The following is a 144179-nucleotide window of genomic DNA, read 5'->3' as shown; positions in this document are numbered from 1 at the left end:
AATCATGCAATATGTGACCACTGTGTCTGGCTTTTTTCACTTAGCATAATGTTTTCAAGATTCATCCATGTTGTAGCGTGCATCAGAACTTCATTACGTTTTAGGGCTGAGTAACAGGCTGTTGTATTGATATACCATTTCTTGTTTATCTGTTGGTGTTTAAATGTCTGATGGATATTTAGGTTGTTTCCACCTTTTGACTCTTATAAATGGTGCTGCTATAAACGTGTGTACAAGTTTTTGTTTAAACACTTGCTTTTTTGGTTTTTTCCTAATAAATTTATTTATTTTTAACTGCCTTGGGTCTTCGTTGCTACATGCGGGCTTTCTCTAGTTGCAACAAGTGGGGGCTACTTTTCATTGTGGTGCACGGGCTTCTCATTGCCATGGCTTCTCTTGTTGTGGAGCACGGGCTCTAGGCGCGCGGGCTCAGTAGTTGTGGTGCATGGGCTTAGTTGCTCCGCAACATGTGGGATCTTCCTGGACCAGGGCTTGAACCCGTGTCCTCTGCATTGGCAGGTGGATTCATAACCACTGCGCCACCAGAGAAGTCCCTAAACATCTGTTTTTAATTTTCCTGAGTAATATCTAGGAATGGAATTGCTGGGTAATATGGCATTATATGTTTAACTTATTTAGGAACCACTAGACTGTTTTCCACAACTGCACCATTTTACATTCCTACCAACAATGTACAAGGTGAGGGATTCAACTTTTCCACATTCTCTCCAACACTTTTCATTTCTTACTATATCCATCCTAATGAGTATGAAGTGGTATCTTGTGGTTTTGATTCACATGTCCCTAATAACTAATGATGCTGAGCATCTTTTCATGTATTTTTTGGCCCTTGTGTGTATCTTCTTTGGAGAAATGTCAGTTCAAGTCTTTTGCCCATTATGTTTGGGTCATTTGTCTTTTTTAATTTATTTATTTTATTTATTTTTGTCTGTGTCGGTTCTTTGTTGCTGTGCATGGGCTTTCTCTAGTTGCAGCGAGCAGGGCTACTCTTCGATGCAGTGCACAGTCTTCTCATTGTGGTGGCTTCTCTTGTTGCGGAGCACAGGCTCTAGGCACGCCGGCTTCAGTAGTTGTGGCTCACGGGCTCTAGAGCACAGGCTCAGTAGTTGTGGCTCACGGGCTTAGTTGCTCCGTGGCATGTGGGATCTTCCCGGACCAGGGCTCAAACCCGTGTCCCCTGCATTGGCAGGCAGATTCTTAACCACTGTGCCACCAGGGAAGTCCCAGGTCATTTGTCCTTTTGTTGTTGAGTTGTAAGAGTTCTTTATATATTCTGGATACTAAACCCTGATCAGATACATCCTTTGCAAATATTTTCTGCCATTTTGTGGATTGTATTTTTACTTTTTCTTTTAAAAAAAAAACTTTTTAATTTTATTTTTTGGCTAAGCTGCACGGCTTGTGGGATCTTAGTTCCCCAACCAGGGATCAAACCAGTGCTCCCTGCAGTGGAAGTGCAGAGTCCTAACAACTGGACTGCCAGGGAATTCCCATGGATTGTTTTTTTACTTTTTTGATAGTGTCCTTTGATGCACAAAAGTTTTTTATTTTGATGAAGTCTAATTTATCTATTTTTTCCCTTGGTTGCTTGTGCTAAGAAACCATTGCCAAAAACAAAGTCATGGAGATTTCCCCCTATGTTTTCTCCCAAGAGTTTTATAGTTTTAGCTCTTATATTTAAGTCTTCGATCCGTTTTGAGTTTGTTGGTGTGTATAGTGTGAGGTAAGTGCCCACCTTCATTCTTTTGCATGTGGATAGCCAGCTCTCCTTGCACCATTTGTTGAAGACTATTCTTTCCCCATTTTCACATTTGTTTTTGAAAGATATTTTCAAATTATAAGTTAACAATTCTTTTTTTTTTTCTTTCTGTATCTTAAAGATTTTGCTTCACTATTTTCTGGGTTACATTGTTTTTGATGAAAAGTCTGCTGTAATTCTTATCTTTGTTCCCCTGTATGTACTGTTTCCTCTCATGCTGCTCTTAAGACCTTTTCTTTATCACTGACTTTAGCAGTTTTATTAAGATATGACCTGGTATAGTTTTCTTCATGTTTCTTTTGCTTGGGGTTCACTGGGATTCTTGAATTTGTGGTCCTAAAGTTTTCATCATTTTTGGAAAATTTATGACTTATTTCTTCAAAAGAATTTTTTTGCCTCTACTTCCTTTAGGGTCTTCAATTACATGTATGTTAGGCCACTTGAAGTTGTTCCTTAACTCAATGATGCTCTATTCAATTTGTTCGGTCTTTTTTTCCTCTTGTTGTGTCTTTTTTTTAAATTAATTAATTAATTAATTATCTTTGGCTGTGTTGGGTCTTCATTGCTGCTTCCGGCTTTCTCTAGTTGCAGCGAGTGGAAGCTACTCTTCACTGCGGTGCACGGGCTTCTCATTGTGGTGGCTTCTCGTTTTGGAGCACGGGCTCTAGGCAAGTGGGCTTCAGTAGTTGTGGCACACGGGCTGTAGAGCGCAGACTCAGTAGTTGTGGCCTACAGGCTCAGTTGCTCCGTGGTATGTGGGATCTTCCTGGACCAGGGATGGAACCCATGTCACCTGCATTGGCAGGCAGATTCTTAACCACTGCTCCACCAGGGAAGTCCATCTTGTTGTGTCTTTTTGTGTAGTTTTTATTGCTGTGTCTCCAAATTACTAATCCTTTCTTCTGAAATATCTAATCTATTTTTATCCCATTTTATGTATTTTTTTATCTCAAACATTGTAGTTTCTATCCCTAGAATTTTGATTTGGGTTTTCTTAAGTAGCTTTTCAAATTTGGAATAATTTTAGATTCATAGAAAATTTTCAAAGTATTCCATATGCCTCTCATCCAGTTTCAGTTTCTTCTAATGTTATTTTCTTACATTACCATAGTACACTTATCAAAACTGATATCAACATTGGTACATTAATAGTAACTTAACTTCACATTTTATTCAGATTTCAACAGTTTTCCATTAATGTCTTTTTTTCTGTTCCAGGAACCAGTTAAAGATATCACATTTCACTTAGTTGTTATGTCGCTGTTCTCTTCTGACCCATTACAGTTTCTAACTCTTTTCTTGTTTTTAATGACTTTGAAAGTTTTGAAGAGCACTGGTCATGTATTTTATAGAATATCCTTAATTTGGGTTTGTCTGATGTTTTCCTCATGATTCGACTGGGGTTATGGGTTTGGGGAAAGAATAACATAGAGGTGAAGGGTCCTTATTACATCAAATTAGAGGGCACATGATATCCACACAACATCATTGGTGATGTTATCTTTAAACACTTGGTTAAGGTAGTTTTGCTAGATTTTCCTACTGTAAAGTTACTATTCTTCCCTTTCCATACTCTGTTCTTTAGAAGCAAATCACTGAGTTCAGGCCACACTCAAGGAGAGGGGAGCGATTAACTTCTACCTCCTATGAAGGGGAGTATCTGCATATATTATTCAGAATTCTCCTATATGGAATAGTTGTCTTTTCTCCCCAATTTATTTGTTAATATCAGTTTGGACTCACGTATATTTATTTAATATTTTGGATTATAATCCAATACTATGTTATTTATTTTATTGGTCAAATTGTTCCAGCTTTGGCCATTGGATGCCTTTTCAGGTTGATTTCTGTGTCTCTTTGACATGCTCCATCCTTTCATTTTCTGAACACTTCCTTACTTTCTACTATTACATTATGCTCTAGGATCATCTTGCGTTTTCCCTGTTCCAGATCTGCAATCAACCATTTCTCTAAAGAACGTTGGTTCCTTTTATTGGAGAATGGTATTTAGAAACCAGGACATGGACACTGGCTGTGTTTGTTACTACTGGAAGTTGGGTCTTTTTTTTTTCAAATTTTTGGCCATTCCATGTGGTATGCAGGATCTTAGTTCCCCAGCCAGGGATAGAACCCATGCCCCCTACAGTGGAAGCACGGAGTCTTAACCACTGGACTGCCAGGGAAGTCCCTGGGTCTTTTTTATATTGCCTATGTCTCTATTTAACAAGCTCACTCTTTTCTCTAGCTTCTTGATCATGTGGAATATAGTTATAACTATTTTAATGTCCTTATCTATCCACTCTACCTATCTTGGTCAGTTTAAAGTGACTGATTTTTTCCCTCTCATCATGGTTCCTTCTATATGGGCCCTCTGGCTTTTTGGAAAGAGCTTTTAAGCTTTGTTAGTTGGAACTAAAGTACTAAATTAGCCTAGGGCTAATTTTGCCCCACTATTGTGGCAAAGCTGATCTGATGCCTTGTGAAATATGCCTTGCCACTCTGAATGCTGGGAACAGGAACTGGACCTGTGTGATCTCCAAGAATTGTTCCTTCTAATTCTTTTGGATGGTTCTTTTTCTGGCTTCAGGTAGTTTCCTCACATGCATGCTGAAGACTCAAGGGGGACCCTCAGCAGATAGCCACAGCTTCCTTTTTGTGCACCTCTCTTCCCTTAGGCATTCTTCCCTGTGAACTCACCACCTTGACCTGCCCAGATTCCTCACTCCATCTCCTGAACTCAGGGAAACTACTGGGCTCTGCCTCGGTTTACTCTCTTGGTACCATGGCCTGGAAATCCTCTCCAGGAGGTAAGCAGGGACAATCATAGGGCTTACTTCACTTATTTCCTGTCTCTTAGGAATCACTATCTTGTGTTGTCTGATATCCAATGTCTTAAAAACTGTTGTTTCATATATTTTGTCCAGAGGTAAGTCCAAACCCTATTACTACATCTGGGCCAGAAGCAACAGTATAAGCATAGAAAATTAATAGAGCTGGGGTTATGATTAGAGCACAGGCATGCCTATCATAAAACTTAAAGAGGTAATACCATATAGTGGTTAAGAGTGTGGACTCCGGAAAAAAGACTGCCTGGATTCAAATTCTAGCTTTCCATCTTACTAGCTATAAACCCTTGACCAGTTGTGTAATCTTTCTGGGCCTCAATTTCCTCATCTTTAAATGGGGATCATAATGGTCCTATCTCATTGGAATGAGATGAGGGTTAAATAGATTAACATGTAAAGCATTTGGAACAGTGCTTGGTTCAGAGCAAGCATTCAATACATATTGGCTATTACTATTCTGAATACAATAGTCTCCCCCTCTTACTCACAGGGGATACATTCCAAGACCCCCACTGGATGCTTGAAACCATGGATAATACCAAACCCTATATGTGCTGTTTACCTATACATACATACTTATGATAAACTTTAATAAATTAGGCACAGTAAGAGATTAACAACAATAACCAATAACAAAATAGAACAATTATAATGATATACTATAATAAAAATTATGTACATGTGGTCTCTCTCAAAATATCCTGTTGTACTGTACTCACCCCACTTCTTATGATGATGTGAGATGATAAAACCTCTATGTGATGAGATGAAGTGAGGTGAATAAAGTTGACATTGTGATGTATTGTTAGGCTACTATTGACCTTCTGATGTATTGATGAGGATCATCTGCTCCAGGTGATACTGGATTATTCAGATGATCATTGAGATCATGACAGTGTTGATGGTTGGATGTAAGGAGTGGATGACATTAATGGTTGGGGATCCTGGGTGAAATAGAGCAGGCGGCACAAGATTTCATCAAGCTACTCAGAATAGTGTGCAATTTAAAACTTATGAGTTGTTGGGCTTCCCTGGTGGCAGAGTGGTTAAGAATCCACCTGCCAATGCAGGGACATGGGTTCGAGCCCTGGTCCAGGATGATCCCACTTGCTGCAGAGCAACTAAATCCATGTGCCACAACTACTGAGCCTGTGCCCTAGAGCCCACGAGCCACAACTACTGAGCCTGCCGTACTGCAGCTACTGAAGCCTGCGTGCCTGGAGCCTGAGCTCCACAACAAGAGAAGCCACTGCAATGAGAAGCCTGTGCACCACAACGAAAAGTAGCCCCTGCTTGCCGCAACTAGAGAAAGCCTGCACGCAGCAATAAAGACCCAACCCAGACAAAGATAAATAAATAAATAAAATATTAAATTACTTTAAAAAAAAACTTATGAATTGTTTATTTCTAGAATTTTCCATTGAATATTTTCTGACCATAGTTGACCACAGGTATCTAAAACTATAGAAAGCAAAACAGCGGATAAGGGGGGACTATGTACTTGTTAAAAGTAGCCAGCAAATTTGGCTGTGAGTTCTCTAGTGACCTTAGCAAAGAGGAAATATTGGTTACATGATTTAGTGTCCATAAAATATATACGAACTCTTGTATAAGCAAAGTACAGATTTCAGAATGTTTCCTCCCAATGTTTCCTCATAAAGAGGATACTGTGTGTGCCTGGAATAATATACCAGCCAGAGGGAGTTTCCCAGGATTTTGTCTTTACCATCCCTCCAAATAGCTGATAGCTTCACACCAGAGCTCCGTTCAGTAAAAGTGACTCCACTGGGCCTGAAATATTGTAGTACCTTTGGTCTGGCTTAATCCAACGATAAAATGTATAGTGTCAACATAAAACTACTGAACCACTTGTCATTCGGGCAGTTCTCCATAAATATAGGGTGGTCAATTAGGAACCAATTACAATGGTTCAGGCAAGACAACTATAGCCTGAGCCAAAGAACTAACTCCAGGATGAGAGTGTACTGGCAGGGAACAAGCCCACTGCACAGTGAGAATCCACAAGGCTTGGTAATTTACTCAGTGTATAGCTACAGGGAGGAGGAACTTTCAAGGCCCAGGAATGGATGTATGGAAAGATGGAAAGAAAAAATGATCTTTGCATTGTTCAAATTTTCTATAGCTTTACAAATAGTTTGTCTTCTTCCTCTATCCGTTACTGAGGAAGATGTGTCAAAATCTCCCACTATGTGGATTTGTCCATTTCTCCTTTTAATTCTGTCTTATATATTTGGAGGCAATGTTTCCAGTTGGTACAAATATGTCCTGCTCATTATATCTTCCTGATGAAACTGTCTGTTTTATCATATCTTATATCTATCCCTAATAATGCTTTTTGGCCTAAAATCTATTACTGTTGCATTATTTCATTTTTTATTTGCCTAATATATTTCCCCCATCCTTTTAACATTTCTATGTCATTATCTTTTGAATGCATTCTTAATGCTTTTTTTTTTTTTTTTTGCGGTACGCGGGCCTCTCACTCTTGTGGCCTCTCCCATTGCGGAGCACAGGCTCCGGACGCGCAGGCTCAGCGGCCATGGCTCACGGGCCCAGCCGCTCTGCGGCATGTGGGATCCTCCCAGACAGGGCACGAACCCGCGTCCCCTGCATCGGCAGGCGGACTCTCAACCACTGCGCCACCAGGGAAGCCCGAATGCATTCTTGTAACCAACATACAGCTGGATTTTTAAAAATCCAATCTGAGAATCTTTGTCTTTTCTTAAGCGTGTTTACATTTCTTCTACTTATGACCTATTGTGGATATTTTCCCCCTTTGTTTTGTCCTTTGCCATGTGTTTTATTTGCTTTATTCTCTTACCCTGCCCTCTTTTACTTTGGTTGTTTTCTTTACTCCCTTTTTTGCCTCACTAGTGGTTTGGAAGTTATACATTCTAATTATATTCCTTCAGTGGGTGTTCTTATGTTATCAATGTGCATACTCAACCTAACATTGTTAAGTTAATCACTATCTTTAGCACACTGAAAATTTCAGGAACTTTAGAGTTCTTTAATTCTGTTCTCCACCCCCTCTATCTTCCACTTAATTTGGTTTTTAGTATTTTAGTTCCAACTGACTTTTAACCACTCACCCCCCCTCCATTAGATGTTTTAACAACCAGAATTTATTTATATTTACAAACATGCATACCAATTTCTCTGCCTACCTTTCTTTAGTCCTTTCTTTTTATTGAAATATAGTTTGTGTACAATAAAATTCATCATTTTAAAGATACAATTCAATAGTTTTTATCATATTCACAAAATTGTGCAACCATCACCACTATCTAATTTTAGAACATTTTCATTATCCCCAAAAGAAATCTCCCCATTCCTCCTATCCCTAACCCCTGGCAACCATTAATCTACTTTCTGTCTCCATGGATTTACCTATTCTGGGTGTTTCATATAAATGGAATCATGTAATATATGGCTTTTTGTGTCTGGCTTCTTTCACTTAGCACAATGTTTTCAATGTTCATCCATGTTGGAACATGGATGCCTGAATAATATTCTTATGCCTGAATAATATTCCCTTTTATGGATAAACCATATTTTATTTATCTATTCATTAGCTGGTGGACTTTTGAGTTAGCTCCACTTTTTGGTATTATACGTAAGGCTGTTACGTACATTTGTGTACAAGTATTTTTGTGGACATATGTTTTCAGTTCTCTTGGATATATACCTAGCAGTGTAAACCATTATTTCTTATATTCAGTGGTGTTTAGATGTTTAACAACCAGTTCTCATGTAGTAGGAGTAAGGGAGCCCTGGCTTGTAGCATTTGTTGAGCTCTGAGGTGCAAATACTCAAGTTACCAATGTGACATCACTGAAATATAGAGAAGGAAAAAGATGCACAGCAGCACACCATTCTATAGTATTTCTACCATATAGATGTGGGAGATAATAACCTCAAGTGCATAGATAATAGAAAAATTGTAGTAAAATAATTAAGAAGTGATGCACTGTGAGGATTTTTTACCTTTATTTTAAAAGTAATTCGTTTAATTGCAAGTTTGTATAATTGAATTTTTAGCAATGACTGTGTTTTACAACCAGTTCTCAAAATTCCTTAAAATTTAACAGTCGCTCTTTGGGCTGATAAGAGCTGACTCTAGCACCTCACTTGCATCCCCCTCCTTACATCTAACTTATTTTTCTAGATTGAATTTTCTTCTTCCTTTTTTAAAAATAATTAATTAAAGAAACAGTTTTTGGCTGAGTTGGGTCTTCTCTGCTGTGCACGGACTTTCTCTCATTGCGGTGAGCAGGGGCTACTCTTCGTTGCGGTGTGATTGTGGTGGCTTCTCTTGTTGTGGAGCACAGGCTCTAGGCGCGTGGGCTTCAGTAGTTGTGGCACACAGGCTCAGTAGTTGTGGCACACGGGCTTAGTTGCTCCGTGGCATGTGGGATCTTCCTGGACCAGGGCTCGAACCCGTGTCCCCTGCATTGGCAGGTGGATTCTTAACCACTGCACCACCAGGGAAGTCCCCACAGTCTCTATTTATTTATTTATTTATTTATAGTTGAATAGAAAAGAGGTTTAATTTAATTTTTTTATATCTTTATTGGAGTATAATTGCTTTATGATGGTGTGTTAGTTTCTGCTGTATAACAAAGTGAATCAGCTATATGTATACATATATCCACATATCCCCTCCCTCTTGACACTCCCTCCCACCCACAGCCTCTTTTAAATGGTTCTATTTTAACCCTTCTCCTCTCTAGTTTGTTGTGTTGGTTGACTCTCCATTTTGCTCATTTCTTTCCTCATGTGGTTTGATACTTTTCAGGAGCAGCTTCATCAGGGATTGTTTTTTCTAGTGGATTCTGCAAGCCCTGGATTGGTAAACATCCCTGCAGAGCTATTTTGAATTCACTTCAGCCTAAACCTAAGAATTTTAATAGGTCTTACTTCAGCCCTAACCTAAGAATTTTAAGGTCTGGACCAATTTTTCTGTTAATTTATCTCACTAGCTGTCTGCACATACAGGTAGAGTAAATTTAAACCTCCATATGCATTTGGCACTGATTGGGATTTCTGTTTCTCTTGAGTGCCATTTCTTCCCTTCCCAAGGCCTCTTCAGACATCAAGGTTCCTTGAACTTCTCTAACCTTGGGGTAGAGTTTTTCCAGTCTCCTTTTCATGGAAGGGGACAAAGCTTCCAATGTCAGAGCTGTATGCAAGGGGCTCAGTTCCAGCTTTCTCACCTGCCCAGGACTGGAGCCCCATCTCCTACTCCTTAGTGTTCGGTGGAACCCTGGCCTGCAGATCTCAGGAACTATAGCTAAGTGTGAAATCCTTGTGGCAGCTAAGGTACGTCACGTATGACCTGTTCTGGCTTTGAGCTTTTCATTTCTTTTTCATTTTTGATATCTGGGGATTTCTCTTTATTTTTTTCAAATTTGGCAATAAAAATATAACGTCTGTTATAGTTCGTCCAGCATCTCTACGTGTCTGTAGCAGGGGGTGGGATGGGAAACCCATCTATATTAGGATAGTTGATCATGTTTCTGGAAGTTCCCAGATCAGAAGGAATCATTCTGTGAGAAAGACATTTATTGTCTTCATTTTTTAGATAAGAAAATGGAAACTCAGAATGGTTGTCCAAATTGCCAAAGCCATAAAACTTTAAATGGGGAAATGGGTTTTGTGTCCAGTCTGTTTGCAAAATCCCATGCAAGATATCTAGGCATCTTAAAGTTGACTTGGTACCTCTGGCTTCTCTCCATTATTAGCCTTTACGGATAATTCACCCCTGGCATTTTGCTGAAGCAAATACTCTGGAAAAGATTCTTCCTGCTTCTTAGCTAAGGCTGTTTTGAAGAGAAGGGGAGGGAATAAAACGTTGGTCGTGGAAGCTGGGCTGTCCTGAGCCTGAGAGCCCCTGGCTATCAGAAGCATTTGCCTTGGAGGAAGTGAAAGCCAACAGGCATTTCTGCCCCATCCAGAAGCACCCCCAAGCTCACTCGTGTGGTGGGCAGTGAAGGGGACATACCAGGGGTCCTGAACATTGTCTTTGGTTTGCCTCTGGAAGAAGGAAGAAGCCCAAGTGATGGCAGAGACTGGCACATTCTGAGGCTTTTCACTTTGCTCCTTAGACTAGAGCGCCTCTTGCCCTGTGCATTCTGCACAGAGCCTGGCCCTGAGTGGGTGCCCTACAAAGGTGATGTGGATCAATGACTCTAACTGAGGAAAAAGAAGCCACATCAAGTATTTACGGTAGAGGGACCTTAATGAGGAAGACTGGTTACACAGGTGATAGGATAGGGGACAGAGAGGCATCCCAGAGCTTATCAAGGGAACCACTGCTACCCATAAGGCAAAGGGGCAGAGGGAGGAGGCAGTGTCACCAGGGACCAGGAGCCAGAAGATGGAAGCCAGGAGCCACATGATCAGAAGCTGGAGCCCTAGCAGTGGAAGCAGGAGCCATGGAAAATGTGTAGCTGGAAATACCACCTCAGGCAGATGCTATGGGGGGTGGGGTGGGCGGGACATCCCTCTGCCTCCCCTCCCCCACCACAACCTACCCCAGTCTCCTGCTAGTACTTCCCTCGGGCCAAAGTCACATGTCTTAGGGCTTGGATTCGAAGCCTGAATGGATCAACCTCCCTGTGCTACAAAGCAGGGCAGAGCAGAAGAAGGCTGAGGGGTGAGTCTGAGGAAAACAGGCCCAGGACTGGCATGGAAGGAAAAAAGGAAGAAAAGGGCTTCCCTGGTGGCGCAGTGGTTGAGAGTCCACCTGCCGATGCAGGGGACACGGGTTCGTGCCCCGGTCCGGGAGGATCCCACATGCCGCGGAGCGGCTGGGGCCGTGAGCCATGGCCGCTGAGCTTGCGCGTCCGGAGCCTGTGCTCCGCAACGGGAGAGGCCATAACAGTGAGAGGCCCGCGTACCGCAAAAAAAAAAAAGGAAGAAAAGAAGACAAGCCTATGTGTAACATGTAAGCATTCTAAAATACTTCTTAAATATCCTTTCGCAATTAAAAAGGATCTTTAGGATAAAAAGTTCCCTTCCTTACAGGGTTGTGAGGATCAAATGACAAAATGGATGTGAAAACCTTTTGAACTTTGCCAACTACTGCATAAATATGAGGCGATCATCATTTACATCATTAGTCCTTTGGATGGAGGAAGTGTACTTGAATATGAGTATAAATGGAAACACTTTATAGAGCATCTATTATGTGTGGACACTTTTTATGCACGTGTATTAGAATATTATTAGCTGCAAGCAATAACTAACAGTGACTTAAACAAATAGGTAGTTACTTTCTGACATAACAGAGGTGCTCCTTTGGTCTTTCCATCGATTACAAAATGGCTGCGATGCCCATCCTTCACCTCCAAGTTCAAAGCAGGAAGGGGTGGGGATGGGAATGCAGTTCCGACTTCGCAGTCCTGATTCATCAGGAAAGCAAAAGCTCTCTCAATAACTCCCAGGAGAGTTCTATGTAAACCTCATTGGCCAGAGCTGGGCCATATGCGATCACCCCTAACTACGAGAGAGCTGTGGTGGGAGAGAGCAAGGGAGAAATGGCTTCTGGGTGACCAAACAGCAGGGTGTGCCACGTGCATATAAAGCACAGTACTTGGGCACAGGGTAAGTGCTCAATACATGTTAGCTATTTTGTGTGCATGAGTGTGCGTGTATGTATGTGTGTATCTATGTCTGTATGGTTCTATGCAGTCCCCATTTCTCCTAACAACCCTGTGAAGTAAAATCACCTACAAATGAGGCCTAACACATGGCTGGTAAAAGGCAGAGCCAGGCTTCAGACCCAGCTCTTTCTGACTGCAGTCCGAACGCTCTTTCCATTGCCTTGCCATGGCCCACCCTGCCCCTAAACTGGCCCCTAAGATCTTGGTGTTGGAGTCACATCAGGCTCAAGTGGGCTTGATGAAGAGAGAAAGTGGGATAGGACCAGCTCTGAAATGAACTGACACCTGTACCTGGGGCTATACACGGAGTAACAATGAAGTCATGAGAAGAGGTCCCATAACTACACGTGCTAGACTTCCTGCACTTGCGTGTAGCCACTTTGGAATGATCATGCTGGGAGGCCTGGCACTTGTTCTGATGATACCACTACTGCCCAGAAACTCCTGTGGGACTCCCCTTCACAAGTCACAAAAAACCTCAATGTCATTACTGTAAAATTACACCTCGTTTCTGACCCAAACCCAGCTGCAGCTCCTCATCTCATTTACCATGAGTTCCAAATGGCTTTTGACTATTGCCAAAAATAAAAAATCATTCCCCAAAGACAGAATTGTATTGCAACTGAGATGCAAAAGAATGGGTTGTCTGCTCTTCAGGCAATTTTCAAATCAAAATTATAGGAAAAGCAGCAGAAGAACTGTTCAAATAAATATACCCTCCTAGGTTGATATCTTGGAAGAAGACAACTCTAAGTGTGGTTGAATAATTTTTGGTGTGTTTAAGAAAAAACTACTCACCTTGAGTGGCATTGTGAAAAGAACACGGTGCTTGGTAAAGATTCCCAATGGGATAATACTAAATGTAGGTCAGGGCGTTGTGAGATAGGCACACTCATGCACTGATGGAATTGCAGATTGGTTCTCAGAGCAATTTGGCAGTGGGCATCAAGAACCTTTGAAGAGTTTTAACCAGCTGACTTAGACATTCCATTTCTAGGAATCTTTCTTAGGGAAATAGTCAAAGATGCAGACAAAGATTTATGTATACAGTTATTTATTTTATTTGTAAGACAGTAAAAAGAAGTAACTGGTCCAAATGTCCCACAATGAGGAAATTGTCAGGTAAACTGTGGTATACTCATTAAATGAAAATAATGCAGCCATTTAAAATGATGTTTTTGAAGAACTGTCAATGACGTGTTTATGTTCACAATGGAATAGATGCTAAAGCGAGACTATAAAACCACATGCATTACATAGTCCATTTTTACTTTCTATATGCTAAAAAAAGACTCAAGATATACTCAAAATGGTACCAGTGGTTTTATCTGGGTGATGAAATTATAAGTGATTTAAAATTTTCTTCATTACACTTTTATATATACAATTTTTTATCATTATATCTATAAATATTACTTTCATAATTAGAAAAATATGTATGATGAAAATTACTTTTTAAGAAAAAAAGAAATGTGTTTTACTAGAGAGAAGAGATCTGTCCCCAAGGTGCTGATGGTTTGATGAAGGAAATGAGACACATACGCAAATAAATTCATTACAAGGTAATAAGGGCTATAATGGAGGGAAGGATTAGCTCTACCTGGAGTTGAAGTTGGGTGAAAAGAGGTAACATTTGTGCAGGGTCTTGAAGGATGAACAGGAGTTCTCTAGGGCTTTGTAAATTGTTAAGCATTATATAAGTGTAAGTTAGTTTTTGGCCTTTATTATGACTGTCAAAGCTTACCTCATATAAAGCTCTCTTTCTTGTCTCTTTCTCATGCTCCCTGAGGCCCAGGATCCCTGGGACAGGAAGCAGCGGCAGTTAAACAGTCACACATCAGTGCTCCAGCAAGTGAACTGAGGTGCATCCAACTAAGGAGCAGATCCAGGACCAGAGGACATAAAATTACCTGGGAGCAGGGCCAGGAAGGTGCTGGTGGGTAAACAAGTTCCCCCTTATTTGCCATCCTGTGGAAAGGCTGCCTTTGCTTGGGGCCTCCACCCTGAGTTATAGGGCCATCTCCACCTGGGGGATGGTAAAAACTGAGAACAAGCATCACATATCAGTCCATGATTTACACTGGCAGGAAATGGTGTGTCAGATGTCCTTACAGCCTCCAGACAGAGTGGAGAAGAAAGGAGGAGTGTGAGTGAGGAGACCCGGAAGGTTGGCAAGAGCTGATTTGTTTGGGAGAAAGTCTTCGAAGCTCAAGGTGGAAGAGATTTAAAAGTTATCTTACTTAGTCCTCCTGATCCCCTCCCAACATCCCCATCACATTGTCATCCTTCTTGGCCTTCAGGGAGCAGCTCAGAGGCCACCTCTTCTGTTATCTCCCACCTCAATTCCTCCAGCCTATGCCTTAGGTATTCCTTGTTGTTCAATTTTATGAGAAAAAAATTCAATGCCCGCTGTGCACCAGGCTGTGTGCTTATGGTTCTTTGATTGCAGTAGGCCCTCCTGCGCCTCCTGTTGTTATTTATTTATTCAGGCAACAAACATGTATTGAACACCTACACTATGCTAGGCAGTGTTCTCGACATTGTGATAGAGTGGAGAGAAAGACAGCCAAGATCTTGTGTTCTCTTGGACCTGTCATTCTAGTCAGGGAGACATAGAATAAACAAAGGAATGAATAAGAAAATACCAGGTTGGGCTTCCCTAGTGGCGCAGTGGTTGAGAGTCCGCCTGCCGATGCAGGGGACACGGGTTCGTGCCCCGGTCCAGGAACATCCCACATGCCGCGGAGCAGCTAGGCCCGTGAAGCCATGGCCGCTGAGCCTGCACATCTGGAGCCTGCGCGCTGCAACGGGAGAGGCCACAACAGTGAGAGGCCCGCGTACCGCAAAAAAAAAAAAAGAAAATACCAGGTTATAAATGTCAAGAAGTCCCCTTTGGGGAAATTTAGGGGAAGAACTTTCCGTACAAAGAAAGCAGCTAACTCCAAAATCTCAGGGGATAACCGTTGCTTGTTCTAGAAACAAAAAGAACACTGTGGTATTGTGCATGGAATACCCTTTTGTGCTTTATCTACAAACAAAAATCTTCTCATTTTTTAGGACTTAGCTCAAGCATCACCTCTTCAGGCAAATCTATCCTATTTATTTTCCCTGGGTAAAAGTGACCACTGTCTCCTTTCCTCCCCACTGGCTCAGAGCAGACTTCTGTCAGCACACATGTAACAACTTGCCATTCTTACCATACTATAGCATTGCTACTCCCTAGTGGATCTCAGTCTTGTCAATGGCAGAACTTCCTGTCTAAATCCCTAATGCCCATCACAGAGCCTGGCACAGAGTCTGTAATTGGTAAACATTTGTTCCTTGAATACATGAACTCTCACATAGCACTTTCTCAGAACCTCCCTGGTACCGCTTATTCAGAATTAGCAACCGTTTATTGGTCGGTGCCAGGTCCTGCACTGTGTTCTTTCAACTCTGCTACCTCTTATAAGCCTCATGGCAGCCAGGTGCAGTGTTATTATCCTATCCTGTAGTTAAAACTCAGAGGATCAGAGTGACTTCCATGGTGACTCAGAAATAAGAATCAGGGCTGAGATTTGAACCCAAGTCCTCTTGATGGCAAATCTCAATGCTTCATTTTCTGTGATGCACCCATCATGCATCAGTTCATTTGCGTACCCATCCTCTCCTTTCTCCTAGATAACCTTTTCCCTTAGGGAAGGATCTGTACTTGACACCATTCCATTCTGTATTCTCCGTGACACCAGAACAGTGCTATGTATTTAGGACACACTCAACACAAATCTCTAAGGATGGAAAAGAAAGAATGAATGTGTAAATGAATACTTCACCCAAAGTGGATCAACGACTGATATCAGTTCATAGGACGGTGATGCGCTGGAGGAAGAGATGTTTCTGAGGGGAGGGACCTTCCCAGATACCTCTGCGCCCATCTGGGAAAGCTGAGGGTGCCATCTCCATGCTACAGCACTCATTCCTTAGAAATCACACCTTTCACTCAGTTGTACATCTCATCAGGAAGCCAGGGGCACAAAGGGGAACATGCATGGCTTCCAATGAGTTGGGAAAATGAGGTTAGGTTTCGATTCAGATAGTTAATTTTTGTTTTCTGGGTCTGCACGGTCAATAAATTTTCAACGAGCAGTGATTCTGTTCCTCATCTTTCATTGCTTTATGGGACTTCAGGGAATGAAAGCATAACATCCTGCTTTCCCATAAGTTCTCTGGCCGCTAGCCTGGCACCAATTAAAGACATGTCCATGCAATTAATCAAAACCAATTTGGAAGCTCTCTGGCACTGCTCCTCTGACGTGCTGCCTGCTCCACACACAGTAGTTCCTCAGCTGCAGCGATGGAGCCAGGTATATAGGAGCTTTTGATGAACTGGTCGTGCCAGCCCCAAGTGTTAACTGTGTCATCTGACATGACTAATGAGGCTCCCAACTTGATCTGTGTGAGCGGAGCAGTCCTGCTGTCTGGAGGAGGCTCGGTTTCCAGAGCCAGCCTGGGAAGAGGCTGCAACGTGCAGGGTACACACTCCATCATGTCAGCTAGAGTCCTGGAGGCCTCTAGTGTTGGAGCTGAGAGTTGTCCATGGGGAGGGTGATGGAAACTGTGGGCCAGGCTCTGTGCTGGGCGCTGGTGGGAATGTGACCCGACTTAAACTTCTAGCTCAGCCTCCTCATTTTATAGACATGGAAGCCAAGAGCCAGCAAAAGTGAGGCGCCTGCCAAAGGCCTGAGCTGTGGGGAGAGAAATAAAGGAGAAGGCATGGATCCTACCTTTGAGGAGCTAAACCCCTAGATGAGCAAACAAACATGTGTGAGGATAACAAGTGGGGTCTGATGCAGGTACACCTCCTCAAGGGTTAAACTGTTGGTTTCCTTCCTTCATTCTGCAAACATTTATCAAGAGGAAGAGAGTCTGTGTTTTTGTCGCCTCCGCAATCCCAAGAGCGTGTGATTTGAAGTCAACAGGTCTGGGTCTGAGTCCCAGCTCTCCTTTGAGTTGATGTAATCTTGAGCAAATCACTTCATTTTTCTGAGCCTTGGGTTCCTCAGCTGTAACACTGGGACAAGCCAAATATTGCCTACCCAGCCTACATCCTACAGTGCTCGTGAGACCCAGCAGAGTTAATGGGTGTAAAAGTATAAGAGTCCCTGCACACGTTAGTTATTATTCATATTACTACCCTCTCCAAGGACCCCTGGCTGAAATCTCTGCAATATGGATCCACAGATAGCTTTAACTCTCTTCCTCTTCCAGCCCCTTTCAAAATGCACAGGAAAGAAAGGGACATAAAACCAATTGATCATCCGCCTACAATCTCAACAGCTTTCCCAGAGAATCCATGACGCAGGAAGACAAAGAACTCAGCCCTTGTAATTTAATGTCATTCCACACTTTGATTGAGCACCTACCATATAGCAGGCGTTGGCCACGCTGTGTGGGGAATCAGAGTTGGATAAGACATGCTCCTTGGCCACATTGAGAAGCTCGCCATTCAGTGGGAGAAACAGACATGGACACAAATAACTATAACATACTGCAGAAAAATACAATTGCCATAGGAAAGATACAGATCAAGTTCTGTGTGAGTCAGAGGAGGGAATGATTCATTCCCCAAAAGGAGATCGGGAAAAGTTTCATCAAGGACGTGGTATTAAAGGATGAGCAGGGTTTAGCTCTGTCAGGAAGCACCAGAAAGGGTGCTCTAGACTGAAGGAACAGCGTGGGCAAGTGCATGGAATCATGATAGGAATGGTGATCTAGAGGACAGAGTAAAACTGAGTGAGATAGGGAGTGTGAGCATGAACAAAAGAAGACTCGCTGGGCCCCAGCTCTGAAACCCAAGCATGGATGTTGCTATTTCACTGTTCTCTTTGCTGGCTGAGGTTACCTTGGCCTCTGTCCCTCAATCAGAGAGAATCCTGTACTGGCTCTTCCTCCAGCAAGGCCAAACTCAAGCCCCAGGTGGGAGAGCCAACGACAAAAATGAATGGGGAACAGCAACGACCGTCAGATACAAAGTGGCCTGGACTGGGAAGCTCTGGTCACAACCATACATCCCTGGCCCAGGTGAGAAGGTCACATAGATGCAGCCATGACACCAACATCTGAAGCATGATGGCAAGGACCTGAGGCCTCTTGGCATGGGTCACACACTACATTTCCCTCCTTTCCTCCTTTGTTCAGAAGAAGCCAACTTCTTCTTTATGTGTGTTGCTGTCAGAATGGTTTTGGAAGGCCAGGAGCTGCAGCTGGGCTCCAGGCACGGCCATGGGCCACCCCAGGGACTCATATTTTCTCCATGTTTCCATTTTTCATTGTAAATTGGTGTTTTTTGTTTTTTAATATTTATTTATTTCTGGCTGCATTGGGTCCCCGTCGCTGCGCACAGGCTTTCTCTAGTTGTAGTGAGCGGGGGCTACTCTTCATTGCAGTGCACGGGCTTCTCATTGCGGTGGCTTCTCTTCTTGTGGAGCATGGGCTCCAGGCACGTGGGCTTCAGCAGTTGTGGCTCTCAGGCTCTAGAGCACAGGCTCAGTAGCCGTGGTGCATGGGCTCAGTAGTTGCGGTGCACGGGCCCAGCCGCTCTGCAGCATGTGGGACCCTCCTGGACCAGGGCTCGAACCCGCGTCCCCCGCATTAGAAGTCAAACTCCTAACCACTGTGCCACCAGGGAAGCCCCGTAAATTGTTTTCTTATTGTGCAAATAATACAGTGATAAGAACAGAAACCTCAAAAATAGGAGAAAGAGATAACCCATTCACATGTTATCTGTTTCCATTTCTTTTTGCCCCTTCCTGCTGTTGACTGTGAGCACAATTTTGGGGGGCAGCTTTGATCACTGATACAATTACATATTCTTATTGCTCAGCTTTGTAAGCAATAAGAATATGTCATCATACAGCTTTTTCCATTTTGCTACTTACTGCCAATCTCTGGTGCCCACACAGTCTTGGCCCTGTTACCCCAAGACTGAAGAAAGATGCCAGGGCCATGTAAAAAGGGATGCACCATAGATAACGTGGTGATTGTTGACACTTGCCATCATGGTGCAGAGGAAAGCACTGACTGCTCTGCCATCACATAGACTTGGGTTGGAATCTACGTCGAAGCTAGATAGCCCTGGGCAGATCGCTCCATTCCTTTGAGCCTCAGGTCCTTGTCTGTAAAATTGGGTTGGTATTAGTACCACCCTCATAAGATTGCTATTGCTGTGAGGATTAAAAGAGATACCAAAAGGCAAATGCCCCATAATGGTGGCTGCCCTACCTGTGCCCTTGCTGGGACTGGCCTTGGGTCCACTCTGCTTCCACCCTTCTTCTCCTGCCCACATTGGACCTTCTCCTCTCCCCTGAGCCCAGTAGGCCTCCTGGGTGAGTTCACCTAAATTCTGACAAGCACTCCAGTCTGTGTATTTATTATTATTATTATTTTTTTTTTTGGCTGCGTTGGGTCTTCGTTGCTGTGTGCGGGCTTTCTCTAGTTGCGGTGAGCGGGGGCTACTCTTCGTTGCGGTGCGCGGGCTTCTCACTGCGGTGGCTTCTCTTGTTGCGGAGCACGGGCTCTAGGCATGTGGGCTCAGTAGTTGTGGCTCGCAGGCTCTAGAGCACAGGCTCAATAGTTGTAGTGCACGGGCTTAGTTGCTCCGCGGCATGTGGGATCTTCCCGGACCAGGGCTTGAACCCGTATCCGTTGCATTGGCAGGCGGATTCTTAACCACTGTGCCACCAGGGAAGCCCTGTATTTATTATTCATTGGATGAATGTGCCATCTTTTACTTAGGTATTCTCCTCTGATGGAAATGTTGGTTGTTTTCCAGTACTGATGTAATAAATATCTTAATGTATATTGCTTACTCCATCCTTTAAAAAAAAGTATTCCTTAAGAACAATCCCCAGGAAAAGGATCACTAGAACAGAGGTTAGAAACATTTGAACAGCTTCTGATGTATATTTCCAAGTTGATTTTCCAGAAGGTTTGTACCTGTTATTCCGCCACCAGCTCGAGAGAGAGGACCACTTGGACTACATTACAGGCTCTTGGATTCTGGCCACAGACTCTCGTTCCTGCTCATTTTTCACCATTTTCTTCCCCAACATCTTTCTTTCTTTCTCGCCTCCCACACTGCAGCCACACAGGACAACTCAATATCTTCCCTCCAAAATAATGCTTCCATGCTTTTGTGCCTTTGTACTTCCTATTACTTCCCATCACCCTTGCCTGAGAATATCCTTCCCTTAACATACCCTCTCACCACAGAGCTCATCTTTTGTGGAACCGGGAACTTCTATACTACCTTTAAGACCCAGCTCAAATACCCCTTCTTTGTGAACTAGTTCCAATCCTCCTAAGCGGAGTTAGTCACTCTTGCCTTATGTGGTGATTGGAGGGACCCTTGGCATCCAAGTGCTCACCAAGAAACCGTCATCCTCTAATCCCAGCTTACACGCCCAAATCTGTGTGAGTCTCCTCCCTCTCCCCCTCTCTCACTCTTTGCACCAGGCAATTACCAAGTTATGCTAATTCATATCCTAATTATAATTTTGCATCCACTTATCTCTCTCATTGCCATCACCATTGACCATCACCTCTCATCAGGATTCCTGGAATAGTCTCCTAAAAGAAAAAAAAAGTAATATGTACATGGTTCAAAAGTCAAATCTTCTTTAAAGCTTATGATAGAAAACAGTAGATTCTTGTCTCATCTCTCCCCACACCAAGCCCTTCTCCTCAGAGACAACTAGACACTTTCAACTCTTTCAGCTGTTTCTTTTGGTATTTACTTCTGTTTTCCAAATAATATAGCTCTACTGTTATTTCTTGATTTTTAAGTTCAGACATTATATATTGACTTTGAACAATGGAAGATTTCTCTAACACCACTTCCCTGCCTCTCTTCCAATACAATTATATCACAATTTTGGGTTACATCATTCTGTGGTATTTACAGATTATGACCAGGAGTACCATTAAAAATATTTGCCATCTGACATGCCAGCATTCCCTCCAGGACTGCTATCTCTCGGGGGTGAGGTCTGAGCCTGCTGGGGGAAGGCGGAACATTTAGGAATGGGGGTTGATATGTGGGAGGTGGGGCAGGCTGGCCACTGGCTAGTAGCCGGGTGTCTCTGGATGGTTCCTATGCAGGGCTCCCTGGGCCCCGGTAGGTGTAACAAGCAGTGCTGAGTTAAGCCTTCTGGGGAAACCAAAGGCAGTGCCCAGGAGCGGCTGTAGGCTGCTGACTGACACGGACACTTGACGGATCCAAAGAGATGCTGGCCTTTCCAGCAGGGTCTAGAGCCCCAGTCTGTGCCAGGTATTGTCTCTGTAGTTGTGGATCCTGAGAAGGTTCAAGGAGTTTTAAGATGGGGGGCAAGGGCAGCTGGAGCAGTGGCAGTGGGGTACTCAGGGAGCTTGGGGTAACTACTATTGATATTTACTAACCAGTATAGAAAAATGTCAAAACGTTAACAACTTATAAAGTCTAATATAACTAATACAGTTCTGTTGACCCTGATTACGGCTATGTAAATATTATTCATAGTCAAGCTGTGCAGGGCTGTGTGATAGCATTTCCATTTTTGCTAAGATTTTTCCTGGAGTTTTTCCAAGAGTTAATAATTGCCTTGTTTTCTTTTGCTTAGTTTCAATATACCCGTCACTAATAAATCTTCTCCCAGACTCTTTGGTAGAACAATATGATTACCAAATCCATCAAGTAATTTCTCACTTTCAGCTATATCCCAGGCACTGTGCTAGGCACTGGGAACTCAACTGTGAACAAGAAAGACATGGTCCCTGCTTTCATTGAGTTTAAGTCCAGCAAGGGATCAGATATAAGTAATTACAGTAATTTTGAGTGTCACAATGGGAGAAGTATGGGTTCCTCTTAGAACACATAGCAGAAATACCTCACCCAGCTAGAGAGACAGGAAAGATTTCAGACCTTAAGAATGGATGGAAACTATTCATTTAGACAGTATATATTTACCGAGGGCCTCTTACATGCCAGCCACTGTTCTAAATGCTGAGAACACAGTATCAAACAAGACAGACAAAGCCCCTGCCTTCCTATGGCTTACATTCTAGTGAGAGGAGACATAGTAAACACAGAAGATAATTTTCAATTGAAACAAGGACTATAAAATAAACAGGATGACTTGATGTCTGGGGCAGGAGGTAGGGGAGCTGAGGCTAGTTTAGACAGATTGGCAAGGTCATGGAAAGTCTCTCTGAGGAGGTGATATCGGACCTAATATCTGAAGGATGAGAATAGCCAGCTATGTGAAGAGCAAGGGAGAGCGTGTTCCAGGCAGAAGGAACAGTATGTGCAAGATCTGAGGAGGAGCAATATCATAAGGTTTCAGGGCAGAACTGAAAGCAGTGCCATGTAGCTGGAACATAAAGGGCAGGGGGCAGTTGCTAGAGATAAGAGAATGGATGTGAGCTACAGGGTGGGATTCCTGGCGTCTCCTAATAATATTATTATTATTGATAAAACCCCTACTCTGCAGTTATTTGTCTGTTTGCTGTAAGATACATTTCCCCCCATCCTTTGCTCTCTTTAGTATTACAAGAAGTATAGGAACTCACAAATTACATTTTTTAAGCCTCCCTTGCCAGATGGAAGGTATTGGCAGGAGACCGAAAGGCATGAGGAAGGAAGAAGGCATCATTTTGTCCTGCTTTTTGGTGGTGCCCCCAGCAGCGACACCCCTAATAGATCAGTTCCCTACTGTGGGCTGGCTTCTCCCAGGGTGGCGGCACCTTCTTCGTGTCCCTTTTTCTCTTCTAACCCTCCTAAGCCCTTTCTTCCTTGGTTTACTCCCATATGCTTAACAATTTCCTGTTTTAAATCCCTTTCTGCTTGAAATGATCTGGAGCAGTGCTGTCCCACAGAATGTTCTGTGACGATAGAAATGTCCTAATTGCGCTGACCAGTACAGCATCGACTAGGCATATGTAGCTACTTGAAATGCGGCTAGTGTGACTGAGGAACTAACTTTTTAATTACTTTTGATTTTAATAATTTAAATGTAAATAACCACATGCGGTTAATGGCTACAGTACTGGACAGCACAGACCTAGAAGGATTTGTTTTTCTGACTGGAAAAACACTGGCTGATACAGTAGTTGATATGGAAAGTGGTTGGGAAACTGACCCTCAGAGATGGGACTCTGGGATTGTTATATGACCTGATTGGGCTTGAATTCAGCTATAAGGTCTTTGCCAGTGGAAAATGGGATACTGGTCAGGGAAGAACCCCAACCTCATGGAAGATGGCAAGCAGTAACAAGACTCCAAGTTGGCTTGCTACACTCCAGAGGTCCCCAAAGTAGACAAGTTCAGTGGATCAGAGAAAGACAGTGTATTTCACAGCACTGCAAAGAGCAGGAACAACAGCATGGTACAGCTGGTTTCCTTGCCCTCAGTTCCCATGGGGCAATGCAATGGGCCCAGATGGCAGCTACACATGCAATGGGGTTGCACTGTCACTGAGGAGCCCTGGACAAGGGCTCAGAACCTTTTACAACAAGCAACCAACAAGCCAGTCTCCTTCCCCAAGGGAGTGAGTGAATAGTTGTACAACAGTCATGCTGTGGTCACCTTGGTCTACTTAATTGCCTTTGAGACTAGTTACAGAAATGACCCAGGGTCCAAGCATGGTTAGGCCTTGCAGTTTGGCACACTCAACAAGGGTGTACAGTGGGCTTCCCTGGTGGTGCAGTGGTTAAGAATCTGCCTGGCAATGCAGGGGTCACGGGTTCAAGCCCTGGTCCGGGAAGATCCCACATGCCGCGGAGCAACTAAGCCCCGGCACCACAACTACCGAGCCTGCGCTCTATAGCCCGCGAGCCACAGCTACTGAGCCCACAGGCCTAGAGCCCGTGCTCCGCAACAACAGAAGCCAGCGCAGTGAGAAGCCCGAGCACCGCAACGAAGAGTAGCCCCCGCTCACCGCAACTAGAGAAAGCCCGCACACAGCAATGAAGACCCAACGAAGACCCAACACAGCCAAAAATAAATAAATAAAAAACAAGGATGTACAGGGACCCTTGGGGCCCGTGGTGGACTGCCTCTTCCAGTAATTAGTAATCCATGACATGTAACAGCAAGAGTTAACTTAAACTATCACCTGTGAAATTAAACAAAAAAAATGAAAAAAAATTATCACCTGTGAATACCTGGGATGAAATGCCTATTCAAGGCCAGTCTTTGGGAGACCAAATTTCTGCTGAAATGACTATTGTGGTGGGAATTGTGACTACAAGGATTTTGAGACAGGTTGGCTGCTTCTGACAGCACCAGAAGGCTTATTGGAAGAAAATCACAAGCTCAGAGTTCTACACTCTCAGTTCTAGGCACATTAAGAGAAATGGAGAGCTTCTACTATGGCTTGAAAATAATTTTTTTACCTATTACAACTTCAGGACTAATATAATTGAAAATCAGACTCAAACTTTGATCCTGTGGCTGCCCAATTATAATGTTAGTGGAAGTCACAGGTTCCCCGGGTTTCTTTGATGAAAGTTAGGGCATGAATGAGAAGGAATGGAATCCCGAGACATGGAATGGAGACATTTGGTTTGATTCAGACAAATAGGAGAATCTAAAATGCCTAGATCCTCCTGAGATCCAGAAAAATAAAAAAGCTTATGGGTCTCTTTTCTATCTATCTAATTTCTTGGGTAAGTATGAGAAAATGACCAAGTTTTTTAAAAAAATCAATCCTTACATATAGATGTGTGTGTGTGTGTATGTGTGTGTGTGTGTGTGTCATGAGACAGAAAGAGAGGGAGAGCACAGAGAGAGCACACGTGTGCATAAAGGCATCTGTACCCCCCTAAGACCATTTAGGATCCCTGTGTTTGAAGATGGAATGTAGAAACTCAAAGCTGTTTCCAAGTCAGAAGAATCTAGGTCTCCTCTCCTCAAATCACTTTCACTCCAGCCCTGCCTGTTAGCATAATAGAGGCAGGCAAGGTCCATGTGGAAACACAAAATTCCCAATCATAAATCTATCAGACTTAGAAGCATTCACAGCCTCTTGCCAAGTCTGATTTCAATCCTCCTCTTGAGGGCCTACATTTTCCCTCTCCCATTTGTTCTACGCTTTTATTGTTTGTTTATTGAAATGCTCCACTTGCTGGAAGGCTCCCAAGGAAGTAAGTCATCATGCTATATTTTGCGGTTGGGATTCTGGGGGTGAAGAGGGAGGGAAGGTGAACGTGGTGCTATGTCGGGCTCCACACAACACCCATGGCAACTTCATTGGAAACTGCAGAGCTCCCCTTCACTGATAAGACTTCAGTGCAGTGATAACACTTCAACACGCTACTTATCAGAGGGTAGAGCAATGAATAAGTTGGGGAACCCTGCCCTCAACTAATGGTCTTACAATCTCGTGGTAAAGATTGAGAAGAAAAAGACAGTTACAAGTTATCAATCCAGGGAGATCAGTGCAATGACAGAAGTAAGTGCAAGGTGCTTCAGGATCACTTGAGTTGTGAGTAGGAGGTAGAGAAAGAGGGGGTGCTTTCCTGAACCTCATCCTGAAGGATGAGGAGGGGTTTTCCAGGCAAGCCTGAGAGTGGGGTTGGCATTGATTCCGGCAGAGGAAGTAGCATGTGCAAAGGCTTGGAGAGGAGAGACAGTGTGTCTGTTCAGGGACGGCAGGTCATCACAAGAGACCAGCGACCAGAATTTGAAGGGAAAGTGATGAAAGATGAGGCTGCGCAGGTGAGCAGGGACACCTGTTCTGAAGGAGTTTTAGGTGTATGAGTGACACGGTCAGCTTTCTCTGTCAGAAATGTCATTCTGGAGAATGGCATGGGGGCCAGAGAGACCAGTTGAGAGGCTGCTGCATTACTCCAGGCCGCATTACTCAGAGAGATGTTGGAGGCTTGAAACAGGGTGGTGGTAGTGGGAAGAGAGAAGCATGTAACGACTTCAGCGTTATTTAAAAGGTAGAATTGACAGACATTAGTAACCTATTAGACATGAAGAGTGAAAGAGAGGGAAGGGTGGAGGGTGAGCCCAGGTTTATGGCCTGGCTAACTGGACGTACTCATAAGTGTGAACCAATGGAAGGTTCAAGCAAGTGCTCTCAGAACTCAGAGGCTAAAGAGACCGCTGTGGGGAAGGATGTGGAACGTGTGGTTAGTGAGGGTCACTGCCTTCAAATGAGCAGGGTAAGAGGGAAAGATGGGTCAGTGGAAGAGTATGGGGCTTTGGCATCAGAGATACATGGGTTCAAATCCCTGCTCTGCCATTAACTTGCTTTGAGATCCAGACTAAGTTCTTATTCTCTGAGCCTCAGTATCATCATGTGTAAAAATTAGGCCAAGGCTAATTTCTACCTCTACTGGGAAAATTTAGTTTGTAAAAGTATAAGCATTGGACTTGGGTTAATTATCACTGTCTTCAAGTGCATATGTGCACGAATTCACCTTCTGTAGTCAATCAGCAAATAGTTATTGAGTACTTACAAGAACACGGGCACCATTTATTAAGCTTCACCCAATTTTACAAGCATTATGTATAGCTACCATCTAATTTAATCTTTACCATAACTCTAATGGATATTACATGATCATCCCCATTCTACAGATGAGGAAAATGATACTCAAAGAGAAATAAAGAGTTCTGCCTAAGGTCACACTGCTAGTAAGTGATAGAGCTGGGATGGGAATCTGGATCTGACAAAGCTATAGTCCTAAGTGCCGTGGAGAAGATGATTCTTGCCCATCAAGCTCCCCTCCTAAGCTGAGGACTCAAGGCCAAGAAGTGAGATCTACTCTTGGTGGTAAATGGGTTGTTAATCTTAGGCCATCAAACCCTTGAGTAGGGGAGGCCTCTAGTGCCCTCTAGGGGCAAGGGCACCAGCACAGTGGGTCACTTAGAATCATTGTCTTACGGGGTCTTCTGACACAAAGGCATAGGTAACTGTTCCTGAAGGATTAGGGCTGGCAAATTAACATGCACAATTACAACTATAGAACATTAAATTTGAACTGGTTCTAGTGCTCTAGTGAGGTCAATCCCAGGAACCTTTGTTGGAGATGGTCAGCCCGCTGCCCAAGTCCTCTGGCAATAATTATGTACCACTACAATAAACAGCTACATTTACTAATCAACTAAGACTTTACATATGCCATCTCATTTAATTTTATAACCATCCAACAAACTAGAAACTTGGCACTCTAGGAGATATGTGACTTGAATAAGTTTGCACAGCTAATAAGAATAAATAACAACAATAGCTAACATATATTTAATGCTTACCATGTACCAGATTCCATGTGGTAACAGACACTGTTGGTTGTCTACATAACAACCATCCCACTCCTTCTCTGCTCACAGAATCCTAGTTTTGTCCAGATATCCACCCCTAAGGAAAGGGGACTCTATCTCCAGTATGACTGGCCAAGCCAATCATGGTGATTCTATCCCTTTTGTCAGTGATTGGATTAAAGGCAGGCTTGTGACCCAGCTCCAGCCAAAGATGTGAGAGGGGGCGTCAGTGAGGAAGTAGCATATATAGACTTCGAGGAGAGAGACAGTGTGTTCTGTGATAACACCAGGGAAAGGTTTTCTTACTCTTAAAAAGAAAACACAAAAGAGATGATCCTCTTCTACTTTTGCATATTGTAGTGTCAGGATGTGATGTCTGGAACTGTGGCAGTCATCTTATGTTCACGAGGAAGGCCAGCCTAGGAAAGCCTACAAGCTGAGGTTGGAAGAGCATAAAGACGGAACAAATCTGAGTCCTTGAAGAATAAACCAATCCTGGAACTTCCCTACTTCTAGACTTCTTGTTTTGTGAGATAATAAATTTTCCTAATTGTTTCAGCAATTTTGAGTTTTTATTTGTTACTTGCAGCTGAAGACATTCTAGCTGATACACGTGTACTTTATCATTTGTCACCAAAAATCAATGAGGCTGGTGTTATCATCCCTATTTTACACATTAGAAAATGAAGGCTCAGAGAAGTTGGGTAATTTGTCCTTAGTCACAGAGATGGGAAATGGTAGAATAGTATCTGAACCTAGCTCTGCCTAACTCCAGAGCCAGAGTTCTTAACCACATCATACTATGCAAGACAATGAAAACCCAACCTGGTCTGGCTGGCTCCAAAGACCAGGATTGTTCCTCCACATTTCATTGCTTCCCAGTTTCTGGGATGAAATTCTCAGAAACTTGAATCCATGATGTGTGGTGCTGAAGATATGATGGCACCCATTAGGAAGAGGAAGGGCAGCCACAGGATGCAAGGCAGTATGGTTGCAATTGAAAGGGACCCAGACACATGTATTGGTTTGGTCTGAGTCCCCTGTTACCAGCAGACTGGGCCTTTTCTGCCACTGTGGCTTGAGAACACCTGTTGTAAGGGATAGCCTGGCCTCCAATAAGACACAACTGGACTAACTCTAATGCTTTTGTATATAAAATCTCTCTCTTGCCCCAGGTTTAGTTCTACCTGGATGGACCTAACCACTTTCCAACTCCCCCAACAGGAAATTACCTTGCATCGTCCCCTGGCAGTGAAGCCAGGATGTCACAAAGAGATTCTTATCATCAAATTCAGGATTAGACAAAATAACAGCTAAGGTCCATTCCTTTGCTGAAGAGTCTAGGATTACCTGAGAGGTACCAAGAAGCCTAGAAAAACATTTGGGGTCATCCTGAGAAAGTTCCAGCATGCCAGGGCAGATGACTTGATTCGAATTTGGTAGGAAATGAGCCAATGAAGGCTTTTGATCAGAAACATAACATCCTCATGGGAATACCCTAGTGGTCCAGTGGTTAGGACTCCATGCCCTCAGTGCCGAGGGCGAGGGTTCGATCCCTGGTCGGCGAACTAAGATCCCACAAGCCACGTTGCATGGCCAAACAAACAAACAAACAATACCACACACGAGCATACTCAGCATTAGGCTTTAGTGTATGTTAATTCAGCAGGTACAAGCAGAATTGATGTGGGAAAAGATGGGGAATCGGGGAGATCAATTTGAAGATTTAAGGGATCCCTTCTCCCTTACCACCTAATGAAGGCACTCCTTTCCTACTAGCAGAGACCAAGTGTCTTGCATACATGGAAAGGCAGCTTCAATGGCCTGGGAAGAAACTCACACTTCGCTCTGAGGGTTCCCTCCCAGCTCAAGGCTCACACACGTCACGGTGCACTCAGCAGAGGTGCTGACAGAGCCAGAGGACCAGGATCAGTTACACAGGGGGAGGAGGTAAGACTGCCAGAGCCAAGCTGCAGAGAATTATCACTGAAGACAGGAGGCCTCAAAGGAGCTCAAGGCAGCCTCTCAGCCAGCTGTGAGGAACCCAGAGGAGGAGTTCCAGGCTCTGGGAAAGCTGGAGGCCTTAGATAGTACTTGGAAGTGCAGCGCCGTCAGTCCCAGGATGTGAGGACTAGGGGGGTTTCTGAAGGATCCAGTAACCCTGTTACTGAGAAGCTGGGCCATTTCTGCGTGATTACTGGGAGCAGCTTGGTTTTCTGGCCCTGGATCTGGAAGCAGGGGTTGCACAGCATTTCCTCCACGCTGTCACCAGCTGCAGAGAACCCCTGCCATTAGCTGCCTCTGGGCCATGAACAAGCCCTTTTCTGAGCCCTCTCAATCTCTTCCTACTTGATTCATCACCTATTTGAGGCTCTGAAAGTCAGTGCTGGCTTCTCTTCGACAGGCTCTGGCCAGACATACACATGTCTCCTACACCTTCTTTAAGACTAGCACTCCTGGCACATTCCTTCTTGATGGCCTGTGAACACTGCAAAGTTTTATGAAAAGTAAGGCAGCCCCATGAAGTCATCGCTCCTTATATAGCAAACCCTGCAGGTAACATAAATGAGTGAGGGACCTGGGTTTAAGAGAAAGTTGCAGTTCTCCAACAGATACACATTTCTTCACGTCCACAAAGAAACATGCTATTCCTCATTGCTTTTTTTTTTTTTTTATTGCCTGCCCCTCGTGATCTAACCTCCATTTCCCCACTTTTCACAGAGACATGGGTACTAAGAAATATTTCTTCCCTTAAAGAAAAACAAGAGTGCAAGTGTGATGATAAAAGGGTGTGGTGGAGACTTGCAAGTTATAAAACACCCCTGGCATCTAAGAAGGACAAACAATACTCAGCTAACATGAGAATGAGAGCCTGGTGTGGCCAGATCTTCTGATTTTTCAACAGAAGCTGTAAATCCAGGATTTTATGTGAAATCTCCGAATTTTAAAACATTGGCTCATTTCCCTCCACTTCCCAACTGTGCTTCCAAGCCCTTCCCACCACACCAACCCGCCTGCAGCCCCCCTTCCCCCGCCCCCCGCCAGAACTTGATCTCTCCTGTCTTCACACCTCTGCATTGTTGGTCTCAGTCTGTAATGCATGTCCTCCCTTTTCTCTGCCTGGGAATTTCTTAAGCAATTTCTTAAGACCCAGATCAAACTATACTTCCTTCTAACAGCTACCCTTCTCTTTGTAAGATTAGGTGCTCGTCATTCTCTCTCTGCTCCCACAGTACCCTGCACATACTTCAACCAGACCTCTTACTACACTGTCCCGGAATTGCTGGTTTCCTTGTCTTTTGTTCGCCAGCCTGAGAACTCCTTGAGGGCAGGAACTTTTGTAGTCTTTGACCTGAGAATCTAGGGTTTGGAGGGTGAGAAATATGTCAAGAAAGCAGAAATAGTTTAATCAGAGGGGAAAGCAAGATAGAGAGCCAAAGCCCTGAACATTTCAAGTAAAAGTCCAAGAGGTGATTGCAGGTAGTAAAGAGAAGACAAGCCCAGGAGCCAGGAATCGGGATGATTAAAACAGGCTGGGAAGTGGAATGGTTTAAGACAGAAGCTATGGATGAAGTAAGGGTATCTGGAGCCTGTTTTTACAGTGTGCTGAGAGCATGATAGGGACAGAGAAGGGTACACTTCCTTAATGTCTTTGTGCCGGACTCCACTATTAGCTTGACAGTCTGATGAGTTTCTCTTCTCCATTTCAAGGATTCATCCTCAGCAAGCATCTGTGGAGCATCTATTCTGTGCCAGGTTCTGTTAGGTACCATAACTATAGAGCAGAATCAGATATGATCCCCGTGCTTGAGCTTGTGGTCTGGTGGAGGAAATGGATGCATAAATAGATAATGACAAGAAAGTGAAGTAAATGCTACAACAGAGAGAAGCAGAGAGCTATGGTAGCACAGAGCAAGGGCTCCTGATCCATTAAGGTCCAGAAATGTAATTTACCTGAGAACATACAGCTAGGGAGGATTAGAACTCAGGTCCTGTTAGACTTAAGAGGACACTCTTTTTCCATTGTAGAAAATTGGGAAAAGACAGAAATGACTTTGTGATGATGGAGGCAATTTATGTGTGTCCGCTTGCTTAAGCTGCAACTGTATGATTCTAGGTTAAACTTGGTTTAAAAAGAATAGTTGCTTGAGATTTGGGAAGCAGAAGTGAATCAGCAGCCATTGCTCTCTGAAGTCATGGGTCTGACAGCAGACATGGAGGTGCCAGCAGGTGCCAGCTTGTCTTCACTCTCCTCCACTCCACATCCAGCTCCTCCCACTGCTGACTCTGCTGGCCCATCATAGCTCCAAGCCCACCACCAGACACTTGGCTGAGCACCCACAGACTTCCCCCTTAGACTTCTCCAGGAGCTCCCCCATCACAGCCCCATTCTGCAGCTGGGTGTGCTTGGTTTCTTCTGGTTGGTGACTTCACTGATCCCCGCCCCCCTCCACTATCAGAGCTACACTGCCCCAGCTTCTCCCACAATTGTGCAAGTTCCAATTCCTATAATAAACCCCTTATCCCATAATTCATAAGAGTTCTGCTTCCTTAGGTGAACACTGACTGAAATACTGTGTTTTTCCCAAGGATGAAAATAATTGAGTGAATAGAAGAACAGACTAAGGTTAAAAGTCTATCTTCACCATTATCTCCATAAATCCAATGCCCCTGCACTTAGCAGTTCAGTAAATATTTGTTGAATTGGACTCAATTTTTAGGTTGCTTCCAGTTCACTGCTATAGATATCACTGCAAAGAATAGCTTCTGGGGAAGAGATTTTTAAAGTTTTTTGCTTTTGCTTCTGTTTAATTCTTTTCCTAGGATCAGTGCAAAGGTATGGAGTCCTTTATGGCTCAGGCTCTGAAGTTTTGACCCAGGACAGTATCTGATGTGTTGACTGTATGTGTTGATCTCCTGGGTTACAACAGATTTTCCTCTGGCTTCAATTTTCCTCTTTCTCCCTTACCTTCTATCCCTTGCGAAAAAGAAGAAAACCTCACTCTTGTGCATTTTCTCCAAAGAAAATATTTCACACTCGAATCAGATCAGCAAAAAAAAAAAAAAAAAAACCAAAAAAAAAAAACAAAACAAACAACAACCATATATTGAGTTACCCTTATGGGAATGCTCCTCTGGCCGGGCTGAGTTGGAAGTGAGAGAAACAAAGACATCTGGAAGTGGAGGCTCTGCTCACTTGGGCTGGATGGACAGCAATCAACTCTGAACCACTTAATTGCAGGGGAATTTCCTCCTTGCTACTTAGGCCATTCAACGCTGGTTGAGAGAAGACATGTTACATGCTCACTTTGCCTCCTGGAAAGCTGGGTTAAATGTTGTTTCAATTAGATAACCATTTATGAAATGTCTGTCCTAAGCTAGTCACTAATGTAGTTGCTGGAGATACTGCCCTTGAGGCATTTTCAGCCGAAGTGGGAGGGAAACACAATGAGTTTCAGCACAAGTCAGTTTATACTAAGTGCTAGAAAACAGGCATAAACAAAGCACTACAGAACAGAGGAGGGAGCAGTTATTCTTGATGAGGGAGTTGGGGTTGGGGAGGGGGAAGAAGTCTAATGGAAACCTAAAGAATGTATAGGCAGAGGGACCTAACATTTGTAAAGAACTGAGTTGGGTTTCAGAGAGCTAACACTTACTGATAATCTATCCTGTGCTGGTCACTGACCCAGGCGCCGTACATACGTTTTCACATTAAATCTTCCCCAAAGCCCATCTGGAGGAAACAGAGGCACAAGGACATGAGGTAACTTGTTCAAGAATTTGAATGAGGTAGAACTAGATTCAAACCCAAATCTTTCTGACTTTCAAGAACATGCCCTGCTCCTATCTGTGCTTGGAGAATTATTTTCAAAAGACATTTTGAGATGGACTATAAAGAATAAGAAGGATTTTGACAGGCTTCAAAAGGCAAGGGGGTGAAGGGACAGGGTAAAAGCATTCCAGGCAAAGGAAGAATGGAAGGAGAACAGCCCTAGGGCAGAGCATGAAGGTGTAAGGCCTGCCTGGGGAAACTTAGGCAGTCTGGGTGACTGTGGGAAGACATTGCCACATGCCCACACCACTGTCCTTTTGGGTTCAGTAATTCAGTCAGGACTGAATTCAGTAATTCAGTCAACAGTGCTGGGGACTCAGAAGCCAAAAACCTCAGTCCTTGCTCTCAAGGAGTCTCCAATCTAATGAGAGTCTGGTGAGATAACTGTTATCAGCACTGATTGCCTTGTACACTTCAGCTCAGGATGCGTGCGTGTGTGTGCGTGCGCGCACGCATGCGCACATGAGCACACTCACAGAAGCATTATTTGGACCATTTCCTTCCCACAATCATTTCTCAACACATATATTCCCCAGGCTCTCCATAAGCATGTGTTCCTTTATTATCTCTCTGCCTTTAGCAAGGCTTGGATTTGAACTGCTGGCCCTGATGTGGTTAAGTTTCTGGGTTTTTTTTTCATGTGATAAGTTTAAAGCCCATAGCATCTCAATAAGTGCCCTTTCACCCATGAGAGACCTGACTTGGTCTTCCACTAGCTCACCTAGAAAATAACGATCAATCCTAGGGTTACAGGAAAAAAACCTTCACTGGAACTGACAAGAAAGCAGACACTTTCTACCATTTCTCTGAAGACTTCACAAGTGCTCAACACTTTTTGAAAGAGACTATGGCTCCAAGGCTTTCATTCTGCTGGCTGGAGCAGAGTTTTAAAAAATGCATTTAATCTCTGGCAAATCACAGCAAATGTCATAAACAGCTGGAAACTCTCTGAGGTGAAGACAAGTTGAATATTATGTTTGGATTTATAGCCCCCTCCCCCATGATAGCTGATTTCCATTTCCGACAGGGTTATTATTTCCATCTTCATGAAATATTTTGGATCTCACCTTGGATAATCACTGATTATAATCAGCTCCTCACCTGAGGCACCTTAGCATTTGGGTGAACCTGAATTTTTTTTTTCAAAAATGAACTAGGGAAAACTTAATGTGTGAGATTATGTCTTTATTTCTATTTTCATTTGCAATTCCCTTTGGCTTTCTAATGATCAAGTCATTAATCAGTGTCAAATCACCGTCCAGAGCACAGACAGTATTTTTGCCACTTGGGTTCCAACGAGGATTAAATGGCAATAACTTGTGTTATTAGGTCTGGTGCTCTCTTGTGAGGTACTGTGGTAATTATTTAGGGTACGGACAAGATCTCAGTGGCCACCTAAGGCTTTTAGCCAAGAGTGTACATCACAATCTTCTGAAATTTGATAGAGCTCCCCAAGTTGTTCTGACAGGTACTCCCAGTTGAGGACCACTAAGAATCCAACATCTCTCATTTCACTTCTATGTGTCCTTTTATGCTTCCATGCCTTTGCTTCTCCTATTTTCTCTGCCATGACACCCTTGATACCCTCTCCTTACTTCTCTGCCTGGTAAAATCCTGTTACTTTGTGAGGCCCAGCTCAAATGCTACCTCTCCTTAGAAGCCTTCTGTGATGGAAACAATCCTTTTCTCCCTGATCCCATAGCACTCCTTAAATGCTTCTGTGAACGTTCTGTGTTACCACGGTCTCCTATGGTATATAGAGCTATCTGCATGTGTCTAACTTCCCCACTCAACTGTGAGCTCCAGGAGGATAACTGTTGTATCTTATTCATCTTCATAATTTCATGGCCTGACATTCATTGAATGAATAAGTTGATACCCAAAAGAAGTAAACATTGGCCCATTAAATTTAGCCAGATCTGGGCTTCCTTTGCATTTATTCACTAAGTTGTTTACAAAGAAAGAGTGCAAGGATGTGAAAGGGAAGGACCTAAAGGGCCATGATGTTAGTTTTTAATATTGTTTTAAGAACACCACTTTCCCAACAAACACGGTAACTGCTTTAATTTGAATTAGTAACGGAAGGCTAGATATCAACTTGAACTTGAGGATGGGTTTTCAGAAAAGCAGAAAATCTCACCAAAATCCAAATCTTAATTGATTGGTTAAATCTACCTCTCTGGGTCTCAGACACCTCTCCTGTAAAATGGGGGGGGGGGCGTTAAACTGAATATCTCTGAGGTTTCTTCTAACTCTGAGGATCTATGACCTTAACCACAATCACTAGCCAACTGATGTAGCAGTTTGTTTATTCTGGCTCTACTCCATACTTAAGAGAAAGAAATATTCTTGGTAAGACACTAAGGAGTTTTACAAAATACATTAAATCATAACAATAATATAAATACTAAAAGAAGACTTGGAAATACAGTGAAGGGAAAAAGATCATCCATGGTTCTACCACTCTAGTATGCTATTGTTTTGGCGTGTTTTTCTTCCATTATTTTTTTGATGTTTATATGTACATGGTTTTACCACTTATCATAAGCATATTCCTTGACGTTAATTATTTGTAATTTTCATCTTAAATGACTACATACTGAAACAGATGTATGGGGTATGTAAATACTCTCCTATTGTAAGATAATTAAGTTGTCAATCTTTTTAGATAGCATTGAAATTAAAATCTTCGTATATGTAAGTGTTCCCATATTTTGGATTATTCCCACAGATGGGAATCCTATATCTAAGGGTAGGAACATTTTTATGACTCTTATCACATTGCCATCTTTTACGTTAGTAAGCATCTGTGATTTTGCTGTGCGGCATTCTTTTATTTTCCTCTGATTATAGTACTCTAACTTTCCTAAGGGAAACCAAGCCCACGCTCACACCCACTCCCTGTGCTTTGGAATAACTGACTTTACCCACACCCTTCCTCCTTTCCCAGAGAGTAACATGTGGTTCAGGCCTGGCAAATCAGGGCATTACATTCCCCTGGCCACAGTTCAGGGATTGGCATGTGACTCAGATGGAGTCAACAGCAACAGAGCAAGAAGACTTTTGTTAAGACTGCTGGAAGAAATGACATGTGGTCTTTTCTTCTGAGCCTATAAGCAGGCGGATCATATTAGCTTGGAACTGCTGGGAGCCAACACATGTAGCCTGAGAATGAAGCCAACACAGTAGAAGACAGAGCTGAGGGATGGAGAGATACTAAGACTGGCCCTGTTAGAATCCTAGATTCTTTAATGCCTGAAGCCAGAACTACCCCGGCACTCACTTTGAAGTGAACCAAAAATTTCCATTGTTCCTTAAATCATTTTACTCACTCACTCATTCACCCATCCATATATTCATTCATCTATCATTTGTCTCTCTCTCTCTCTCTCACACACACACACACACACACACACACACACACACACGGCCCCTAACTGGCACAGATAGGTTTTTTTCAATCCTTTTAACTTACGGCTTTTAAAAAAAATTTATTATTAATTAATTATTTTTTAGAGCAGTTTTATGTTCACAGCAAGATTGAGTGGAAAATTCTCATTTGCCTCCTAACCTCCCTCACTATCAACATCCCACACCAGAGTGGTACATTTGTTACAATCGATGAACCTACACATCGATTATGATATGATAATGACACATCATTATCACCCAAAGTCCACAGTTTACATTAGGGTTCACTCTTTGTGTTGTACATTCCACAGGTTTTGACAAATGTGTAATGGCTTGTATCTACCACTGTAGTGCCCTTTTCTTTTTATTGAGGTATAATCTACAGAAAGGACACAATTTACATGTGCACTTGGTAAACATGTACAGCTTGGTAAACTTTTACATGTGCATATCTATTTATATAATTCCTACCCAGATCAAGATACAGAACATTTATAGCACCCTGGTACATTCCTACAAGCTCCATTCAAGTAGTTGCTCCGCTAAAGGTATTTATTCTTCAACTTCTATAACTACAGATTATATTTTATTGCTTTTGAACTTTATATAAATGGAATTTCACAGTATGACTGCAACCTCCTAGTCTCTGAACAGCCCAGGTCTGCTGTCATAATGGGAAGAGACTTTGGGTTTTGCAGGGAAGGAATGAGTGTGTTTTGCATGTGAGAGGGATATGAATTATTGTGGACAGAGGACATTTTCCAAAAATGGCCACAGCAACATTTCTGTTCCCACATGTTCTTTCAGAACTCTACCACTCTTCTATCTAGCAATGGAATCTATTTCCCTTCCCCTTGAACCCGGGTGGGCTTGACTGTTCCAATCAGGATTATGGCAGAAATAATGCTATGACTTCCATAGCTTGATTATAAAGATTATATAGTTTCCTTCTCTCCAGTCACTCACCCTTGGAATCTGGCCACATGTTGTAAGGAAGCCTAGGCCACATGGAGATGCCACATACAGATGTTCCCATTGATAATCCCAGCAAAGATTCCAGGCAACAGCCAACATCAATTGCTAATCATATGAACGAATGAGCACTCAGATGATTCCAGCTCTTAGTCTTCAAGTTGCCCAGAGGAGTAGAGATGAGCTGTCCCCACTAAACCCTAACCCAAACTGGAGATTTGAGAGCAAAATAAATCGTTTAAGCCACAGCAATGGTTTGTTATGCAACAATAGATAACTATGACTCTGTAGTATCTGTGTGTTCTTGGGAGGTCTTCTGGTGATATCCGACTTTGGATAATTTCTTCTCTCTAGGCCTTGGTTTCCTCAGTTGTAAAATAGAACAATAATTACTACATCATGGGAATGTTGTGAGGTTTAATGAGATAATACACACAAGGTGCTCTTTTTATAATGGGACTTAAACAAATGCTACCTAATATTATTTCAACTTACTTCTGTCAAGTTGTTCTAGATTTACTGCTTTGTACAAATTCCCTTTCATGGTATGTGTCATATACACACAAATATAAAACCTGATTTTGTATATACACACACAGGTACATCACAATACCGCAGTTTCTACATTGCTCTCTTGGAACACTTGTTCTAGGGGACGCCAGCTACCATTTCATAAGGATGCTCAAGCCGCCTTATAAGGAGATCCATATAGTGAGAAACAGACCTCTTGACTCACTAACTTGCCAACCATGTGAGTGACCTACCTGGAAGCTGATCCTCTAGCCCTGGTCAGCCTTCAGATGACTGCAACCTTTTAGAGATCCCAAGCCAGAACCACCCTCCTAAGCCACTCTTGATTCCCATAGAAACTGCAAAAACTGTATGAAATTAAAAAAAAAAATTATTGGTTTACGTCACTAAGGTTTGGGATAACGTATTATGCACTAACAGTTAACTAATAGATCAATCATCATGAGGAGGGATGCAGGGAAGAAACTGATTCAAGGTTGAGGGCTGTTTCAGGGTCAATGTGGAAGGGCAGAGATGGCTGAATGGACTTGAAAGTGTTGATGAGACTGAGTTTGAAATAAATCATCATGGAGTCCAGGGTAGAAAGGGAAGAAAGCAAAACCAGATGAGGGAACAGATTTGGAACTGGGAGACTGTAAACTGCAGATTTCACTGAAGCTGAAGAGCAGGTTTGGTGAGGGTAAAGGAGTAAGAATATGCAAAAAAAGAAAGTTTTGTTTTGAATGTGGAATACCTTGCTTACTGATTCAAAGGTGGAACAGGACTTCCCTGGTGGTGCAGTGGTTAAGAATCCACCTGCCAATGCAGGGGACATGGGTTCGAGCCCTGGTCCTGGAAGATCCCACATGCCGTGGAGCAACTAAGCCCTTGCACCACAACTACTAAGCCTGCCCTCTAGGGCCTGCGAGCCACAACTACTGAAGCCCACGCGCCTAGAGCCCGTGCTCTGCAACAAGAGAAGCTACTGCAATAAGCCTGCGCACCGCAACCAAGAGTAGCCCCTGCTCACCACAACTAGAGAAAGCCCGCACACAGCATCAAAGACCCAACGCAGCCAAAATAAATAAATTTATTTAAAAAAAAATCTTCTCCTTAAGATCCTTTCATCCCTAGAGTGATGGAATGAGGGTGAAATGGAGTTTGAATGGCTTAATGGTGAAAGCCATAAAACAGGGGTAGTTGACCTTAATACAGATGTAGTAACAGGTTAGGAGAATGCCAGCCTTTATTTCTGGTTCAGGATATTGAAGATGCGGGGGAGAAGGAAGAGCTCCATTTGAAAGGGCTTCAAGGGAAGCAGTGAACTTAAGGAAAACATTAGATTTTAGACTAGATTAAAAGGTGACAGCAGTGCTCTAGGAAAAGGTTAGATGTGTAAGGATGTTTCTTTGAATTAGCATGGGTTTGCTTATAAAAAAGCTAAAACTTTATTCTGTTAGCATCTGGGAGCCTCCCAAGTTTTATGCAGGGGACTGACAAGTGCTTTGAAGTTCAGAAAACTCACCCTGACAGTAGTGGCAGTATGGTAGATGTAGTGGCAAGGCGTATAGAGAGGTTCCTTTGGAGAAAAAGTGTTGGTATAAAGGTCCATCTCACACAGGTGATGAGGCCTCATCATTTGCCTACTAAAACAATGGGGGCAGCTGCCTAGGAAGTAGAGACGAGAGAACTGAATGGACAGTGGGGGACAGTAAGGGACGCAGTGGACAAGGCAGTGGCCAGATCTTTTACCTTTCTGAACCTGTTCTAGATTGTTCCAAGCACTTCTAATCCTCTATTGAGCCTGGATATGTAATTGCCAGTTATCTCCAGTTTACTTTCCTTCTTTCTTTTCTGTCCCCCAAATCCACTTATTTCGATCTACTATTTGATATTCTACTTGTATATTTTTTTAAAATTTTGGTCTTGCTATTCCCTTTTAGTACACCTTCTGGCTATACCAGTGTGGTAATAAAACTTTCTGACGGTAAGAATCTAAGGGCAGTGTGATACAGTGGAAAGAGCAGCAGCCTATAAGTCAAAAGGGCTGCTTCCCAGTCCCAATCCTGCCATGAAATTCTTGTATGACTTTGGTTAACTCATTTCTTCTTTGGACCTCACTTTTTTTTTAATTTAGAAAATGAATCTCTAAGGTCTTATCCATTTCAATTTGCCTACCTGTACAATACCATAGGAGCTATTTTCAGATATTTTCATGATAATGGTGAAATCCACCTTCTCCAACAGAGTACTACAAAATTAGAATGGTGGATGGTAGGCATCTTGAAGTTTGTTCCAAGAAACCTGCTTAATCTGCTTTGTGAATACAGGAATAAAGTTTGAGATAGGTACTGTATTCCAATGCATTTTCTCAGACCAGAGATAGAGGAGAGTGGTTCTTACTTTATTTACCACATATTTCCTGGAGTCAAAGTGCCTTCACTTGAATTCATGGCTCTGCTACTTACTAGCTTGTTACACTGGGCAAACTACTTGAAATCTCTGTGCCTTAGTTTCTTCATCCATAAAATGGGGGTAATAATATATCTCATAAGGCTACTGTGGAGATTAAACAAGTTTATTAGGTGTGTAACAGCATCTGGAACAGAGAAAGCCGTCGATAAGTATTAGCTATTATTCTTATGTGCTAGGCACAAGAGTGTACAGACTCTTGTGCCTCCTTAAAGAGCTCACTGCCTGGTCAGAAATATTTTCAAACAAATGACCATAACTCAGTGTTCTGAGTTCTGTAACAAAATGTATAATAAGTGGTGTAGGAGCAGAGGCAAGAATGCCTGTCTCATTCTAGAGAGAAAGGCAGGGGCAGGACAATATTCTTGAGGGTAAAGTTTGAGTCTGATTCTTAAAGAAGAGAATTCAATGTTGGGAACATTTGGGAATATGGAGCAGTAACCGACAGCATAGGGAAGGCAGTTTCTTGCTGCAAAAGACAAATATGGTTCCAAGGAAAGGGAGGATGTGTGGTAGATCAGAGGTAGCAGTTGATGCCAGAGCATCAGCAGTTGAGAGCTTGTTAGAAATATAGGCTCTTAGGCGCTACCCAGACCTACTCAATTAAAATTTGTATTTTAACAAGATACTCAGGTGATTCTTTGAACATTGAAATTTAAGAACCACTAGTCCAGAGCACACACTGCAGCCAAGCTGCTTAGGTTTAAATCCTGGCTTTACCATTTACTTATTATCATTATTATTATTATTTGGTCGTGCCACTGCAGCATGGCGGATCTTGGTTTCTCGACCAGGGATGGAACCCATGCCCCCTGCAGCGGAAGTGAGGAGTCTTAACCACTGGATCACCAGGGAAGTCCCACCACTTACTTATTTATTTACTTATTTAAACATCTTTATTGGAGTATAACCACCATTTACTTATAATGTGTAACTTTAGGCAAGCTATTTCACCTCCTTCCTATGCCTCAGTTTCCTCATTTGTAATTAGATAATAGTTTCTACCTCATAAAGTTGTTTTAAGGATGGAATAAATATTTTAAATGCTTAGAACAGTACTTGGCACCTACCAAGGCCAAGCATAAGCGGAAGGACTATAAGATATTCGGGGGACTGCAAGAAGAGAATTCAGCCAAATCTATAGGATTTGGGTGAATTCCAGTCGAAGATCCGGAGTTATAAAGCCCAACTCCCTTCAATTGGGTGAGTTCTTGAATATCTGTTTTTCTCACTCCTAGTAGGGGGTAATCTTAATTATACCTGCCTCACTAAGATACTCAAATCAAAAAATATATGTTCAACTACAAAATCTTCTATTAAAGTTTCATTTATTATCTTTCCAAGAGTTAAGTATCTGGCCAGAAAGCGGTGGTACCTCAATTCAGTAGGAAATAGATGGAAAAGAATGCATTGGAAGATCAGGGAGGGAGTGGTGGGAAAGCCGGGAGACTATTTGTCCCACTTCCTGACTTTCTGAAAGGGCAGACTTGGGTTTCAACAATAATTTTCCTGGGCCTCAGAGAGGATTTTTAGCTAATGGGCAAATAGTACACAAATGCCGTTATTTTTTCTTCCTAACCTAACCTACAATGGAGATTCAAGAACATGAACAGTCTCACACGTTTGTATAGTGGTCCAAAATTTACAAATAACTTTTCTCTACTTTGTGTATCACAACATCCCTATAGGGTAATATTAACCTAACATTTTATAATAAAACTTTGTTAATATCATAAAGCACATTAAAAACTCCTTTCCATTTAAGTATTTTTACCATATCCGATGTCTCCCAAAGTACAAAATTTAAAAGGGAGAGCAATCACAAAACTTGATTGGATCTTCAACAGTAGCAGTTACTGGCTTCGATCTTATGGCCGCGATTATTTGTATATTGGGCCCCTTTTCTCATCCGTAAAACAGGGGCAACAATACCCTCTTCACACAACTGTTTTGTGATTAAACACGAACAAAGGCTGAAGGGCGAACCTACCACGTCGCAGGGCCTCAAATAAACCCCTTCTCCTTCTTGCCTTTGACACTATCATTCCTACTTCACACGCGGAGAAACCCAAAGTCGAGAACGCTCGGGTTCCTCTTCTCTACTTGCAACTCCGCAACCCCCAGATCGGGTACGCGCAACTGCGATGTCCACTGTGTCAGGTGTCGTAGCGTGTATTCTCTCTCCTCGACGGGGCTGGAGGCCGCTGATAATTGCTCCCAAGACTCTTGAGGAATCCGATCCTAATCCTCAACGGCGCTTCAGGGACTAACGTGCTTTCCCACCGTCCCTCACCCCCCCTAGAATAAAGGTCGCGGGGAACCTTCAGCTCCAGCTACCAACGCCATCTTGACCACTACGTGTGACGCCGCACGTAGCGGAGAGCGCAGCCCATTGGCTGGGAGGCTGCAGGCAGAGGCGAGGCGCGCGAAGCCGGAGAGGAGGGTGTGGAGGATAAGCCAAGGAAACTACAATCCCAGCCTTCCTTGCGCGTGCACACCAAGAGCGAAAGAGGAGGGAGTTTGGGTTCGGACCACAACTCCCAGCACCCCTCGCGATGTCTCTCCTTTCCTTTCAAAACGTGCAGGAAAAGAGGGACAGAAGAATGGAGGCCTTCTGGTGTCCGTTCTCCGAAAGGCGGGAAAGGCGAACTACACCTCCCGACTGGCAGCGCGCGGCTGCGCCTGCGCCTTGATACCTGTCGCCATCTTGCCCCTTCTGAGGCACAGCAAACAAACCCAATTCCTGGTGTCCCCTAGTCTTGGCGGAGGAGCCTTTTAGATGAGCCCAGAAAGGCCGGGCAGGTGGGTGATTCTTAGACAGGGTGCTGGGAAGAACTGGCAGGATAGCCAGTCTGGAAGAGCGCCGGGCCAAGCATTGGGAGCCCGGCTTGGGGCGCCCAACCCCATCCTCCGTTGTCTCCTAACGGGATCGTGGGGCTCCCGAGGTGGGCTGAGGGGGACTCTGGCAGGCCTGGTGCTGAGATTGCTGGGGTCCAGCTCTGGGGGCCTCCCAGTGAGTCTCGGTCGTCTGCCTGGCTGTCCGAGCGTCTACTCTTTCTCTCCGTTGTCCTCTCCGCTGAGGAGGGAGAGAAGCGCTGATGCCTGCCGGAGCCTCTGACTCCGACTACTGGTCCTGAGAGGGCTTGGGTCGTGAGCTTGACATTGGGGTGAGCGCTGAGCGGCACCGGTGAGGAGGGTGGGCGGGCTGCTCTTGTTGTGGTGCTGCGAGAGAGTGCGTGTTTGGGGAGGGGGCGGGGCGGGCTTGCCTCCTTGACACTTGAGTGGGGGAAGGATTAGACAGGATTCCGGTTCTCGGAGCGGGCTCCGGCAACCTCTGCCCAGGTTTCCAGTGCGATGCGGCCCCGCAATGGGGTCCGCCGGCGGGGACGCGTCGGGATGCTGTGACGTGGTGCTTGATTCCGGCGGCCACCGGCCGCCTCCAAGATCCTGTCGGGAGGCGGGGACTGGCTTGTGGAGGGAGCGGATTCCTTTGGCTCTGCCCCTTTTTCCTCCCCACCCCTTTTCTTTATGTCATTCTGCCGGCTGGGGCGCGCACTCCAGCTCTCCTTGCTCTGGGTTGGTTCTTAGATGAGAGGACTATGGGAAGTAGGGGGAGGGGGTTCAACTTATGGCGTGGAGTTGGAGTTAGCAGTCCCAGCTCTTGGAACGGGAGATAGCAGTTATTACGGGTCGATGCCTGACTCCTAGACGAGACACTGAGCTCGCTTATTCATACATTCACTCGCTCATTCATTCATTCATTCATATTACTTGCTCTTCTCAGTCATTCATCTGTTTATTTAACAGATATTTACAGCGGATCTGCTGTGTGCTAAGCAGGTATAGTGCAAGGGCCCAGCGCTGTTGTCTTTTTCTCTAGACCAGGGAATTCCCAGTACCAAGTTCCTGACATCTAAACTTTTGGTAAATGTTTTTTTGAGGACTGCTGGGTGTAAATTCATGTTTCATTGTTAAGACTCGAGGAGAAAGTACTATATTAAGTTCCATTGACCCACTTAACGTGCTAGGAACTTTACGTATTTTATTTCATGTAGCTCATAATGAGAAAGCCGGCAGAAGTCAAGTGACTTGCCCAAGGTTACACAGGTAGTGGCACCTGTTTATGAAATAATGTGTCAGCCACTAGGATAAGAACTTCACATACACTGTTACTTAATCCTCATAACAAACTGATTGATAAAATCTCTGTTTCACAGATGTGTAAAGTTTATGTTCAGATAGGCCAATCTACCCAGGATCACACAGCCAGTAAGTTGAAAGATTGAATTAGAACCTATATGTGTCCAACGCCTATGCTCTTTCTACTATGATAGGCTGGAATAGTAAGCTCCCATGTGGTTAAATTCTTCATTTGTCAGAAGTTGGAAAGCATGGAGGTGAAATAGGATTGTGAGATATTTTTACTGGTTTTGCTTCTTAGCGTGTGGATCTCCACGTGAGCGGGCTTTTGAATGTACTTTCGTAATTTGAGTTTTTGGTTTTTGTTTTGGTAGGGAAGACAAGCTCTTTGGGGCTACCAAAAAGAAGCAGCAATGCCTGTTGTGTGGCCAACGCTTTTGGATCTCAGCAGGGATGAATGCAAAAGGATTCTTCGAAAATTGGGTATGATTTTCATTTTTGATGTTTCATGCCTCCCTGTGATCCTTTTCCCTTTCTGTTTGGGTCATGGCTGTTTGCATGGACATCATATTTCATGATGGTTAGAAATTCTTTGGAGGTATAGTTCTTGTCTTACTCTGTTATTTCCCTACTGCTTTGTATAGTGCTTTGTACACAGTAGATGCATGAATCATATTAATAATAATAGCAGCTAAAAGTTCTTCAGGGCTACTGGGCTATTCTGAGTCCTTTACATTCAGCATCTCATTTAATCCTCATTCAAACCAAAAAGATAGGTATGTTTCTTCTTTTGTCCCCATTTTACAGATGACAGACCTGAAGCTTAGAACCCGAAGTAATGCTGATAGTAAGTCATGGGGTCAGAATTTCAACCCAGGGAATAGGATTCCAGTCTCATGTTAACATACTTTTAACCTTCATGAATGTATGTGTGAATTACATACTGTTTCTGAATTCTAAGTTAATGTAAGCTATGCTGACTTTAACAAATTATATTTTACTTTCAGTAATAAAACACCATTTATGCCTGTAATGAATTATTTAGTGCTTCTTTTCCTTTAGAGCAGCCTTTCTCAACTAGCATTTAGGGAGAGAATTAAGCCCTAATGCTAAGTTATCCATTGTATGTAATGAACTAACTTTTCATCATGCATCTAGAATGGTATGTATTATCCTTGGGAAAATTGAGAAAAAAAGAGTTATTCAAATCATTTTCTTTATTCTGTGGTTTACATGAGTATCCTTGGTTGAGAAATGCAGCCTTAGACTGTAAGGTCCAAGAAGGAACCTTTTTGTCTTATTTACCACTATAGTCTCAGGCCAGCACATAGTAGGGACTCAGTAAATGAAAAAGTAATTTGAAAAAGAATATTAGGTGTTTTGGCAGTGGATAGGAATTATTTAGATATCTATGACTTTGAAAGGGAAAGTGTGGACCTTGAATTCAGATAGACCTGGGGTCTTGGTCCTGTTACTAATGACCGACATGATCCAAGGACAAGTTGTTTCATCTCCCTAAATTTATTGACACTTTTGTAAATGAAGGACAATAATATCTGCCTCATAAGTTTAAGTGGATTAAGTGTATATAAAAAGGGCCTATCACAGTGCCTGACATATGAGTATATAGCGTTTTAAAGCAGCTGCTTTCAGACATTTATTTATTTGCAGGTGAATCTTTTCTTCAAAGGAAATCTTTGTTGGGAATTCCTATGCATAAATCTGAATCATAGCAAATATGGCCCTGCCTGCTAATAACCTTTGCCCTTTTTATTTCCCCTTAGGCCACTATGAGGATTTCTATATTTTAAACTACTTATTAGCATTGTATTTTGGCACCTCTAGAGAGGCTTTTTGTTTTGTTTTGGGGTGGGTTGGTTTTTTGGGGGGTCAGTTATTCCTTTTTTTTTTTTTAACCTTATATCCAAACTTTTAGTAATTCGAGGGTGATTTTCTACACATTTATATGCAATTGCTCTAACTTGCTAGCTACCAGTTATAAAGTTGGATTTTTATTTATTTCATAGCTGAAATAATTGCAGATCACAACTGAAGTTGATTGCATTAGAGTTTCTGGGCTTTTGGGACCTTGAATCAAGAGATTATGTTTGAATATAAAAATTGTAACCTTTAAGTCTAAATTTATCCTTAATTTTAGTCAGAGTTGTGTGGGTAATATTGCTGAAGAGCTGCTTCTATACAAAAGAAAACAGCCTTCCTAGAGGGTAGCATCATCTTCAATGACCCTTCTTTTGGGAGGTGAGCCTTGAGAGTGATTTGCGGAAAGACTTCCTCCCCACCCGTTGGCTCATTATCATAACAGTGAAACCTTTGAATAGCTTTCAAACACAAGCTCTAGGTCCGAAGTTTAGAGAAGGTACTGCATTTAAAAATTAGCTTAAAATATTTTAAGAATTAGCTTTAAGGGGCTTCCCTGGCGGCGCAGTGGTTGAGAGTCCGCCTGCCGATGCAGGGGACACGGGTTCGTGCCCCGGTCCGGGAAGATCCCACATGCTGCAGAGCGGCTGGGCCCGTGAGCCATGGCCGCTGAGCCTGCGCGTCCGGAGCCTGTGCTCCGCAACGGGAGAGGCCACAAGAGTAAGAGGCCCGCGTACCGCAAAAAAAAAAAAAAAAAAAAGAATTCGTTTTAAAACAATTCTTTTTAAAAATGTTATAAATTATTTTAACATCAGATGCTGAACATTACATTTTACTTAAATGTAGAGAAATTGAGATAGAGAATTTCTTTATGACACACTGAACATACCAGTGATAGATAAATGCTTCCTTCCTTCTATCCTGCCTCTCCCCTGCCCTATTTTTTTATGACCATTCCTGAACTGTAACTCTTACATGAGGCTTTATGAACTATAGTATAATTGAATGGCTGGTTTTTTTAAATGGAACGGGTTGAGGGCTTTATAAATATAGTTTGGCAAATCTTTTGTTTCCTGTGTTTTTTCGTGTGTTATTTTGTTATACTTACGTGTCATTAGAGTTAACACTGTAATAGAATGGTACCAAAAATAATACCAGAAATTCAACTGAGTTTGATATTTGTCAGAATCTTAGGATTCTCATCAAATGAAATCCACAAATGTGAATGAGGTTGGGAAGCTAGTAAAAGTTCTTTACAATGAGTGAGTTTCTCATTGAATGAAGGGGGGAGGTATGCATTGGACTGTGTAGCTATGAGAACTGTGTTCTGAGTTACAGTTTTGTGTGAGGTTGCCACCTCTTTTGTTCATGACTTTTTAGTTGGACTTGGAATGAGACTTGAGATGTCAAGAATCTTTGTCTTTCTTCAGTTAATTTCACTTTTTTTGAAATATTGTGAAATAGTGAAATTTTGATCATCATAAATTCCACAGGCCAAAAGTGAGGTTTTTCCTCAAACCACTTCCTCTCTCTGACCTCTCCGTTTCTTTTTATGGTATTGCCATTCTACTAAATATCTTGGAAACTGAAAAACCTGATTCTTTTCCTTCTGCCATTCCTTCCACATTTAATCAATCACTGAGTTCTATCAAAAACTTTTTAGACTGGAAATGGTGGCTTTTCTTAGTCTGGCCCCAAACAGTTTTTCCATTTTTATCCTTGTTGGATTTTAATCACCTTGAGGATAAGGACTTTGTTTTGTTCATATAAAGATTCTCCATGGTACCTTGTAATAGTAGTGTTCAATTAGTAGTTTGGTTTGAATTAGCAACTAACCAAGTATGGACATATTTTTACTTTCCCTAGTGTAAAACTCTCAAAATAGTCACTGACTATTACTGGAAGTTTAATGTCTCTGTGAAACATTATATGCTCTTTTACTCTCTCTGTTCCTTTTGCACATTTGCATTTCCCCCACTGCCTGCCTAGAGCACAGTTCTCTTTCTGATTAAAGCTTATGCTTCCAGACTAGATGATGTGTTTTTCTTCTGTGCCTTTACCACTGTATTGTAAACTGTATCAGAATTGTCTGGTGACTTGTTTCACTGTAGCTTTATTCTAGAGTTAACTTCTTAAGGGCAGGATTTAGCATACTATCTGGTATATATAATAGGACTCAATACTGATTTGTTGAATAAAATATTCCATAAATGGCGCATAAACATTTAGATACAGTGGTTTCTTAGTTATCCCCAGTGTCTTTCTGAACTCTACTTTAGGTCCTGATAAAAGCTGAAATATATGTTTCCTGGAACAAAGTATTTCCTTCACTACTCCAGAGAAGCAGAGTTTGGCCTTCCAGAGAGACCACATGAAACATCTACGTAATATCCAGCCTAGATTGAACATGCAGGATGTTTACACATGGGATAACTCAGTTGGACCAGACATTTCTATTTAAGCTCACTCTTCTATATAAAGTATTTTCTTTTGATAGAACTGTGAATAATATGAACTGAATGAGGCTGCTGTTTTATTGTTGGTGTAGTACCTTGGATGCAGGTATGCATGCCTTAATTATTTGGCTAATATTCAGTATCTGTTGTATGTAAGGCGTTGGCAAATACGGTAGCAACTTGAATTGAGTAAGAAGATAACTGTAGTCTGGACACTTATTTCTCATCATTTTGTTTTGCTCAGGTATACTTGTCTCATAGTGTTAATGGTTTGAAACAACTATTTTATTATTTCTCATGATTCTGTGGGTTACTTGTCTTGCCTGAGCTCTCTCATGTGGCTCTATTCAGCTGGTAGCTTAGCTGGTTAATTGGGCTCAGCTGAGGTGGCTGGGCCTCTCTCTCCATGTGACCTTTCATCCTGCGCTTCTTCATAGCTTGGTGATCTCAAGCTTACAAGAGAGCAAGGTCCTGTGTCCAAGGCTGCTATTTGCATCATGTATGCTGATGTTCCATTGGCCAAATCAAGTCACATGCCAAGCCCAGAGTCAGTGTGGGAGGGACTATTGGAAGGTAGTACACGAGGAAGTACACTGAGAGGCAGGCATGGTTCATTGGGAGCCATTGAGGGCTTTTTGGTTTTATATTTTAACCACTACTAGGGACTGACAGTTTCACTAAATAACAGTTGTTGCTGTGGAAAGTTAGTGAAATGAAACTGTCTGGTATTAGGGTTCAGTGTATTATGTCCTGATTGCTGTAAGAGCAATTCATGTGTGCTAATCTGCCTTAGTCATTTTGCTGGTGGTTTTTATAGATGCAGAGGATCATAGAAATGGAAGGTACCTTCAAAGTGTCTTCTAGATAAAGAAACTGAGGATCAGAGATGAGAAAGGACTTGTCCAAGGTCACACAACTAGTGTCAGTGCTGGAGCCAGAATCTGGTCATTTGACTCTTGATCCAGTAGTTTTTCACTTGCACACTATTCACAGATAGAATATAGGTCAAATTCTTAGGCAAGCCTAAGGAATTATTTCAAAGTTTGGCCAGTAAAGGTACCTATCAATAATGCTAAAAACTTCTCTCATCAGCCTTATTATATCACTTGGAACCTGTTCCCAGGTGTTGGTAGCATCTGAGTTGAATGTTCTTCAGGATGATGCATAAGACGAAATATTTACCATTAGATTTTTCTACCTAAACTTTTTATATACATGACTTCTGTGAGGCAGTCAAAAAGAAAATAAGATTATAAAAGCCACATTTTAACCTATGGTTTTAGATAAAATTTTTGAGAGGACATTAATGAAATATTTGCATATTGATTTTTAGGTTTCCTGCCCTGAAGTTTCACTCTATGTAGCCATAGTACTTAAATATTGATGGCCTATCTTGTTAAAATAATTTTCTTCTTCTAGAATTGGAGGCATATGCTGGAGTTATCAGTGCACTTCGGGCACAGGGAGATCTCACCAAGGAAAAGAAAGATCTTCTTGGAGAACTCTCAAAAGTTCTTAGGTAAATTATCATAAAAGTTTGTGAGAGATGAGTCTAGAAATTTCATTTTGAGGTGTTTCAATACTTTTCACTCTTAAGGTGAAGACAGAGGTGTCAAGTTGTTGGTGTTTAGAGATCCCATCCCAGTTGTGTGCTTTGTTACAGAAAATTTTGTAATTTACCATTTATTATGTAATCTAATCAGGAAAGGTAGGCAGGTTATCTTAGGTTTGGGCCGCTTGGAAAAGGGAGGTATTTTTGACCTGGGTGAAGGAAAGAAGAGCTGGCAGCGACTGGATAGGAAGATCTAGAGTGGCCCAGTGGCATTTGTTAGGGGGTAGAAGGAGACACTAGGAAGTTGTTGTCTTAATTTATAGAAATGGGTGGTGATTAATAGTCATAGCCTTAGGGATAGTTTATCCCTTCAGCTTCCCACTAGTGTTAAAAAAATTCATTAAAAAAGTTCTGGTGAAAGGGATTCTTTGATACTTTGCCTTGATCCATTCTTAACATCTTGAGCTTTCTCAGTAAATTCAGTTCTGTTTTAACTGAAGTTTCCTTTCTACATTTAAGACCATTTTGTCCTATTCTTTTTTTAAGTGAAAATAGGGAAGAGATTTTTTTTCCTGCATTTAATTAACATTAAAATAGGGCTGTTATTAAGCCAAATCGTCAGTCTTATTGCCTCCATACTTAACAATTTATATTTTTTGTTTGTTGTTTATATTGCCTCATAAATTTCTGCTTTCCAGCCCCTTAAATATTTTAGTCCGTGGTATAGATTTAACTTAGCAATAAAGATTACACTTTTAAGGGTGCTATTCATTTTATTGAGTATTTATGAATGGAATGGGTATAGCCTTTTTTCAGTTGTTTAGATTTAACTTTACATGTATTTAATCAGGATCAACATAAGTACATTTTTACTATAGTGGTAACATGATACAATGTAGAAGACACACAGCTCAAGTGTTGAGTAATAAAGGAGTAATATCCTAGTGTCAAGTTTCATAGCATATAGCTACAGGAAACATTATCTTGCCACTTTCATTTCTTTATTATATTCACTAAACATAAAATTATAGACTCTTAAGCTTTAGAAAGGACTTTAGAAGACTTTCTTCCAAGTGCCAAAATCCTCTTCTCAGTAACCATGATTAGGGGTCATTCAGTGGCTTTTTACATTTAGATAACAGGAACCTCTGCTAATCTTGAACATGGTCTGATATTTCTGAGTTTTGGACGTAATGACTTGATATCAAGCTGAATTTGTCTTCCTGTGATTTCTAATTTGTAACTAATTCTCTCTGCAGTTACACAGAATCATTCTGAATCCTTTTCTATGACTTTAATTAAAGCATTTGAAGATATATATTAGGCCCCTGTCTATATCTTTTTACAAATCAATTTTGCCCCCCCCCACAAGCAAAATGTTGACTTAAACATTAATAAAAGTATAGAAAAGAGCTGCCTGCTTGGCAGAGTTCTATAATGGCTATTTTTTTTCATAGCATCTCAACAGAGCGCCACCGTGCTGAAGTTCGGAGAGCAGTAAACGATGAACGGTTAACAACAATTGCACATAAGTAAGCCATTAGTCATACCACCCCTGATTTTTCATGACGTAGTATACCTTAGTTTTGAAAGTCTTCCTATTGTGTAGCAGATTCCTGAGTCTTTTATCTTGATAGTAATATCTCTGTACTCAGGGATCCTGACCATAGCTGTGTTGACTATTTATTCAATTGGTTATGTTTTTGCATTTGGTTAGGCAAGCTTTAAGTACTCAGGTCAAATCCTGTTGCAATGTAATCTCTGTATAACTAAAGGCCTCCACAGTTTAGCAGATGATTCCTTTACTCGAAGCAAAGTTCAATAAGAAAGTAGTGTGCTCCCCAAATTTGACAGCCCCTTAGAGTTACTTTGTAATAGTATTTGATATGTATATTGCTTTATAAATAGGCATTATAAATTTTTTGATAACTGACTAATATTTCATGTATTTTGAGATTCAGCAAAAAGATTGTAAAATATATGTTCTGCTTTTAAGAAATATGACTACAGTATACCTTAATTTACTTTGAAAAGCCAAAAAAATAAAATTGTAAAGGATTCTTATCAAACTGTTTTCAGATCATTATAACTATTTGATAGATGGGGTGGAGGGTGGTGGAAGACAGACTGAGCATTAACAGAGTATGTATGGAGACAGTGCCTCCTGAAAAACAGAAAAGAACAGAAATTATCCTTTAAATGTTAATGCAAGATGGTAGGAACATTTTATAAAATAAGGTATGTTATAGAATATTCATCTGTTTTTTATTTTTATGTTTTAATGTGAAATAAAACTAAAGGAAAAAATTCAGTACGTTTCCATAATGTAATAAATAATGCTTTTAATCCAATTGGCAGTATTGTATTGACCCTGAAGATCCATTAGCTTCATGTGGTGCTTTAATGTTACTGATTTTACTTGACTGATAAAATGGGGTGCTACCTTTTTAACTGTGTAGTTTGAAAGTTAAGCTGTTTGAATTTGGAGATTTTTCAGTGGTTGGTATGTATGCACTGTAGAAATTTGAAAATTTTCCTCTAGCATCATTAGGTATTTACTTGTTAAGCCAACATGGCTAAAACATTCACATATTGTGTTCCTTCTTTAAATGCTTTAAACTTTTAAATTGGGATACTCTAAAAATAGTAACTGAGCCTAGATTCTAATTTGAGAACTTGTAATAGGAAACTTATGTGCTAGGTAATAAAGAAGTAAATAATAGTTTGCATTCAGAGGCACTTAGAGACAAAATTAGTACCTTAAAAGCATTGGAACAGTATTGTGGGGCAATTAGTTGTAAGTTGATGCATCAGTTTCATACTTAAAGATAACACTTATTTAGTCTCCTTTTCCTTTTTTCCCCTTTAAAGAATGAATTTATCCTTATATTTGGGTGAAAGACCAAGTTACAGGTATGCAAATAGGTTATTATTATTTCAGGCTTTTTCTTTTATTTATTTCAAAATTGAAGCTCTCAATTATTCAGGGGCACATATTCCATTTATGAATTAACCGTGCCCCTTGCTTTTACTTCTCTTCCCCTCCTCCCCTTCCTTCCTAATACTGCCCACCCTTTAGCTATTTTGCTGCTTGAAAGTACCTCTAGTCAGAGGGTGGGAAGGGAGAGGAGGTGAAATTTTTAATTACTCATTTTACTACTTGTTAGTTGTCCTGGGAGAGGTTTGATGGAAGAACTTACAAGTATTTGCCAAAGTATTTTTGGATAATATGTCAGTTTCTTTGATCTGTTTGACCTCTCCCTTTCCCTCCTCTCTCTGTTAGCATGGATAATTGAGAGTTGGCTTCTATCTACCTGTTTCCTCTTTTTTTCTCTCTTTTCTGAGTTCTTTAACACATAAATTTAATTTTTTGAAAACCGTTTACTTCAGTGTATAATTTTAAGCTACTTAGGTCTTTCTATACTCCTGTTTTAATATTTTATATTGTGGTTTTAGTTCGACCAGACGTCATATTTACTTGTTGAGCCCAAGGGTCAATGAGTGGGGAATGGTGAGGAAGACATAGATCCCTCATTCTGTCCGTCTCCTCTGCCCTCTTTCCCTCAGAAGTAGTAACAGAACCTAGTGCTAAAGATTATCTATAGGAGGGCTTCAAACTCTGAGCCTGAAAAAAGTAACTTGAGCCAAGGAGGAATGCATCTGAACTGACTGCATTCCCTTTCTCCTCTCCCTTCCCTCCCCCACTCAAAACAGCAGCTTAGGCCAGAAGGAATGTGGTTGAAAGGTAAAGAGAAAGCCAAGAAGGTTGAGCACAAAGGAGATGGAAACAAAAGGAGTGGAGTGTCTGGGATCAAAGAAAAGCCTTGCTTGAACCATAACACGTGTTTATTATTTGGCACGAGACCATTTATTAAGTTTGATACTCTAATTCAGTTTTGAAACATGTCAGAATATTATAGTATTAAAGCCTGGAATGTCAAGGGGCTTCACAGTTTTTAATTGGGCCACTCTTGCCAGCATTGTATCTAAATAAAGTGGCTATCCAGAATTACTATTCTCTTAACTCCTTTTCCATCAGCCAGACATTCATGGGATACTGTTTGAGTTTCTATGTGAGGATGAGGATTTCATGCTGGTGCGCTGCATACCAAAGGATGAGAGGGCCAAGGTAGTTCCACTAGTATCTTGTTAGACTTCTCAGAAAAGGGGCTGGAGCCAGGTTTCCACCCTCCCTTGCTATATTTAGTATAAATAGAGAGGAGTTCTTTGAAACTTAGGAATCTCAGGAAAGCCCTGGAATAAGATGTTTACAGAAACCTGTAAAATTCTGTCTAGATGATTTGTGCAACTAATGCATATATACACCCTCATTAGTAAGCAAAATAGGAATTTTGATCTAATTCTAACATGATGTTTAATTTTTCATTCACTTAAAAAAATTTTGAGCATGTCTGCCTGAGTAGAAATTTGGAAGATTTATAGATCTTTCTAAAAGTTGCAGTTGTATCTTTTGCACTGCAAATTCTGTCCTTTCAATAGCATATATATTCATGTATTTTAAATTATTAATCTTCCATAATTTCTGCCACCATTTAACAATGTACCAGGTAAGTGTAGACATCACTTTATTTGTATGGTAAACTCTCACCAAGCAAATTTAGTAGTGATATTCTAATAAAATGATAGCAAAATAGGAGTAAGCCAAGAAAATGCTGAATACCTTTTAGAATTTTTTCCTTTGACAATTAGCAATAGGTCTGTTTCTGTCTCTCTTTCTTGTTTGTATGAATTTTGTTTCAGAACTAGCATCAATTGGAGATTATGTGATAACAAATTTGTGAGGGTTATTGGGGTCTTAAGAATCCCTCTTTCCCATGTCTTAGGTAGGACTATGTTATACCATGAAGGAATTTGCAGATTTCCCACTGTAACTCAATTGAATTCATCAACTCCTAGAAATTCCTTTCTTGACTGAGTGTAAATTCTTCTCAAGTTGTAAAGTAATTTATTTGTTCCATTCAGTGAAAGTTACTAGTGATTAGACAGCAGTGCCCACTTAGTATAATTCAAAGGCAAAAGTTAGACAAAACACATTTGAAAATTTTTATACCTTCCACTTGTGATGTGGCAGTTGTTTTCAGTAGCATGATGTATGCTTGTTGAAGGAGACATTTAGTAGCTGTGTGACCATAAGCAAGTTATTTAACCTCTTGGTAATTCAGTTTTCCCATCTTAAAAATGGAGATAATAATATTACCAATTTCATAAGATTGAAAGAATTGTATGAGTTAATACATGTAAAATGTTTAGAACAATGCCTCACGTATACTAAGTGCTAATTGATGTTAATTATCATCATTACCATCATCATCATTATTCCACTATCCACTAACAAGGGCTTTTGTGTACTCTATCTAAATTTGAAGAATCAGTGGACCTACAGAATCTTAAACTCTAGGTTGGGTTGTAGAATCTTTGGTTTTGAAAAAGGTGCAGAAATACTTCTGACTTAGTGAAGAGGTTGATTGATTGATTGATTCTGGGTGAATTTTAAACCTCGACACTAACCATTAGTCAGGAAAAATGATACCACTACCTTTTGTGGAGCCAAGCCAAGGGAAGTGAACAACTGTCTTTTCATATTTCAACCTCTGTTTGGATTCCTAGGATAAAATTTGCTTAAGAAATTGAGTAAAACTGATAATAATGTCTGCTTAGGGGTAGAGTTCAATTGCCTCAAACATTCCTTAGAGTGAAGAATGGTATAAATAAGTAAAATTAAAGTAGTGGCAGGTTTCTTGCAGTGTCCTCACATCTAGTATACTTTTTTTAACAGGAAGGATAGTAATATAACACATTGTCAGTGACACATGCGGTGATATATACAGCTCCCTTCTATCCCCCAGTACCTAGTCTCCCTCGTTTACTGCCTCAGTTTCCCTTGTTTGAAAGCCTTAGAACCTCTGGCCATGCAGGCAGTTAGGATAATTTTACAAAAGTTCAATGAATTCCATCCTTAATTATTCAGGAAAATCTGATTTTTGAAATAATGAGTACTTTTTACCTTTTTAGCTTAATTATAACATTAAGTTCTAAAAGTTAGTAGAAATACTAGTTTTCATTAGCAATACCAGATTTAAACTAATGAAAATAACGTTTATTTATTTAAAAGGCATGGGACAGTTTTTCATAGTTTCAATTATGTTCATTATAAGATTCAGATTATGGAATAAAATGTGTAAAAATCTAAGTGTGTGTGAAATTCCTTGAATCCTGATTATTATTCATAATTTTGATCTTGCTTGCTTAAAATAAAGCCTCTCCTGTTCACTCAGGGCACTTTTTATAATTTAAAAAGTTATATTTGAGTGTATATATTTGCTTCATTTTTAGCAATTGAGAACTCTTGTAGCAGTGTTTTCTTTTTTGTTTAGTATGTCTGGACCTAATAGCTCTTCAGAATGGTCCATTGAAGGCCGTCGATTGGTACCCCTGATGCCTCGGCTGGTTCCCCAAACTGCCTTCACTGTAACAGCTAATGCTGTTGCCAATGCAGCTATCCAGCACAATGCATCTCTTCCAGTGCCTGCAGAAACAGGAAGCAAGGAAGGTGAGTAGAGAAATAGTTCTGTGTGTAGAAATGACTTTTCTCAGATTCTTCAAGAAAAGTTGTCTTATTTTTCATCTGTTTTTGTCCAGTGTTTAAAAGTTGTGAAACATAATGAGCAACACTTGTTCTGAAACGAGAAGCTGCCAAGTTTTTAGTCTCAGCCAAAATTAAATATCCCTTTTGTTCAAAGTGTGAATTATATTAATCACAAAATTGCGAAAAGCCTTCTTGGAATTAATTTTTGATATGAGCGTGTCTTGTTAGAAGTGGATAAGAGGCCTTAACAGGTGACATGGAAAATTAATAAGATGATAGAAGTCATTTATCTGCTGAAGAAAGATGCTGAACTGATACTTTAGAAAATAAAGCTCTGTTTTTGTCTTCTGGAATCAGTGGTATATGCTGCTTCTCTGTTCCAGTCAATGTGCTGAATCTGTTAGGGGTTACATGGCCGATGGGGATGGCTTTCTTATTGTTATTTAATCTAATAATTGATACATGCTTTAAAAATCCTTGGAGTCTCCTGAAGTCACCAAGAGTAATATTAAATTTGAGAGCGCATGTTTGGGTTGACTTCGGTAGCTTAGTTTGGTGTTACATGAAAATGACCCTGAAAATAATGCAATTGTCAGATTACTTTGCAGAATTGTCTTTTCTTGACTAGCAATGGGTTGTGGAGCAGAATGAGACATTCCTTTCATACGTGCCAGACTCTGTTTTACACGGAAGGAAGCTATATTTAGGGAGAGACAGTTATCAGTGTGCAAACTTGGCCTCCACTGAGTTCCTGTTTTCTTTGTTGCAGGAGAGCTATCTTTCTTTTCTTCCAACTTTTGTCTTTTCTGTTTACCACCTCTCTGGTTCACTGGAAAGACTATAGAATTTTCAATAGTCTAATCTATGTTTGAATCCTAGTTTGCCATTTCTTTGCTTTGTGACCTCCAGCAAGTCTTTTTAGCTTCTGTGAGCCTTGGGTTCCTCATCTTTAAAATGAGGATGTAGTGTTGTGAGAATTAGTGATAATATATGGAAAGGATTTAGCATAATGTATGGTACTCAGTAAATAGTGCCTATGAGCTACTCCTGCTTGTTGTTGTTGTTATTCAATAAATTGAAATATGATGTTGTCATTACCTTAGTTATTATTGCACTGCTTAGATGGCAAGTGACTAGTGAGTTGTTTATGATAAAAGAAACTTACCTTGTTTCTCTCCAGGAGCCAAGTTGGAAATTGCTATGGTTAGGGAAAAATTATCCATCACTCCATCACTGATGCTGCTATTAGTATTAAAAAAGAATACAAGTATATGCTTTTTGTCCAACTCCTGCCATGAAGGAAAAATGATTTTCATTTTTCTCAGTTTTAAACTTGGTTTCTTTGTAACTGTGCTCTTCTCCATTGTCAGTGTCACCTGTAGACAGCTGCGAAATACTTGGGGGAAACCTAGTTAAGTGATGATTTTCAGGAAAGCTTATTAATACGTTTTAACCTAGTACTGGCCTCTAACTTCTAATTATATAAAAGTGTTAAAATTGGCCTGCAGAAAAAAAAATAATTTTACTGTATGCATGGACAGTTTTGGTGAAAGTTAACAGCAGACTTTTTTATCGTTCCTTCAGTAGTGGTTTGCTATTCCTACACAAGTACCACGTCAACCCCAACCTCTACCCCTGTTCCAAGTGGCAGCATAGCAACGGTTAAGTCTCCGAGACCTGCCAGTCCTGCCTCCAATGTAGTTGTCTTGCCAAGTGGAAGTACTGTTTATGTCAAAAGTAAGTGATACTCTCAGTGTTATCAGGGCCATCTTGACTAAAAGCTGCAGCATAGGCTCTGATTAGATCTGCCTTCCTGATTAATTCATTGGTCCACTGGCTATTAGCAGTGGTTAGTTTTTGAAGGTTGTAAAGAATTCCTTTCTTTACATGTAACTAGGTATATATTGCTTTTTAATCAGTTCTGGGGGTTGAGAAATTACTTCTTTTTTGTTTTCTGTGGGGAATCTGCCTTGAACAGTGCTATACTCTAAGATTCACTTGTTTTGGTTTTCATGGAATAGAAATGTGAATAGAAACTAAAGGAATGTGCTTATGTCATTTATGTAGTGTTTACTCCTATAATGTAATCTTTGTAGTGTTTTAAAAAATTATTTATGTACCATATCATTCAACTGTTAAATTCAGTGAAGCATTCTAGAGAGTCCTTTCATATTTCTAGTTGACTGTAATTTTTTGAAATTTATTTGCAATTTTTAACCCCTTTGATTCTACGCTGTGAAGCAGTTTAATGTCCAGTTCATTTTTTTTTTAAATGTCTGTTATGTCAGTATTGATTTGCTTTTGGTATCAACTGGAGATCATTAATATTTGACTTTCATTTTTCTCAGTATAGTTATAAACTTGATTTCTTTGTAGCTTTTAGAGGTGGACTTAGCTGTTTTAGACAAATGATTTTAGGTCATTTTCAGTCTTGCTTAGGGTTTAAAAATTGAGGGTATAAGGAGTTATGTTTTATTACCAATTCCATGAGTCATGCTGTATGCTTTTTTAAATGTCTGCTTTATAGAGATTTCCTATGTATATTGCAAGGTTTTATGTTTCTCACTTGATTTTTTTTAAAAAGTACAAAAACAGTTGAGGCTTTAGTGCATTAAGAAAAAACTAAGAATCTGGGAATATTAAGTTTATATCAGATTTCTGTGGATTTAGCCAAGATGATCTTTTAAAATAACCATAGAGGTCTATTTTTTAATTGTTTTTTTAAATGTTGAAAGTGAATCCCAGACATGAAGAAACCATTTCACACAATATATAGTTTGAAGTAACAGGAAGTTTATTGTTTCATTCTCAGAAGTCACACAGGCAACATTAGTTTGAGATATAATTATTCATTCACCTAACTTCATATGTGCAAGACACTATACCAGGGAAACAAACCGATAAGACTTAGTCGTTGTCCTTTGGGAGCCCCTTAATAACAGGAGATGTGCAGACTGACAGCCACATTACCATGGGGTAAGTGATACAGAAGAGAATGTACAAAGTGCTTTCTAAGCTCAGAGGAGACATGAATTCGCTTTGCTTAGAGGAGTAAGGGAAAGCTTCACCGAGGAGATGGCTTGCAGGATGATGATTGCTGGATGATGAAGAGGTCATTGAATGCATGTGGTGTTCCCCAAAGAACAGTAGTATATAGAGACTCCAGATGGATAGAACATGTGATAAGGTGGCTTTGGGGAATGGTGAGCAGTTTAGTGTGCCAGGATTATAAGGTGGGTGGAATAGGGTATTGTGTTCTTAGAAAGATATGGGACCTTGAATGATAAAGAAATGATTTTTGTGCCTCATCTTGTAGGGAGATAAAAACTACTAAAGGATTTGAGGCAGGGCATTGGCTTTATTAGATGTGTGAGATTTTTATAGCTGGTAGTAGGATGAAGGGTAGAATGGAAGTGGAGAGATTAGAAGCACCTACACCTTTTAGGAGGTTGTCGCTAAAATACAGGCAGGAGATAAGAAGGCCTGACATGGCCATAGGGTTAAAGAAAAAAGGAAAGGCATTCAGAGACAGCTTCCCTGAGGGAGGATTGATAGAACTTACTGTCTGATTGGGCATGAGGCAAAGGGAGAGGTCAAGGATGACTGATGATGCAATGATTTAAAAATAAAGTATAAAATACAAGGTTATATTGCTATAAATGTAGCAATATTGTCACTGCCTTACAGGTGTTAGCTGTTCAGATGAAGATGAAAAACCCAGAAAACGAAGGCGAACAAACTCTTCTAGCTCCTCCCCCGTTGTCCTAAAGGAAGTTCCAAAGGCTGTTGTTCCAGTCTCAAAGACGATCACTGTACCTGTGAGTGGCAGTCCTAAGATGAGCAACATCATGCAGAGCATTGCCAACTCCTTACCACCCCACATGTCTCCTGTGAAAATAACCTTCACCAAACCATCAACACAGACAACAAACACAACAACACAGAAGGTACGTGTTGGAGGGAGTCTGTCTGCCAATTGCTGTTTTTATCTCTTTCAGTCAATATGATTCAGATTTAACAAACATGCACTGAGTGCTTACTATGTGCTTGGCATTATGGTGGGAATGTTCACATCTCTTTCTTTAATTCTGCACATAAAGCTTTGGGTTAGGTATTATTATTTCACTTTTTGTATATATTTTTGTATATGAGGCTCAGAGATGCCAAATGACTTGCCTAATATGACACAGCTAGCAGATCTTCTAAGACTTTCATTATATTTTACCACTGTGATTCCATTTGGGAAAAAAATTAAAATGTAAAGGATTCTTTCAGCCTGTATTTGGATAACTTTACCTTTAGGAACTTAGTTCTTATATTGCCAGAGTAATGAAGTTGTCAGAGTTAGGTGTTTCATAGACGAAAGGAAGGATATGATTAAGTGAATAATTGTTATCTTCTTTTTAATTCTTAAATGATATCATTAATTCATTTCTAAACTCTTCTCTCAGTATGTTCAAATCATCAGTATTCTGTCAATTTTGTTATTAGAGCCCTCTACTTGCCACACTGATCTGGATGCTGATGGTACCCTAGGCTTGTTATATACCTCTGTGTCCGAGATCTCCCTTCACTATCATTCTGATCTTCCTCTTTCTTGGTTTATTTACTGATTTACTGGAGCATATCTTCCAGTAGCTTCTTGGTATATGGGTGGGATGGAAAGTAAAGTTTTTAAGACCTTGCATGGTAGACTGAAAATTTCTTTATTCTACCCTCCTACTGTTTTGATGTAAGTTTAACTAGGTAAGTATTCTAGGTGAGAAGTCATTTTCCTTGAGAATTTTGAAGATATTGCTTCATGGGCTGTTGGCTTCCAGTATTGCTTTTGAGAAGCCCAGTAATGCCATTCTAATTCCAGATCCTCTTTTTCTCTTGGAAAAAGTCAGAGTTCTGAAAGTTCAAGGTAATTTTCCTTGGTGTGGGTCTTTATTTTATCCATTGGGTTACATACTCAGTGGCCCCTGTTATTCTAGACACTCATATCCTTCCATTCTGGGAAATTTCTTGAATTATTTCTTTGATTTTTCTCTGTCCTCTCTTTTTGGATCACCTGTTATTCTGGATGTTGAATGCCTAGATTGATCCTTTAATTTTTCAGTCTTTCTCACCCCCAATTTCCATTTGTTTGCTTTTTCTACTGTAGTATAGTATAGACTTCCTGAATTTGAATCCCATTTTATGCTACTTACTAGCTATATGACTTTGGGAAAACTAAACTCTAGACCTAAGTTTTTCTCTTGTAAAATAGGGAAAATAATATATCTATTTTATAGGGTTTTGGGGTGTAAATAAATGAGATAATAAATACAAACCAGTAGAACAGAGCCTAGCACATAGTAAATGCTCTGTAAGTATTATTTTCTTTATCTTTTAACTTTATCCTTCATTACTTCTCTGGAATTTTTCATTTTTGCTATCCTATTTTAAATTTCTAGTAACTCTGTCTGGTTTTCTGAAAGTTTCTTTCTTTCTTTTTTTTTAAAATAGCATCCTGCTCTTTCATAGTCACTATGTTCTCTTTTCTGATGATATTCATGATAATTTTTTTGATGTTTTCTTCTTTCATGTTTTCTCTCTTACCTGTAAATTTCTTTTACCTTTTCATTTTGATCTCTTCCATTTCAGTTTCCTTAAATGCTGGTTGTGGAAACGGACACTAAAAGCTGACAGAAGGCTCCGTGTGTAGGGTGGGACATGCTGGCTGGTGACTTTCATTGTAGGTTGAGCTAGCTGGGCTGTTTTGTTGATGAACACCCGCCACCCCTTTACCTCCACCAGTTGTCATTCTCATTAGGGCTTTTTCATGGACTGGACAGTTTCCTCAGAGAAGAATCTTCCAGTCTTTTGCCTACAGTAGTAAGCCTGTCTGCTAGTATTTTGGGAGTAAAGGCAGGGAGTGGGCTGGATAGTCTCATCATTCAGTATATAGACTTTACCTAACCTCTCTGTTTTCAGCATAGCACCTACCTGCCTCTGCCTGGTATCATCAGATTCTTTTGGATTCAATCTCTCCCTCAAGAGAATAAGTTTTAAGTCTTCCTTGAGGATAAGGGAGGATAGCTGGGGATCTTAATGCTGCTTAAACAGATTTTCAACTAATTTACAACTTTTTAGTCCCACTTTTATCCCCACTTCAGAAGTATCTGGTGTTCTCAAATTACTGAGTCTTTCTGTGGTTCTCTGAAAGCTGTCTTGTTTTTTCTTCTGTTTGCTGTCTTAGGTTTCCACTTTCTTGAGTATGCTTGATCAGTTACTACTTGTCTGTTTGTTTTCCACTTTCCAGAAGTTGATAGCTATTGTCTCCTTTCCATTTTGACCTCATGGGTTTATGTACCTCTTCTAAAAAATCCCTTCATACTGTTTTAGAGGGATTTTGGGGAAGGAGTAGAGATGAATTCTTGTTTTCAATAGACGGTCTTTCCTACTTTTAAATCTTCAGGTTCATGATAATTTTCATTTAAAGAAACTCCTTGAGTTTCTTGGAAATATGTCATTATATAATATATAAAAATTATAATTTTCTTAACAAACTAGAAATGACAGTGAGTTGATCTGTGTCATATAATTCTAGCTTCAGTCTTAGGATGAGGCATTATAGTTTAGTGTTAAAATCAAGTAAGAATTTTTGTAGTCAAAGAGGCCTGGATTAGAACCCCAGGTCTTCCAGTATGACCTGAGATAAATTAGTCTTTCTAAATCTGTTTACCCATCTGTGAGATGAGAATAATGCCAATTTTATAAGGCTGTCGTGAGGATTAAATGGGATTGGGTATTTTAAAGTACAGCATAATGTATGTACTCAGAAAATGTTAGGTCCCTTCCCTTGCAGGTATTTTATGGAAAGCAGTGTTACCTAACTTTATGAACTTTCCAGTCTTCTTTGGTAGACCTATATAAAAATATTTTAATAGAAGGGGTAAACCTATAAGTGAAGTCAGTGAACTTAAAAAAAAAAAATTAATTGCAGTGTTGAGAATGTGCTGTTCCAAATAATGAATTTATCAGTTCACTGAAGCTTACCCCTTAATATATAGAAATTGACTATTTTTGGTGATTTCTTAAATGTTACACTGAACATAATTTTTGTATTTAATGACTCCAAGGTAATCTTTCTGAATATCAATTTTTATATATTATTATAATATTGCTTTCTGGGCAAGCTGTATATTAGGTGTCTTCAGCCTGCTGTACTCTAAGAATTTTTTAATCTAGTTTTGTAATTTTTTACTACCTTCTTTGCTGGATCTATTTTATCAGTAATTCTTCTCTCTTCTCCCCCTTCTCATCTTCTCTTTTAATTTGATATTTGAGAAAATAATGCAGCAAAGTTATAGCTAAACTAGCACCCATCTCAAATCCATGTCCTTTTATTTCCTTATTCTGTTTTGCTTATAACTAGTTGACATTATATTTATTTATTTCCTATTTCTCCCATAGAGTATAAGTTACTGAAGGTAGGGACTTTGTCTTATTCATTACTATTCCGTAGTGTTTAGAACAGTGCCTGACATGCAATAGGTGTTGACTAATATTTGTTGAATGAATGAATGAATAAATGAATAAGTATATCTGGTTCCAGTACTGGCTCTCCACCTCTCTTGAGCCTCAGCTTCCTTGTAAAACAAAGATAATAATAGTGCTTACTAGATAATTAAATGAGATGATTCATGGAAAGTGCTTAACATAGTGCTTATGATGAGTGTTCAGTAAATGTCACCTAACATTATTAACTTTCCAATCTTTTTAGTTGACCTATGTAAAAATACTTGTAGTAGATGGGGGCTCACCTGTAAGTGAAATTGGTGAACTTTTTTTTTTTTTGATTCACTGACGTTACCATATTTTAATTTTTTCTTTTCTTCTGAATTGTCAGTTGAGAGTGGATGGTTGAGATTGTCAGACTTGTAATGCTCATAAGAGGACATATTTATCTCCAAAGTCATACATGAGTCATACCATGAGATTCCAGGCTCAGAACCTTAGATTTGTCCTACTGTGTTTAAAAAATAAACATTTAAAACAAATTAAATTAAAAATAAGACTCATTCAGGGCTTCCTTGGTGGCGCAGTGGTTGAGAGTCCGCCTGCCGATGCAGGGGACACAGGTTCGTGCCCCGGTCCAGGAAGATCCCACATGCCGCGGAGCGGCTGGGCCCGTGAGCCATGGCCGCTGAGCCTGCGCGTCCGGAGCCTGTGCTCTGCAACGGGAGAGGCCACAACAGTGAGAGGCCCGCATACCGCAAAAAAAAAAAAAAAAAAAAGACTCATTCATTCCACAAATATTTGCTAAGTATCTATTATGTTCTAGATGTAAAACTGTACTCTTACTTCATGTGTACTCAGTGCCATTACTTTTGTTATTTCTTGGACAAACTGAGTGTGGGTAGGACTAATAGATATTCTTTGGGATTTTTTGTATGTGTTTTGTTTTCCTTTTGCTGGATAATTGGATTTTTTTTGAAATCTCTGTAAGGCTGTTGCCATTATACATTCACCTTGGATTTCTCACAAATCATATGGAAGTCAACTTAGGAAATTACTTTAGTTAAAGTTACTTTTACATTAAGTATAATTACTTATGAATTTGTGGACTTGATTCAAATTCAAGTAGGTCATATATTTTCAGGGTAGACAAATTTCCACCTGTGTTAATGTGGTGCCTTCATTTTGAGTGTAACATTGGTACAACACTTATATAAACAAAGCAACAGAATATAGCTTTATGCTTTCACATGCTTGATTGATATTTTTCATTTTATCCTTAGGGTGCAAGTCCCAGCACTCTTAAGGAGTTTTTGTGAGTGCTAGAAGGTCAGTAATTTGAATTATGGCCTGAATAAACACTGTTTGGTTCACTTGGTTTCAAAATCCCTTTGTTTCCCTTGTTATAACATGTAACTAAAGTGCAAGTACATTTTCTTCAAGGTGGATCTCTAATTTTGGATAACCCCTTTTCAGATCAGAAATTAGTTTGTAGACTGAAATCTCAAAATATGTTTTATCATTTGTACCTGTAACCTAAAACGTGCTCTCAAAGACTCTAGATTTATTTTGCTGAAGTTATTGTCTTAATGTTAGAAGTCTACATGCATACTCTAGTTCTAAAATTGCAAATGTTTGACCCAAGTGTGAATGCTTCCCCTTCCCTACCCATGACAGAGATTGTTTATTAACTGTGGCCTACTTTCCTGCCAAGCCTTGGTGAATCCTCAGCTGTGTCACAGAGTCCTTATAAAAACTGTACTCTAGGAAGGCACTACTATTAGTTCAGAATTGGCAAATATGAAACCTACTTGCTATTACTACTCTTAATTGGCTTGGCTGTGGTAGTAACTGTGAGCTCTTTGGATTCTCAAGGGTATCAGAATTTGGGAAAAAGATATATAAAATTTTTTAATGAAACAAAAATAGAGTACATTAAAATAAATTTCCAGTTTGATTTGATCTATAACACCTTTACTGATATCCTTCTAACATTTATTAAGTAGTAATAACAAGATACTAATAAGTACCATTTGTGAACTGCCAAATATTGACCACCTGCTATGTGCCTAGCACTATGTTAGATGCTTCACATCATTATCTCATTTAATCCTTATAATGATTTGCAAGGTAGGTATTATTATCCCTATTTTATAGATGAAAATTGGAACCCAGAGATTTTAACATGTCCAGGGCCCTGCCATTTGTTAGTGGCAGAGGCAGGATTCAGCTCAGGTTCATTTGACTCTTAACTTCTGGTCTTTTTGCTATATTAGTCTACTTCTCGGTTTATATGATGGCTGATGGTTGTGTTTGTAATTGTGCTATATATGTGTTTACTGGTTGAGTCTATGTAGAAGTATGCTGGTCAACTCTATAGCGGTGTTTGCTGGTCGAGACTTGTATGTCTCTCTTGACTCCTCAGATAATCAACAAACTTCTTAAAGTAATGGACACATACTTAGAATTCTCTAACACTGAAATATATACTTATAATGATATAATCAAAGCTTCTTTGAGATGTCAGTACTGAGTACAGACATACTCAGTAAGTTTGACTGACTGATTTAATTTCAGACCTTCTTTAGGACTGATACAAAAATGAAAAAGAATTTCCCCCTTAAATTGTTCGGATTTTTCAAAACAATTTTCTCTCCTAGGTAGGTGAAAGTAATTTTGGTGAAAGAGGAAGAAGGCACTCTGTTGTTTGGGGGTATCATTAAACTACCATTATACTTGCCCAGAATAAAACGGATACTACAGATTTATAAGTAATTTTTGTGTTCTCAGCTGTAAAATGGGGATAATAATAGTATCTCTGTCATAGGATTGTTGGGAGATTTAAATAGGCCAATGTGTATTAGCTCTAGGAGCTAATCTTGTTTCTGTTCTTTTCCTCAACTCTGCCATTTCCATACATCAAGTCCTGTTGACTCTACCTCTTAAGATAATCTGAATCTGATCACTTCTCTTTATTTTGACTACTAACACCCCAGTCCAACCAGCCTCTACCATTTCTTGCCTAGTCTACTGCAGTGGCTTCTTTACTAGTTTCACTGCTTCTGCTCTTACCTCTTACCGCATAGCAGCTAGAATGATCTTTTAAAATATAAATCAAGTTTTGTTGTTTCCTTACTTAAAATCCTCTCATGGCTTCCCATTATACTTAGTATAAAACTTAGATTCTTTACTCTGGTTTACAGATTTGATCTGGACTCTGCTTACTTTTGCAACCCCTCTTTACCCTATATGCTTTTGCTACACTGGTTCTCTTTTCTGTTTTTAAATACATCAAGCTAATTCCTACCTTAGGTCCTTTGCCCCATCCTGTTCTCTCCGTCTGAAATGCTTTGTCCCGTATCATCTACACTTTTCTAATCATACTGGCTAACCTTGAAGTCTCTTTCCTGCCGCTTTTTTCCTCCATTCTGTGTATCTATGAGCAAATCCTGTTGGTTTTACCTTTAAATATATTCAGAATCTGTTCACTTTTCATCAGTTCTACCACAAACATTTTGGTCATTTAAAGAGCCTCCTAATTTGTCTGCCTGTTTCTACTGTCTCTGCCCTGCTGTACTTTTCACCTAGCAGATCGAGTAATGCTTTTTTAAAAGTACTTTATTTTTTAGAACAGTTTTGGATTTATAGGAAAATTGAAAAGATAGTACAGAGAGTTCTCATATACCCTGTATTCAGTGTTCCCTGTTCTAAACAATTTATATTAGTATGGTACATTTGTTACAATTAATGAACCGATATTGATGCGTTAATATTAACTAAAGTTCATGGTTTATTCAGATTTGTTTAGTTTTTACCTATTGTCTTTCTCTGTTCCAGGATACCACATTATATTTTCTCGTCATGTCTCCTTAGGCTCCTCTTGGCTGTGAAAGTTTCTCAAACTTCCTTGTGTTTGATGACCTTGACAGTTTTGAGGATTACTAGTCAAGTATTTTGTAGGATGCCCCACTACTGCAATTTATCTCATGTTTTTCTCATGATTAGACTAAGGTTATAGGTTTTTGGAAGGAAGACCACAGAGATAAAGTGCCATTTTCGTCATAACATGTTGATATGCTATCAACAAGATCTTACATCACCTAGTCCCCCATTACTTTGCTAAATCTGTCTCCTACTGCTCTCTACCTTATAAATTTCAATCCTGTTCATTAGGGTCCTAGAGGTTTCTTGAACATACCAAGCTTGCTTCTGCCTCAGGGGCTTTGTATTTGCTACTCCCGCTTCCATTGGATGCTCTTCCTCTAGGTAGCAACATGGATCAACCCCTACTTCTAGTTTCTGCTTAGTTGTCACCTTATCAGAGAGATCTTCATTGAGTGTTTTATAAAAAATCATGCACCACTTCCATTTTCTTTTATTTCCTACCCTGCTTTATTGTCTCTTCCATTTATCTCTACATGACATATATTTACTTTTTTATTTGTTTATTGTTTTTCTCCCCTTACTGGAATGTAGCTCCATGAAAATAAGAACTTTATCTGTTTTGTTCATTCCACTATCCTCAGCCTCTAGAACCATGCCTGGCACATAGTAGATGCTCAACAAATATTTATAAATGAATGACTATCCAAATTGTTTTCTAGAAAAATTGTGCCAATTTATACTCCCTAAGCAGTATATTGAAATGCTTACTTGATCTTGAATATTGTCTTTTAAAATGTTTGGTTGGTAAAAATTGTTTCTTTTAAATGCATTCTGATGATTACTAGTAAAGGAGAGCTTTTGTATATTTTTAGTTGTAAATTTCTTTTTCTTGAATTGCTTCATCACGTTTCATAAGCTATTTTTAAATTGTATGTAACTGTGAGTCTAGATACATTAGTAGTATGGTAGGTACATGAAAATAACTTATTTTATCTTCCTTAGGTTATTATAGTGACCACATCACCAAGTTCAACCTTCGTGCCCAACATTCTCTCCAAATCCCATAACTATGCAGCAGTCACTAAGCTTGTACCAACATCAGTCATTGCTTCCACAACTCAGAAGCCACCAGTGGTTATAACTGCTTCACAGTCCTCTCTGGTCAGTAGTAGCAGCAGTGGCAGCAGCAGTTCTACACCATCACCTATTCCTAATACAGTTGCAGTAACAGCTGTGGTTTCTTCCACACCATCTGTGGTCATGTCAACAGTAGCACAAGGTAAGTGGTAATTCATCAGGTAATTCTGTCCCTGTGTTTATGGGAATTTCTTTCTTTTTAAATATTTTAATTTTATTGGAGTATAGTTGATTTACAGTGTTGTGTTAGTTTCAGGTATAGAGCAAAGTGATTCAGTTATACATATGCATATATTCATTCATTTTTAGATTCTTTTCTCATATAGGTTATCACAGAATATCACAGAGTTCCCTGTGCTATACAGTAGGTCCTTGTTGGTTACCTATTTTATATATAGTAGTGTGTGTATGTTCATCCCTAGCTCCTGATTTATCCCTCCCTGCAACGTTTCCCCTTTGGTAACCATAAGTTTGTTTTCGGTATCTGTAAGTCTCTTTCTGTTTTGTAAATAAGTTCATTTGTATTTTTTTTTTAAAAATTAGATTCCACATGAGTGATATGATATTTGTCTTTCTCTGCCTGACTTACTTCACTCAGTATGAAAATCTCTAGATCCATCCATGTTGCTGCAAATGGCATTATTTCATTCTTCTTTATGGCTGAGTAATATTCCATTGTATATATGTATCACATCTTCTTTATCCATTCCTCTGTGGACGAATTTAGGTTGCATTTAGGTTGCTTCCATGTCTTGGCTATTGTAAACAATGCTGCAATGAACATTAGGGTGTGGGAATTTTGAAGAAGACTTTGTGGGTGTGTTTGTGTGCTTTGGGTGTGAAGGTACCATCTGTTATATCAGAGATTACCACTTTCCCTCCCCTAGTTTGAGAATGTCAAGATAGTGGGTTACTCAGTTTCCTTATATTAATATCCTTACTCTGAGTTTTTTTTTTCAAATGCACAGTACCTAGTCACCTAGGCAATTATGTAGGTTAAATCTTGTCACGACAAATTTCAAAGGCATATACAAATATCTGTAATATAATGAAATTTTTAAGTGAGGAACTTGAAATTATTTTTACTATAGGTTTTTTCAGAAGAAACATTAAATATACAACCTAAAACCTCTTCAAAGTAAGTTACCCAATGATAAGAAGTAGGGGGAAGAGGATGATTTCAAGGACATGCCATTCACCTTTTCTTCAGGCTTCTAAATTTTTCTGTATGGGAGGATGATGGAAAGTATTGAGAGGAACTGAGGCTGAACTGAAGGACAATTGCTGCTTAATAGCAGAGGAAAGGAAATGTGGAAACCTCAGTTCCATGTTAGCTTAAATCACTTGAGCTCTCTTCCAAATCTTTGTCTTCCTCTCATATAAAGAGCAGATAGCACACTGTCAGAATTTTCTTTTTATAGTGTTGGTAAGTCTTAAGATGGGAATCAGAGGGAGCCATTTATAATACAGAATTCATAGCCATGGTTGTAGTCTTTCAAAGGGAGCACAGAAGCAATATAGAACAGTATTTAGTGTTCGTTTTCATGGAATTTTACTTGCACAATATATAGCTTAAGATAGGCTGAGACTTGGAAATATCCTAGTTTATGAACTAGTGGTGATGCAGGCACTCAAATAGGAAAACAGTGTTTTTCATAATTGCTTTAATAATTTTAGTGTGTTCCATATAACTGTTAGCAAGGAAGAGGTTACATAGTTGCAGATGCAGTCAGTATTCATTCATTCTGCAGGTCTAACTGGTAGGATGTGAGAGCATCTGTCCTTTTCTGCCTCCAATATCCATTTAATGTCTCAGTCAATGATAGGAAATAGTAGGCTTGAAATTTTCTTTTATTTGTTACCTTAAGTAATTTAAATAAACCACTCCAGCCTTTCTGTTTGTACAGCAGTAAACTACAACATAGTATTATTAAAAATAGAAATAATTTTTATATAGAAAATCTGTATAAGTGTTGGTTGCAAACATGATCCAAATTCACCATTTCAAAATTTCAAGGTGATGAGAGAAGGAAAGACCACCTGTTTCCTCACCTGACTGACCCCTGTATCAAAGTTATCATCCATTGACAGTTGTTCCCTTCTAGTGCTCATCACAGTTTGCCAAAGTGTTGCTGTACTAGAAGGATTACTGTTCTTCCAAGGAAATTGTTATTATTTGAGATAAGGGGTATTTCTCTTAGTTACTATCGAAGTATTTTTAAGCAAAATGAATATTCCATGCTTCTGTTTTTCATTCTTATATTTCTCCAACTATCTTCTGAATCTCTTGGGAACTTATGACTTCCCTATTTTCTCCTTTGTTTCTTAGCATCCTATATCTCTTTGAGTCCTACGTCATTTTTAGGGGAGCTAGACATCTCAAAGATTTCTCATAAATTCAATACAGCATGAAAGATGTAAAAGTAAACTATCTGAATGTAGATACTCAAGGAAACTATATGATTATTTTGGGGTTTTGTTTGAGATATTTAATTTAGATATAAGTGCTAAGGAAATTAAGCCATTTTCTTTTAAAAAGGTAAATGTTAGTGGAAGTGGTAATATATAAACTGCAGTTGTGATTCTGACTGCAGGGCTTCTTTAGCAGCTCTTGTGTGGGTACCTAGGGGACAAGGGCATTCAGAGTCTGCTTCTGTTGGGGACTAGAGACAGACTGTTTTAGAGCTGATGTATCTGTCTCTGGTTAGTCTTATAGGGGCAGCTGGTCATAGAGGGGGAAGAGTCTTAGTAGCAATAACTTCGTGGCTAACTCCATGTTTACAAGTGTAGAGATGGTTCCAGAGGTAGGGAGTAGGGGGATTGTGTATGGTTGGCTCATATAAGAAGTCTTAAATTCTACCAATTAGAATGCTTATTCTGAATTGGTCATCCACGAAACAGGATAACTGAAATTTTCTTTTTTATTATGGAAAATTCCAAACACATAAGTGGATAGAATAGTAAAATGAACCCTCATTGTACCTATTACCCAGCTTCAAGGATGAGCAACACATCATCAGTCTTGTTTCATCTGTACCTGCTATTTTCCTCTACACATCAGTGACCCAGAATATTTTGAAGCAAATCCCAAATATCATATAATTTCAGTTATAAATACTTCAGTATGTATCAAAACTCACAATACCACTATCACATCTAGAATTTTTAACAGTTTCTTCATATAATAAAATATTTAGTTAGTATCCAAATTTCCTTGATTATGTCATAAAAAAAATTTTTTTAAGTAAGATCTAAATAAGGTCCACACATTGATATGGTTATATCTTTTTTAACTCATGGGTCCCTCTTCTGTTTTTTTCTTTTCTTTTCAAATTATTTGTTGAAGAAATCAGTCATTTTTCCTGAGAGTTTCCCATAGTCTGGGTTTTGCTGATTTTAATTCCCATGGTTTAACAAGTTCTCCTATTTATTATTTTTTTATTAAATTTATTTATTTTATTTTTGGCTGCATTGGGTCTTTGTTGCTGCGCACGGGCTTTTCTCTGGTTGTGGCGAGCGGGGGCTACTCTTCCTTGAGGTGCGCAGGCTTCTCTTGTTGTGGAGCACGGGCTCTAGGCATGTGGGCTTCAGTAGTTGTGGCTCACGGGCTCTAGAGCGCAGGCTCAGTAGTTGTGGCGCACGGGCTTAGTTGCTTCACGGCATGTGGGATCTTCCCGGGCCAGGGCTCGAACCCATGTCCCCTGTATTGGCAGGCAGATTCTTAACCGCTGTGCTACCAGGGAAGCCCCTCTCCTGTTTATATTTCCATAAAACTGGTAGTTAAATCAAGAAACTTGATCAGATTCAAGTCTGATTGTTTTTGGAGATATGGGGAATGAACGTTCGATAAGTGGTATTCCTGATGTGTACCTATAAGTGTATTTAAGTGTACTTCCTGTGCATCATTTTAGGAGGCACATGTCTGGTCTCTAATGATATTAACATTAATCGGTAGATATAAGTATTACCAAATGTTTTTATAGCTATTGGTAATCTTTCCCTAGATCATTATTTTATTGGTAGTTGCAAAATGAATTTTATCTTCATTTTCTTCATTTATTAGCTGGAATTCTTAAAGAACTTTAACTTACTACCATGGGTTATCCTGAGGTACAGTTCATACAGGAATTATTTCTGTTTGTTTATATGTTTTCAGATAATGAGATGGTTCAGTGACCAGTAAGATTTTTGTTCCCCATATCATTAAGATTTCTGATGTCTGTCAATCCATCACAAATATTCTTTTGGTGCTCAAATTGTCCAATCTGTTGCAGTGGGAGCCTCTTCAAGTTGGCTTCTAAATTCTTTTGACACAACCACAAAAGACAAATTGATCAAATTTTCCTTTTTTGGGCGGCGTCTATTTGTAGTATCAGTTATTGAGAGGAGTGTAAAAACCTCCAGCTGTAATTGTGGGTTTGTACATTTTTCCCTTTGTCGGTTGTTGTCACATGTATTTTGAGCTCTGTTATTAGGTGTATGCACGTTTAGGATTGTTGTATATTCTTGATGAGTTGACTTCCTTTTTATTATGAAACGTTGTATATTCTTGATGAATTGACTTCCTTTTTATTATGAAACATTGCTCTTTTTCTCTGGCAGTACTCCTTATTTTGGTGTTTACCTTTTCTGATATTAATGTAGCTACTCCAACTTTCTTATAATTAGGGTTTGCATCATATTTTTCATCTGTTTACTTTTAACCCATCTGTGCCTTTGTATTTAAAATACATCTCTTATGAACATTGTATAGTCAGGGCTTACTTTTTTATCCATTCTGACCATCTTTACCTTTTAATTGAAGTGTTTAGTCCATTTATATTCGATATAATTATCAATATGATTGAGTTTAGGTCTACTATCTTAATAATTGTTTTTTATTTGCTTTCTGTATTCTTTGCTTTCTTTTCTCCCATTTTACTGTCTTCTTTTGGATTTATTGAGTTTTTTAAGAAAAAGGATTCTATTTTATCTCTTACACATTGGCTTATTAGCTCTACTTTTTTGTTTTCTTTTTTAATAATTGCTTAGGGTAGGGTTCTCAACCTCCACATAGCGACATTTTGGACCAGATGATTTTTTGTTATGAGGGGCTGACTTGTGCATTATAGGATGTTCAGCAGCATTCCTGGCTTTTATCTACTAGATACCAGTAGCACACCCTCCTGTCATAACAATAAAAAATGTCTCTAGTGATTACCAAATATCCAGGGGCAAAAGGGAGAGCACAATTGCCCTGGTTAAGAACTCAGCTCTAGAGCTTACATTATATATTGTAAATTGTAACAGTCTGTCTTCAACTTCCCATATTGTGTTAGAATCTTCGAATAATACACTTCTATTTCTGCTCTCTCATCCTTGCACTCTGGTTATCATACATTTTAATTATATATATCATAAACCCCACATTGCATTGTTACTACTTTTGCTTTAAACGGTCAATTTTCTTTTAAAGAAATTACAGAAAGGTTGGGGGGGAGTCTTTTATATTTACCAACCTCATGTACTTTTCCTACTCTAGTCCTTGGTTTAGCCATTTCTCTAAGGAGCCTGATTCATTTTAGTGCAAAGTGATAATTAGAAGAAAATTTGGGTGCTAGATATGCTCATTGCTAAGGGGTGTGTGTGTGTGTGTGTATGTGTGTGTGTGTGTCTGCATGTAGATTTATACACACACGTATATACATCTATATTTATTTCTATATGTTGAAAACTTTGGGTCCATACTGATATGTCCAATTTCAAACTCTGCTTGTTAGTTCTAGTTTTCTCCCTTCTTCAAAAACCTAGCTTCCATTATCTTTCATATACTTACTTATTTTATCAGTTCCCCACTCTATAAGCAATCTGTCATTGTTGCTGCTGTTGCCTCTACCTTCATGCAGATACCTTCCTCATTCCACTCAGGTTCTGACATCTTGCAGACTTCTACTTCACTCCACCTGAGTTCTGACACTTTCCCCATGTCACCCTTTTGCATGATATCTTTCTCACCCTGCTCAATTTTGACACCTGTGCCAGGCCACCCTCCTACCCAGAAGTCTTCTTCACCCAGTTTGGACTCTGATCCCACCCCTTCCTGTGGACATCCTGCTCAAGCTTTGAGAACCTGTGCTAGGTGGCTCACATTCATGGAACCCCTGTTTATCCTACTTGAGTTCTAACTCTGTATGTGGCACTGTACCCTGAGCTCCCACAGCATGTACTCCCTCCTCAACCTACTTGGACTCTGACTCCCATGCTCAGTCAGTCTCTGCAGTGGGTTCTGACACCCCATGCTTAGCCATTATTCTGCTTAGCCATCTAGTGGTCCATCGTGCTTTGCAGCATCTGATGGCTTTAGCACTAAATTTTTGTGAATCGAAGAGCAAAAGGAAGAGGAAGGGGGCTTTTTATTTGTTAAAACAAAAATAACATTTATTACAATTTGTAATGATAGATTTGTGTGATCATTTGATTGTCTTCTCTAACCTTCCTGAAGGTAGGGACTGTTTCATGGATACAAAAGAGTTTCCCAAGGATATAGCATAAAGTATATGCTCAGTAAGGTTTTATTGAATGAATAAATATCTAAAGGAATTAAATACTTTAATAAGATCACACAGCTATTATGAGTTTATGTGTTGAAGACATAATTTTTTTTTTTTTTTTTTTTTTGCGGTACGCGGGCCTCTCACTGTTGTGGCCTCTCCCGTTGCGGAGCACAGGCTCCGGAAGTGCAGGCTCAGCGGCCATGGCTTACGGGCCTAGCCGCTCCGCGGCATGTGGGATCTTCCCGGACCGGGGCACGAACCCATGTCCCTTGCATCGGCAGGCGGACTCTTAACCACTGCGCCACCAGGGAAGCCCTGAAGACATAATTTGAACACAGTTCTCTGATTCTGAAGTCACCCTGACTGCCTTTACATTAGATACTTTTCCTATATAATAGGATATAGAGAACGTAGATTAGTTAGGGAGTTACTCATGTGCACAGTTTACCTCAGTTAATACAAGAGCTCATTATGAATGCAATATAAAGGTTAAAGTTTTCACATAGTTTAAAAATAGTGTGTTTAAAAAAAAATAGTGTGTTTTACTTGAATAGCACTTTATATTCATTAAGTTATAAAATGTTGGTACTGAAAAGGGCTCCAGAGATAATCTAGTTCAGTACAACTAAGCAGTATAACATACACATGTCACCAAGATCCTAGCATTCAGGGAGGGATGGGAGTGGGCAAGGCAGGAGAATGTGTAAGTAATGTGAGTAAGCCCTCCAGGTGATTCTGACTACATCTTTCTTTTGTCTTCTCTCAAACTATTCCTCAATCTATGATTTTACCTGATCCATATAGCAACCCTTAGAGAGTTATAGGGCAAGGAAAATTCAACATATGGGGAACCTGAGAGAGTCAGAGTGACTTCTCAAGGCTTCTTCATTTTTATTATTCTCCAGAAACATTTTACATAAAAATGTGATATTATTTAAATTTTTTTCTGTAATACAATGTAAATGTCATAGTGGGGCTGTGGTGGAGGAAGGAGTGAAATAGCCTATTTGATAATTGGAACTTGGTAATTAGGCCATCAAATTATCAGTTTCTTTTCATTGTTTTATCAGTGCTCAAAAAGTTGATACGGAGAGTTATATTCTATCTAGGTTCTTTCTGTGAGGAGTATTAATTTACTTACAGATAATAGTCCTATTGTGTTGTTGATGAATTATAAGATTACTGATGAAAAATCTTGGAGAGGGAAGAATTTCTGTCAGACTCACACATCTTTACTGAAAATTGTTGGTATTTGCTACCTACGCATGGTTGCTAATATTAGTATTGCATTGAAAAGAAGTGTCTTAAAACCTTGTATCACGAGAATTTTTTTGCTGTGGATATATTGAGTCGTATGCCCACTTGTAACTTTTCACATGATTATTTAATGACCCAGTTCTCAAGAAATGATTTTATTTATGGATAATTGGAAATGAGACATAGAAAAGCTGTTGTACTTTGCCATGCTGAATAATTCGAAAGGTGAATGTTTCACTGTGAATTATTTTGTCTAATGCTATGTTTAAATTGACTCATTAGAACCTGAAAAATAATATTCGAAAAACTGTACTACAGATAAGATTCAAAACCTAGTTTGCTTTGTCCTTTTTTTTTTTAAAACATCTTTATTGGAGTATAATTGCTTTACATTGTTGTTAGTTGCTGCTGTGTAACAAGGTGAATCAGCTATATGTATACATATATCCCCATATCCCCTCCCTCTTGCGTCTCCCTCCCACCCTCCCTGTCCGACCCGTGTTCTTTTATTCACATTGAGAACCTATGTTTTTTAAGCGAAAAACCTATTGAGAGACATGTGTGAGAACATCCTGCCTGATACTTTGTTTCTTTTGTTTTGACTCTTCTTCACCAAGGGAGAATCAGTTAGTTTTTTGAGTGTTAGAGCAATGATGCCTCCCTTGCAAAGTTTGAGGACTAGATATAAAATATGTAAAATACCATAGACATTATATCTGACACTTACTAGGTGCTTAATAATCATTATTTTTGTTGATTTACCTAGTTTTAAACTATTACTTCCTACAATAACCAGAAGTAGCTTTAATTATGTTTTACTATTAAATGTTCTAATCCTTACTCTTCTATAGGTGTATCTACATCAGCAATCAAAATGGCATCAACCAGACTTCCTTCTCCCAAAAGCTTAGTGGGTGCCCCAACTCAGATTCTTGCACAGTTTCCTAAACAGCATCAACAGTCTCCTAAGCAGCAGTTACATCAAGTACAGCAACAGACACAGCAACAGGTGGCCCAGCCTTCTCCGGTATCTCATCAGCAACAGCCTCAGCAGTCTCCTTTGCCACCTGGCATCAAGCCTACCATTCAAATCAAACAGGAGTCAGGTAAATGGAAAATGTTTCAGGAGATGGTAATTCTTCCCCAGTCACCAGTTCTCTGAAGATTGCAACATATATGGATTCACTTCCACATACAGTTTCCTCAAGCATTAGAGTTTTAATTCCAAAATATATTTTGAGACCCTCCTGTTGGAAATACTTACATAGAGAGAACTGGTGCTTCGGAATAGAGAAGGGAGAAAAAAGCTGTTTGCACAGCAGGAAGAGGTTTTTTTCAGTGAACTCTCAGAAGAGATAAAGGAAGCCGAGGAAACAAACCCAGACTTTAGAACTATACTTTGGAGCCCACTGGGGTTATGGGAAGTGAGCAGTGGAAAAATTAGTCTGGGGAGTCTTGTGTTAGAGGCCGTATCGTGAATCTGGCATAAATGTGTCATGGGCAGAGGTGCTAAGATTAAAAGACATTGTGTACAGTGAAGAAGTTTGTGGTATAACAATTTAGCAGTTTATTGAAAGCATCTCTAGCACAGTGGGAACGCAGGAGTAGGAGGCAATTACTGTTAAGTTATCGAATCATAAAAGTATTGAATAGAAAAAAAAAAAAGAAAAAAAAGTATTGAATAGAAAGGCAGGTAGGATGGAGGCTTAGATACAGGGAGACGAAGAAGCATCTTAACGTACTTAATATCTTTAAGAAAAGAAAATGGGTTTTTTTCCTCCACTGAAGCTGGATTTTATTTGGTGGTAGAAAAGGACTTTGGGAGATGCTGACATTTTCAGTTTTTTGTTTGTTTTATTTTATTTTATTTATTTATTTATGGCTGCGTTGGATCTTTGTTGCTGTGCGCAGGCTTTCTCTAGTTGCGTCGAGTGGGGTCTGCTCTTTGTTGTGGTGTGTGGGCTTCTCATTGCGGTGGCTGCTTTTTGTTGTGGAGCATGGGCTCTAGGTGCACGGGCTTCAGTAGTTGTGGCATGTGGGCTCAGTAGTTGTGGCACACAGGCTTAGTTGCTCCACGGAATGTGGGCGCTTCCTGGACCAGGGATCGAACCCATGTCCCCTGCGTTGGTAGGTGGATTCTTAACCACTGCACCACTAAGGAAGTCCCTTGTTTTATTTTTTCATAGGAACATTTTATTATTATTTTTTGAGATATAATTGACACATAACCTTGTATTAGTTTTAGGTGTAACATAATGATTTGATAGATGTATCTATTGCAAAATGACTATCACAATAGGTTAGCATCTATTACCACACATAGTTACAATTTTTTTTCTTGTGATGAGAACTTTTAAGATTTACTCTCTTAGCAACTTTCAAATATACAATGCAGTATTGTTAACTATAGTCATCATGCTGTACATTATTATATCCCCAGCACTTATTTATCTTATAACTGGAAGTTTGTACCATTTCACCACTGCCTCATACCTAGTATGAGGTATGGATAGTAATGCATTGATAGACATAGGGAAATTGGTCTGTAGTTTTCTCTTTGCCTGCAGTCTCTGTCAGGCTTTAGTTTCAATGGTATGTGTGCTTGCAAGAAAGAATTGTAAAGTTTTCCTTTTTAAAATGCTGTGGAACTTTTTCTATTAAAGGACAGCTTTATTGAGATATAATTCACATACCATTCAATTAACTGATTTAAAGTGTACAGTTCAGTGGTAGGTAGTATATTCACAGATATGTGCAACCATCACTACAGTTGATTTTAGAACATTTTCATCAATTCCAAAAGAAACCCTGTACCATTTAGCTATCACTCCCTACTCACCGTGACAACCTCTCCAGCCCTAAGCAACCACTAATCTACTTTCTGTCTATAGATTTCTATATTCTGGATTTTTATGTGAATGGAATCATATAATATGTGATCTTTTGTGACTGGCTTCTTTTACTTAACAGTGTTTAAGGTTCATCCATGAAGTAGCATGTATTAGTACTTCATTCCTCCTTATGGACAAATAATAATTCACATTTTGTTTATCCACTTGTCCATTGATAACACTTGCTAGTCTGTGACTTTTTGATTCTAGCCATCCCAGTTTGTGTGAAGTGGTATTTCATTGTGGTTTTGATTTGCATTTCTCTGATGACTAATGGTGTTGACCATCTTTTCATATGCTTATTGGCCCTTTATATACCTTCCTTGGAGAAATACCTATTTATATCCTTTGCCACTTTTTAATTGAGTTATTTGTCTTTTTATCATTGAATTGTATGAGTTTTTTTTTTTTACTATACATATTTTAGATATTAAACCTTTATCAGGTACATGAATTACAAATATTTCCTCCCATTCTGTGGGTTGTCTTTTCACTTTCTTGATGATGTCCTTTGAAACACAAACATGTTTAATTTTGGTAATGTACAATTTATTTTTTCTTTTGTTGCTTGTGCTTTTGGTATTGTATTTAAGAATCTTTTGCCAAATCCCAGGTTATAAAGATTTATCCTTATTTTTTCCCCTAAGAGATTGATAATTTTGCCTCTTAAATTTAGGTCTTTGATCTATTTTGATTAATTTTGTTACGGTGTGAAATAAGGATCCCACTTCATTCTTTCATGCATGGCTTTTCGATTGTCCCAATACCATTTGTTAAAAAGACTGTCTTCCCCCCCATTGAATGGTCTCAACACCCTTGTTGAAAATCCACTGAGCACATGTATGACTTTATTTCTGGATTCTCAATTCTGTTCCATTATATGTCTATTTGTATGCTGATTTGATTACATTGATTTAGATTGTTTTGATGAGGAAGTGTGAGTATTCCTGTTTTGTTCTTTTTTAAAAGATAGTTTTGGCTATTCTGGGTCCCTTGCAATTCTGTATGAATTTTGGAATCAGCTTGTCAATTTCTACAAAGAAATCAGCCGAGAATCTCATGGGGTTTGCATTGAATCTGTAGATCAATTGAAGAGTATTACCATCTTTATAATGTTAAATCTTCTGATCCATGAACATGGGATGTTTTTGTGTTTATTTAGATCTTTAATTTCTTTCAACGTGTTGAAATGTGTGGTTCTTAGTGTATAAATTTTACACTTCTTTTGTTAATTTATTTCTAAGTATTTTATTTTTGTAGCTGTTGTAAGTGGAACTGTTAACTTCATCTTTTGGATTACTCATTGCTAATGTATAGAGATGCAAGTGATTTTTTGTTGATTTTGTACCTGCAACTTAGCTGAACTCACTTTTTAGTTCTAGTAGTTTATAGTGAATGCCTTAGGATTTTCTATATAAAAGATCAAATCATCTGCAAAGAGAGAGAATTTCTGTTACAGTCTGGATGCCTTGTATTTCTTTTTCTTGCCTAATTTCCCTAACTAGAACCTCTGGTAAAATGTTGAATATAACTGGCAAGAGTGGATATCATTGTTTTGTTTCTTGTTCCTTCTATTCATAGAACTTCCTTGAGTGTCTGTTGTAAGGTGGTCTGCTAGCAACAAACTCTCTCCGTTTTTGTTTATCTGGTAAAGACTATTTCATCTGCATTTTTTGAAAGATAGCTTTGCTGGATATCAAATTCTTGGTTGACAGGTTTTCTTTGAGCACTTTGAATACGTTATTCAGCTGCCTACTGGTCTCCATTGTTTCCACTGAAAAGTCAGTTGCTAACCTTAATGAAATCCCATTGTAAATGGAAATTGTTGTTCTCTTGATGGTCTCAGGATTTTCTCCTTGTCTTTGACTTTCAGCATTTTTAGTGTGATGTGCCTGTTTGTGGTTCTCTTTATATTTATCTTCTTCAGTGTTTGTCTAGCTTCCTGGATGTGTAAGTTATTGCTTTTCAATAAATATGGAACATTTTCAGCCATTACTTCTTTGAATACTTCTTTTTCTCTTTTCTCTCTGTTTCTTCCTTTTTGTAGTTACATTACATATGTTGTGCACTTAATGGTGTTCCACATTTCTGTTCATTTTCTTCATTCTTTTTTCTTTCCATTCTTCAGCTTGCATAATCTCTAATTGATCTGTCTTTAAATTTGCTAATTCTTTCTTCTGCCAGTTCAAATCTATTCTTGAGCCCTTCTAGTGAATTTTTTATTTCAGTTATTGTACTATTCAACTCTGCATTTTCCATTTGGTTCTTTCTTCTAATTTCTATTGCTTAATTAATATTCTCTATTTGATGCAACTTTGTCATCATACCCTCTTTTACTTTTGTAATCATGCTTCCCTCTACTTCTGTGAACATATGTGTAATGGCTATTTTGAAGTGTTTTTGTTGTTGTTAAGTCTGACATCTGGTTGCTCTCACAGTTTCTGTTGCCTGCTTTTTTTCCACTGTGTGGGTCATACTTTCATGTTTCTTTGCAAGTTTTTGTTGGAAACTGGACACTTTAGATATTTACATTGATATTTTAGATATTAGATATATAGATATTAGACATCATATATTGTAGCTGGGTACTGATCTTCCCCTACCCCCACCCCTGATTTATTATTGTTATTGGCATGGTTCTTTGTTGTTTAGTGACTAGATCAATTATGTTGCTGAAGTTAAGTCTCTGCTGTTGTTCCTCAGGGAGGTACAGCTCTGGGTATGCCCAGTCATTCTGAGGTGACAGTGATATTGGTATGGCTTTTTCCTCTTTTCCTGACCACACCCAGCTGTTAAACTCCACTAACTGATTGCTCTATTTTTTTCAGCAATTCCTGGAGCATAAGTTGCTCTGCGAACTCATCCAAATTGTGGCTTCTTTGAAGGAATAATCTCAAAGGTCCATTTTTGATATTTGTTCTGACCATAGGAGTGTTCCTCTCAGCTTCCTTACTATTCAGTTCTGTCCTGCAAACTGGCCTATAGTCTAGAAGGTATCTTAATTAAATCCATGATTCTCCTTCTAGTTGCCTTTCATCACATCCTCCACTGTTTTTGAGAGCACCCTTAGGCTTGAACTTCTCCATGCTCTGTTACATATGAAGTCAGTTCCTCTGGGAAGTGGCTAGGAGCTATATGTTTTAGGCATGTTTCTATCCTCAGGCAGCTCTGGAGCTCTGGGGGTAGGGTCAATGGCAGACTTCTCTCTGAATGATACCCCTGCTCTAGGAGCTGAGCACTCAGTGAAGGCAAGTGTGGGAGGTTGGGCAAGCAGCCTGAGATCCTCTCAGCTTGCTTCCCCTGGTTGGTGGAGCCACTCTCTCACAAGCCAGGGCAGTGGTGGTCAGGACCCCAGTATTCTCAGTGGCTCTGTGCCCAAGATAGAGCCTTTGTTCCATGAACTGGGGGCTGGGCAGAAGCAGGGAGTACCCACCTATTGACTGCAGTTGCCTGGGACTTAAAACAGGTGCCTGGGAGCAGAAAGAGATAAGCTGAAGTCCTTCTGCTCCTCATAAGAAAGCCCGCCAACTGGGAGCTGGAGTAGGAGGAAACCCTGTGTTCTTGACTGCAGCAGTCTGGAGAGCAGTCCTTGCTTCACCTGTAGGGAGGGAGGAGGAACAGGTGTTAGTTTAAATGCCATAGATTTCACTGTTCTTAGCAAATATTTCTGTGTATTCTTTTTTCTTTTTTAAAAAATTTTATTTATTTATTTATTTATTTATTTATGTTTGGCTGTGTTGGGCCTTCATATCTGTGCGTGGGCTTGCAGCGAGCGGGGGCCACTCTTCATTGCGGTATGCAGGCCTCTCACTGTCACAGCCTATCTTGTTGCGGAGCACAAGCTCCAGACGCGCAGGCTCAGTAGTTGTGGCTCACGGGCCTAGTTGCTCCACGGCATGTGGGATCGTCCCAGACCAGGGCTCAAACCCACGTCCCCTGCATCGGCAGGCACTGCGCCACCAGGGAAGCCCTTTGTGTATTCTTGAATAGATGTTTCTTCATTTGGTCTTAGGACCGTTTCCAGAGCTTTTCATTGGTTGTTTTTTTAAATCATTTTTGCCAGTTTCATTGGGTTAGCAGGTTAGCAGAGCTCCTTATGCTCTCTTGTCAGAAATCACTCTCTGGAATGGTTTTTGTTGTTGGTTTATTTTAAGTGGAGATATAATTCACATATAACATTGTATTGGTTTGAGGTGTACAGCATAATGATTTGATATATGCGTATATTATGAAATGATTACCCCAATAAGTTTAATTAATATCCATCACCACATAGTTACATATTTTTTTTCTTGTGATGAGAGAAATGGTTTTAAATACATTGGAGTTATTTTCTTTTTAAAGGACCATAGAATTGTCCTGTGAAACTATCTGGGCCTGCTATGTTGGGGGGAAAGGGGGAGGAGCTCTTAAAATTTTGTTTCAAGGAAACTTATCTATTTATATATCTTTTTTGAGGTCAATTTTTGATAAATACTGTTTTTCTAGAAAATTACCCATTTGATCCAAATTTTCAACTTGTTTGTGTAGGACTAAGCAAAGTAGTGTCTTATGATTTCCTTAATTTTTATCTCTGTGGTTATTTCTTTGGGGGTTTCTTTTTATGTACCTTAAGCATTATTGTAATTCATTAATAAGATAATATTAGAAATCATTTTTTCCCTACAACTTCACAGTTTATGATTTATTATAATCAGAATTTATTTATACAATAATAATACTTTATTTATTGAACTCTTGCTGTGTATTAGGCACTTCACAACTGTGATGTAATTAATCTTCACATAGCCCTAGAAGGTATATACTAATAGTATCTTTATAGATGAGAAAACTGAGTCATAGAGATTATTAAGTAATTTGCCTAATTATGCCTGGATGTCATAATTTTAACTTCTTTGTTGGCTACAAGTATTTTGAAATTATTTAAGGCTATTAAATAAATAAATTTGTTTGCTTCCTAATGTCTTAACCTAAATCACCATCCAAAAAAGTAATAAAAATTTTAGTTGTCTGTTGAAATGTATTCTATCCCATGAATTATTTCAGTGAAGTTTAGTGGGGAAAAAGTGTTACCAAAAATTTCCTTCCTTAGTTAACAATTATTAGTACTTAAATTTGTAGTTAACATGAGAGATTTCTTTTAAATGGACATCATCTTACATTTGAAAAGGCAGTGTAACACTTATAACATTTAAATTAAAAAGTTGAAAAATGTAAAAAATACCATAACATCACCACCCTAACATTCTAATTTTATATACTGCCTTCAAGTTCTTGTCCACATGCATATTTTATGTAGGTGCAATAATAGTGCGTTCTTTACTTTTGACAAACTGAGCTATTTAAATACTTTTAAAAGAAGTCAATTTAAAAATAAATGTTCAAAAACAAAATGTTCTTGCTCTTTACAGTCTTAAGAGGTTAGAGAAATCTTTGGTAGAACTGAGAATATATAAAAGCTACATTAAATTTTTTTATTGGAGTATAATTGCTTCATAATATTGTGTTAGTTTCTGCTATACAACGAAGTGAATCAGCTATATGTATACATATATCCCCTCCCTTTTGGACCTCCTTCCCACCCCTCACCCCCACCCCCCAATCCTGCCCACCTAGGTCATCACAGAGCACCGAGCTGAGCTCCCTGTGCTATACAGCAGGTTCCCACCGGCTATCTATTTTACACATGGTAGTGTATATATGTCAGTCCTAATCTCCCAATTCATCCCACCCTCCCCTTCCCACCTTGTGTCCACATGTCTGTTCTCTATGTCTGCATCACTATTCCTGCCCTGCTTTTATTTTTGACTTCTTATCCTAGTCCTTTCATCCCAAGTATTTGCATGGAACACAGATTGTTTGTAAAAGTTCAGATCAATGGCTAATTTGGTTTGAAAACTCTTATATGATGTGATCATAGACAAAAGAAAAATTGTTTTTCATTAAAACTTGTTAATAGCCTTTGTGGTATTTTAATTATATTTCTGAATGAGAGAAATTTGGGAAGATAGGAATTTGAGGAATAAAAGTTAAAAGAATATCTTTCATCAGTATGAACAAAAGCCTCTTTTTAGGCAAGACTCAGTAAATGTGTGTAACTGCTGCCCTCTTGGGTTGATACAAAGCACATGTTATTAAAAATAATTTGTACTGAGATTTATCTTTCTTCTTTCAAAGGTGTTAAAATCATCACACAACAAGTTCAACCAAGTAAAATCTTACCCAAACCAGTGACAGCAACTCTGCCCACCAGTAGCAATTCCCCTATTATGGTGGTTAGCAGTAATGGTGCAATTATGACAACTAAACTTGTAACCACTCCTACTGGTAAGTTTTCTTGAGCGTCAGTCCATTCATTCATCATACTTATTGAGTAATTTCTCTGTACTAGCAATACACTTGACATTGGGAATATAGAAATTAATGAGACAGTTCTTCAAAGAGGTCTTTCTTGACTCTTTCCTCCTCCCAACTGAAATTAGCTCTCTGCTGTTGTCATGGTCCTCTTCTTTTCCTTTATAACACATACTATAATTTCTAATTACTTAGCTACTTTTTGTCTATTTGTTTAATGTTATTCACCTTATTAGACCATGAGCTCCATGAGGATAAGGGACCTTGTCTGTTTTATTCACCATATATATGTAGAGCTAGTCTGTAAGTAGGTGTTTAGTCAGGATTTGTTGAGTGAATGAAAACACAGTCCCCGCCTGCAAGGATCTCACACTGATGAGGTTGAGAATCTATATTACATTACAGTGTAGTAAGCATTACTCAGACTGAGAAAAGCATAGGATGCCATTTTATCCAGTTATGAGAGCATCCAGGCTATGCCCAAGGAAGTGACAGTATAGAACATTTTAAATAGTACCACCTTTTGTGACCTTGAGCAGTTTACTTTAATTCCTCTCAGTCTTTTCCATTGTCTATTTCAATGTGATCATAAAGTTATTGTAAGTGTTAAATCAGGTATGGAAAGTCCCCAGCAGAGTGCTCAATAGCCATTACGATTAATTAATGTTAGAATTAGCCAGTACCATTATTTTAAATTTGTATAACTCTTACCAGACTTTTTGAAGAGGGCCAGATTTAGATAATAGAATCTAGAGTGTAAAATGATTCCTTTCTCAAGTTTATAAGCTATCATCTATTGGCCATTATATAAAAGTATGTATAAGCATTACCCTTAATCTCCCTTAGGCTTTAATATCTTCATTTTCAGAGACAAAACAGAGGCTTATGTTAAGCAATATGCACAAGGCCACACAGCCAATAAAAGACAAGACTGGGATTTGAATCCAGATCTGTTTGACTCCCAAAACTGCTTTAAAAAAAAAAAAACTGTGGTAAAATGTAGATAACATGAAATTTACCATTTTCACCATTTTTAAGTGTACAGTTCATTGGCATTAAGTACATTCACATTGTTTTACAACCATTACAACCATCTAGCTCCAGAACTTTCTTTTTTTTTTTTTTTGCGGCACGTGGGCCTCTCATTGTTGTGGCCTCTCCCATTGTGGAGCACAGGCTCTGGACGCGCAGGCTCAGCGGCCATGGCTCACGGGCCTAGCCGCTCTGCGGCATGTGGGATCTTCCTGGACCAGGGCACTAACCCGTGTCCCCTGCATCGGCAGGCGGACTCTGAACCACTGCGCCACCAGGAAACCCCACTCCAGAACTTTTTACATCTTCCCAAACTGAAACTCTGTGCCCATTAAACAATAACTCTGCATTCCCACCTTTCCCCAGTCCCTGGTAACTGCCATTCTAACTTTCTGTCTCTTTGCAAAGCCTATGCTTTAAAAACACTGTTATTCTTGCATTAAATCTATTATTCTTCACCCAAAACTTTTCTCCATTTAGTACAAAGATAGTAGTGTTATGTAGATATGATTCCTTATGTTAGGGAAAGGTAGTGAAAAATAATATTGTGTCTGTGCTTATGTATATATATTAGAATAAGTGTTTCTAATTTTAAAACAAAAGCTTAAGTTGAAATATTTTCCAGCTATAATTAACTAATTCTAACTATGTATCTTCATAGCATAATTATTTTGCACTAGATTTTTTTTCTGATTTAGATGTATGTTTGTAATCAATTTAAAGTAATTCTACTTAATGTTCTTCCACTTCTCCCTTTTTTGGGTAGTGATTATATTTTAAAACGGTAAATACTAACTGAGTAAAACCATTTTTGGGAGGGGGTTGTTGAAATAGTTATCACAGTGACCCCTGAATCTAATTATCATGAAAAAATTTTTTTCAGTTGAAGAATGTGTTTATCTGAGTTATCTTCATTCTCCCCAAAACTAGCGGCTCTTAGGAGCAGTGTTAGGAATTTAGGAACAGTGCTTAGGAATAGTGTTTCTGAGTTACCAGATTTGTGACAAACTACAACAGGCTTATCTGGTTAATTTTTAATTCCTGTTTGGGGAAAGGAAAAAGTTCTAGAAATAGTGGGGAAGAATGTAAAGTCCTTTGAGAGATATGAAGAAAAATATTCTAATGGGTCAGTTAAGAGGAAATATGTAAATAGTGAACTTTTTAGGCTAGAAGAAATATTCCTGGTAACTCTTGGCAGCTTCAATTTTAATCTCTAGTAAAATGATGGAATAACTCTTTAAAAGATTGAAATATATTTAGAGGGTAGCAGAGTACAAAACAGTAAAAATTTATAAAATTTTTTTTTTTTTTTTTTTTGCGGTACGCGGGCCTCTCACTGCCGGGGCCCCTCCCGCCGCGGAGCACAGGCCCCGGACGCGCAGGCCCAGCGGCCACGGCTCACGGGCCCAGCCACTCCGCGGCATGCGGGATCCTCCCGGACCGGGGCACGAACCCGCGTCCCCTGCATCGGCAGGCGGACCCCCAACCACTGTGCCACCAGGGAAGCCCTAAAAATTTATAAAATTTTAGTCAAACAATATACTGCCTTATTTGCTGAGTGCTGCCGTTGGGTTTGGCACTGAGACGGCATAAAACAGATGCAGAGACCTTGAAATCTATAACAGAAATATCTAAAATGCTCTGGCAGGAAAGATGATTAAATTTAAGTTTCTTTTGGCATCAAACTAGTGGAAGAAGGGTAATGGAAGAAGGGAACAGACTTGGTTATACTTTTTCTTGGGGTTAGTAATTTGATGCAACACATCACAAAATTTTACGTGTAAAATTAATTCAAATTGAGTTGGCTATAGTTCTTGCTATGTGCATTGAAAACTGGCTATAAATTGTTACTTAATGGCTTGACACCTTGAAATTCCATTTTCAAGTTAAAGCAATGTAGATTATGTTGAATTATAGTTAAACTGTATAAATCGTCATTCTTCTAAAAGTTATGACAAGTTTTTCTCTTGGCTTTTCCCTTTTATAGGCACACAGGCAACCTATACTCGGCCAACAGTGAGCCCATCTATAGGTCGGATGGCTGCAACCCCTGGAGCTGCAACCTACGTGAAAACTACCAGTGGTAGCATTATTACAGTAGTACCCAAATCATTAGCTACCTTGGGGGGCAAGATAATTAGCAGTAATATAGTTTCTGGTAGGTATATCTGAAGTACATTAAAGGTATAGGTGACCAATAAGAGGAAAAAACATTTCACTGTTGGAAGGATTCTGTTTGATCGCAGTTTTCTGCTTAGAAATCTAGAGCTTTGTTTTTAGTCCTGATGTTTTAGTGATTAAGTATAGTTTTTTAGTTCTAGTATTAAATCTTCATATGTTAAGCTTTTGAGAGTTTTAGAACATTTAGTTGCATTTAATCAGAATGGAAGGATTATGGTTTACATTTGCATAGAGATTTTTCATTTACAAAGTATTGCCCCATTTATCAATTCATAACTCATAACTCTGAAATAGTTGGTATCCGGCCTAGTCTACAGATACAGACATATTTAAGTTTAGAGGATGAACTTGACCTGTCCAAAACCATACAAGCTAGATAGAGGAAGAACTAGTATTTATCAGTCTAAATATGTTTGAGGGATCATATCTCATAATTTCAATTACTAATGTCACTTTAGCATATTAAAAATAAAAATACTTGAATATTTTTATTTGCTTTTCACCATTTATATTGGCTATTTACTTTTTAAAAATGTTTTACTCAGATAGTGAAGGCTAATATTTATTGGTATTTTGGAACCTTACCTGGTTTTTATTGGCTTATTTATTCCTGCAGTATTTGCGTTGTGTATCCTGAAGTGGAATGTTAACATGGTATCCATTTTCATTGATTATTATTTTTTAATTAAAATGATGTGAATAATCTCTGACCAAGCAAGCCCTGTGGACTTTAACTGTCTACCATTTTTGTAGACTAGCCGTATTTTGTATGCCCCAGGTGAATTGTTCTAACATTTTAAAGTGAAGGGATTGAAGTTCCTGGCAGTAATATGATGTTGCTGATAACTCAAGGAGTGAAAAAAAAAACAAAGCAGGGCATGGTATTGGCATAAAGCACTATATTTAAAGCTGGTAATTTTGGCTCTACTTTTTAAGTGTAAGTTTCAATGTTTGCCAAACTGAGGAGGGTGAAACCAGTAGGGAAGAATCATCATACTCCAGCTTTTAAGAGGATATTTTAAATAACACAGTTAAAACTCAAATTATAATTTATTACCTGACAATATCTTTAAATAGTATAGAGCACATACTTAAACATTTTTCAAAAAGTAATCATGTTTCTTATTAGTGTATAGCTTTTTATGACCATAAGGGTTTTTCTTTACTTACATATGAATTCTTAATACCATATAGCTTGAAGGAATGTCTACATGTCATGAAGCCTCTGTTTTCAAACCTTATTTATGATTTAGCTGCTTTGTATGAGGTTAGAGCAATACAGGCAAGCACATTGCCCTAGAAGCAAAGAGGCGGTGAGATATATACCCTACACGTGTATACATTTCATCCACCTGTGTTTTTAAATATGAAGTAACTCATGGTTAGTCACTATTTCAAGTGTATGGGTGTATAGAGGAAGAGTTCTTAAACTTTTTCAGCACTACAGGATGTACTGGGCTCACAGCTGAAATAGCTTTATTCATTGCATGGAGCTCATTTTGCCTCAACCTTTGCTTCACTATTTGACACTTTAATTCTAAAGAACTTCTCTCATTTCTGACTGCTTTAAACTGATCCTTATGTTACATATCAGTATTCTTTATAAAGATAGTTTTCTTGTTTTATAATACTCTTGTTGCTCTATGATACTGGGATTATCGGTTAGTTTATTAGTAGTTTTCAATCCCTGTCTTTTCACAGTAAACCGGTAAGCCTGGTTGGATGAATTTAGATAGTTTTCTGCCTTCATCCATGATCAGATGCTGGATACTAGAGTCCATGCCCCCACCACCCCACAACCATTAAGAAATGCTTTTCTTAAAATACACTCAAACACCTGGCTGTAAGCATAGAAGGCTTTAAAAAAATGATATTTTCCCCTTCATTGTGGGTAATTTGGAAAATACAGAAAGGTATACAAAGAAAATTAAAAACCTGTAATTTTTGCCATCTAGAGAAATATGTTAAAATTTAAGTGTATATATTTCTGTTTATTCCTTTTTCTATTTAGATTTTTGTATAAATGTTTTTGTGTATATATGTATATTTTTAAAATTAAATTTAGATCTAATACAATCAGTTTTAATCTTTTTTCATATAATAATATCATTTTCCCATTCCATTAAATGTATTTTGACACCCCACCCCCACCCCAGATTAATTACTATACAGTGTTCTCTCATACGATGCACCATGATTTAACTGTTTATTCATTGTTGAATGTTTTAGGTTACTTAACAATTTTTTTTGTCATAAATAATCCTGTGACAAACATCATTATACATAAATTATTATGTGAAGTTCTTATTTTCTTTGTATAATGTCTTGGAAGGCAAGTTCATGCTTTCAAAGTGCTTTCTAGAAAGGTCAAGTTTTTATTAGAATAAGCAATTAAGTGGAAGGCATGACTATTTTTGCAGTTATTTAATTCATGTCTTATGGAATCAAATATTTACTTATATGTGTATATATAGAGAGAACTATTAGATATGTAAGTCTTTTGGAGAGCTTTGTTGAAGGTTGGTTGAAAAATCATGCCTATTTTATGCAGAAGATGGTTTCCTTCAGAGATAAACTCATTATCTTGACTCTAAGGACATTATGAGAACCTTTGACAATGGCAGGACTTGATTTTGATTCCCTTGATCTTTAGTACAATGTCCAGGCAAGGCTTGCATCTATATACTTGTCCATTTGTTCACTCATTTGCTCATTCTTTGAGCAAAGTAACACATAAAACATTATCCAAAAAACCAAGATTGTCAGAGTGATTTAAGAATCTGTGAATAGTAAAATCTGGGCCAATAAATTTGTGTTCTTTAAGCCTACCTACCATAATCAAACTTTTACAGGCATCTTATTTTTGAATAGGAATCTCTGGAATGCGTCAGTATCATGGTCCATGATCCAAATATGATTCACATTTACTTGCACCCATTGTATCTTGATTCCTTATAAGTAAAGACTATGTATAGGTGAGTTCTCTAATACGCTATGAACTAGATATGTGGTCGGATGCTGTGATACACCGTGATGTACATGAGGTGCGTTCTCTGCCCTAAAGAATGCTAAACAGGTGAACTTGTATAGTCTCTTGTAACATGAGAACTATACACTGAATACTGTGAAAACATAGAGGAAGACTTTATTTATTTATTTATTTGTTTATTTTTGGCTGTGTTGGGTCTTTGTTGCTGCGTGTGGGCTTTCTCTAGTTGGGGTGAGCAGGGGCTACTCTTCGTTGCAGTGCACAGGCTTCTCATTGCAGTGGCTCCTCTTGTTGTGGAGCGCAGGCTCTAGGCATGTGGGCTTCAGTAGTTGTGGCACATGGGCTCAGTAGTTGTGGCTTGCGGGGCCTAGAGCACAGGCTCAGTAGTTGTGGTACACGAGCTCAGGTGCTCCGCGGCATGTAGGATCCTCCTGGACCAGGAATTGAACCCATGTCCCCTGCATTGGTAGGCTAATTCTTAACCACTGCGCCACCAGGGAAGTCCGAGGAAGACATATTTTTAAATGAGTAATACTTCTTTCTTCAATATAATGTAGATGTCACCTGAGATATAGAAACATGCTATTGAAATTTTAAACTTTTATAATTTGGTAATTCTAGTCATAAATTGTATTCTTAATTTATTCATAATTGTAATATAATGCTGTACTTGCTTTTCCTCATGCTATGCCTTTTTCTTCTGTTTTCTAACATTGCCCCCACCTCCCATTTTGTTAAGCTGGTGAACTTGGTTTGCAACTGTCTCATAAATTGACACACCCGTAATGGAAAGGATTTGACATTTTCATAGTTATAAATATAATTCATTTGTTAAGCAAGTTTTGTCAAAAAAGTGATCCTTGTACTTTGGTATGGAGTTAAATCTTGGTTTACATTTCCTTGAGATAGTTCTTAATGCTTACTTTCTAAGAACACTTTTTTATTAACCAATTATTTGGTGAGGGAGCATTGTCAGAGGAGGCATCATAATCACATATGAGGGACTGGAGTTAATTAAGAGTTAAAGTTGATGTAAGTGGATAAGAGGCAGCTTGGTTTTTGTGGCTCTTAACAGTTTACTATTCAGAGACTGCAGGTAAAGGGAAAAACATTTGTGAAACTGGCCCATGGATAAAAGTGCTTTTTTATGTTACCTGAGCATGTTACCTTGGACTGATGAGGCATTAGATGATGGCAAGTGTATTATAAAGATATTGTAACAAGATGGCCAAAAACTGACATATAACTAGAATATTCTTATTCTTGTGCAATCTTATTTCTAAAACTAGTAAGGAATGCTAAGGTTTCCCAGTAGAAAAGATTAAATTTTAACTTTTATTCTTGAGAGTATATTAATCAGTTGTGTTTTTAATGTGTACCCATTCTGTGCTTAGTCATTTGATAAATGATATGCAGGCCTATAGCAGAAAAATATGACTTGCCTGTTTTCATAGGCAGAGAAAATTATAGGTGCAGAAGTAGCACTGGGATTGGTGTGCTCAAGGACCAGTGTGGAAACCAGCACATTGAAGGAGAGGTATATATTGGATAATCCTGAAAATTAAGGTCTGATGGAACCTGGACGGCTGAGCAGAGCAGTTTGGTCTTTGTGTGGTAGGTAATAGGAAGCCATAGTAAAAGGAGTTACTTGTTAAACTAGAGTTTATGGTGTGTATTTTGGAGTAGGAACAAATAAGATCTAATTGGTGGATTTAAGGCCAGATTATAAAGGATTCTGAAACCCAAGACAGGAAGTTGGAACTAAATACAATGGGGATTTGGAAGGTTTTTGACCAATTTCACATGTTGTTGGTTCTTGATATGGTGAAATGAGGTTTTTTTGTTTTTTTAGGATGTTTGCTATGGCAGGATGCATCAGAGCTATTTGAATGATAGAGAAACTTGAAATAGGGAGAAAATATGGGAAGCCAAAAGAGATGTGGGCCTGTCTATTGAGCTGGCATTGATAACATTTTGAAAGAAGACATATGTTGGTGACAAATTTAGTTCATTCACATACTCATTGAACGATTACTTGAGTAATTGCCGTACAGTGTGTGCTAAGCACTGAGGACTCAGTGGCGTGAAAAGATACAGTGTGGAGCCAAGGGGCTTTCATTTTGTTAGAGGGTACAGGGAGTGAAGACAAGGCAAGAAGCAAAGATTGACACCAGGATTTCCGACTTGAACAATTAGAAGAATATAGGGTATAAATTTGATAGGTAGATAGATTTGATAGGTGGAAGAGAAGCAGTTTGTGGAAGGATGTGGGGGAGAGGGTAAGATAATAATATGTTTGGATCAGTAGATATAGATCTACTACATAGATGTTAATGATGGAAAATATAAGTTTATATATATAAGTATATAAATTAGGGTTTCATCCTCTGACTTTTCAGAGTGTTGCAGGTGATGAGTATACATTTCATCTGACTTGGTCTGTGACTGTGTTTATTTTGTGTTTTTCTTGTCACATAAAAATAAATGACATTTCATCAATTTTCTCTATAGTCTAGTGTTACATGAGAATTTTGATACATATTTGCCTCTTTTCTATGTTATTTTTTGAAGAGTTTTCCTATCACACTAGTCACATAGGTAATGCCGTTGAGTTTGGGAGAAATGTTTGTCATGGAGTAGAGCTGCTAATTTGTTTCAGTTAACTGGTCGGGAGAGGAATATTGATGGGGAAGCAGATAGTGGTATTTTTAGATTCTTAGTTTGGTGTGTAGGCCCTCAGATTCCAAAAAGATCAATGCTGTAAGAGTCAATTCTTAATATTCTCTCATTCTAGGACAACTTGTAATTTATTATTCCAGGCCTTCATTTTCATCCTCATGACAGCCTTCACGTCATCTAGGGATGACATCAACTACATGTATTAATTGTATACAACATAAACAGAAGTAACCAAATATCACTAGTCCTTAACTCGGGCCTCCTTTTCTCCCCCCTTCTCTAAGGAACGACTACCAAAATCACTACAATCCCAATGACCTCCAAGCCCAATGTGATTGTTGTGCAAAAGACTACAGGAAAAGGAACCACCATTCAAGGCCTCCCGGGCAAAAACGTTGTCACAACATTGCTAAATGCTGGAGTAAGTAAGAGCTTGAACTGCAGACTCAGCAATCCACTAAGGATTTTAAAGACCAGCTATACAAATATTTGTCTAAGGACTTCAGAACCCACAATGGCCAGAATGGCTTGATTTTACCCCTGCTGTGATGTAATAACTGTTAAAAAACACCACCTACTGATGCCATTTTTTATAGTAATTTCTAAAACATGTTGTTCATAGCTAAGTTGCTTATGACCATGATTTAGATGCTTAGCTTGGTCCAGATGGAAGATTCCACTGGGTTAACTACAGAGGGACTTCTGTCAGAGGACAGTTTATTCCTGCTTTTGGCCAATAGATACCAGTCTAGTATTTCGCCTAGGCTAGGCAAAGAGAAATATTTGGGACTAAGACTAAATTAATGACAATGATTTGTTACTTTCATTTTTACTTCTTTGAGCTAGTGAAAAAAAATCAAATAAATAACAGATTCATTTATAGTTCTGAAGGCAGTTGTTAAGAGGTTAAGAGATTTGGAGTTAGCCAAACCTAGGCTTTGTCTCTGAGTATCGTAATTGTTTGACTTTGGCTAACTTATTCGACTTCTCTCATCCTTAATTTCCTCATTTGTACGTTGGGGATGATGATCTCTACCAGTGAATTTGTTGAGTAACTAACTGGTAGCTGTTGAAAGTGCTTAGAACAGTGCCTGGCACATAGGAAGTCCTCAATAATTTTTTTTTCTTACTGTTACTACTCTTTGTACTTAACTATCTAGGTTTGGTAGGGTCCCTACTTTGCTAGAAAAAAAATGCTATACTTCATTGTAGTTGATCTCTAGTAGCTTCCTAGGCATCACAGTCTTTACAATGTTGGTAGGGGTCTAGTATTAGATTTTTTCATCACGTGGGAGAACATAGATTGTTCCTAGCCTTAGTTCACATAGTAAGCCAAAAGTAAAGCCAGGATTAGAATTCAGATTTTCAGAATGCTTTATCTTTTGGTTTGTAATTTCATGGAACTTGATATTAAAAGAGGGGAGTGCCATGTACTCTAGGTCCTATGGTCACATAGATCTAAGAATAGTGTGTGTGAGTACTAGCTGCTATATACATCTAATAGCAACAGTTTGACACAGGAAATGATAGTCAAACAAGCAGATCAGAGTATAAGACCATCAGCTTAACCACATAATGTACATGTACCTGTACTCATAACTTGCTTACCTGTGTATGCGTAAACACACACACACACACACCGGAAGAGCTTTTTCAAAAAATAGCCTGCTAGTTGGTTTTGATTGGTTTTGAATGGTCTTTAATTATACTTGGACAGGCCCCATTGAGCTACTTAATAGAAGGGCATGCCCACTTGCAAACTAGCAGCTCTTGGCAAATGAACTAGAGCTCTTTCCAGAGATGCTGCTGTGAAGGGTGTACATGTATTAAAATAAGTAATCACATGATTGGCAGACGCTCCATGTTTCCCTTAGATAACTGCGGCAGATATTTAAACATGTGAATTTTGTAATCATTTAGCTCTCAATTCACAGTGATTACCTTTTTGCCAGCTCACCTGGGTGCTTTGTTTTTACTGGCTGCTAAGTTTAGATGGCCACATATTTAGGTGAGGATGACTAAAAAGAAAAACTGATAAGGTGAAAAAATTTCAAATCCTTTACTTTTTATGGATTTTAATTTTTTAAATTTTAATAGTTTAGTAAAATGACTGTATTTGAATTTAATTTAGTTAAGCTCAAGTATTGACTCCATAACTGACCAGAAAATGGTACTTAAGAATAAAGCAGATGAAAATGGTGAAAAGTTAATGGGCTTAAACTATCTAGTTAATAGACTAAAGTGATATTAGTAACATGCTGACGTGGGAGAAGTCCTAAGTTTTTTCTTTGTATTTTCCCATGTAACCTCAGAAAGAATGTTAATATCTCTGCTGATTTCATCTTTTGCCCATACTGTTTCACAGAGGCCTTCTGCTATATATCCTTATAATTTCATGTTTGGGGAACTGAGGTAGTTTATTTTGTATGTGAACATTTAGCTATTGGTAAAATGCACAGTAATTTTTTTATTACACATATGTTCATTTCAGATAAACTGTCAATAAAGATGAATGTTGGGGGGACAAGACCTATAGTCCCAACACTTAGAGATAACCATTGTTAGCATTTTAGTATATATTCTTCTATAATTTTTGACTCTTATTTTATATACATATTCTATGAATGAGACAGTATAATAAGTATTCTTACATAAGGTGATTTTTTAAATTCACTCACCAAGAAGTATTTAATGCCTTCATAGGACAGAAGGTTGGTCAGAGGACTTCTGAGATCATTTCAACTAGGTCTAAGATTTTTGATCACCTGGAAACATTGTACTTTGTTGCAGAGTTTACAGCCCTTTGCCCATCATCCTGGTAAAACCTTTCTGTGATTTTCAGTGAAAAAATGCATATAAATCTCATATATTTACTGACTTCAATTTAGGGAGAAAAGACTATTCAGACGGTACCAACAGGAGCAAAGCCAGCTATTATCACTGCTACAAGACCCATCACCAAAATGATTGTAACTCAGCCAAAAGGAATAGGTTCCACAGTTCAACCAGCAGCTAAAATCATCCCAACAAAAATTGTTTATGGGCAGCAAGGGAAAACACAGGTATGCTAAGATATGGTGATTTTTCTTGACTCTGGTATATTTCAAATTCCTAGAAAAGATCAGTAATATTTAAAGAATCAGATTATTAAAAGTTATGATTGAATGTGTATAATCATCTGTTTTCAAAATAGTACTTAAAAAAACATACATCTTAAATATTTGTGTCATGTCATGAGCAAAGCTTAGAGAACAGAATCCCCTTTGGAGGACTTCCCTGGTGGCGCGGTGGATAATAATCCGCCTGCCAACGCAGGGGACACGGGTTTGATCCCTGGTCTGGGAAGATCCCACAGGCCGCGGAGCAACTAAGCCCGTGCGCCACAACTACTGAGCCTGCGCTGTAGAGCCCGTGAGCCACAACTACTGAAGCCGGTGCCCCACAATAAGAGAAGCCATTGCAAGTAGAAGCCCACGCACCGTAACGAGAGTGGCCTCCGCTCGCCACAACTAGAGAAAGCCTGTGCGCAGCAACGAAGACGCAACACAGCCAAAAAAATAAATAAAATTAAATCTTTGAAAAAAAAAAATCCCCTTGGAATAAAATTTGCTGAAGGTATATATTGTTTTTTGAGAAGAAGATGGTTGATGGTTATTCATAATCTCTCAAAAGTATTTTTTATAAGCTTATATGGCCTTTGAAAGCACTTTGGATATTATAAAATTTGATTTACTTGAAACCTAAATAATGGAGAAGCTGAAGATCCGTTCATTTTTCAACAAGTAAACGATAAGGGAGCTTTTCTGGAGATTTGTCTGGGAAATTGAGGCTCGGGATTTAATCCTGTGTTGCTGGGCTACTGTTTATTTTGCAGGTACTTTACTTTTCTGAGAATATCAAAGGAACTGATGTCAGCTTTGGTTGAGAAATGCTATCCTAGAATTTTTGTAAAAGCTACTAATTTACCTATAAACTAATAATTTGCCTTTAGAATCAGTTCCCTCAGTATTATAGCCAAATAGTTTACATATCTAAACAATAAGTTTTGTGATTTTCTAATAAGTTCAAATTGCCTTTAAATTTCAACTGTAACAGTTTCATTTGCTCTGTCATCTAAGTCATAACCCATGTTTTCATTCTTGAATTTTTGGAAATGGTGACTTAAAGAGTCTGAAAAGGTTTAGAAACTTATATATGGGAGAAATAAAAAATAATTGTGGTGAAATAATATTTTTATTCCATGTACCCAATTGAAGTTAACTCCCAGAGTCCAGATTTTGAAGTGGAATGGTTCACTGTGAAACTTTTCTCCCATTTCACTTGTTGTAGTGTCTGTGGTTTTGACCTTTGCCAAGAGTTGATCTATCGCATGTTCCTTATCGATTCTAATAGTTGTCTAAATTAGTGTTCCTCTGGGGATTTCTTCAAAGATGACTTAGGTCCTTAGCAATTTTACTTTGTGCAGTTGTGTTAATTAGGAATTTCATTTGGTTGCTAAAGAAAAGAAACCTGAAGAACAGTGGCTTAAACAAATTAGGGTTTTATTTTTATTATGTTGATAAATATTCAGAGGAAGGAAATCCTGGACTGTTATTGTGACTCAAAAATTCCCCTGGGAATCTAGTCTCCTTGTGTCTTTCTGTTCTGCCATCCTTAGTTTGTGACTATCTTTCTACTGTATAGCCTACAGACTGTAAAATGACTCCTGAAGTCAAGAAGAAACTTGAAAACAAGAGGCTCTTGTTAGAATCATAGCTGTTGTAATGTAGCATGTACCGCTTGAAATTTTGTATGTGGCCTGCTATAATCTGTTCATAGATTGAATTAGTCTTTGATGAACAGTGCTGTGCCCAAAGTATAATAAATGTACAGAGTACCGATTTCTGTGTCAGGAAAATATTTGTTTCATCATGACCTAGAAGTTAAGCATTTTTTAAATGCTCTTAATTTTTTACTGGTTGTATTTTTGCTTGTGTTCTAGGTTCTTATTAAACCTAAACCAGTGACGTTTCAAGCTACAGTTGTTAGTGAACAAACAAGGCAGCTGGTCACGGAAACATTACAGCAGGCATCCAGGGTGGCAGAGGCTGGTAATTCATCTATTCAGGAGGGAAAAGAAGAACCACAGAGTTATACAGATAGTAGTTCCTCTTCTACGGAGTCCTCCCAAAGTTCCCAAGGTAAGATCCATTTTACTTCTGATTTATGTAATTACTGCTGACATAGTGCCCTAGTCCTAAAATAGTTGAATCTAGGGATCTCAAACAAACATGTATGCTTTGACTTGTTAGTTCTTTTGATTTTATTGTCTTTTGTTTGATATGTAATCAGTGAGCTGAAGTTTTGTTTTTGGTGAGGCTTATTACCATTCTTTCCTGCCTGGCATATGTTCATCAAGTAATTGGTAAATTTTAGATGATGATTTTGGCAGGTAGGTATTATCAAACTGGATAGAGCTGTGATTCCTTCTGTTTGCTTTGAGTAAGTAGGAGAATTATGCAAGAAAGTGAATTTACCTTTTGAAATGGTTGTTGCTGAATCTTGAGAAAGGATCAAGGTGGTCAGAGATGGGGCCGTAAGTGGGCTGTAAGTGGGTGATCATACATTGCAGTTTGCATGGGACAAGTCTTGGTTTATTTCTGTTCTAGAATAATTATTAATAGCATTCGCTTTCACTCTCAAAAGTGTTCCAGTTTAGATGATAATTATATGGTTGTCCTAATTATAAGGAAGGTGCTATGAAGCCAGACTCCATAATAGGGAAAATCATTATCCTTAGTGCTATTTTAATTATGTTGTTCTAGGAAGTCACTTGAAATAGACTCATGATCATAAGCTTTGAGACTTTCTACAAATCTAGTACCCATGTCTGTCAGTTACCTTAACCACCCATATTGTCAGGTAGTATATTTATACCTGTACTTAGAAGCTCTGATATATCCAAACAAAACTGTTTATCTTCTCTTGATCATTCCTCACTCACTCCATTTCCTCTCCTCACCTCTCCATTATTGTCTCTGGAATGCTTTCTTGGCACCTTCACTTTTCTAATACAGCTTCTTCATATTGTGCAGGAATTATTATTTTAACTCTTCAGTGGAATCTTCCTAGATTAGTCTTACTAATGGTTCACATTGCTGATTATTCCATTAATTCAATTTGACATTTATTTATTAGTTTATATTATGTATTAAACTTCATGAGAAAGCTTCATGAAGGAGGTAGCATTTGAAATGGTCTTTGAAAACTCATCAATTAAAAATTAAAATGTTGATTTTAACAAACAATATGGCACTCATTTTAGAAAATGGATAATTTTCTTCTACATATTATCAATAATAGTAATATTTTCTGAATCAATTTGCTAAGATTTAATTTATTATTCTGTATTGATTATGAATCAGTTTATGTCTAGTTATAGTAAGATGATGCTTATTCTCTATTTCTTTTAGACTTACTGATTTGATATGTATAGATTCCATTCTTAGTTTAACTCATCAGATGTTTTTTTTCCTCTTTTATTTTTAAGTCTGTAGTTATTTGAATAATACCAGCCTTTTTTTTCCCTTGAGAAATATTTTCATAGTGGGCCAGTAAAATGTTTAGGTTATGAATTGTTGCTGAAATGGGGACCTGAACAGTAGATGTCTGTGTATACATAATCTCAGGTTATCTTTTGAAATTGCTAGTTTTTTCCCAAGAGAGCTATAAGCCAATCATTACTTCTCTAACATGCCATTTCATTAGTGAGCCTTCAATTTTCATTCTAAGAAAGGGACAAAAATTTGGCTATTTTTGGAACTGATTGAGTGTAAAGTTTTCTGCTCTTTGATCTGTTATTATACATGGCCTCATTTATTTTTGTTGTTTATCTTTCATTGCATATTACTTCTTTTTAAAATATTCTGTAATACAGAAAAAATTCACCATTCAAAGTAGGTATATGTAATATAGTTGCCTATAAAGCCAGTTTTTATAATCTGCATTTACTTCTCTCACCATATCCTTGTATAGTTCCTTCGTACATTCTCACAAAGACAAGGGACTGGGAATATATATGTTATTATTTAAGAGAAAGGGATAAAGGGCTTTTTTGGGGGTTTTTTTGGCCACACCTCAGGGCATGTGGGATCTTAGCTCCTCGACCGGGGATCAAACCCACGCCCCCTGCCGTGGAAATGCATAATCTTAACCACTGGACCGCCAGGGAAAGGGATAAAGGTTTTGATCAGTCTAAGACTCATGTTTGGTTTTCAAGGTATAAGAGGGTCATACTTAACGGGGAATAGAAGCACTATATAAGAGTCCATTCTTTCTTTATATCGCTTTTGTAGTTTTTAGTGCACCTCTTTTTAGTAACTTTTAATGTAATTTCAAACTTACAAAAAGTTGCAAGAAGATTAAAAAGAACTCCTGTGGGCTTCCCTGGTGGCGCAGTGGTTGAGAGTCCGCCTGCCAATGCAAGGGACACGGGTTCGTGCCCCGGTCCGGGAGGATCCCACATGCCGCGGAGCAGCTGGGCCCGTGAGCCATGGCCGCTGAGCCTGTGCGTCTGGAGCCTGTGCTCCGCAATGGGAGAGGCCACAACAGTGAGAGGCCCATGTACCGAAAAAAAAAAAAACCTCCTGTGTATATTCTTTACCTAGATTCACCACTTATTTATATTTTGCCCTATTTGCTTTGTTGTTGATTCTCTTTCTGTCCTCCCTGTGTCTATAATTTTTAAATTTTTTAACCATTTGAGAGCAAGTTGTAGATATTATGTCCTTTACCTCTAAATACTTACATTTGTAGGTTTATATTTATTAAGGGTTAGTCTATTCATAACTAAAATACAGTTATCAAAATCAAGACATATGAAGTTACAGTTCTGTAATCTACAATCCACTCAAATGTCATCAGCTGTCCAATCATGTTCTTTGTAGTTTTACCACCACCCGCCCCCCCCACCAGTCCACAATCCAAATTACATTTAGTTGCATTTAATTGTCATGGCTCTTTTTTTCCCTTAAATTTGGATAATCCTCCAGCCTTTCTTTGTGTTTCTTGATCTTGACATTTTTGAAGGAAATAATCAGTTACTTTTTAGAATAGTCTTCAATTTGGTATTGTCCGATGTTTCTTTATCATTTGATTCAGCAGGAATTCCACAGATGTGATATATCCTTAGCTTTGTCTTATCAGGAGGCACTGATGTCAGTTTGTCCCAATATTGATGACGTTAATGTAGATCTCTTGGTTAATTAAGATGATGTCTTCCCGTTCTTTTTGCATTATGAAGTTACCGTATTTCCCTCTGAGATTAATGGTAATTTATGGGAGATGCTTTGAGACTATATAAATATCATATTCCTCATAAAACATTTATCTACTAGTTTAAGCATCCATTGATAATTTTCTAAAGCCCATTATTTGTTAGATAGTTGGCATTCTACCGTAATAATGAATCAACTTTGCTTGACTTCATATCCTTTTTCTGGTGACTTCCTTTACACCAGTCTTAGAATAAGGATGTCTTTTATGCCAAGGAATTTCTTGATTCTACTTGTGGTTTCGAAACTTTCCCCACCATTCCCCACCCGCAAGGAGGAGCAATTTAGGCCTTATACCTTATTTCTTTCTTCTTTTTTTCTTTTTATACCTTATTTCTGAACTATCTCCTCACAGTCTAGAATAGAGACCTTCACCTTCACCTTGTTGTGGCACTTTCCTTGATCACCCTAGGAGGGTTCATCACTCCTTCTATATACTACGCTTCCGAAGTTGCTTTGTACTGCCAGCTATTTTATCATTGATCATTTTATTTTGTACGTTTTTTTGTTTGTTTAATATAATTATTTTCCTTTCCACTAGGCTACTAGCTTCTCAAAGGCAAGGATCATATTCATCTCTATATATTCAATAATTAGCGAAGAGGTTAGCTAGCTCTAAGTAGACACCCAGTAAAAGTCCCTGAATGAACAAACAGCAGAACAGCAACCATAATAACTGTGGTACGGAGTTAAACTTCAGCCTTATAAACTAATTTCTGTTGCCTGAGTCCAAAACATTTTTTCCTTTTTGGCGTTTCCCCTAACCTAGTGGGTGGGCCTTTTAAGCTGTATACCCCTGAAGTATTTTTACATACTGATAGCTAGATGACCAACCCTAATAGTTCAAGGTCATACTTGCCTAGATCACTTACTGAAGATTGGACCATATGCCTTCCACAGCTCCTGAGCTTTCCTTCCTATTTGGATCTTCTTATTTTCCCTTTCTCACTTGGGAATAGGGTTATTGGGCTTATTGGGTTATAGATTTTTTTAAAAAAAGAAAGAAAAAATGTTAAAAGTTTTCTTTATTTATATTCTCTTTATTTCCAAAAGGTTTTAAGGTAGATTAGCTAGAATATAAGATTATGTGAAGTAAAATGGAAGAGAAAAAGGAGACAAAACCAAGGGTAAGGATTTAAGATGGAACATGGCATGAGGCAAATATAAAAATGCATCCTGTAAAGACATTGCTTTAAGTAGGCCACAACTTGGTTTCTAGGATGGTTTTTCCAGAAGCTTCATGATCTTGGTAGGTCATGGTGAGAGTCAGGAATAAATCGAGGTTAAGCAAAACATACTATATATGCAGAACTTTTCAGAGCCATTATATGCTAATATATGTTGTGAAAGATGAAGGATATAATGTAAAATGCCCCCAACTTTTTTGACCATGGAACCCTTCTTTTGCAGGACATCTTTTTAAAAAAAATTTATTTATTTACTTTTGGCTGTGTTGGGTCTGTTGCTGCTCACGGGCTTTCTCTAGTTGCGATGAGTGGGAGCTACTCTTCATTGTGGTGCGCACGCTTCTCATCGTAGTGGCTTTTCTTGTGGCGGAGTACGGGCTGTAGGCATGCGGGCTCAGTAGTTGTGGCTCGTGGGCTCTAGAGCACAGGGTCAGTAGTTGTGGAGCAGGGGCTTAGTTGCTCTGCGGCATGTGGGATCTTCCCGGACCAGGGCTCGAACCCGTGTCCCCTGCATCGGCAGGCAGATTCTTAACCACTGCGCCACCAGGGAAGTCCCTTTTGCAGAACATCTTGAGGAGTTAATGTTCTCTGGAACATGTGGGGCAAAGCTGTATAAGCAGTTAAATACTGTGAAGACCTTGGGCTTTATGACAGTACTTCAGAGGGAAGGTACCTATTACATCATGGAAGGGATATAGACATCTTGGGTTTAGTTTAGAAGAGATAGTTTAGATGCATAAGGCATCTGGGAATCATTTTATATGAAGAATGGTAGGTGGAGAAAGGACATTTATCATGGAGAAGAGAAGATGAAAATTGGGTGGGGTTGTGGGGGACACGGAACTGTTGTCAATTATCTTGAGGACTGTGACATGGAAGAGGGAAAAGAATTGGTCTTTGGTAGGTACATGGACAGAACTAGAACCATTGAGTAGCAATCAGAAGACCTGTTTCCACTCTATATAAGAAAATTTTCTAATTGTCCTAACAGTGCAAAGATGGAAAGAAACTGTCTTAGAAAACAGTGAGTTCTGTGGTGTGGGATTCCTAGATTGTCAGGGATATTTTGAAGATTTTAGCATAGGATTGATGATAGTATTACTTGATGATAGTTGGTGATATCATCGTCTATCAATGATCATACTGTCATTGATGATAGTGTACTTTTAGATTGTCTTTTCTAGCTGAGAGATCTTATGATTCTTTGCAAATGTGATATAGGCTTTTTATTGTAAAGACATAGGAGACATTCTTCCATAGAGATGCCTGAATCTGCCTTTGAATATAGCAATACAGTGTTTATCTCTAGTACCTAACATGTAGTAGATGCCCAATAAATATTTGTTAAATGACCTGTGGGGAAAGATATCTGAGGGTCAGTAGGCCATCATCCTCAAGAGACATAGGAAAGTCTAGATGGATGCACACTGCATAATCAAATGGAACTGTTAGATCAGGCTCCTGGTGTCTCAGTCATTGCACTCTGACCCCAGCATCAGACTTGGTAGGCAGTAGATTTATCTAGTCTAAGCATAAGCCAAAAGTAGAGAGGAAAATCACTCAAGGAATGTTTTTCACATTTAGGTTCACACCCTCATTCTGTGTCACAGCATTTGGGGTTGCTGCATTGGTGCTTTGTATGGTCAGCTACACTTTCTGAGTATGGGCAGAAAGAGAAAGACCAATCTCCCCAGTCCCTATGGGATGCTGTTATGTGGGGTGATGTCTCTGACAGGTGGTCCCATGTGGAAATTTGTTCTCCTTTTCCAGTCTTATTCTACCTTATCTCTCTACCGGTGCAGTTTTTGCTTTCTTCTGGGTATTCAGTGTGTGTATTTTACAGAGTTGGGTTGCAAAGTCATTCTTTGCTATAGGTCCTCTCACCTAGCCAGGGGTACTTATAGCATCATGAGAAATTCTTAAAATTGAGAACTTAGTTTATATAAAACTAATGATTCCCTAATATAATCAGTTCTCTTAAGTTTAAATTCTATATATCAACTTAGAATGAGTAAAGAAAAACTGTTATATGCCTCATGTGACATTTGATATTACTACAGGATATTGTCCTTCAGTCATCTAGATTTTTTTTGAAAGTTTAATGGAAATTATACATTCCTGGTGTGGCATATATTCTACCTAGTGTTTAGAGGCTAGGGTGGGGAGTGGAAATACAATTTGTTAATGGTAAATAAAAATTCCAGATATTTTGTATATTGATTTTGTTTTCTTTAGGAAGACAGTTTTTTTGTTTTTGTTTTTTTAAGAGTCTTTCCCCCCCCCCCCCGCTTTACCCTTTTGGACAACTTTGTGGTTTTCGAAAATACAAAGTTCATAGAAGGTTGAACTTAAGTTGTTTATTCTCGGTTTTAGGGCTGCATGAATTCTTTTCTGTGATGCTTTCATTGACCATTCCAATTCACAATAGTCTTTTTCTTTCTGTATAGTTGCCCTATTTGCCCTAATCATTTGACTTTATCCCAAAATACAAAGCTATATGTATATCTTTATTTTATGTCTCCTCCATTATAATCTAAACTTGGGAGTAAGAGTCATGCTTTTATAGCCTGTATAATTTCCTGTGTGGTATCTTGGACCAAGGAGTTTAGGAACTTAACAGTAGTCTAATACAACCTACTTATTCTGTAGATGGAAAACTCAATAAATAATTTGTTGTTTGATTTGATGTGTATTTAGTATTTACATGCATACTTATATAGCATGAATATAATACGCCTTGAGTTAGGGCTATAATTTATTTGGAAACTAACAAAAAGGCTTAGAACTTTTCAACCCACAACCAGAACAACAACAACAAAATAAAACACTTCTATTGTCCTTCATAGTTTATAAAGCTCTTTTATGTACGTCATTTCATTATATCCTTAGAAATCCTGTGAGGTAGAGAGGTAATTTTAGTGTTGCCATTTTAGAAATAATGATACTAAGACCCAGAGAATTAACTTGCTGATAATTGGTAGAGCTAGGACTGTAACATAAGCCTTTGAACTCCAAATGTTATACGTGTCATATCATGCTACTTCTAGATCATTTATCCATTCTTGTTGTCATGGACAGGATTTCCTTTCAGTAGCTCAGCCATCCCATAAGTGTTCACTGAATGCTCAGGTTATAATACAGAACACATTTTTAGGTGCACTGGGGAAAACAAGACTCATACAGCGTTTTGTTCTTACTGTACACAAACATGCACCCACCCACACAAACGCACACCTATTTATTATAGCAATTATAACATTGAATTGTAATTTGTCTCTTTACATGTCTGTCTCTCCAACCAGATTGTGTGCTTCTTGAGCATCCTTTGATTATTCTGTGAGCTCCTTTATATCCTCAGTGCCAAATGTTGACTCAGGCACATAGGTGCCTAGTCTGTTGAATCAGTGAATGAATGAATAAGTGAATACAGACATGAAAGACATTATGCCCTCTGGGGGCTTACAGTCTTCTTGGGGAGATAAAGCATGAAGTTTATAGTAAAACAAAGATTAAAAAAAAAACAAATTGTTTTTTTTTAAGAGAAACTTTGTTTATAGGGTTTTTTTTTTTTAACTAATATAAAACAGATTCCCAGCCTGTAGTTCATGTAATTGCTTCCCGGCGTCAGGATTGGTCAGAACATGAGATTGCAATGGAGACTAGCCCCACCATAATTTATCAGGATGTATCCAGTGAATCACAATCAGCTACTTCAACAATCAAAGCTCTGTTAGAACTCCAACAGACAACAGGTATGAATTCACATGCTCAATTGAATGAAGCATGTTTTCTCTAGAGATGGGTTGTGCTAAAATACTACTACTGTTATATTTTCTTTGTTATTATTTGAGCACATTTCCCCCCTCTGGACTTGTCTATAATCATTGGTGCAGTCTGTTTACTTGTCAGTTCATTAAGATGTTCACAGGAGTACTGAAGGATAGACAGACTATAATCAGTAGAAAGAAGAAAAAAATGGCAGAGCTCTTTCTTCTCTGTCTCCTGCTTAAAATGGACAATCCTGTTGCCTTTTGTCACCAGAAAGGAGTAGGTCTATCAGTTCTAAGCACGGAGATAAATGCAGTACAGTTGCCAGTTCTATTCAAGAATAGTAGGAGGCAGATTGGAGGGCCCCTGCCATCCTCCTTGATATTGATGGGGCAGTTTTGTGGTCCTAAAATACCATTAATGGCCTTGCTAGCATTCTAATTTGTTTTTTTATCTTCATACTTCTTTGTGTAATTTAACAACTTGAGCTTCCATGCAAAGCTATTCTTATTTAACAAGATCCAATCAGTATTTCTAGTTACTAAATATCTTTGATAAACTCTAGGCAAAACTGTGTTAGTTATACTGACTTTTTTATTATAATAGGTCAAATATTGTCAGAGTATTTAAGGGACCTTAGCGATGATCTCATCCAACCGTTTCATTATGGATAAATAAACCGAGACCTAGAGAGGTTACCCAGTTGGTTAGTGGCAGAGTGAGAGTCCATGTCTTTTGATTCCTAGTTCAATGTCCTCTCTATTTGTGGGGTGACTTTTGTATTCCTTTGGTTTTGTTTTGCTTTCTTTTGTTTAAATTATTATCTTGATTTTGTTACATTATATGCTTGGTGAGAATAATCTGAATGATCACGCAGTGTACTTAATTACTGGTTACTATTTGTTTGTAACATCCACTCTACACTACCCAAAGAATACTAGCTTTTATTGTAAGTCTTTGGTTAATCTTTCTATTGGTGTTATTTTTGGCTTTAGGCATTTCCTCAGCTCCTTATCTTTTACATACTCAGCTATTTCCATTAAAGCCTTATAGAGGGTAGAAACCAAGTGATTTTGTAGAAAAAGTGACAATATAGAAAGTTATTCTATCCATGGAAACCATTCTTGACTCCAGACCATTCCATTGACATTTTTGCAGGAACAGAGAGGCCATATTTTCCTGACACTGAAAATTTTTATTCTTTAAGAGTCACTAAAAATATTGTAACATTTCTTTGGAGATTATCTTGAATTTTTAATAGATCAAATTAAACTGGTCACTATTCACTGTGTTGTGCTCTTCTGGGCAGATGTGCCCTAGAGCAAATCATGCTGTGTACTGCTTACTCACCCTTTGTTTTCAGGTTGGTGAACTCCACAATACCAGGTACTGCCTTGAAGAAGGGTAAAGGAAATGTTCTAAGGGGAGTATGTACAGGGGAAACAGATGCAATTGTTTGGCCTGGGGAAACAGATGCAATTGTTTGGCCTAGTGATAATAGGGGCGGATTTTAGTCTGATTGCATATGAGTTCTTGCTAGGCTACTGGGTATGGTTGCACAAGTTGTGCACTCTACAGCCATACATAGCAGTCTGCTTTTTTGTTTTCAATTCACTGACTCCTTAGTTACTGCCCATGTGGCACCCCAGAGGTCTTGTTCATTATTCCCAAGAACAACTCTGGTTTTAGTACTTGTTTGTAATAAAAGTTAATTTTTCCCCTGACTTTTTTATACAGTAAAGGAAAAATTGGAATCTAAACCAAGACAACCCACTATTGACTTGAGTCAAATGGCAGTGCCTATTCAGATGACCCAGGAAAAGAGACATTCTCCTGAGAGTCCATCAATTGCTGTGGTAGAGTCCGAACTAGTTGCTGAATACATCACTACTGGTAGGTGTCCTCTTAAAAAGCAGTATTAAGGTAGGAGAGCTACATTTCTGGATTTCATGAGATGGTTGTTTTGGGGAGAATATATTTTTTATATTTCTAGATCTCTTCCAGTTTTCTCTGAGAGCAAATTCACATTGTCCTTGGGATTTACCCTGTCTTTAATGACTAGGGGGAAAAAATCAATAGGTTGTTAGAAAGTTTGCTAGTAATATAAAACTGCAAGTTGGCCATAAATAACATCTGTGAACATAGGGCAATAGTTGCAGTGAGAGGATAGAATATCTTTTATATAAGAATAAATATTCATATGCATCTGGATTTTTTAGTTTTGGGGAAGGGGAGGTGGGTCAAGGGAGAAATAAGGTATAAAAGCCTCTTTCTTTTTTTAAATGTAAAGAAAATGTAAAGAAAAAATGTGGAAAATGTAAAAAAATTTTTTAAAATATAAAGAAAAAAATGTGGAAAATTTAAAATCCCTGTAAATACTTAGGAGTTCTGGTGGAAAGCACATTAGGTATTTGTTTAAAATGTGGTCTGGCAGCAAAACACTAATGAGGTTTTTGGATGGCATATGTAGAGAAGTGGAGCAGGAAGGATAATAGATTCTTTCATATTCTGGTGAGACCACACCTGGAATACTGCTTTCTGTTTTGGACACTTCATTACCTTGAGATTTGAAATAGTTCAGAGAGTAGTAATGTGAATAATTAGGGGTTAGGAGAGATAATTTATGAGGCAGTATGTAAAGAACACCTGTCTTAAGTTTTCTTTAGCAGTGATTAAAAAAGAACATAAAGTTACAAATATTTGAAGGATGTAAATAACAAAGTGGAAAAGGAATTCTTTGGCGTCATTTTAGGAGATATTGTTAAGATTAATGGGTTAAAATTGCCTAAAGGGAAAATCCAATTAAAGATTATGGAAAGCCATCTAGTATCTTTCTTTAGAGCTATTTAGCAAAAAGCAGAGCATAGTATGTTGGGGAAATCAATAATAACCTCTGGGGATAGACTAGATTATCAAACAGTAAATAGATGAAAAGACCTATGATTTCTTCCCTTACTTATCCTTTACAGAACGCACTGATGAGGGGACAGAGGTTGCTTTTCCCCTTCTAGGTAAGTGGTGTGCATCCATTTGTTGTATAACCTAAGGTAAAATATGATTGTTTGAGGGGGAACCACTTAAATGGATGCGCTCTACTCTGATCTGGTAGAGGAAAGGTAAGCTCTACTCAGTGAAAGGGAGAGAGACTTTCCTTTTGCAGAATACTAGGATTCTTTCTCAGAAATGAGCAGTTTGACATTGGAAAAATGAGTTGTTTAAAGAAATAAGTGACTGTTTTATGGTGTTTACATGGCCCAGTTAAGGTCACTTCAGCTGTTTTCCAAATATGCACTCTGTGACCTCCTTCCATAATCTCCTCGCATCATATCCTCAGCCTCACTGAGTTTTTTCTTTGACTTCAAAGCCAGCTTCCTGGCCCTGGCCTCTTGTATCATCCTGCAGTGGATATTATTTTTCTCTAACTTTTCTGCACTCTGGGGAATTACTATGAAGAGATTTATAGTATCTTGAATGAGGATCATTTTTAAATGGTTTTAGCTGATCATCTATTAAATCCAGTTCATTTCTTAATAAATTTAATGTAATAATTATGAAGATTAGTGTGGGCAACAGAAATCTGCCATATAATCTGATAATTTCATCAGAAATTATATTTATATACTATTTATTTTTCAAATGTCATTCATTTCTGATGATGCTTACATCAGTAAAAAACTTCATTAATTTGCTTGCTTAATTTTAATATTATTAGTATGATTTGTTTTTTCTCTTTTTCAATTATATTATAAATGATTCAATACTTATTTTAATATAAACCTTTTTTTCAGTGTGATTGAACACATATGAAAGATTTTATTAACACATATAATTTAAAATGTACATATAAAGCATATTGTGAAATACAGTAAGATACTGTAGTACATTTATAAAAGAATACTGCTGGTGCTACCTATAACCTCATATCACATGTAGGCATATGTATAGCAACAATAGAAAAACTGCATTTGTGAATTTAGATAGAATATGTTATAAAAATAAAGCTTGTTTATATTTCACTGGCTAGTTTTAAAGTTCTGTACTATAACACATAAATGGCACTTTTACACTGATTTTTGTAGTGTTCATCTTACCCTTGGTCACTCCACTATGACTTTTTTAAGTATGGAACCACTACTACTTGAAATTGTAGATCAAGACATATGAGAATTAGAACCACGGATTATTGAGAGAGTTTTGATATTCTCAAAATCCTTAGCTAATTTTACAGATTTGTTTTAATCTGTTCCTGATTCAAAAAGTTGATTTCCTAGTGACCATAAGCATTTTTAAAGGTCTGTAGAATAAGAAGTGATAATTGTTTATACTGTTTAAAAAGTTGAAATTGAGAAGACTTCCCTGGTGGCACAGTGGTTGAGAATCCGCCTGCCAATGCAGGGGACACGGGTTCGAGCCCTGGACCAGGAAGATCCCACGTCGTGGAGCAACTAAGGCCGTGCGCCAGAACTACTGAGCCCGCACGCCACAGCTACTGAAGCCTGCGCGCCTAGAGCCCATGCTCCGTAACAAGAGAAGCCATTGCAGTGAGAAGCCCACGCACTTCAACAGAGTAGCCCCCGCTCGTCACAACTAGAGAAAGCCTGCATACAGCAACCAGGACCCAACGCAGCCAAAAATAAATACATTTAAAAAAAAAGTTGAAATTGAGGCTGATTAAAAATGGTAGTTTGGCATCAACGTAGATGTATAGTTTTACATCTATATATAAATGTAAATATAAATGTATAGTTTACTCCATGGGACCTTGTAGCAAGAGACTAAGAGGTGGGGTTGTTTCCTAAACTATACTCTCACTCATTTGTGTCAGATGAGCTAAATTTGAATAGATGAAAGAAAGAACACTGACTTTTCTGTTATTTTGTTAACTTTATATTTTAGTACTTAACAATTTAAGGACCATTTTCAATTCATTACTTCATTTGGTCCTCTTCTAAAAAATAAGTTTTTATCCCAATAAAAAAACAAAAATAAAACAAACACAAATAAAACCTCTAAATTTTAGAGGTTAATAACATAGAGTTTAAGTGACTTCTTCAAATTCATATAGCTGGTTGGTGGCAGAGCGGGACAGAATCCAGTTGTGACTCTTGGTCCAGTTCTCTTTCTGCAGTATCACCTTGACCTCTTACATCTTTAGGGTATGAGACAGTGTCACTTTATATATAAAGGAGTGAATGCTTCTGGTTTTTGTATTGCATCTGGAACGGGGACCAAGAGATTAAAGAACTTGTACTGTCTCACTGTCCTTAAAGATATTAGTCTGGGATTTGATTGCAGAAACTGATTGTTGTTTTGTTACCTTACTGGGGTAAAGGTCACTGGAGAAAGAGTACAACTCACAAGAGGATATAACTTTAAGGGATTTGTTCCTCCTTTGTGATAATAGTTTTCACAGTGCTTCCACATATATTTCTCATCTCATCCTTCTAATAGCTCTGTTATTCCCGTTTTACAGATGAGGACACAGAGCCTCAGAGAAGCTAAGTGACTTTTTCAGAGTCACACAGCTCATAAGTGGGCAGACTCTGGTCTTCTGCCTCCTAGTACCACACTTTCTCTCTGTGATGCAATCTCACAGACGTTTGTTTCAAATGACTGCTGGTTACAGATGCTGTGGTGATTTCTGGAGAAATATCATCACCTTCTCTATTTTCAGTCAGCCATCGCTCCCAGCCCCAGCAGCCCTCCCAGCCTCAGCGGACCCTCCTCCAACACGTGGCTCAGTCACAGACCGCAACACAGACTTCGGTGGTGGTGAAGTCCATCCCAGCATCTTCCCCTGGAGCAATCACCCACATCATGCAGCAGGTTGTATCTCTTCTTTTTCCTCCTACCTTCTGTAACTGCCTCCTTCCTGAAATAAGGTTTAGTTTCATCTCCTTTTATAAGAGGGGAAATAACTGAGTTGAGGAGTGTTTGTATATAGTTCTTTCATCTGTGAGGAGTGAGTAAGGGAAATGAGCTGAGAGTCTTAGCACCAGAAAGTAATTAAGAAATAGTATTCTTGGATCTTCTGTGAACTCTTAACATTTCAAAAGGGTGAGGGTATCTAGATGAATCTATGACATCAGAATTGGTCACTGTTTCTGTGTATTTTATTGTTATGGAAGGATTTATCACTGAGGTAAGATTTTCAGATGAAACAGAATTTGGCTTGTTTAGCTGTTTGTTGCTGTTGCTGGGTTTTTCATTTGTTTTACTCTTTGCTTTTATAATGAATCCTTATGGAAACATTAAGTAGGTAAATAAATATTTGACTTCTTTCGTTTTTTAACATATTTATTGAATATTTTACTTCTTTTACTGTATGTGATCAATTGAGGAAGAGACTCACAGGAAGGAGAATGAATTAGTATGAAACAGAAAATCTGGTACCAAGGGTAATGGGGAAAAGGAAAAAATATATTGATGACATTGATTTTGTGCCAGATACTGTGCTTTGAGCTTTAAATACTTTAACTTGTTTAATTCTTGGTATGACCCTGCAAGGTGGGTGAATTATCTCTCTTACAAATGAGGAAACTCATGCTCATAGAGATTAAATAACCTATTCTGGGTGGCAGAGCCAGGATTTAAACCCAAAGCATCCTGCCTCTATTATAAAGTTATATCATAAATATCAGATTTAAGCATGACTTATTATTAGTAGCCACATAAATTATCATTACTCAGCTGGTAGAGGTTGACCCTAATTACAGGCAAACTACCGGAAAGGCAGTGAAGAAATTGTTGAATTAAAAACCTATATGCGTAAGGTCATTATGAGATAGGGCAGGGTTTCAGTTGAATCTCAAAAGTTTTAAAGTTTAGAGTAGATGTGTAGCCTTTGACAAGGCAGTGGGAAGGATGGGGTTGGGGTGGATCTTCTGTCACTGAGGGAAGCCAGATGGCCAGAGGTTTTGCTGGGTGTCCGCTCTCAGCCTGGAGTCTGGCCCTCGTCTGGCTGTCCTGACATTGACCTTCCTCAAGACACCCAGAGAGGTCGGACAGCTGACCCTAACCGTGTCACTGCCTCCTCCCAACACTATTATAACTGACACCAGGCCGTCTCCCTTTCTACTGATAGGAACACTCTTGTCCCCTCCCCGGTCTCCTTCCCTCCTGGGAGCCAGGTCTCTGGGGAGCCATTGCCTGGTGGGCCTAGAACCCAAGCAAAGAGCGAGGAGGGCTGGGGCAGTGAGCAGTTCATGCAGACCTTGGTATGAAGCCTGACAAACCGTCTCCACTCGGAGCCGAGAGGCCCTCTGTGGGGACTGGGATGGGCACGACCTTCAGATAACGCCTACCTTCTGGACCGTGCTGGATGGATGGGCACACGGCCAAAGTGGGCTTCTCTGAACCTTGGCTTTTCTCTGGCTGCCTCACTCCTGGGTTGCTGCGTTCTTCCTTTGGACAGGTGAAGAGCTCTGATGACCAGGCTGGAGAGCTGTGTCCTGAGCCAGGGAGCCTTTTCTTTTTCTGTGTCGTGCTGTGCTTGCAGGGCATCCTTATTTCTCTTACCTATAAGTTCTGGGCCCTCTAGGACTTTGCTTATTGCAGTGAGTTGGCCAGTTTTTGCAGTACTTAATGTTGAAGTACTAAGAGTTGAAATTATAAGAGTCTCAATCTAAGGCCCCCTTTAGGTTTAGAAACCTTGAGGTTTTTTGGTCTTTTTAGGTTCTCCCTTCTGAAATTTTTTTGAATGATTCTTGTAATCAAGTCTTTTCCAATTTGAGGAAAATGTAGCAATATAGGTGTTTTTCTTATTTCATTCTTACTTTGTGCCTTTTTTACTTAGGCATTAAGCAGTCACACTGCTTTTACCAAACACAGCGAGGAACTTGGAACTGAGGAGGGCGAGGTTGAAGAGATGGACACTTTAGACCCTCAGACAGGTCTGTTTTATCGATCTGCCCTGACTCAGTCACAGTCAGCTAAACAGCAGAAACTTAGCCAGCCACAGCTGGAACAGACTCAGCTGCAAGTGAAAACTCTGCAGTGCTTCCAGACTAAACAGAAGCAGACCATCCACCTGCAGGCAGACCAGCTCCAGCACAAACTCCCGCAAATGCCCCAGCTTTCCATCAGGCATCAAAAACTCACCCCTCTCCAGCAAGAACAAGCACAGCCCAAGCCAGATGTACAGCACACACAGCATCCCATGGTGGCCAAAGACAGGCAGCTTCCTACCTTAATGGCACAGCCCCCACAAACTGTAGTACAGGTGCTTGCAGTGAAAACCACGCAGCAGCTCCCCAAACTGCAGCAGGCTCCGAACCAACCAAAAATCTACGTGCAGCCCCAAACCCCCCAGAGCCAAATGCCGCTCCCAGCCTCGTCAGAGAAACAGCCGGCAAGCCAGGTAACGGAATATTGATAGCATGCAAAGTTAAACTTCTCTGTTCACGGAAAAAATGAGAACATCACGGTCCTTTCGTGATTAGCAGTGCATTCTCCTGGCAAGAGGAAACTCAAAAGCCTCATTACACTGGTATTACTTTACCCCATCAGAAGGTTGACATTAGGGAAGAAATGCACGCGTTAATATAGGAAGAAAAAAAAGCATAGCGCTCAGAACTTGATTTTCCAGGCAGTTTTTAATGAAATAACTTCAGCATTGATCAACAGTGCCTAGAAGCGATATCCCTAAATTATTTTTAATTTTTAGGTATAAAATATTTATTTCCATGCCTGTAAACTCTATTTCTGTGGCAATAATGCTAAGTAAAATATAGTCTTTTAAGGAGCTTCATTGACCATCTTCCTTTGTAGTTTTACATCATCACGATTTGGTTAATAAATTTATCTTCTAGATTTATCTTCTAGATTTTGGAGGAATTATCTGTGAATATTGAAAAAAAATTATATTATGGAAAATCAGTGGCTTTGAAGTGATGTATGTGTGCATTATAAATACATATATATAGAATATGTTTGTATAAATGTATTTTGAAGCAGAAGATTGAAAAAAAACCCTACTTTTTATTTTTAAAAGCTGAAGATTATGTGAAATAATTTGAGATCGGTTGAAGGTGTACTGTGTGGGGATGTAAATCCCAAAGGAAAACAAGGCTGCTGTGACTTTTTTTTCCTTTACTGTTATGAACCTTGGCTGGCTGAACAAAGGTTCTTTTGACCCCTCCTCTTTTACTAGGTTTCTGACAAGTAATCAGATACTTTCCCATCAGCCCTCTTCTTAAAACACCGAGCTTCAAAATATCTTCCTAGTATACCGCACGAATGTTTCTTTTGCCATATTGTCTGGGGTGTTTGATAGGTTTTCTCAAAGATATGTAGCTATAACACACACAACCCCAATTTGTTTTCAGGTGGAGCAGCCAGTTATAACCCAAGGATCCTCTGTTACAAAGATAACTTTTGAGGGGCGCCAGCCTCCCACAGTTACAAAGATAACTGGTGGCAGTTCTGTGCCTAAGTTGACATCACCAGTTACAAGCATATCTCCCATTCAGGCCTCTGAGAAGACAGCAGTGTCAGACATTTTGAAAATGTCTTTGATGGAAGCTCAGATTGATACAAATGTAGAGCATATGGTAGTGGATCCCCCAAAGAAGGCTCTTGCCACTAGTATGCTCACTGGTGAAGCAGGATCATTACCCTCCACCCATGTGGTGATGGCAGGGATGGCGAATTCCACTCCCCAGCAACAGAAATGTAGAGAGTCCTGTTCAAGTCCATCTGCTGTTGGCCCTCCCCTAACGACAAGGAAAATCGATGCACCAGGAGTGCCTACGACAGGCCAGTTCATGCGTATTCAGAATGTAGTCCAAAAGAAAGCTGAAGAGAGCCCAGCAGAAATTATCATCCAGGTAAGAATCGGAAGGAACACCAGAAATCTTGAGCATATTGGGGGTTGTGGGTTTGGTGTGTTTTGGGATGTCACAGGAAAAGTCAAGCCAAAATGGGAAAGAGATTTATCTTTGAGATGGCATATGACAAACTTGGTTTACTACCTGTTACAAATTTACAAATTTATACTTATTTTCTGAAACAGAGTCCTAGAAAATTGATAGGTATTGTCACAACAGCACACCTTAGAGGCAGTCAAGGGCCCTGGGCCCATGTGTCTGCTTGATTCATAGATGCAAGCCACACTTGCCAGTGTTGACTCAACAAGTCAACCTACAAGATCAGCAACTTCCCAGGTCAAACTTTGGGCTCCCCAGTCTTTGCCCAAAGAATATAAGTAGTTTGTACTTCTGGGATATAACTGGATTGTACTCCTATTTCAAGTTAGTTTCAGGGACCCTTTCCTTGCAGAAACACAGTTCTTGATCCAAATTTATGGTTTTCAGGACAATAAAACCTTAATTAACTGAAATGTCTGGAGAAACATGTTGTAAGAGAATGTTTCTTAGTAATTTAATTTTATGTCTAACCTGGGATTAACCGTAAAGCTTTGCTTTTTATTTCAATCATTGTGTTATTGAAAAATCTTATTATGGTTACTGTCCTGCCCTGGTAAGTACAGGCTAGTGAACATGATGGATTATTCATTGACGGTAGATCTAACTATGCCTCACATTCCCTTCATTTTAAAACTCATCTGTCATCTTGTATAACAGATCCAGACTGAAAAGTTACACTGGGTCCAGAGTAGCTTTTAGAAGTTGTGTTTTATTTCCCTCTCTCCTTGCAAGGTATCAGGTTGTTCTCTTGACATTTATCGTTTTTGCTTGGAAGGTGTCAGAGCAGCACATTTTAGTTAATTGAGAATTTGGATGTATTGAAACGTGGATAGTCTAGTATTTACCGTAGACTCACTATTGTGTGACTTAGGTGTTCCTATAGTAAATTTTGCCTTTCCTGCGATGCCAAGCCATGAGAGAATGCAAATTGACCAATATTAATCCAAATATGATTTAACTTAATATGGGGGAAATGCTTAAATGCAAATAGATCTGGCCATTAAATTATTCAAATAATTTGTTCCTTCCTGTCAGAACAAATGTTAGTGAACTAAATAATCCTTGACCAAAGGATTTGTTACGTTTTCTTTCCACCTGCAGAGGTAGGTTTGGTGAAAAAGGAAGTTTCCTGGCTTTGCCATTCACTGTGTGACTTTGGGCAAGACTACTTAACCTCACTGTGCCTTCGTTTCCTCATCAGTAAAATGGGAGTAAGGAATGCCTACTTTACACGATTGACATAAGGAGTACACAAAATTGAGATGAAGCACCTAGCACAGTACCTGGCTTGTAGTGATTGCCCAATAAATGGTAGCTATTACTATTTTTACTAAAATTTACTGTGGCTCCTGGGAGTTTAAATTGGTATACTCACTAAATTGAAAATAATTTTGAATAACTTATTTAGAAATTATTTTCTGTACTTTGTGAAAAGGGGTGAAAATGTAATTTGCTTCATGTATCAAGGATGATAGCTAATGAGTGGGTTCTCTACAAGAATATCAACTAACTTACAGCATGTACCATATGCTGGGTTGCTGTGCCAGAGGGAAGAGCAGCATAGTGATTAAGAACCAAGCTTTTGGAGTCAGAAATGCCTAGATTTGAATCTCACCTGTACTCCTTAACCACATTGTGGCTTGGAGCAACAGAGTTAACCTCTGTCCCTGTGATGAAATGGAAACAATAACACTTAACTCACAGGGTTGTTTTGAGGATTGAGAAAATGTATGTAAAGCAGCTGGTTAAGTGTCTGATATAGAGTAATACTCAATAAGGGTAGCTCCTGTTATTATAATCATCACTAATATACTGTGAGAACATTTTCAGGTCTCAGAAGTTATGCTTAGCTTTGACCCAAAGTATTGATTTTTACTGATTTAGTAAAGAACCTATTGACACGAGTGAAGGAAGTCTGCAGAAGTTCTTTGATTCCTTAAAAACTATTCTGTAAAAATTCAGCATGTTTAATATTAAACGCTTTGTAGACAGATAATCTGTATTTCATTTATTCATTCATTCATTCATTCCACATGTATTATTTAACCTCTGTCTTCCAGGCACTGTGCTAGTTGTGAGGATAGAGGAGTAAACAAAAGGAATGTATCTTCTGTTCTGAAGGAGTCTATATATGTGGAATTGATAGAATTTTAGGACTGCAATGATCTTTAGAGCATATCTTCGCTAATTATCTTATTTTACACAAGATTAACTAAAGCTCAAGGAAGTGAAGTGACTTTTTCAGAGGTCCACAGCAAGTCAGAGCCAGAGCTGAACTAAAATTCTGACCCTACCTGAGACTTTTTCACAATGATTAGCTATATGGAACAGGGGCAGGAGGGTGAGGGAGGAAAAACAAAAAAACTTCAGTACCCTAGAATCAATGCCTAGGCATCTTACACTATTTTCTTGATAGTATTAAGCTTAAATTTGCATCTTCCCTCAGTAGATGGTTGTTTTGGTTAGGTATATTTTCAAAGTGCTGATATTCAGCTTTGCTCTGGGGTTTTTATGTTAAAGATACATTATTCATTTGGAAAGTATTTATTGAGCATCTAATGTGTGCTGGGCCCTGTTTAAACTTATGGGCATCTAACACTGAAAAAGATAGTCGAGTTCTGTGCTCTGGTCCATACTGTCTTGGATCTTACATTCTAAGGGTGAGAAGAAAACAAAGAGATGATAAATGCAATGAAGAAAATGTAACAGAACATAATAGGAGTGGGGGGTGGGATCGAGCCAGTACTCTGGTTTCCTTTCATAGAAGAAAGGCTTTTCAAAGCCTTTTACTCTAACCATTTGAGCTAAGGTGCAGATGACAAGATGGAACCAGCCATGTAAGGATTTGGAGGAGGAGTATTCCAGGAAGAAGGGAAGAACTAGTGCAAACACCCTATGGTACCAGTGAGTTTGGCATAAGGCTGGAGCCATCCATGGTAAGGCTTTTGATTTCATAGCAAGTACAATAGGAAACAATTGTAGAGTTTTAAGTAGGGGTATGATATGAACTGGTATACCTTTTAAGAAGGTATATAATAAAGTTGAGAAAAAAGAATCTGACAAGGCAATATGGCCTAATAGGTGTTTATCTATTGGTATTTTTATTGTTCAAAAGACAGTTTTGTCCTCCCTAGTCTTATTTTCAATAAAGATTGTTATTATGTGACCCAAACAAATAACTTCCCCTTTGAACTACCAAAGGGCTTAAAATATATTGTGGTATCAGCAGATTATTCATTCATCTTACAGATAATAATAAGCAAAATCTCATTACATTTACATTTAAAGTATGCTTAATGACCAAATAAAAATGTCCTTCAAAGTCTGTCTCTTGAATTAGGCCAGACTTCAGCCTCCTTTGTTAGAAGAGGCACCATTAAGGAGTAGAAAGATCACTTTGAGTTGTAGAGGACTTGGGTTTGAATCATGGCATCCTGGCATTAACACTGACCAACTGTGTGACCTTAGATTAAGTCGCTTACTATCTTAGTTTCCTCATTTGTAAAATGGTAATAATATTAAGCATCTAGCACAGTGCCTGGCATCTAGTAGTTGTCCAATTAATGTCAGTTTCCTTTTTTCCTTCCTTATTGTTGTTGAGGAAATCCTTCTGTCACCTTTTTTTTTTTTTTTTTAAACCATAAAGCTCTCCTGTGTCTTCTCTTTCAGGCCATTCCCCAGTATGCTATTCCTTGCCACTCCAGCTCCAATGTGGTAGTAGAGCCCAGCGGGCTCCTTGAGCTAAACAACTTCACCAGTCAGCAGTTGGATGACGATGAGACGGCAATGGAGCAGGACATAGACAGTAGCACAGAAGAGGGAACCGAACCCAGCCCCTCTCAGAGTTCTGCTGAACGGTCCTAGTGTTTTGGACACAGGAGTGCACTTTAAAACCTACTTGGTTACCAAGTGTCCAGGGAAGCCCTTGTATTTTGATGTCTAAAGAGAGCACTTTGCCCATGCTTAGACTGTGGACCCTGAAACAGCAGTGTTTGAACAAGGATTGCTGCAGGAGTAGCATTTTAAAACAAGATAAAACTCACAGGGGAATGTACTTCTTTTTGAAAAAAGAAAAAGATGCACATCTACAGTGACATGAGACATGATATTCTTTCTCTGTTGGACCATGGCTAATGGAAAAGTTTGTCTTGCAGTAGAAAGAGACTTTTCCTGTGAATGTTCCTCAGCTGGTTTCTACTGAGCAAAACACCATCAAAAAAGGAGAATGTGTGAATAGTTTGTATTTTGAAACAGTGTGTCAGGAACAGTTTTTTTTTTAAATCTTGTATGTTTTTGCAAATCCCTGCAAGTGCTGAATTGGTTAACATTTTACATCTGCTCAGTTCATATTTTATAAAATAACTAGTTCTTTAATACTGGCATTAAAGAAACCTTGTTAGATGGTAGAAATCAGGTCCCTAACCCGTGGGAAATACTTTTTGGGTGGCTTGTACATTCTCACCAATTGTATGCTAATTTATTGTGTTGTTGTTCCTTTGTGCTCTAGGCAGCACACTTGCCTTCTATTTATTTAAATGTAAACATTTCAAAGCAGGCCATATTCCTTCTGACAAATTTCCTGTACGCTGGGATTGCCTACCTTTTCCATCTCCAAACCTCCCCCTTCTCCTTTAAGAAAACTTAATGAGAAAATGTTTCATTGTGAAACAGAGGAAAAGAAACATTTTCTGATCCAAAGGAAATGTTCAGTTATGTTCAGGAAAACAAATTATTCATATGATGCTATCTTAACATTGAAATTGCACATTCATGTTGGACTGAGACTTTGAAAATAACTTTTACATAGTTTTGTTTACCCCCCTTTGAAATGTATAAAAAGTTCATTTACAGTTCTAAATGTAATGGTTTTAAACATTCTACCTTTTTAGGACACGATTTGTTAAAGCAATATGTTTGGGTCTTGTGATCACTGTCTGTCACAAGTAGAGTGAGGGGTAAGAGGGTGGGAGGGTAAGAGTCAGTTTTGACAAGTTGTGGCAAAGGAAACTATACTTTTCATTTTTTAAAAATGTAAATAGAAAAATTTTTAACGGTTTTATATAGATTTCACTATAAATAAGCATTTTAAGACTGACAAATGTTGAACTGTACATACATATATCAGCATAACTGCCCAATTTTTTGGTGCTGAAGTACTGTAAGTAGAATTCATCAATGGTCTCCGAATTTTTACATCTATATCTGGAAAAAAAAACTGTGATCCTGTAGTTAATAAATTCCCACTGAAGTGACACTGAAGATTTAAACACAAGCATTCACAAGATGCACTGATCTCTGGTAGTTGTCATTATTTCTACTACGTGATAAGGACTTATACCCATAGATGGAGCTGTTGGTTATTATTTTGTTTTACAAATTCACGTTGAAAAGACTTTGTGACTGTTTCTAGTTAAGTAATTTTTTTTAACCTCTTGGGTCATAGACTTCTTTGAAAATCTAATTATACTATGAACTCTCTCACCAAAAAGATACACATGCCAATATACATGTTAGGTTTTGCATACATTTTTAGGGGTTCATGGGCCCCTAAGCCTATCCATGTATTCCAGGTTAAGCCCTCTGTTATGGTCAATCCATTACTTACAGCTGTAAGTTTTTATAAAATATCTTTTAAATATTCATGCATCAGGTAACAAGAGCAAACTTGAATAAAGTCATTATGTTCTACTTCTACATATTCTGACACCATAGCATACCTGTGTCCCTTTGAGAATTTAGCCTTAATATGTTTCAGCAACTGAAATGGCAAATGAAATTTCCATAGTCTTCATTTTTAAAAATTAGTATATATTTTAACAAACTATAAAGTGTGGGATATAATCTTTTTTCTTTTAAAGTTGTTAATTTCAAGGAAAGCGTGAATTTCAGTTTATTCGACAAATATTAATTAAGCATCTTTTGTGTGCCAGGTGCCATTCTAAGCACCAGGAATATACCGTAGTGAATAAACAGAAAATCCTACCCTAATGGAGTTGATAAACAAGGTTACCTGCTGATGAAATGGATACGAAGGCTAAAGGAAAGAGGTAACAAGAGTGGCTCTTAGATTTCTTGATTAAGTAGATGGGTGGTGATGCCATACATGGATCTCCAGGCATACTTTTATTGAAAGTCTTAGCATTAGATCTATTAGTATTTCATAAGTTTAAGTCCATAAGTTAAATGTAAATTTAAGTCATCCACGTGAAAGATATTCAGAGATTACAATGCAAATGCTACAAAATTAATAAACCCTAACTGTTAAAGACAGTGAAAAGAAAAATCCATTTGGTTTAAAGTAAACATTGATAAATACTTCGTACTGCAGGTGCAGTTTATGGTGAACTTAGAGAACTTTAAAAAAAGTAGCTTTATTGAGATTAATTCACATGTCATACAATTCACCCATTTAAAGTATACAGTTCAGTGGTTTTTTAGTATATTCACAGAGTTTGGCAGTCATCACAACAGTCAATTTTAGAACATTTGCATAACCCCAAAAGAAACCCTGTACCCCTGAAACCACCACCACCCTAGCCCTAGGCATCCGCTAAACTAATTGCTGTCTCTATGGATTTGCCTATTCTGGACATTTCATATAAATGGAATCATACAATATGTGGTCTTTTGTGACTGGCTTCTTTCACTTAGTATAGTGTTTTCAAGGTTCATGTTGTAGCATGTATCAGTGCTCCCTTACTTTTTATGGCTCAGTAATAGTCCATTGTGTGGATATACCACATTTTATCCATTCATCAGTTGATGGGCATTTGGGTGGTTTCCACTTTTGCGCTCTTATGAATAATGTTGTTACGAACATTTGTGTACAAGTTTTACATAAATCTTCAATTCTCTTGGGTAAATATCTAGGAGTGCAATTGCTGGGTCATATGGTAAGTATTTTTAACAATGTGAGGAACTGCCAAACTTTTCCACAGTGACTACACATTTTACATCCTTGCCAGCAGTGTAGGAGAGTTCCAATTTCTCTGCATCTTAACCAACACTTGCTATAATTTGCCTTTTTAATTATAGCCATGCTAGTGTATGAAGTGGTACCTCATTGTGGTTCTGATTTACATTTCCCTGATGGCTAATGATGAGCATTTTTTTCATGTGCTTATTGGCTGTTCATACATCTATGGAGAAATGTCCTTTTCCAATTTCTCAATTGAATTATTTTCTATTTTATTATTTAAATTGAGAGCTTTTGAAGTACAGAAATATTACTATTCTTAAGAGAAAAGTAAGCTGTTTTCTGGAAAATAATTCATCACCCTTAAAATCTTAATCAGGTTCTCGTTCTTCCTCTAATGTAACAAATTGCTTAACATCCTTAAAACTGTACAGAGCTTTATAGCTGAAAATGCCTTTAAATACATTTCTTTGTGAGGTTCTGTCAATAGCCTGCTGGGCTAGGAGACCTCAGTAGCACCTGGGATAGTGCAAAGGAAATAGTGGTCAGGTGGTCTGTATTTGAGTCCCAGGCTCCTCTGTTTATTGGTCATATGAACTTGAGGAAGTCACATTCACCATAATACAAAGTGAATGCTTCTGACCCCATAGGATTATTGTGAAGACTAAATGAAATAGTTTATGTAAAAATGTCAGGCATTTTTTAAAAAGCAGATTCATCTCAAAAAAATGCCAGGCACAGAGTTACGAGCTGTATTTTTTTAAGTCTAGTATTTATACCACTCCTCTATAAATAGAAAACTGAGGGCTCGGAGAAAAATGATGTACCAAAACTCACAAATTATGCGCTAATAGGTATCGTGCCAAGTCACACAAGTTGCTGCTTTCTCTAGAGGAGTGTGTGCCACCAGACACAGGACTGGCCTTTGGAAGGACAGAGGAACTTGGTGTTGGTCTATAACATGATCTTTTTGCCAGCCTTACTTGCCTTCACACAGAAGGACAGAGGAAGGACAGAAGCCTTTGGAAGGACAGAGGAACTTGGCGTTTGTCTATAACACTATCTTTTCACCAGCCTTACGTGCCTCAAACAGAGGTGCTCAATTCAGTTTGAGTTTAATTATGTGTCACAAGCTTCTGATAAGAGGAAGTGGAGTAAAAAAGCACCATATAAGCAAGGCCTTTCCAAGAAAGGATAGTGAAAAAAGTCTTCTGCCTCTGCTTGCAGGTTTGTAAGCCTTTAAGTAAGTGAGGTTTGACGACCTATATATATATTGAAAAAAGAAACACTGTAGATTTTGTACTTGTGAGAAGGCTCACTCTGCCTTTTTCTCTCTTCCTTGCTTATGTATACACTGTAACTGAAAACATGTGCTTGCTTTGAAAACAAAACAAAAAACCCAACAAGCCTTGGTTTGAATCCTGACAAGCCATGTGAGTTTGGACAAGCTCTAAGAGGCTTAAAACAGCAGAAGATGGAATGAATTATAATTCCTACTTTTAAAAAAGACATAGATGAGTAATATTCCTCCCAAGTGGTTCTTTCTGACTTTTCTTTCTCTTCCTTCAAATAAATAGTTACTGGGTACTTTCTTTGGGCTGACATCGGGGATACAGTTGTCAGCCAGGGGGAGAAGCCCCTGTCCTCACGGAGCTTCAGCCTAGCAAAGGAGATATGTTCATCAAAGATCACACCTAAATGTATTCAGTGCTAAATGCCATGACAGAGAAATAGTGCCATGATAGCATATAAATGGGAAGTTGGGGAGTTTCCCTCAGGAAGGATCGTTTAAAGTGTAATCTTAAGGAAGAGGATTGAACTAGGCATAGAGGAGGGGGACAGCTGTCCAGCAGATGGACAGCAGATAAAAAACCTTGTGGTGGAAGGGGAACTTAGGCCAGTGTGACAGCAGCATGGAGAGCAAGGGCAGTGAGCATGGTGGGAGCGGAAGGTGGAGACCAAACTATATGGATCTTGCAGCTTATTATAAAGGTTTGGGTCTTTTTTCTAAGAACAATGAGAAGTCATTAAGTTTTAAGCCATTAGAGCTGGTAAAATGAATTAATACATTTACAAAATATTTGGAGTTATGTTGGTCCATTGGAACAGAAAAATATATTTAACATTTATTTTTTGATGCTAGTCTCATCTCCTTATGTCCTTTTTCTCTAACATCTTCAGTGGTTCCCCAGTACTGTAGTATGAAGCTGGCATTCAAGGATCTTAGCCAAAGCTTCAACCTACATTTCTAGATTCTTAACTCATTTCACTACCCTGGCCTACTGCCTATCTCCCCCACCGCACACACATTATGCTCTGCATTAGAAAGTCTCACTCATTTCTCAAAGCCCAGCTTGAATTTCACCTCCTTCACTAGGACTGTCCAGATCTCTTCAAGGAGGATTCATTCCCCCCCCCACCCCTCTCCCCCACTGCTAGGTTCCTCTAGCATTTTGGGAGAAACGTGTTTACTAAGCACTTATTAGTTACCTACTGTGTACTATTTATATTGCATAAGGATCTTTATAGGTTTTTTTTTTTTTTTTGTCAGTACTTAACGCGTTGCCAGTTTTCTCTTCCAATAACTGACTTTTGGCTTCATTGATTCTATTGTTTTTCTATTCTCTGTTTAATTTATCTCCATTCTATTCTTTATTATTTCCTTTCTTTTGCTAGCTTTGGTCTTAGCTTTTCTTCTTTTTCTAGTCCCTCAAGATGTAAAGTTAGGTTATTGATTTGAGATCTTTCTTTTTAATGTAGGTATTTACAGCTATAAATTTCCCTGTGCATTGCTTTTGCTATATTCCCTACACTTTGGTATGTTGGGTTTTTTTTTTTTTTCATTAATCTCAGATATTTTCTAGTTTCTCTTGTGATTTCTTCAACCGTTGGTTATATGAGTGTGTTGTTTAATTTCTACATATTTGTGAATTTTTCAGTTTTACTTCTTTTATTGATTTCTATCTTCATTCCCATAGATGTTCTATCCATGATTGAAAGTGGTGTACTGAAGTCTCCACAAGTCTCTATTGTGGAACTATTTCTCCCTTCATTTTTATTAATACTTGCCTCATGTATTCTGGAACTCTGTTTGGTGTATATATCCTTATAATTGTTTTGTGTTTTTGATGAATCAACCCTTTTATCAGTGTACATTGTGCTTCTTTGTCTCTTTACAGTTTTTACTTAAAGTCTATTTTGTCTGATATTTAGTTTAGTCACCTCAGCTCTCTTTTGGTCATCATTTGCATGGAGTATATTTTTCTATCCTTTCACTTACAATCTATTTGTGTCTTTAGATCTAAAATGAGTCTCTTGTGTATAGCAGATTTGATCTTTTTTTAATTCAATCTGCCAATATTTTTGAATGGAGAGTTTAATCCATTTACGTTTAATGTAATTATTAATAAGGAAGGACTTTTGCCATATGGTGTTTGTTTTCCATATGTCTTATACCTTTTTTATCCTCCATTTCCTCCATTACAGCCTTCTTTTGTGTTTATTTCATTATTTGTAGTGAAATGTTTTGATTCCCTTCTCAATTCCTTTGAGTATATTTTTTAGATATTTAGATATTTCCTTTGTGGTTACCATGGGGATTACATTGAATATCCTAAAATTATAGCAGTCTAGTTTGAATTGATACTGACTTAACTTTGATAGCATACAAAACTCTGCCCCTATAAAACTTCATCCCTTCTTTATGTTGTAATCACAAATTACATCTTTATACATTGTGTGCTCAATAACATATTTATAATTTTTTAATGCATTTGTCTTTTATGTAAGAAGTAAAAAGTAGAGTTGCAAACCAAAATTATAATAATAATAGCTTTTGTATTTGTCTATGTAGTTACTGGATATCTTTATTTCTTCATATGGCTTCAAGTTACTGTTGAGAGGCCTTTTGTTTTAACCTGAAGGACTCCCTTTAGCATTTCTTTTAGGGAAGAACTAGTGGTAATTAAGTCCCTTAGCTTTTGTTTGTCTGGAAATGTCTTAATTTCTCCCTTATTTTTGACAGTTTTGCCAGATATTGAATTCCTGATTGACAGGTTTTTTTTTTTCTTTCAGCACTTTAAATATGTCATCCCACTGCCTTCTGGGCTCCATGGTTTCTGGTGAGAAATTGGCTGTTAATCTTATTGAAGAGTCTTTGTACATGACAAGTTGCTGCCCTCTCGCTTCTTTCAAGATTGTCTCTTTGTCTTTTGACAGTTTGATTATGATGTGTCTTAGTGTGGATCTGTAACTTTATCTACTTGGAGTTCATTGAACTTCTTGAATGTGTAGATTCATGTGTTTGTCATTAGACTTGGGGAGTTTTCAGTTATTATTTATTCAAATATTCTTTCTGCCCTTCCCTCTCTTTCTTCTCCTTCTGGGACTCCCATAATGCATATATTGATCTGTTTGCTAGAGTTCCACCAGCCTTTTAGGCTCTGCTCATTTTTCTTCATTCTTTTCTCTTTCTGCTCCTCAGACTGGATAATTTCAGTTGTCTTATCTTCAAGTTCACTGATTCCATCTTCTGCATTCTCAGATTTGCTGTTGAGCCCCTCTAGTGAAGTTTTAAAAAAACTTATTTACCAACATCTCCCCCATTTTCCTAGCCCCTGGCAACCACCATTCTACTCTCTGCTTTCATGAGTTCTACTGTTTTAGATTCCACATATAAGTGAGATCATGCAATGTTTTTCTTTCTGTGTCTTACTTATTTCACTTAGCATAATGTCCTCCAGATTCAACCATGTTGTTGAAAATGACAGAATTTCCTTATTTTTAAAAGCTGAATAATATTCCATTGTATATATATACAACACACATACACACACACACATTTTCTTTATCCATTCATTTGTTGATGGACAAATGTCTTAGCTATTGGGAATAATGCTGCAATGAACATGGAATACAAATATCTCTTAGAGATACTGATTTTATTCCCTTTGGATATATACCCAGAAGTGGGATTGCTGGACCATATGGTAGCTTTATTTTTAATTTTTTAGGAACCTTTATACTTTTTCCATGATGTTTTCATTTTAATAATTGTATATTTCATCTCCAGAATTTCTGTTGGTTCCTTTTTCTAATTTTATTGATATTCTCATTTTGTTTAGACATCACTTTCCTTATTTCTTTGTCCATGTTATCCTTAGTTCTTTGTCCATGTTATCCTTTAGCTCTTTGAGCATATTTAAGACAGTTATTTTATTTTTTTTATTTTTTTTTGTGGTACGCGGGCCTCTCACTGCCGTGGCCCCTCCCGCCATGGAGTACAGGCTCCAGATGCACAGGCTCAGCTGGCCATGGCTCACGGGCCCAGCCGCTCCGCAGCATGTGGGATCCTCCTGAACCGGAGCACGAACCCGTGTCCCCTGCATTGGCAGGCGGACTCTCAACCACTGTGCCACCAGGGAAGCCCAAGACAGTTATTTTAAAGGCTTTGTGTAGTAAGTCCAATGTCTGAGTTTTCTGGGTGGCTTTCAGTTAATTAATTTTGTTTCTCTGAATGGGTTGTACTCTATTTTTTATTTGTATACTTTGTGTTTTTTTTGTTGAAAAGTGAAGATCTGAATATTATGATGTGGTAACTCTGGACATCAGATTTTCCCTTTCCCCCTGGGGTTTGCAGCGTTTTTTGTTTGTTTTGGTGTTTCTTTGTTTTTGTTTTTTATTTTGATTGTTAAAAGCTATTGGTCACTTGTCTAATGACTTCACCTAACTATTTTTTTTTTCAGAAACTGTTTTCCTTTTCATGTGTGGTCACTGAAGTCTCTATTCCTCAGCATGTATTCAACTAGTGTTTGACAGAGATTTCCTTGAACCCCAGGAGCTAAGCAAACACACACACACACACACACACACACACACACACACACACACACACACCCTTGTATTTGCAGATTGGCTTTGTGCTGTGGCCCTTCAACACTTACCCAGACTTCCACTGAGCTTAGAGACCATCCTGAGGTGAAAGCTTGAGGTCTTCTCAGTTTTTTTTCCTAAGTATATGCATGGCTTTCTAAATTTCTCCTTATATATACAGGTGCTTTTGAATGCCCTAATTTCAAAAAAACAAGACAACAACAACAAAAAAACACACCCCCAAAAAAACACTTCCCCAGCTTTTCTTCCCAATCCTTAGGTGGTTTATTGATGTCTCAACCATAATCTTTTGCTTCAGGTGTCTACAGGTTGTTTGTCAGCCTTACGATGTTTTCAACCAATGTATGCTGCTTTTTCAGCCTGAGTGAGTTCTGATTTAAGTGAAACAGCAATGAGTGCCTTGCGTCGGTCCTTCAAATAGCCCTGAGGTAGGTTAGAACAGATGTACACAATAATTTGCAAATAAGATTTGCTGTGCTCCTTCCAGAACCAGGAACCAGGGTCCTACACTGATAACATGGACATCTTTAAGACTACTACCAAGCCCGGGAGAGGATAGGGTGAAGGCTAGTAAAATGCCATAAAGCTTTCCTATGTTTTTTTTCTGTCTCATTTTTTTTTATTGTGGTAAAATATACATAACATAAAATTTACCATTTTAACCATTTTAAGTGCATAGTTCATTGGCATTATGTACACTCAGATTGTTGTGCAACCATTACCACTATCTGTCTCCAGAACTTTTTCCTCATCCCCAACTGAAACTCAGTACCCATTATATAATAGCTTCTATTCCTGCCCCCCCCCTCCAGCCCCTAGTGACCATCCCACACTTTTCAAGTTGCCTTTTGCTTGATTCAGCATTTGGTTATTGCTGTAAACCTTTGTCTATATTCCAGAGTCTGACAAAGTTGGTTCTGACAGTTTCTGCTTGTTTTTCAATGTTTCTGTGGGACGATGGGAGCTTGGAGCTGACGACTCCACCATTTTGCTGGCATTATCATCAACACAAGATTTTGTCACGAGCTATTTGGAAGAGTAGAATAGCCGTTAACTGAAGTAGGAAAGACTATGGGAAGATCTAATTTTTAAAGAATTTTTATTGGAGTATAGTTGCTTTACAATGTTGTGAAGATCTAATTTTGAAGGAGAAGATCAAAGGCTCAGTTTAGGATAAACTAAATTCAAGATACCTGCTAGACATCAAGTGGAAAAGTCAAGTAGATAGGTAGGGAAGAAAAGAGGTCCAAGGGCTGATCCCTGGGCAGTCCAGCACACAGGGGTCAGGAAGATGAGGCAGAACCAGAAAAGAGACGGAGAAGGAGTGGCCAGAAGGATGGGAGGTAAAGCTGGAGATTGAGGTGGTCGTATCTTGGAAACAGCTGAAGAAAGCTGCTAAGTCAAATAAAATGAGAACTCACAGAGTTAGCCATGTGAAGTCATTGGTGACTTTGGGAAGAGCAGTTATGGTGGAGATAGGGATAAAAGCTAGAGGAGAATGTGAGGAGGAAACTGGTGACTGAGAATATAGATAATTCAATGAGTTGCTGTAAAGGAGCAATTTCTAGAAAGGAAAGTGGGGTCAAGAAGTTTGTTTTTTATTTTAGTTTTGTAACTTAAGGAAATGGGATTCCTGATGGGATTGATCCGATGGAGAGGAGAAAGTTTATAATGCAGGAGAGAGGAGAATTGCTCGTGCACTGTTCTTTATTGTTTTTTATAATATAAATTTATTTGTTTTATTTATTTATTTTTGGCTGCGTTGGGTCTAAGTTGCTGCGCGCGGGCTTTCTTATTTGCGGAGAGCGGGGGCTACCTTTCATTGCGGTGCGCGGGCTTCTCATTGCGGTGAGTGGGCTTCGCGTTGCGGTGAGCAGGCTTCGCATTGCGGTGGCTTCTCATGTTGCGGAGCCCAGTCTCTAGGCGCATGGGTTTCAGTAGTTGTGACTCGCGGGCTCTAGAGTGCAGGCTCAGTAGTTGTGGTGCACGGGCGTAGTTGCTCTGTGGCATGTGGGATCTTCCCAGACCAGGGCTCGAACCCGTGTCCCCAGCACTGGCAGGCAGATTCTTAACCACTGCACCACCATGGAAGCCCTCGTGCACTGTTCTTGAATAGTGGGAAGGGAAGGGATTTGCGGACGTGCTGGGTTCATCCATTACAACAGAAGAGAAAGAAGATATTCAGGAACAGAAGCAGGTAGGTGGGTAGGTAACATTTGCTTCAATTTTTTGTTGAGTCTCAAATCCGTATTTACAATATTATCTCTTCCCTGAGCCAAAACCAACTGCCTTGAGACATCCTCAAGTGGATTTCCTGTAAGTACTTCAGCCTCAAGTTGTCCCAAACCAAGAAAGATCAACTCCTTTTCTTCTAATTCTTGGTTTCATTAGCGACACCAGAGCTGATGCTGGAAGGAGGGTAGACATCTTCCATGGGCAAGAGGGTAGGAGAATGGAATAGGCAGGTAACCCAAAGATGGGGTGGGAAATTGGGCTTGAGTGTGGAGTGACTAGGGAGCAGTGAGCTCAGAGCAGTCCCCTGGAGGCTGTTACACACCCAGAGGCCAACAAAGCATTCTGTCAGGGTCTCATGGAGTTATCCATGGTTTGTTACATGATCGAAAGGACTATTTATCTTCAGGTTTTCTCCATAGCATTAGATTGTTATACTGCTGGAAAAAGAACCCTGACAAGCTCTTTCACCTCCTGGGCCTTGTGTTCCTACTACACTGCACTTATCCCTGATTACTGACCAAATCCCTTCTCACCCTGCATCTCCAAGGTCACTTCCAGAGATACTTTCCCGAACCTTTTCCCCCTGAGCCTCTCATCTATATCTCCATTATAGCTCTTCTATATTTTCATTATGGCTCCCAATTTTTGCTCCATGAAAGTTTTGCTCTGGGAGTTGGATTCCGCTTCATGTCCCTAGCATAGGACCTGGCGTGGATGAGGCATCAACAAATTTGTTGATTGGCTGTATAAAAAAAACTCAGACCATCCTGGTCCTGGGGCTCTGCCCACAGTTGCACAAATGCTTATTAACATTAAAATGCACGAGCAAATCCCAGAAATAACATCCTTATTGCAGGCTGTTTTTGGATGAGGATGTTATTGTTGTGAGATATTTGTGTATCAGCCACTCTGGACTCAGAGCACAGTGCCCATCTCTGCTGTCATTTGTTCTGTCACTTCAAAGTGCAGGAAAACCATGGGTGGTGATTTTAGAATCTTATTCAGAACCCTCAGGGAATGAGTCATTTCATAGTGACGACTTTTCCGGATTGCCACAGTTCAAATAAATTAAGCAACAGGACATTGTTGTTGTTGTTGTTGTTAATTTTAACCTCTTTAGAACGTAAATTTCAGAAATACATTATCCTACCATCCTGAACATGATTCTGCCATCTCTTGTTTCTTCAGAATCATTATTATGAACATAGTTATAATTTTTCAGCTCTGCAATGAGAATACACAGCCTTGCTAAAGGAGTAAGAGGACGGCTCAGTCTCAGGCTCAGGCTCAGGCTCAGTCTCTCCCTGGAGCAGATCCAGACCAGAGCCCAAAATCTAAGGTGGAGGCAGCTGAGCTGCCCCAGAAGTCAGAGGGGTAAGTGAGGGAACAGAGGCAGGCCCTGACCCAAGCACAGGCCCAGTGAGTCTCCTGCTTCTTTGTGCATTTGAACTACGTGGGGATTTGTTAAAAAGCAGATTCTGATTCAGTAATTTGGGTTCAGTTCTGGGCTGGTATCTGAATTCTGCATTTTTAACAAGATCTCAGATGATACCAGTGCTGCTGAACCACAGACCACACTTTCAATATCAAGTCTTTTGTTGACCTACCAGAGGTTTGCTTGTGATTTTGTGTGGGTTTTCTTTAGCGAGGCTTTCTGTGGGGCGTCTTACAAGTACCAGGTGGCCTCTGGCAGTGTGTACACAGTGCTCTAAGTTTATGGAGTGCTCTCACGTGCCCTGTTTCCCTTCTTTCTCACAATAGCCCTGGGAGGTAAGTTAGCACCATTTTACTGACTGGGAAACCAGTTCCTGGCATCTCACAGATCACTAAAGGGAAGAACCAGGGCTCATGGCTCCACGTTTAGTGCTCTTTCCACTGCTTCTTGCTCCCTCCGCCACATCTGTGCTGTGTGCCTTACACAGCCCTATGGACTCCGTGCCGTGGGGGTGCTCTGAGGAAGATGGCTGCCTGTGCACACACACGTCTGTGCCTGTATTAAAATCAAGGGCTGATCAACAGCTGTAGCACCCGGGCCTGTGCAGTCTCACTTAGGACATCCCAACTGAGAGTGACATTTCCTCATCCCTCAAATCTGCCCCTCAGACAATGACCTTGCCTCATATTGTATAGACTAAACCCTGGACTCACAAGCGGCAGTGGCCGTCTGCAGTGTACACTGAGATGCTGTTGGTGCCCCACTCATTGCCCCTTTAAGTGTTTCCATTTTAGGGCCGGCTGGCTGGACTCCATCTCCGAGCTTTGGCCTCTCCGTCCGCCCAAGGGCTTTCTCTGGCACAGGGACCTGTTGTGCCCCATGCAGGTAGTGAAATGCCGGGAAATTTATGGCCCTCCAGTCAACCAGGGACCAATGGGAGCTGATAACAAAATAATCCAGCTCTCTCACCTCTTAATTTGGGATAACTCGGAGGCATTTTCCCCACACTAAGCTCCAGTTACCCACAGTGGTAACTTGCTTGGTCATGTTGCCTTTGTTTGCTGCTTTCCCCTCCCTGCCTCACTTCCCCACTCCTGTAATAGTGTTTCCAGGGATCCCCTCCTAAAGATTGACTTACACGCAACTCTTTGTCTCATGGTCTGCTGGCGGAACCCAAATTAAGACACTTCTCCCAACCACTATTCCTACTGATTTACTTACAGCTGGGACCCACATGCCTGACTTCCCTCTAGTCATAATGGAGAAAGTATTGCAGTTCCTTAGTACGATCACACCCTCTCCCAGGGATCTGGATGACATCCTCCTGCTTCTTAAGGATTTCCCTCCTTCAATTATCTCCTTTCTCTGCAGCACCATCTCTCTCTCTCCCTCTCTCCCTTTCCTAGATCATTCCAACCTACAAACATGCCTCAATAGGACCCCTCAGGCCACGGTCTTCTGATTCTGGCCAAAATGGAATAACAGGGACTAGATTTCTCTTCTGCCTGTAAAAACAACAACCAAACAAAATATATGAAACAATGGTTTTCAAGATGCTAGATGACAAACACCAAAGAACAGTGATTCTTGAGAGGTGGGAACCTAACACAGGAGAGAGTTTCCAGACCCTAGAACAGGAGAACCCAGGAAGAGCTGGTGATTGAGAAGAGAGAACTAAGAGTCCAGAGAGACTAAGGGAGATCGACCGTGCAGGACAAAGAACAGGGAAGGAGCGCGTCACAGAGAAACTCGTGGGATCTGCAGAGGGACACCTCATGTGTTCAGCAGAATGCTGATTGGCACATGTGTGTGAAGACACTATCAAAAGACTGGGGAAAGAACCACCTGGAAGCATTAGAGGAAATAGTAGCTGGCACTCACACAAGGCCAGGAATAGTGTTGGTTCCCACCAGCCAGACTGAAAAGCTACATATTTCACAAGGCTTCAGGTAGAGTGCTCAAAAGAGTTTAGCCTTAGTCGTGGGGAATAATAAGCCCTGGACGAATTGCCGTTTTCATCCTGCCTAACAAACCTTAAAAGAAATACCCCAAGAGGATCAAACTGTTTCAAACTAATTTAAGTGCACCCCAGAACAAAGTTCAAGAATATTTATAGAAATATAAAAATATCCAACACTCAACAAGGTAATATTCACAATTACTTGCATCGAATAAAAATGATCAGAAATGCAAATAAGCAGGAAAATACAACCTACAATAAGAAAAATCAAATAATCAAAACAGGCCCAGGATTACCACAAATGTAAAAACTAACAGGAGAACATTTTTAAATGTTTTTATAACATATATGTATTGAAATTTTAAATGGAGACATAGAACATATAAAGAGCCAAGTGAAACTTTTAGAGATGAAAACTGTAATATCTGAGCTATATGGTGAATGAGATTAGCAGCAGATTAGGCATTTCAGAAGAAAAATTAGGGTACTTAATGACAATAATAGAAATTATTCAAGGTGAAACACAGGGAGTAAGAAGAAAACTTTTAAAAATGAACAAGAGCATCAGTTAACTGTGAGACAACTTCAAGCAGTCTAATATGTGTGTAATTTGGTACCCTGGGGAAACAAAAGGGAGTAGGGGACAGAAAAATACCTGAAAATAATGGCCAACGTTTCCCCAAATTTGATGAAAGCTATAAACCCACATATCCAGGAAGCTCAATGAACTGCAAGTACAAGAAACGTGAAAGACTGTACCTAGACACTTCACAGTCAACTGCTCAAAATCAATGATGAAGAGAAAACCTTAGCACCAGCACGAGGAAAAAGACATACCGCAACACGAAGGAACAAAAATAAGGATAATAATAGATTTCTCTTCAGAAATAATAATTTCTCTTCAGAAATAATAATAACAGATTAAAATAGGATAATAACAGATTAAACAGATTAAAAATAAGGATAATAACAGATTTCTCTTCAGAAACAAGCAAGAAGAGAGTGGGACAATATTTTAAAGTACTGAAGGAACTATCAACCTAAAATTCTGTACCCACTGAAAATAAGTCTCAAAAATGAAGGTGATGATTCTTGACAACACACTATGGTTATGTGGGATGTTGTCCTTAAGGGAAGCTGGGTGAGCATACATGGGAACAAAGAGATAGATCTAATGGCAAGATGATAGATTTCACCCTAACCATGTAAATAATCACATTAAATGTAAATTATATACTCTCAACTAAAACGTATAAAGCATTAGATTAAATATAAAACCAAGACTCAACGTCGTGCTTCCTCCAAGAAACTCACTTGAAAAATAAGTCATAAATAGGTTAAAAGTAAATGGACTGAGGTGCAAACTGCTATGTATAAAATAATACAAGATTATAGGATCGATTCTACAGAACAGGGAATATAGCCAATATTTTATAATAACTTTAAATGGAGTATAATCTATAAAACATATTGAATCACTATGTTGTACACCTGAAATTAATATAATATTGTAAGTCAACTATAATTCAATTTTAAGGATTGAAAAATATATACCATACTATCAATAGTACAAAGAGAGTTGGAGTGACTATATTAATGTCAGATAAAGTAGATTTCAGAGCAAAGAATATAATCAGGGATAAAAAATATCATTTCCTAATGAGAAAGGAGTGAATTCATCAAAAGGACATAATTCTAAAAGCATATGCACCTAATAATTTCAAAGTATATTATAGAAAAACTGCTAGCATTGCAAGGAAAAATAGACAAAATCACTATTATGTTCAGAGACTTCAACATCTCTTTCTTATTAATAAACAGAAAAGAAGTAAAGGAAAAAAAAAGTTTTTACACTAAGAAAGCCAAAAAAAAAAAGGAAAAAAGGGCCCAAAACAAAAATATTATGCCAAGTGAAAGAAGCCAGTCACAAAACTCCACATATTGTATAATTCCATGTATATGAAATGTACAGAATAGGCAAATCCATACAGAAAGTAGATCATCCTTTGCCTAGAGCTTGGGGTTCGGGGTGAGAAGAAGTGACTGCTAATAGGTATGTGGTTTTCATCTTTTTTTTCATATTGATATGATGCAAATATTCTAAAGTTGTTTGTGGAGATGATTGTCCAACTCTGTGAATACAGTAAAAACAATTGAATTTTCACTTTAAAAAGGGGAATTCTGTGGCTTGTGAATTATACCTCAATTAAGCTGTTGTTAAAGAGTTGTTTTAAATTTTGTAACTAACCCTTGGGTTAAATATCAAACAAACAAACACCCTATGGCTTCTCACTGCACTTAGGATGACATCCCTCCCCCAACCCTGGTGCGACTGACCCTTGCCTACCTCTCCAGCCTCATCTTGTCCTTCTCCTCATTCATGTGCTCTAGCCACAGCAGCCTTCTCTCTGTTCCTAGACATGGCAAACTGATTCCTGTCTCAGGACCTTTGCACTTACTGTTAATTTTGTCTTGAAGCCTTTTCTACAGAACTGCTTCCTTCATCGTCAGACATGTTTCCTCTCAAGTATTATCTTCTCCGAAAAACCTTCCCACATTGTCCTGGCAAAAGCCTACTTCTGACTCCATGTTACCCTATTTTATCTATTCCATGGAACTTAGTACCTGAAACCACCTTCTTTGTTTATTGACATATGTGTCTGCCTGCACTAGAATATAATGTAAATTTGTTGAGGAAAAGTTTTCTTGTCTTGTTCCCCGCTATATCCACAGTTCGTAGAACAGTACCTGGCACATAGTTGTTAACTGCATAAGAGCTACCCAGGCCAAAGAGAATTGCCAGAAATGTGCACTGGTGGTAGAAATAGTAGCACTAGGGAGCAAGGCATGAAGTGTAGCAGGAGTGGGTGAAGGTCATGCCTAAGTGATACCAGCCTTGCCTCTACCAGTGGCAGGGCCTGAGGGGGTAGGTTGACTGCTCTCTGCAGGTTAGCAGGCTAAAGTGCTAGCACTAGAAAGAGGCTAATGCAGTAGGAATAGATGGTTCTATACTCTTCATTAATAATTTTTAAAATTAGAAATATATAATCTATGCAGAAGAGTATATAACGTTTTTATACAGTTTAAAGGATAATTATAAATCAAACATTCGTGTAGAAGCCAACCAAGTTAAGAAATAGGACACTGCCAGCCACCCTCCAAGTCTGTGATTCTTCTTGTCACATTCCTCTTTTCTTCTCAAGACAAAACCACTCTCCTGGTTTTTATTATAGTCATGTCCTTGTTTTTGTTTTTTTTAATAGTTTCTCATCTACTTGTGCATGACTAAATAATACATTTTTCAGTTTTTGAACTTTATATAAGTGAAGTTATACTGAATTTATCCTTCTATGATTTGCTTCTTTCACTCGACATTATGTTTGTAAGTTATTTCTATGTTGATGGATGTGGCTGTTCATTGTTACTGTTGTATAGTATTCCATTGAATGGACATAACACTATGTATTTTCCAGTCTAACAAAAGTGGATGGTTTTTAGTTTTTTGCTATGCTAGAAATATTTTTGTATATGTACAAGTTTTTCCAAGCCTAGTATGTGTGTGTGTGTATACATATACATTATTTTTTCACTCCCACCAGCAGTGAATAAGAGTTCTGTTACTTCACATCCTCATCAGCATTTGATATTGTCCAGTTTTTGGATTTTAGCCATTTTAATAATTGTGTAGTAGAATGTCATTGTTGTTTTAATTTGTGTTTCTCTAGTGACAAATTATTTTGAGTGTAATCATATTTTTAATTTTCATTTTTCTGATTATTATTAAAGTTGAGTTTATTTTCATATATTTATTGATCATTTGAATTTTCTCTTTATGAAGTGCTTGTTCAAGTTTTTTTGCTCATTTTTCAATTTGATTCTTATCTTTTTCTCATTATTTCCTAGAACTTCTTTATATATTCTGGGTGTAATTTCTTTTCTGGTGTAATGCATTGCACATGTTTTTCCTTACTTTATGGCTTGCTTTTCACTCTTTATCATGCCTTTTGATGAACAGAAAACCTCTGTATTTGAACTAGAGCATTTACTCTATTTATATTTATTTAAATACAGATATATTGGATTTATATCTATCATTTACTTGTGCTTCTATTTATTCTATTTACTTTATTTCTTTTTCCCTCCTTTCTCACCTTCATTTGGGTTGATTATTTGGTGCCATTCCATATTCCCCTCTACTAGTCTGAAAGATATACGCTCTGAGCAACAGCCAGCTCTACCCACCACCAGTCCCTCCCATCAGGAAACTTGCACAAGCCTCTTAGATAACCTCAACCACCAGAGGGCAGACAGCAGAAGCAAGAAGAACTACAATCCTGCGGCCTGTGGAACAAAAACCACATTTACAGAAAGATAGACAAGATGAAAAGGCAGAGGGCTATGTACCAGATGAAGGAACAAGATAAAACCCCAGAAAAACAACTAAATGAAGTGGAGATAGGCAACCTTGCAGGAAAAGAATTCAGAATAATGATAGTGAAGATCATCCAGGACCTCGGAAAAACAATGGAGGCAAAGATCAAGAAGATGCAAGAAATGTTTAACAAAAATCTAGAAGAATTAAAAAACAAACAGAGATGAACAATACAATAACTGAAATGAAAACTACACTAGAAGGAATCAATAGAAGAATAACTGAGGCAGAAGAATGGATAAGTGACCTGGAAGACAGAATGGTGGAATTCACTGCTGCAGAACAGAATAAAGAAAAAGAATGAAAATAAATGAAGACAGCCTAAGAGACCTCTGGGACAACATTAAATGCACCAACATTTGCATTATAGGGGTCCCAGAAGGAGAAGAGAGAGAGAAAGGACCCGAGACAATATTTGAAGATATTATAGTCGAAAACTTCCCTAACATGGGAAAGGAAATAGCCACCCAAGTCCAGGAAGTGCAGAGAGTCCCATATAGGATAAACCAAAGGAGAAACACACCGAGACACATAGTAATCAAATTGGCAAAAATTAAAGACAAAGAAAAATCACTGAAAGCAGCAAGGGAAAAATGACAAATAACATACAAGGGAACTCCCATAAGGTTAACAGCTGATTTCTCAGCAGAAACTCTACAAGCCAGAAGGGAGTGGCATGATATACTTAAAGTGATGAAAGGGAAGAACCTACAACCAAGATTACTGTACCCGGCAAGGATCTCATTCAGATTCGATGGAGAAATCTAAAGCTTTACAGACAAGCAAAAGCTAAGAGAATTCAGCACCACCAAACTAGCTCTCCAACAAATGCTAAAGGAACTTCTCTAAGTGGGAAACACAAGAGAAGAAAAGGACCTACAAAAACAAACCCAAAACAATTAAGAAAATGGTAATAGGAACATACATATCAATAATTACCTTAAGCATGAATGGATTAAATGCTCCAACCAAAAGACACAGGCTCACTGAATGGATACAAAAACAAGACCCATATATATGCTGTCTACAAGAGACCCACTTCAGACCTAGGGACACATTCAGACTGAAAGTGAGGGGATGGAAAAAGATATTCCATGCAAATGGAAATCAAAAGAAAGCTGGAGTAGCAATTCTCATATCAGATAAAATAGACTTTAAAATAAAGAATGTTACAAGAGACAAGGAAGGACACTACATAATGATCAAGGGATCAAACCAAGAAGAAGATATAACAATTATAAATATATATGCACCCAACATAGGAGCACCTCAATACATAAGGCAACTGCTAACAGCTATAAAAGAGGAAATCGACAGTAACACAATAATAGTGGGGGACTTTAACACCTCACTTACACCAATGGACAGATCATCCAAACAGAAAATAAATAAGGAAACACAAGCTTTAAATGACACAATAGACCAGATAGATTTAATTGATACTTATAGGACATTCCATCCAAAAACAGCAGATTACACTTTCTTCTCAAGTGCGCACAGAACATTCTCCAGGATAGATCACATCTTGGGTCACAAATCAAGCCTCAGTAAATTTAAGAAAATTGAAATCATATCAAGATATATGCTGTTTTTATCTTCTTAGTGGTTTCTTTAGACATTAAAAGAGCATCATGAATCTACCAAAATCCAATGTAGTTAATATCTTTAGCCTCCTCTTTTTTTTTTTTTTTTGCGGTACACGGGCCTCTCACTGTTGCAGCCTCTCCTGTTGCGGAGCACAGGCTCTGTACACGGAGGCTCAGTGGCCATGGCTCACGGGCCCAGCCGCTCCGCAGCATATGGGATCTTCGCAGACTGGGGCATGAACCCGTGTCCCCTGCATCGGCAGGTGGACTCCCAACAACTGCACCACCAGGGAAGCCCTACCCTCCTCTTGAACAATAAAAGGACCCTCACTCTTGCTCTCACTCTCCCCTTTCTGGGGCTCCAATTACACTTACGTTAGACTGATATTATCTCACAGCTCTTGAGTTCTCTGTTTTGCTTGTTTGTTTTTTGTCACTCTTGTTTTCTTTGTGTTTTAGTTTAGGTAATTTCTATTGGTCTGTCTTCACTGAGTCACCCCTCAGCCATTTTCAGTCTACTGACGAGCCACTGAAGGAATTTGTCATCTCTGATACTGTGATTTTTATTTCTAGGATTTCCACTAGACTCAATCTGAGTTTCCATCTCTTTGCTGAAATTCTTCCATCTGTTCTTGTGTGTTGTCCACCTTTTCCACTAGATTCTATAATATATTAA

General features: G+C 38.9%; 1 protein-coding gene across 13 annotated transcripts; it reads left to right on the top strand.

Annotated features, from left to right (window-relative positions):
- Positions 1–43496: 43496 nt before the first annotated feature.
- On the top strand, positions 43497–125663 carry EMSY (EMSY transcriptional repressor, BRCA2 interacting). 13 transcript variants are annotated; one of them, XM_029208235.1, is made up of 22 exons: positions 43497–43600; positions 45313–45421; positions 50692–50791; positions 52282–52356; positions 53696–53737; positions 57220–57395; positions 59016–59168; positions 61119–61378; positions 69804–70080; positions 78580–78834; positions 86797–86946; positions 89993–90163; positions 96139–96275; positions 98743–98916; positions 100836–101034; positions 108941–109105; positions 110859–111014; positions 112091–112132; positions 114796–114947; positions 116917–117480; positions 118448–118948; positions 122717–125663. In XM_029208235.1, the coding sequence occupies exons 2-22, from the start codon at positions 45352–45354 to the stop codon at positions 122909–122911; spliced, it is 4014 nt and encodes a 1337-aa protein (XP_029064068.1). In that variant the 5' UTR covers positions 43497–43600; positions 45313–45351; the 3' UTR covers positions 122912–125663. The 13 variants fall into 13 exon arrangements, with proteins under 13 accessions (XP_029064068.1, XP_029064072.1, XP_029064071.1 ...); XM_029208236.1 differs by having other exon boundaries at positions 43505–43600; positions 59019–59168; XM_029208239.1 differs by lacking the exon at positions 53696–53737 and having other exon boundaries at positions 59019–59168.
- The last annotated feature ends 18516 nt before the right edge of the window (positions 125664–144179 follow it).

The sequence above is a fragment of the Monodon monoceros genome, unplaced genomic scaffold, assembly GCF_005190385.1.
Source record: "Monodon monoceros isolate NGI ecotype Baffin Bay Population unplaced genomic scaffold, NGI_Narwhal_1 Super_Scaffold_7, whole genome shotgun sequence".
NCBI lineage: Eukaryota > Metazoa > Chordata > Mammalia > Artiodactyla > Monodontidae > Monodon > Monodon monoceros.
Note: the sequence above shows the minus strand (reverse complement) of the source record. Positions and strands in the feature narration are given on the sequence as shown.

Excerpts from the sequence above, each read along its gene's own strand:
- EMSY (XM_029208235.1), top strand. The coding sequence starts at position 45,352 with ATGCCTGTTGTGTGGCCAACGCTTTTGGATCTCAGCAGGGATGAATGC. Across the intron at positions 70,081-78,579 it reads CATGTCAACAGTAGCACAAG|GTGTATCTACATCAGCAATC; the intron begins GTAAGTGGTAAT and ends ACTCTTCTATAG. Across the intron at positions 114,948-116,916 it reads TCACCCACATCATGCAGCAG|GCATTAAGCAGTCACACTGC; the intron begins GTTGTATCTCTT and ends TTTTTTACTTAG.